Source organism: Bacillus rossius, chromosome 8 (assembly GCF_032445375.1).
Source record: "Bacillus rossius redtenbacheri isolate Brsri chromosome 8, Brsri_v3, whole genome shotgun sequence".
Lineage (NCBI taxonomy): Eukaryota > Metazoa > Arthropoda > Insecta > Phasmatodea > Bacillidae > Bacillus > Bacillus rossius.
In genome coordinates, this window is record NC_086336.1 from 39,275,236 (window position 1) to 39,410,030 (window position 134,795).

Consider the following 134,795-nt stretch of genomic DNA (forward strand, 5'->3'; position numbering starts at 1 on the left):
TCCCCCACGTTGGGCACCAAATGCCATCACCCTGTGTCTTGAACTCGATACCCGGGGTGAGCCTAGTAGTTGCTGGTGTTTCTGTTGAGGTGTTAGTTCTACGGGAGGGCGCCAGGCTAGTCTTAAAAGTGTTTTGCCATTGGTGTGGTGAGTCGTCGGCCCCAGCATGCACTACTTAGCTCCTAGGCTATTTGTTAGAGTATGGTGCCTGAACACAAAGGGTTGTTACTTGAACGGATGGGAAACGTAGGGAACGCCTTGTCCATCTTAGTTGATGACCCATTGTCGACTGCCATTTACCGTGGCTAGCCTAGAAGAGGGCAGCGTCAGCCTGCATAGGCTAGGCTAGGGTGCGGTCTTGTAGCGCGGCCCAGTACTGGCGGGGTGAAGACCGGGCTGCACTGTCACAGGCGATACGACGTCAACGTCTATTGGGGTCACGCCCGAGGTGCTCGCCTGACACATTCCCGCTGGCCTTGGGGTGCGCTCCGAAAATGGGATTGGTACTAATGGTGCAGAGCACGGGCTTAGAAACCATGGTCGGTACGACGTCAGGACAAAGAGAGCACTATGCTAGGTATGTTGCTGGGCTCTTTTTCATTCTCCTCTTGTGCGATAAATTGTCCCCTGCCCAAAAAAGTATATATATCAGAAAGAAATAGATTAATGAAAGAATAAGATAGATCATAGAGATCGTGTTGATGTACTTGTTTCAGAAAATGGAGCTAGGTATCCTATGCAATCAGTTTTGAATACCTTGAATTACATACTTGTTATCAGCTTGCTGGCATGGCCCCTTGTTCCACCAACAGCGTAAAGATCGCTGCTTTTGAAAAAGGCCCTGCATTATCTGCTTAAATAGCATTACCTGATATTAATTTCATATTTCATTCAGAGATTTCGCATGTTCGCAATAGCAGAATTTTTTGAAGAAATAGAAATATGCAAAGTTTATCCTTATGGTGTGGGTATTTTAAGAATTAGTAATATTTATTGTTTATTAATCATTGTTAATTGAGAAATATTTTTTATTTTATTTTGAGTAGTTTTAATTTTAATCAAAACTCTAACAAATACAAAAAAAAAATTATTATTCTAAAATACAACAATCTCTCACTTAGCAGGCAGATTGCCAAGCTGTGCGCATGACCACTGCGCCATACCCCTGGCTTGATAATACGTTACAACATATTTTTGAAACATCACTTTAACTTAACAAATTGCGGAAAAAAATTAAGGCAATGGTACAGATTACGCTTTTACTAGAGGTGTAAAAGTAACGACAAAAAGTGTACCCGTATGTATTCGTTACTATAACAATCAGTACTCGTTTCTCGTTACTTCTGATACCGCATTACATGCAACGAATCGAGTCGTAAACAATTATATCACATTAGAGCGGATTTATTATATTATCTCTTTTAAGATAATAAAGAAACGTGAAAATTCGCGATAGTAAAAAACAAAAACATACATATTGTCGCCGAGCGGGCTGATCCCCTTATTGGTTGTGTAGGTTCTTGGGCTAGCTCAGTTGGGGGTGGGTTTCGGGCCGCGTGGCAGTTAAGAGGATCTAGCCGGCTAATAATGAAACTACATAGGGTTTCGTGGCACTCACTCTTTTTATTGGCCACTATTTGGTTTGCACTGGCACGGGGCTGTCGCGGTTCCCGCCTACGACCGTTCTTAGGTGAGGCCTGACTACACGAGAATTTCCCCTTACACGGCCGCTTATGTGGGAAGTAGTAGGTGACGGCGTCGCGGCGCTAACCGATGGCGTTTGTCCCAAACCGGCAAGGCTTTGATTTCCTGTCCTATGGCGACTTCAGGCAAGCACTACCTGCGGACACAGTTTCTGAACTGTCCCATTAATATGGCGAGGTCTCGTCCATGACACAAAGGTACTATTTTATCCTAGGCAATGCACGACTATACAAGCGAATAAAGATATATATATACATACGAGAGGAAAGGAAAAAATTAAGAAACGCTAATAAAAAAAAACTAACTATCTACGATAAGGCGACCCCTTGGCAATAGTTGACATACTAATCTCCATAGTTCCGAACTGCCTGACACGACTCGAAGACTGTTGCTGATCTATTCCCCGCGTCACTCTGGTTAAGCCCGGAGGTCTCTATGCTCACCCGTTTCACTCGTCTTCGCGAGAGCTCACGGCCGTCACGTCTCTGCACCGCGGTTCTCCAGACACGACTCCCGACTCTCCTCGCGCCGACCCCCTCCCCGCGCGCGTCTCGTCCCGCCCCTCACGTCCTCGTGGACGGGAACCCGCGACTTGTTCACCCCGTGCATAATAAAATACATGTTATTTACCCTTCTAATTTAAATTATACATGATGGACGATATTAAAGTTTTTACAATAAAAATTATGTCCTGCTGAAAGAAAAGAAAATATACATAAAAAACTACGTCGGAGGGACACTGGTTTATTGAAGGTGGCACCACTGGCTCCCGCACATGCCCGCGCACAGAAGAAGGCGGTGACGCGTCATAACGGCCTGCAGGAGCTAGGGTGGCCTCTGGGTCGACGTCAATATTTCTAATTTGTAAAAAATACTTTCTTATATTGTTTCTGTTCCACTCTCAAACTTTGTCTACACACACAATACCTTTAACAAACAGTAAAAAACTTGGACGACGAATTTCCAAATTATACTTTACTTAATAAACAAAATCGTTCTTTGTAACGTTAATTCATCGAATATGCGTGCACATGCGTGAAACATATGAAAAATGCAAGTAACGAAAGCAGCCGTGTGTAACGTTTCGTTACTCGTATATAGATGGCGCACCCGTTACTCAGTAACGAATACATACGGTTTTCTACAGCTTTAGCATTTATCAAGTACTAAAAGGAATAAAACAATTGTTATCCGGAAATGTTTCAGAAATTGTGACGGAATTAGGAATTATTAACGACTGTAACGTGCCGCTGTGATCAATATGAAATTTCGTCTAAAGAACAAATATAGATTGGCCGTGGAAGCGCCAGGCAGAAACAGTACTAAACACATTACCCATAGGGGCACAGCGCACGCACAACAAAATTTATGATTAACCTCCTTAAAACTTGGTAAGGTTATGTGGATCGTGATCAAGGATAAGAAAATAATAAGATCTGGTTTGGTTTACATTGGCATTTACTTAATGATTTCGTTGCTGTTATTTCTACTTTACAAACCTTATTCCACTGAAGATAACCCATGGCATTACAGCCGAAACAAAATACCAAGAAAATTGTTGACCTTATTTGCTATACTTAATACATTAAATCTTGTTAAACAATAAACCAAATGGGAGGCCCCGGGGCGAGATATTATAATAAGTAACAATGGTTATATTTGACTGAATCAAAGGTCATTTGGTTTCTTAACTTTACCGGCCATTGAATATTTAGCGCACAGGCTCTTCATAAGACAAATTAAAAAAATTACATTTACTCGTTAAATGAGTAAAAGTGTCCTGAAACTGTTTGTTCAGAATTATAAATTATTTTGTGGTTTTTCCACTCAGGGAAAAATATGTTGAAAGCTGGAACTCTTGAGAAATTCTCCGATTGCAGGAGGCGATGAATTTCGGTGAACTAACTCATGAACTGCATGGGAGTTGAATTTGGAGCGGAATCTCTCATCCTACTTCTTGATCCCCGCCTGCAACCAGTATTCCCATCAAATTAGGTTGGTTAACAGGCGGCTGATGATGGGCGAAGTTAAGTCCACGAGAACAGGAAAAGAAAAGTGTGTGTGGGGCGACGAAATAACTTACCTAAGCTGCGGGGTGGATTAGATCAGGTCGGTCCCTGGAGATGGCCAGATGATGCGCGACGCGGAAGATTGCTGTCGCCATGAAGAATAATAAGTAAAGACAAAAAACTATTTCAAAAAATAAACTATTTCGGGCAGCAAAAAAAATTAAAAATTGACTGCTAAGGCACATGGCCTTGTCGATAACCAACTACATGCTTTAGAGAAAGCCGTTCACGACTTTTCAGAAGCGCGTTGTCTCGGGCTGCGAAGAGAGATCCGCCCTTACCGCGTGCTGCCTGCCGAATTATTTTGAAAAGGGGTCGGGGCGCCTAATTAAAGTAAGCAACTGCCCCCAGCCAAAGAAGGGGGTGGTGGTGATTGCCCGAAGGTGTCCGGAGATGCCCGAAGGGGCGAAGCAGACTGCAACCTGTTCGCTGCGCTCTCAAGCGAGTCGTAGGCGAACTAAAATCGCAATCGCACTGCGACTGCTGCCAAGGTCGATTGTGACAAGCTGTCTCTTATGGGAGGGATGAGTATTGCACTCTGGTGGCCAAGACGAGAACCTGTCTGGAGGGTCACAGAAACGTCCGCTAGAGTGCAGTGGGCGCGCTCGCGACCAGCGCTCAGAGCAAGGTTAGGGATTTTTCCCGCCGCTAGACTTCGCTGAGGGCTCTGTTTGACAAGTGGGAATGTCCTCGGGGAGGCAATGTCTCCGCCCGGGGTTCACTGGGGGTCGTTGCTCCGGGTTTGAGTTCTCGTGAAGCCACAGGTGGGGGGTGAGGGGAGGGGGGTTTAAATTTGCTAAGTCGCCTGGGAAAGGCGTCATGTGGACTGTCTCGAGGCGTAGCCGCTGGCTGTAACTTGGTCCAGAGGCGTGCTTGCAAAACCCTTACGTATGATTGCCTCCGAGAAATGAAAGTTGCTAGCAGTGGGGTTGGGGTAGCGTTCGCTAACATGAAAGTCGTTCCGTTACATAGGGAAGGCGTGACGCTAACCACGGCCGGGATGCTGCGATCGCAAATCGTCAGCAAACAGTATCTGTTTGAAGCCTGCGAACAAGCGCAGGTGCACTGGGTTGCACAAGATTACGTCGGAGTGTACAGCAATGGAAACAAAATTTAATAAATAAAAATTACAAATTTATTATTTGGTTTTCTTCTTTAAAAATTAAAAATTAAATTTAAATTCGTACATTTGTGCCTGAAAGTGGCACTGAAACGGCACACGACCTAGAGATATATAGACTGCTTATCACCCTGCTTTCAGCGACAATGGCTGCTGTCGACGGCATACTGGGGAACTACAATCCGAGCGAGAGAGACAGAGAGCTGATTTGACAGAATGGTGGGCAAAACATAGCTGTAAATCATTGGTACTTTTGGTAGAAAGATGCAAGTTGCTAGTAAATTCCCTAAAAATGTAGGTTTTTCGCAATTTTACAGTTTTTGCGGGTAATACTTAAAGATGGAATAATGAGCACTTTTAAATGATTATTGTGGGTTTGTTATTATTGTAGTCGTATTCGTTCATTACGAGTTTTAGTTGTGTCTTTACTGTTAATATTTCAGATTCAATGCAATTACATAATTAACTTAGTACACTGCCGCTTTTCTGCTGTCAACATACGTCGTCTGCTAACAAAGCACTGTTTGCCCACCATTCTGTCAAATTCAAATGGAATCAAAGATGGCCTCCCACTAGCAGTCTATATATCTCTAGGCCGTTGGGAATAATATATGTTTAATACATAACTATCTTTTAACACAATGGTAATGATGGGTTGAAGTACTACTACCGCTATTAGTTAGTAGAATGCCACGGGCTTCACTATGCTAACGTTAAATGAATTATTTACTCTATGTCCAAACCTATCGGTGCGAGTGAGAATGTAGATATTGAATTTTTTTTATAGTAATTGGTGAATAATAATATATATTTTCAGTTGTCAGAGAATTTTTTTTCCCGTAAGCATGTAAAAGTCAGGATAAATTGTTATTATAGGTTTTCTAGCTAACCTGGTGTAAGACGGAGTCTTATCGAACATATTAAGAAAAAATCTGTGATTATATGTTCCTCAGGCGAAGATGATGGAAGCGAGAAGCGAGCAGTTAACCCTGCAGTGGGACGACTTCCACAGCAACCTGTCGACGAGCTTCCACTCGCTGCTGCAAGGGGAGGAGCTGGTGGACGTGACGCTCGCGGCCGACGGTCGCTTCATCCAGGCCCACAAGCTGGTGCTGTCGGTGTGCAGCCCGTACTTCAAGAGCCTGTTCAAGGCGAACCCGTGCCAGCACCCCATCGTCATCCTCAAGGACGTGGGCCACAAGGAGCTGGTGGATGTGCTGCAGTTCATGTACCGCGGCGAGGTGAGCGTCGGCCAGGAAGACCTCGCCGAGTTCCTCAAGACCGCAGAGCTGCTGCAGGTCAAGGGACTGGCGGGGGACGACGCGGACGTGCCCGAGGTTGGTACCCGTGTCCTGTAATGTCTCCCTCAGGCGTTGCGATGGTAGTCATTACTGCTAATGTTTCCATGACTGAAGATAAGTTAGCTTCGAAGCCCAGCTTCGAATCGAAAATCGTACCGTAATTATCGTACATGGCGAAAATAATGTGTAGGAAGTTAATGCAACAAGAGACTAAGTGAAAATAATTTTTTTTATTAACAATTAAGTATGTAATAAAATAAATAGTGCTTTTTTAAGAACACAATGCGTCGATTAATGCAAAGTAGCAGCTTCTTAGCAACATCATATGGTTTAAATTATTAAGTGTTTCTAACCTGACCATTCATAACCTCAAATTCTGAAAGTTCGTAGTGCTATAAATATATAAAAAAAACTACGTACGTTATACAGGAGTATTGCTCCTTAAAGAACACAATACTGCGAGTAATGCAAAGTATCAGCTTCGTGGCAACATCATCTGGTATCCATTTTATAGTGTTTCGAACATGACGATTCATTACCTTACACATCTCAGAGAACGAAGTGTTAAAAAAAAAGTAAAAAACACTACGTATGTAATACAGACCTAGTGCTCCTTAAAGAACACACTCCAGCGAGTAATGCAAAGTATCAGCTTCGTGGCAACATCATCTGGTTTCCATTTTATAGTGTTTAGAACTTGACAATTTATTAACATACTGTACTCATTGTTCGAAGTGTTAAAAAATTCTCAAAAACAAAACGTACGTTATACAGGACTAGTGCTCCTTAAAGAACACACTCCAGCGAGTATTGCAAAGTATCAGCTTCGTGGCAACATCATCTGGTTTCCATTTTATAGTGTTTCTAACATGACGATTCATTACCTCACACATCTCAGAGAATGAAATGTAAAAAAAATGTCAAAAACACTACGTACGTTATACAGGACTAGTGCTCCTTAAAGAACACACTCCTGCGAGTAATGCAAAGTATCAGCTTTGTGGCAACATCATCTGGTTTCCATTTTATAGTGTTTAGAACTTGACAATTTATTAACACACTGTACTCATTGTTGGAAGTGTTAAAAAATTCTCAAAAACAAAACGTACGTTATACAAGACTAGTGCTCCTTAAAGAACACACTCCAGCGAGTATTGCAAAGTATCAGCTTCGTGGCAACATCATCTGGTATCCATTTTATAGTGTTTCGAACATGACGATTCATTACCTCACACGTCTCAGAGAAGGAAGTGTAAAAAAAAATTGTCAAAAACACTACGTACGTTATACAGGACTAGTGCTCCTTAAAGAACACACTCCTGCGAGTAATTCAAAGTATCAGCTTCGTGGCAACATCGTCTGGTTTTCATTTTATAATGTTTCGAACTTACCATTTATAACCATACACTTCTCAGAGAACGAAGTGTTAAAATAATGTCAAAAACACTGCGTACGTTATACAGGACTAGTGCTCCTTAAAGAACACACTCCTGCGAAAAATACAAAGTATCAGCTTCGTGGCAACTTCGTATGGTTTTCATTTAATAATGTTTCGAACTTACCATTTATAACCATACACATCTCAGAGAACGAAGTGTTAAAAAAATGTCAAAAATACTGCGTACGTTATACAGGACTAGTGCTCCTTAAAGAAAACACTCCTGCGAGTAATACAAAGTATCAGCTTCATGGCAACATCGTATGGTTTTCATTTTATAATGTTTCGAACTTACCATTTATAACCATACACTTCTCAGATAACGAAGTGTTAAAAAAATGTCAAAAACACTGCATACGTTATACAGGACTAGTGCTCCTTAAAGAACACACTCCTGTGAGTAATACAAAGTATCAGCTTCGTGGCAACATCGTATGGTTTTCATTTAATAATGTTTCAAACTTACCATTTATAACCATACACATCTCAGAGAACGAAGTGTTAAAAAAATGTCAAAAATACTGCGTACGTTATACAGGACTAGTGCTCCTTAAAGAAAACACTCCTGCGAGTAATACAAAGTATCAGCTTCGTGGCAACATCGTCTGGTTTTCATTTTATAATGTTTCAAACTTACCATTTATAACCATACACATCTCAGAGAACGAAGTGTTAAAAAAAAGTCAAAAGCACTGCGTACGTTATACAGGACTAGTGCTCCTTAAAGAACACACTCCAGCGAGTATTGCAAAGTATCAGCTTTGTGGCAACATCATCTGGTTTCCATTTTATAGTGTTTCTAACATGACGATTCATTACCTCACACGTCTCAGACAATGAAGTGTAAAAAAAAATGTCAAAAGCACTGCGTACGTTATACAGGACTAGTGCTCCTTAAAGAACACACTCCAGCGAGTATTGCAAAGTATCAGCTTTGTGGCAACATCATCTGGTTTCCATTTTATAGTGTTTCTAACATGACGATTCATTACCTCACACGTCTCAGACAATGAAGTGTAAAAAAAAATTGTCAAAAACACTACGTACGTTATACAGGACTAGTGCTCCTTAAAGAACACACTCCTGCGAGTAATTCAAAGTATCAGCTTCGTGGCAACATCGTCTGGTTTTCATTTTATAATGTTTCGAACTTACCATTTATAACCATACACTTCTCAGAGAACGAAGTGTTAAAATAATGTCAAAAACACTGCGTACGTTATACAGGACTAGTGCTCCTTAAAGAACACACTCCTGCGAAAAATACAAAGTATCAGCTTCGTGGCAACTTCGTATGGTTTTCATTTAATAATGTTTCGAACTTACCATTTATAACCATACACATCTCAGAGAACGAAGTGTTAAAAAAATGTCAAAAATACTGCGTACGTTATACAGGACTAGTGCTCCTTAAAGAAAACACTCCTGCGAGTAATACAAAGTATCAGCTTCATGGCAACATCGTATGGTTTTCATTTTATAATGTTTCGAACTTACCATTTATAACCATACACTTCTCAGATAACGAAGTGTTAAAAAAATGTCAAAAACACTGCATACGTTATACAGGACTAGTGCTCCTTAAAGAACACACTCCTGTGAGTAATACAAAGTATCAGCTTCGTGGCAACATCGTATGGTTTTCATTTAATAATGTTTCAAACTTACCATTTATAACCATACACATCTCAGAGAACGAAGTGTTAAAAAAATGTCAAAAATACTGCGTACGTTATACAGGACTAGTGCTCCTTAAAGAAAACACTCCTGCGAGTAATACAAAGTATCAGCTTCGTGGCAACATCGTCTGGTTTTCATTTTATAATGTTTCAAACTTACCATTTATAACCATACACATCTCAGAGAACGAAGTGTTAAAAAAAAGTCAAAAGCACTGCGTACGTTATACAGGACTAGTGCTCCTTAAAGAACACACTCCAGCGAGTATTGCAAAGTATCAGCTTTGTGGCAACATCATCTGGTTTCCATTTTATAGTGTTTCTAACATGACGATTCATTACCTCACACGTCTCAGACAATGAAGTGTAAAAAAAAATGTCAAAAACACTATGTACGTTATACAGGACTAGTGCTCCTTAAAGAACACACTCCTGCGAGTAATGCAAAGTATCAGCTTCGTGGCAACATCATCTGGTATCCATTTTATAGTGTTTCGAACATGACGATTCATTACCTTACACATCTCAGAGAACGAAGTGTTAAAAAAATGTAAAAAACACTACGTACGTAATACAGACCTAGTGCTCCTTAAAGAACACACTCCAGCGAGTATTGCAAAGTATCAGCTTCGTGGCAACATCATCTGGTATCCATTTTATAGTGTTTCGAACATGACGATTCATTAACATACTGTACTCATTGTTCGAAGTGTTAAAAAATTCTCAAAAACAAAACGTTCGTTATACAGGACTAGTGCTCCTTAAAGAACACACTCCAGCGAGTATTGCAAAGTATCAGCTTCGTGGCAACATCATCTGGTATCCATTTTATAGTGTTTCGAACATGACGATTCATTACCTCACACGTCTCAGAGAAGGAAGTGTAAAAAAAAATTGTCAAAAACACTACATACGTTATACAGGACTAGTGCTCCTTAAAGAACACACTCCTGCGAGTAATTCAAAGTATCAGCTTCGTGGCAACATCGTCTGGTTTTCATTTTATAATGTTTCGAACTTACCATTTATAACCATACACTTCTCAGAGAACGAAGTGTTAAAAAAATGTCAAAAACACTGTGTACGTTATACAGGACTAGTGCTCCTTAAAGAACACACTCCTGCGAGTAATACAAAGTATCAGCTTCGTGGTAACATCGTATGGTTTTCATTTAATAATGTTTCGAACTTACCATTTATAACCATACACATCTCAGAGAACGAAGTGTTAAAAAAATGTCAAAAATACTGCGTACGTTATACAGGACTAGTGCTCCTTAAAGAAAACACTCCTGCGAGTAATACAAAGTATCAGCTTCGTGGCAAAATCGTATAGTTTTCATTTTATAATGTTTCGAACTTACCATTTATAACCATACCCTTCTCAGATAACGAAGTGTTAAAAAAATGTCAAAAACACTGCGTACGTTATACAGGACTAGTGCTCCTTAAAGAACACACTCCTGTGAGTAATACAAAGTATCAGCTTCGTGGCAACATCGTATGGTTTTCATTTAATAATGTTTCGAACTTACCATTTATAACCATACACATCTCAGAGAACGAAGTGTTAAAAAAATGACAAAAATACTGCGTACGTTATACAGGACTAGTGCTCCTTAAAGAAAACATTCCTGCGAGTAATACAAAGTATCAGCTTCGTGGCAACATCGTCTGGTTTTCATTTTATAATGTTTCGAACTTACCATTTATAACCATACACATCTCAGAGAACGAAGTGTTAAAAAAATGTCAAAAACACTGCGTACGTTATACAGGACTAGTGCTCCTTAAAGAACACACTTCTGCGAGTAATTCAAAGTATCAGCTTCGTGGCAACATCGTCTGGTTTTCATTTTATAATGTTTCGAACTTACCATTTATAACCATACACATCTCAGAGAACGAAGTGTTAAAAAAATGTCAAAAACACTGCGTACGTTATACAGGACTAGTGCTCCTTAAAGAACAAACTCCTTCGAGTAATTCAAAGTATCAGCTTCGTGGCAACATCGTCTGGTTTTCATTTTATAGTGTTTCGAACTTACCATTTATAACCATACTCATCTCAGAGAACGAAGTGTTAAAAAAATGTCAAAAAACTCTGCGTACGTTATACAGGACTAGTGCTCCTTAAAGAACACACTCCTGCGAGTAATTCAAAGTATCAGCTTCGTGGCAACATCGTCTGGTTTCCATTTTATAGTGTTTCTAACATGACGATTTATAACCATACACTACTCATTGTTCGAAGTGTTGTAAAAATGTCAAAAACACTACGTACATTATACAGGACTAGTGCTCCTTAAAGAACACACTCCAGCGAGTATTGCAAAGTATCAGCTTCGTGGCAACATCATCTGGTTTCCATTTTATAGTGTTTCTAACATGACGATTTATTACCTCGCACGTCTCAGACAATGAAGTGTAAAAAAAAAATGACAAAACCACTACGTACGTTCTACAGGACTAGTGCTCCTTAAAGAACACACTCCTTCGAGTAATGCAAAGTATCAGCTTCGTGGCAACATCATCTGGTATCCATTTTATAGTGTTTCGAACATGACGATTCATTACCTCACACGTCTCAGACAATGAAGTGTAAAAAAAAATTTCAAAAACACTACGTACGTTATACAGGACTAGTGCTCCTTAAAGAACACACTCCTGCGAGTAATTCAAGGTTTCAGCTTCGTGGCAACATCGTCTGGTTTTCATTTTATAATGTTTCGAACTTACGATTTATAACCATACACATCTCAGAGAACGAATTGTTAAAAAAATGTCAAAAACACTACGTACGTTATACAGGACTAGTGCTCCTTAAAGAACACACTCCTGCGAGTATTTCAAAGTATCAGCTTCGTGGCAACATCGTCTGGTTTCCATTTTATAGTGTTTCTAACATGACGATTTATAACCATACACTACTCATTGTTCGAAGTGTTGTAAAAATGTCAAAAACACTACGTACATTATACAGGACTAGTGCTCCTTAAAGAACACACTCCAGCGAGTATTGCAAAGTATCAGCTTCGTGGCAACATCATCTGGTTTCCATTTTATAGTGTTTCTAACATGACGATTTATTACCTCACACGTCTCAGACAATGAAGTGTAAAAAAAAAATGTCAAAAACACTACGTACGTTATACAGGACTAGTGCTCCTTACAGAACACACTCCTTCGAGTAATGCAAAGTATCAGCTTTGTGGCAACATCATCTGGTATCCATTTTATAGTGTTTCGAACATGACGATTCATTACCTCACACGTCTCAGAGAAGGAAGTGTAAAAAAAATGTCAAAAACACTACGTACGTTATACAGGACTAGTGCTCCTTAAAGAACACACTCTTGCGAGTAATTCAAAGTATCAGCTTCGTGGCAACATCGTCTGGTTTTCATTTTATAATGTTTCGAACAAACCATTTATAACCATACACATCTCAGAGAACGAAGTGTTAAAAAAATGTCAAAAACACTGTGTACGTTATACAGGACTAGTGCTCCTTAAAGAAAACACTCCTGCGAGTAATACAAAGTATCAGCTTCGTGGCAACATCGTCTGGTTTTCATTTTATAGTGTTTCGAACTTACCATTTATAACCATACACATCTCAGAGAACGAAGTGAAAAAAAAATGTCAAAAACACTGCGTACGTTATATAGGACTAGTGCTCCTTAAAGAACACACTCCTGCGAGTTATTCAAAGTATCAGCTTCGTGGCAACATCGTCTGGTTTCCATTTAATAGTGTTTCGTACATACCATTTATAACCATTCACTACAAATTGTTCGAAGTGTTGAAAAAATGTCAAAAACACTACATACGTTATACAGGACTAGTGCTCCTTAAAGAACACACTCCAGCGAGTATTGCAAAGTATCAGCTTCGTGGCAACATCATCTGGTTTCCATTTTATAGTGTTTCTAACATGACGATTCATTACCTCACACGTCTCAGACAATGAAGTGTAAAAAAAAATGTCAAAAACACTACGTACGTTATACAGGACTAGTGCTCCTTAAAGAACACACTCCTGCGAGTAATTCAAAGTATCAGCTTCGTGGCAACATCGTCTTGTTTTCATTTTATAATGTTTCGAACTTACCATTTATAACCATACACATCTCAGAGAACGAAGTGTTAAAAAAATGTCAAAAACACTGCATACGTTATACAGGACTAGTGCTCCTTAAAGAACACACTCCTTCGAGTAATGCAAAGTATCAGCTTCGTGGCAACATCATCTGGTATCCATTTTATAGTGTTTCTAACATGACGATTTATTACCTCACACGTCTCAGACAATGAAGTGTAAAAAAAAATGTCAAAAACACTACGTACGTTATACAGGACTAGTGCTCCTTAAAGAACACACTCCTGCGAGTAATTCAAAGTATCAGCTTCGTGGCAACATGGTCTGGTTTTCATTTTATAATGTTTCGAACTTACCATTTATAACCATACACATCTCAGAGAACGAAGTGTTAAAAAAATGTCAAAAACACTACGTACGTTATACAGGACTAGTGCTCCTTAAAGAACACACTCCTGCGAGGAATTCAAAGTATCAGCTTCGTGGCAACATCGTCTGGTTTTCATTTTATAATGTTTCGAACTTACCATTTGTAACAATACACATCTCAGAGAACGAATTTTTAAAAAAATGTCAAAAACACTGCGTACGTTATACAGGACTAGTGCTCCTTAAAGAACACACTCCTGCGAGTACCGGTAATTCAAAGTATCAGCTTCGTGGCAACATCGTCTGGTTTCAATTTTATAGTGTTTCTAACATGACGATTTATAACCATACACTACTCATTGTTCGAAGTGTTGAAAAAATGTCAAAAACACTACGTACGTTATACAGGACTAGTGCTCCTTAAAGAACACACTCCAGCGAGTATTGCAAAGTATCAGCTTCGTGGCAACATCATCTGGTTTCCATTTTATAGTGTTTCTAACATGACGATTCATTACCTCACACGTCTCAGACAATGAAGTGTAAAAAAAATGTCAAAACACTACGTACGTTATACGGGACTAGAGCTCCTTAAAGAAAACACTCCTTTGAGTAATGCAAAGTATCAGCTTCGTGGCAACATCATCTGGTTTTCATTTTATAGTGTTTCGAACTTACCATTTATAACCATACACATCTCAGAGAACGAAGTGTTAAAAAAATGTCAAAAACACTGTGTACGTTATACAGGACTAGTGCTCCTTAAAGAACACACTCCTGCGAGTAATACAAAGTATCAGCTTTGTGGCAACATCGTCTGGTTTTCATTTTATAATGTTTCGAACTTACCATTTATAACAATATACATCTCAGAGAACGAACTGTTAAAAAAATGTCAAAACACTGCGTACGTTATACAGGACTAGTGCTCCTTAAGGAACACACTCCTGCGAGTAATGCAAAGTATCAGCTTCGTGGCAATATCATCTGGTATCCATTTTATAGTGTTTCTAACATGACGATTCATTACCTCACATATCTCAGACTATGAAGTGTAAAAAAAAATGTCAAAAACACTACGTACGTTATACAGGACTAGTGCTCCTTAAAGAACACACTCCTGCGAGTAATTCAAAGTATCAGCTTCGTGGCAACATCGTCTGGTTTTCATTTTATAATGTTTCGAACTTACCATTTATAACCATACACATCTCAGAGAACGAAGTGTTAAAAAATTGTAAAAAACCCTGCGTACGTTATACAGGACTAGTGCTCCTTAAGGAACACACTCCTGCAAGTAATGCAAAGTATCAGCTTCGTGGCAACATCATCTGGTATCCTTTTTTATAGTGTTTCGAACATGTCGATTCATTACCTCACACGTCTAATAGAATTAAGTGAAAAAAAAATGTCAAAACCGCTACGTACGTTATACAGGACTAATGCTCCTTAAAGAACACACTACTGCGAGTAATTCAAAGTATCAGCTTCGTGGCAACATCGTCTGCTTTTCAGTTTATAATGTTTCGAACTTACCATTTATAACCATACACATCTCAGAGAACGAAGTGTTAAAAAAATGTCAAAAACACTGCGTAGGTTATACAGGACTAGTGCTCCTTAAAGAACACACTCTTGCGAGTAATTCAAAGTATCAGCTTCGTGGCAACATCGTCTGGTTTTCATTTTATATTGTTTCGAACTTACCATTTATAACCATACACATCTCAGAGAACGAAGTGTTAAAAAAATGTCAAAAACACTACGTACGTTATACAGGACAAGTGCTCCTTAAAGAACACACTCCTGCGAGTAATTCAAAGTATCAGCTTCGTGGCAACATCGTCTGGTTTTCATTTAATAGTGTTTCGAACTTACCATTTATAACCATACACTACTCATTATTCGAAGTGTTGAAAAAATGTCCAAAACACTACGTACGTTATACAGGACTAGTGCTCCTTAAAGAACACAATCCTGCGAGTAATTCAAAGTATCAGCTTCGTGGCAACATCGTCTGGTTTCCATTTAATAGTGTTTCGAAATTACCATTTATAACCATACACATCTCAGAGAACGAAGTGTTAAAAAAATGTCAAAAACACTACGTACGTTATACAGGACAAGTGCTCCTTAAAGAACACACTCCTGCGAGTAATTCAAAGTATCAGCTACGTGGCAACATCGTCTGGTTTTCATTTTATAATGTTTCGAACATACCATTTATAACAATACACAACTCAGAGAACGAAGTGTTAAAAAAAATGTCAAAAACACTGCGTACGTTATACAGGACTAGTGCTCATTAAAGAACACACTCCTGCGAGTAATACAAAGTATCAGCTTTGTGGCAACATCGTCTGGTTTTCATTTTATAATGTTTCGAACTTACCATTTATAACCATACACTACTCATTGTTCGAAGTGATGAAAAAATGTCAAAAACACTACGTACGTTATACAGGACTAGTGCTCCTTAAAGAACACACTCCTGCGAGTAATTCAAAGTATCAGCTTCGTGGCAACATCGTCTGGTTTCTATTTAATAGTGTGTTGAACTTACCAATAATAACCATACACTACTCATTGTTCGAAGTGTTGAAAAAAATGTCAAAAACACTACGTACGTTATACAGGACTAGTGTTCCTTAAAGAACAAACTCCTGCGAGTAATGCAAAGTATCAGCTTCGTGGCAACATCGTCTGGCTTCCATTTTATAATGTTTCGAACTTACCATTTATAACCATACACATCTCAGAGAACGAAGTGTTAAAAAATTGTAAAAAACACTAGGTACGTTATACAGGACTAGTGCTCCTTAAGGAACACACTCCTGCAAGTAATGCAAAGTATCAGCTTCGTGGCAACATCATCTGGTATGCTTTTTATAGTGTTTCGAACATGTCGATTCATTACCTCACACGTCTAATAGAATTAAGTGAAAAAAAAATGTCGAAACCGCTACGTACGTTATACAGGACTTGTGCTCCTTAAAGAACACACTACTGCGAGTAATTCAAAGTATCAGCTTCGTGGCAACATAGTCTGGTTTTCATTTTATAATGTTTCGAACTTACCATATATAACCATACACATCTCAGAGAACGAAGTATTAAAAAAATGTCAAAAACACTGCGTACGCTATACAGGACTAGTTCTCCTTAAAGAACACACTCCTGCGAGTAATACAAAGTATCAGCTTCGTGGCAACATCGTCTGGTTTCCATTTTATAGTGTTTAGAACTTACCATTTATAACCATACACATCTCAGAGAACGAAGTGTTAAAAAAATGTCAAAAAGACTGCGTACGTTATACAGGACTAGTGCTACTTAAAGAACACACTTCAGCGAGTATTGCAAAGTATCAGCTTCGTGGCAACTTCATCTGGTTTCCATTTTATAGTGTTTCTAACATGACGATTCATTACCTCACACGTCTCAGACAATGAAGTGTAAAAAAAAATGTCAAAAACACTGCGTATGTTATACAGGACTAGTGCTCCTTAAAGAACACACTCCTGCGAGTAATACAAAGTATCAGCTTCGTGGCAACATCGTCTGGTTTTCATTTTATAATGTTTCGAACTTACCATTTATAACCATACACATCTCAGAGAAAGAAGTGTTAAAAAAATGTCAAAAACACTGCGTACGTTATACAGGACTAGTGCTCCTTAAAGAACACACTCCTGCGAGTAATTCAAAGTATTAGATCGTGGCAACATCGTCTGGTTTTCATTTTATAATGTTTCGAACTTACCATATATAACCATACACATCTCAGAGAACGAAGTGTTAAAAAAATGTCAAAAACACTGCGTACGCTATACAGGACTAGTGCTCCTTAAAGAACACACTCCTGCGAGTAATACAAAGTATCAGCTTCGTGGCAACATCGTCTGGTTTCCATTTTATAGTGTTTAGAACTTACCATTTATAACCATACACATCTCAGAGAACGAAGTGTTAAAAAAATGACAAAAACACTACGTACATTATACAAGACTAGTAATACTTAAAGAACACACTCCTGCGAGTAATTCAAAGTTTCAGCTTCGTGGCAACATCGTCTGGTTTCCATTTAATAGTGTTTCGAACTTACCATTTATAACCATACACTACTCATTGTTCGAAGTGATGAAAAAATGTCAAAAACACTACGTACGTTATACAGGACTAGTGCTCCTTAAAGAACACACTCCTGCGAGTAATTCAAAGTATCAGCTTCGTGGCAACATCGTCTGGTTTCTATTTAATAGTGTGTTGAACTTACCAATAATAACCATACACTACTCATTGTTCGAAGTGTTGAAAAAAATGTCAAAAACACTACGTACGTTATACAGGACTAGTGTTCCTTAAAGAACAAACTCCTGCGAGTAATGCAAAGTATCAGCTTCGTGGCAACATCGTCTGGCTTCCATTTTATAATGTTTCGAACTTACCATTTATAACCATACACATCTCAGAGAACGAAGTGTTAAAAAATTGTAAAAAACACTGGGTACGTTATACAGGACTAGTGCTCCTTAAGGAACACACTCCTGCAAGTAATGCAAAGTATCAGCTTCGTGGCAACATCATCTGGTATGCTTTTTATAGTGTTTCGAACATGTCGATTCATTACCTCACACGTCTAATAGAATTAAGTGAAAAAAAAATGTCGAAACCGCTACGTACGTTATACAGGACTTGTGCTCCTTAAAGAACACACTACTGCGAGTAATTCAAAGTATCAGCTTCGTGGCAACATAGTCTGGTTTTCATTTTATAATGTTTCGAACTTACCATATATAACCATACACATCTCAGAGAACGAAGTATTAAAAAAATGTCAAAAACACTGCGTACGCTATACAGGACTAGTTCTCCTTAAAGAACACACTCCTGCGAGTAATACAAAGTATCAGCTTCGTGGCAACATCGTCTGGTTTCCATTTTATAGTGTTTAGAACTTACCATTTATAACCATACACATCTCAGAGAACGAAGTGTTAAAAAAATGTCAAAAAGACTGCGTACGTTATACAGGACTAGTGCTACTTAAAGAACACACTTCAGCGAGTATTGCAAAGTATCAGCTTCGTGGCAACTTCATCTGGTTTCCATTTTATAGTGTTTCTAACATGACGATTCATTACCTCACACGTCTCAGACAATGAAGTGTAAAAAAAAATGTCAAAAACACTGCGTATGTTATACAGGACTAGTGCTCCTTAAAGAACACACTCCTGCGAGTAATACAAAGTATCAGCTTCGTGGCAACATCGTCTGGTTTTCATTTTATAATGTTTCGAACTTACCATTTATAACCATACACATCTCAGAGAAAGAAGTGTTAAAAAAATGTCAAAAACACTGCGTACGTTATACAGGACTAGTGCTCCTTAAAGAACACACTCCTGCGAGTAATTCAAAGTATTAGATCGTGGCAACATCGTCTGGTTTTCATTTTATAATGTTTCGAACTTACCATATATAACCATACACATCTCAGAGAACGAAGTGTTAAAAAAATGTCAAAAACACTGCGTACGCTATACAGGACTAGTGCTCCTTAAAGAACACACTCCTGCGAGTAATACAAAGTATCAGCTTCGTGGCAACATCGTCTGGTTTCCATTTTATAGTGTTTAGAACTTACCATTTATAACCATACACATCTCAGAGAACGAAGTGTTAAAAAAATGACAAAAACACTACGTACATTATACAAGACTAGTAATACTTAAAGAACACACTCCTGCGAGTAATTCAAAGTTTCAGCTTCGTGGCAACATCGTCTGGTTTCCATTTAATAGTGTTTCGAACTTACCATTTATAACCATACACTACTCATTGTTCGAAGTGATGAAAAAATGTCAAAAACACTACGTACGTTATACAGGACTAGTGCTCCTTAAAGAACACACTCCTGCGAGTAATTCAAAGTATCAGCTTCGTGGCAACATCGTCTGGTTTCTATTTAATAGTGTTTCGAACTTACCAATAATAACCATACACTACTCATTGTTCGAAGTGTTGAAAAAAATGTCAAAAACACTATGTACGTTATACAGGACTAGTGTTCCTTAAAGAACAAACTCCTGCGAGTAATGCAAAGTATCAGCTTCGTGGCAACATCGTCTGGCTTCCATTTTATAGTGTTTCGAACATATCATTTATAACTATACACATCTCAGAGTTCGAAATGCTAAACCAATGCCAAAAACACTACGTACGTTATACAGGACTATTGCTTCTTAAAAACACACTCCGGCGAGTAATTTAAAGTATCAGCTTCGTGGCAACATCATCTGGTATCCATTTTATAGTGGTTAGATCTTGGCCATTTATAACTACACACTTCTCAGAGTTTTTGTGTTGAAAAAATGTAAAAAACACTATATACATTATACAGGACTAGTGCTCCTTAAAGAACACTCTCCAGCGAGTAATGCAAACTATCAGCTTCTTGGCAACATCGTGTGGTTTCCATTTTATAGTGTTTCTAACATGACAATTCATTACCTCACAAATCTCAGTGAACAAAGTATTAAAAAAAATGTAAAAAACACTACGTATGTTACTTGTATTAGGATTGCTGTTTTCAACTTTCAATAAGGTTGATGCCTTCTGCCGTGGTGATGTTGAGGGTGTGGAGTTGCTTCTGGGCGCCAACTAGCAATAATAGCTACGTGCTAGTGCGTAGCCGAGACTCTTGACTCAGGGCGTGACGTCGCTACGTGGCCGGCAGGCAGTAAGTATCGTTCCGTAAGATTTACCCCGGGCTGTTTTAGTCACCAGTGACGCTATGCTACGGGCGTTGTAAATAATATGCGGAGGCTCAATTTAAAATGATTTATTGTCAGGCACGCTATATATGCGCTGCGTCGTGGATGACCCGCTTACTGGGAGCCGCGCTCTTCAGGACACGTTTCTGATGGGCTGAAAACTCACGCAATTCTGGGAGAGATGGCAAGAGCGGAGGTTGAGAGGCTCCGCGGGCTACTCGCGACTCGTCTCCTTTGAGGGCGGTGATTAACTGGCGATGGCTGTGACGTCCGCACGACGCCACAGTCTCGCTCCCGCGAAAACGTGTCATGTGCAAAAGTAATCCCGGGCCATACATGCCGCCTGATCGCGCTAAAGTCCAGAAGTTACAATTAATATTTAAACATAGCCATTACTTAATTAATATTGTTTTTAAGAGTGCTGAATGTTAATTTCAAATTCCAGTTAATCAGGTCACCTAACAGTACCCCGTGGTCGACTTTCGCGTGGGCGACAGTCGATTAGGCAGGGCAGCTTATGTTCGAGGCGTTGCACCACCCTGCACCCAGGTGCATTCACGTTGCATACGCTCGGGGCGAGGCGGCGATGCGCAATAGCTGTCTGTGCGGATTCGAGGAGCACTAATGGTTGGCGTCAAATGCTCCCCTTTTCCTGAGGACGCTATGGTCATCGACGCCCGATCACACGCATTGCCTCGTTGCACTGAGGCCGACACTGCCTTGGGGGATTGGTACCGGGGCTGCTGGTTTTTGGGCGAACGGGGGAAGCAGAAACATGACACTGAGGCGGGGTACGTCGGGGTGTGGTTTCCGGTCTACTGGTGGTCGTAGTGGGCGCCAAATGAACTCTCTGAGGTGCTCCGGATTTTGGCGGACTCTGGTGGACTGTCGTGGTACCTCGGCACTAATGTTCCCCCCTCCCACTCCGGGGGCTGTCTGGTCACCACCTTCCCCCTTGCCGGGAGGAGCAATGGGTACCTCTTGGCTGCTGCCCTAGCAGCATCCTCTCGACGGCGCCCTGCGCGCTCGGTGGGACTGCCTGCCCTCAGGCTGGTTGGGGGTTAAAATACCTCGGGGCATGGCTGAGCGGTCATGGTAGTTGGCCCGCTGGAGCATTCGCCATCTGGGTCCAACCTGTCAATTAGACGCCCAAGTCTCCTTAGCTTGCTCCTCGCACTTTGGCTAAGATGGCAGAAAGTCATCACAGGTGACATGGTCGGTGACGTGGGATGTGTGACTGGTGATGCGAATGGTGACATCAGTGATGGTGCGTCAGCTATGATGGTGGGCCGGCACAAGTCCTGCGTGTCGGCGGGTGAGGTGGTGGGTGGTGGTGTGGCTGGTGGCGTGGCTGGTGGCGTAGGATGGAGCTGGTGATGGGGGTGGTGATGATGGTGATGTGGTGTCCATGGTGGTGGGTTAATGTTAGGGTGATTGGCCGACTGGTGATGTGGCACGTGAGGCTGGTGCACTTGGGGTGGAGGCCCTTGGGCACTCCCTACCCTCAGAGGGATCCTCGGCGGTGGAAACGAGGCGCAGGTCGTCCCTGTGGATTTTTGTGGCCCTACCATTTGGGAGTCTGATAAGGTATGTGGTGGGGCCTAGGCGTCGCAAGACCTCCCGGGGGGCTGCCCACTTGGGGCTTAGCACCGCACAGTAGTTCTTCCTGCCGGACGACAGGTGGTGACACCGGGCATAGACCATCTGCCCTGGCTCCAGTGGTGTTGGGGGAGTGGCTGACTGCGGGGTTCGTGGAGCCAGGAACTGGGCTTGGTGCCGTCGTGCCTCTTCCCTTAGGTCAATGGCTGGTGAGCGGGTGACTGCCCCTGCTGCCTCGGCGACTCGCAGCTCGCCCGGTAGGGCTGTAACGCCCCTCGTGCCTCAAAATTAGATTATTTTAAATTAATTAAAAGGAGCCTTGGAAACTGCTGGGTAAAAAAAAATAAGAAAAATTAAGTTATTGACCAGAGGTGGCACGAGGTGGAGAACAAGATAATTTGGATCTCCCTGACACAAGCAACTGGGGAGCTGGTGGATCTTTTAAGGGAACAAGGTATATCATAAATAAATTAACACTACACAAGTAGCTTGGTCTATAGGTTCCCTGTTTTATTATTAAGGAATTTTGTGTTCGTATTATTCAAACCTGACAATAAAAATCTTAGTAAATAACAAAGTTAAAGGGGGCGCCCCAGGAGTAATTAAAACAGTACATGTTACACCTTAGCAAAAATTATTACATAATTAAAAATTTGAAAATTGCACCAAATTTGAACGTCCCAACAATTACATCGATGATTAGTTTTATTGATTCTACATATTCTTGAGGAAAGCACTGTTCGCTGGTAGGCTATTCAATCGATTAATGTAGTTCGTAGCTAGAAAGTAGGGGGGGGATGTTGATTTCACATTACCACCCGGGTCTTCAAAAAATAACGTCGGGTCGCGGAAACCTCTCTTCTAACGTGACCCGCAGTGGAGGTGCAGGACCACGAGCTGGGAGAAATTTCTCTCTCCAGCACTTCGACTCTGTCTGAAACCCAAATCAAATCCAAAACGAATTAGACTTGCTTCCAGACAGTCCTATACCGTCGGCGCAAAAGGCCAACAAACGGGAATGGGGGGGAAAAGAAAAAAAATTACTCACCAACCAGGGTGTAGAGTTCGGAGCTCACTAGGTGTCTCGCGCCGACATCAGGATGCCGCGGACCGAGAAATCAGGATGCGCGGACGAAACCGGAATTTTTAGAATTAAATAAGAAGAAATAAAAATTTAACTACGCATGACTTTTCTAAAAACTACCTCTGTCTGGCTACTGTACAAACGGGATCACATCCCTTAAGCAAACTGACTACATTCTCGTGCACGCGAAAATCACCGTTCTCGCAAAAAGCCTCTTAGCGCAGAGGACGTAGATGAGACGAGGTCAGTAGCCGAGGTCAGAGGGCAGAGTGCCCCGCAATCGGCCAAAACCCCTAATTAAATCGGGCGGTAAGGCCCCGGGTCAAAGGAGGGGGTAGGTTCGGTTCTAAGCCGAAAATTTCCGAAGGAGTCCGAGGCGGTCGTGGCAACAACACGACATGCGCGCTCTCTACCGGACCGAAACGAAAACAAAGAACAATCGACTTCTCCGGGCCGCGAGAGGAAAGCATAGTGCCTTATGGCACCGCGACGCTGCCTTCTAGCGGCGTAAGGGGGAACTACTTGAGGTGGTGAGCAGACTTGCCACCAGGTGTCATGAGGGTAAGCTCTGCACGCTGGCGACCAGGCCCGCGGTTACTTTTTTTGCCGCTAGATGTCAGGGATGTGTCTGTCGGACCCGGGAGAAGGTTTTTGCATCAGGTCATCGTCCCGTCCGGTCACTGCTCTTAGCTTAATTTCTCAGAACTAAAGTGAGGAGGAGAGAGAGGAAGGGGGGCAGAAATAGCCACTAAGGTGGGAACGCAGCTCCACTGGAGACTGCTTCGTGACGAGACATGCTTTTCTCAGCAGGCCTCTACAAGGTAGCAGCTTGCAGCCCAGGAGCTGCTCAAAGCAGTTTTGGTCATGCAGGGAATTAAAATTACAAACTCGGGACGTGACTGCAGGCGAGAGAAATTTCAACCGGGCTGACCATGTCCACATTAGACAGCAAAATATCAGATTGGCCCCCTGGGAAGGGGCTTCGGTCCACTGGCACCAAGTTTAAATCCGTGGCGTACACCGGCCTAACAAAAAGTAAATCACCCCCATTAACAACCAGATAAATTTAAAAAAAATAGAAACCCCGAAAAATTTTAAAATTATAGAAAAAATTTAAAAAAGTGACGAAATGCCTAATTTCCGGCACAGGGCGAGGTTCTGACCGTGGAGCAGTTCCACGGGAGAATGGCCGGTAATGGCATTGACTCGCCGGCACAGGCAGTAGAGCAACTTGGGCAGGTGTACGTCCCATTTCGAGTGATCATCCCCCAGAGCGGAGGCGCAACTGAACTTTGATGTCCTGGTTGCGTCGCTCCGTCGGGTTCGCCCTCGGGTGGTACGTCGTGGTAGTGTGATGCTCATCTCCCCAGCATCGGCAGTCTGCCGCCCAACGTCTCCCTGTGAACTGGGTACCGTTGTCTGTTAGTAGTGTCTTTGGGTACCCATAGCGAGGGAACACCTCGCTGTCCAGGAGGGCCACTATCGTCCCTGCGTGTGCGTTGGACATGGCGAACGCCTCTGACCATCGTGTGAACACGTCGGTGGTCACAACGAGGAAGCGCTTTCCCCGGGTCGTGCAGGGGTAGGGTCCCATGACGTCGAGGGCCACAGTATGGAAGGGCTCCTCCGGTCGTCGGGGGCGCTGCTGTTCTACCCCATCCGCACGGCGTGCTTTGCGTTGCTGACACTGTTGGCAGCATCGCACATGCACGCGGACATCTCGCGCTACCCCTGACCAGTGGAACAGCTTTCGGAGTGCATGTTGGGTCTGTTCAGCCTTGGGTGGCCGGCCAGATCATGGTCGTAAAAAATTGAAGGACCCCTTGCCTTGCCGCAGGGGGCACATGGATCTGCCAGCTGTCCATATCACCTGGGGCCCGATTCTGCAAAACCCTGTCCAGACTACGGTGATGGGGCTGAACCTCTTCCCCACACGAGGCCCGGTCGCGCTGCGTGTTGGGGAGGTCGACCTGGGCCTGTCTCACATGCTCCATTAGGGCGAGAAGGGTGGCTGGGGTGTCTGCCTGGGTGGTAGGGTTCGCCCGCGGGATGGCATAGAGGGCCGCTGGTGCGGGTGCGGTGGTGCCGCTGGCTGGTGGGTGAGGTGGTGGCAGGAGTTCCTCCCAGCCCTGGGGGTCCTGGAAGACAGTAGTGGGGTCAGGGTGACGGGACAGCTCGTCTGCCAGCTGGTTCTCCCGCCCATGGACGTGTTCTACGCAGAATGCGAAGCCCTGGAGCATGAGCGCCCAGCGGGTAAATTTGGACATCCACCCCTGGGCGGAGTCCAGCCACCGCAGACACTGGCTATCAGTGCGCAGGGTGAACGGCCTCCCCTCAAGGTGGTGCCGATAGCGCCCTAAGGCCCACACCACCGCAAGGCAATCCTGCTCATTTGCATGATAGCGGCGTTCTGCGGGGCCGAACTTGGCGCTGGCATACTAGGCCACTCGCCGCTCCCTGTCTCCCCCTTCCTGGCATCCGTCTGGACGAAGTTGGGTTCGTCTGGGTCCAGGCGCGATAGGGTGTGGCACTCTCTGAATCGCTGCTTGACCGCGGTCAGGGCCTGCTCGGCGGCGGTCGTCCACCGGAACTTTGACATGGGCGATAAGAGGTCGGTCAAGGGTGCTGTGATAGTGGCGAAATGGGGTATGAATGACCGCAACCAGTTGAGCAGCCCCATCAGTTTCTGGAGCTGCTTCCTGGTGCGGGGTGCCTGTTTGCTGTCGATGAGGTCGAGCTGGGCGGGAATGGGCCGGCATCCCTCGGCGCTGACAATTCCCCCAAGAATTCCAGCTCAGCGACACCGATGTGACACTTGGGCGGCGAGCACGTGAGTCCGTGTGTGGCGAGCCATTCGAGGACCAGCGCGAGATGGTGGGCATGGTCCTCCCACGTCCGTGACCAGATGATCACGTCATCCAGGTACGCGGTGGCAAACTCGCCGATGTACCCATCCAGGACGCGGACCATCATGGTCTGGAACATCGCGGGGGCGTCCATCAGCCCGAACGGCATCAAACAGAAATGGAAGCGCCGCCCATCGGGGCCATGAACGCTGTCTTGGGGCGGTCCTCGGGACGTACTGGGACTTGCCAGTACCCCGACTTGAGGTCGAGAGACGAAAATATGCGGGCGTCCCCCAGCCTGGTGAGTGCCTCAGTGATGTTAATGAGGGGTGGTGGTGCTGGGATGGTGATGTCGTTGACAGGCTTGAAGTTAATGCAAAAACGGAGAGATCCGTCCTTTTTGCAGTTGTATGGGGATTCTGTTGGCTCGATGACGCCATCCTCTAACATCTCTGCGATTTGATCCCTGATAGCGAGCCGCTCGCGAGGTCCAAACCCAAAGGGCTTCTCAAAAGGGGGCCGGTGTGGTATGGTTGGTATGCAATATTCTGTGATAGTGGTGCGGCGCAGTAGCTCCGCGGTGGCAAACACCTGGGGCTGCTGCCCCAAGACCGCATCAAACATGGGCACATGTACGGGGGGTACACCATGGCGGAGGTCCACCAGGTGGAGGGAATCGCCCCGCGGTGGCGGGGTCCTGTAGTTGAGTCCATATACCGTCCGACGGCCCCTCATAGACCCACTTCCCCCGGACCTCGACTGTGGCATCCTCCTGCTCCAACCAGGGCAGCCCCAGGATCAGGTCATTGCGGAGATCGTGCACCACTAGGGCACTGGTGCTACTCACAAAATCCCTTATGCCGACCCTTACCTGGGCACGCCCCGTTGTGAACGTGCTGGCCCCAGTGGTGGCCAGCTGGATGATATCGACCTCCCGCACCAGGTCCGCCTCAGGGATGAGGTGGGCAGCGACGTAGGTATGCGTGGCCGCATTGTCCACCAGCGCGGTGATATTCTGGCCGTTCAGCTCCACCGGGATGCGGATCAGCGCAACAGTCTCGGGCCCCACTCGGCCCAGCCTGGGCCGACACCCCTGGGTGGCCCCTGTAGCAGCGTGCGGGGGCGGCGCCATCGCCCGGTGGGCGGTGTCGCTCGCCGGCGACTTGGGGCCGGCCACGAACGGGTAAGGCGAGCCGCTCCCATCCGCGCCAGGTGGGTGAAATGGCAGCTGCGTAGCCCCCACAGCAGCGTGCGGGGGCGGCGCCGATGCCAGGTAGGTGGCGTCACTCTCCGGCGACCTGGGTCAGGCCGTGAACGGGTGAGGCAAGCCGCCACCACCCGCACCAAGTAGGGTAGGGCGACGGCTGGGTGGCCCTCGCAGCAGCTTGCGGGGGCGGCGCCGAAGTAATGTGGGCGGCATAACTCGCCATCGACCTGGGGCACTCCGCGAACGTGTGAGGCGGGCCGCCCCCACCCTCGCCAGGTGGGTGAGACGCCAGCTGGGTGGCCCCCGCAGCAGCGTGTGGGGGCGGCGCCAATGCCAGGTGGACGGCGTCGTTCGCCGGCGACCTGGAGCACGCCGTGTACGGGTGAGGCGAACCGCCCCCACCCGCACCAAGTAGGGTAGGGCGACGGCTGGGTGGCCCTCGCAGCAGCTTGCGGGGGTGGCGCCGAAGTAATGTGGGCGGCATAACTCGCCAGCGACCTGGGGCAGGCCGAAAACATGTGAGGCGGGCCGCCCCCACCCTCGCCAGGTGGGTGAGACGCCAGCTGGGTGGCCCCCGCAGCAGCGTGCGGGGGCGGCGCAAATGCCAGGTGGACGGCGTCGTTCGCCGGCGACCTGGAGCACGCCGTGTACAGGTGAGGCGAACCTCCCCCACCCCCGCCAGGTGGGTGATGCGACGGCTGGGTGGCTCCCGCAGCAGCTTGCGGGGGCGGCGTCGCTCGCCGGCGACCTGGGGCGGGCCGCGAACATCGCGAACAGGTGAGGCGGGCCGCCCCCACCTGCATCAGGTGGGTGAGACGGCAGCAGCGTGCGGGGGCGGCGACGACATCAGGTGGATGGCGTCGCTCGCTGGCATCCTGTGGCATGCCGCGAACGGGTTAGGCAGGCCACCCCCACCCGTGCCAGGTGGGTGAGATGGCATCTGCGTGGCCCCCGCAGCAGCGTGCGGGGGTGGCGCCGACGTCAGGTGGACGGCGTCGCTCGTCTGCGACCTGGGGCGGGCAGCGAACATCGCGAACAGGTGAGACGGGCCGCCTCCAGATGTGATAGGTGGGCGGGGCGGCGGCTGGGTTGTTCGGCGGCGCCGTGGTGCGTCTCTCGGCGGAGCTGGGCTGTTAATTGGGGGGTGGTGGCCAGCTGCGTCACCGCCCCCTAGACGGAGTTTCCCGGGAGCTTTACCTCGCCCCCTCGCGTTCGCCAGACTGCCTCGCGGGTCGTGCACACTGTCTGCCAGTGGTACTGCTCTGTCGCACAGTAGCGGTAGCGGGGTGGCCAGCTGTCCTGGGCGCCCTGTGTTCCCCTGCGTTGGTCGTCGCGACGCGTCTGTACCGCACCACGGTGAGGAGGGTCCTTTAAGGGCATCCCTTCCCCATCAGGGACAGGTCGGTGGGCCAGTAGTTGCCTCTTAGCGGCGGCGGGCCCGTGTATGGCACTACGGCACGTTCGTCCTCTGCGCGCGCCGTCTCCTTGGTGGACAGGGCTGACCGGGGCGTCGCGATGCCCTTGGCGCTGCGAGCTGATTTAGGTCATGCTCTACGGCTCGTGCTAGTGCGAGAAAAACGTCCAGCCCGCGGGTCACTGCTTCGCGCAAGAATGGGCGAAGTTCGGGGGACACTAGCTCCACTATGAAGGGAAGTATGTTGCTAGTTTGACCCCCGGGTGTTAGGCGGCGGTATAGTCTGAGCTTGTTATAAACAAACGTCACCACCGCCTCCCAGTCCCCTTGGCAACGGCTGAACATCTCACTCCGACATGTGTTCAGGGTTCGGGTGTCATTGAAGCGCGCCTCCATATGGCCGGCGAAGTCCTCCAAGTCTGCGTCGTATCTGCCCGCCTGGGCCCACCACTTGCGTCCCTCCCCGCGCAATTGCGCGCTCATGCGTTCCGCCCGCTCTTCTCGCGGTATCTGGTGCCGCACGAGCCTCGCCTCGCATGCTCGCAAAAACACGCGCGGATCCTCGTGATTGAGGCCCGCGAATTCCAGGAGGGTAATAGGCTTGGTGGGGGGGCGGGACGTGGTAGCTAGCTGACCCCCTGGGTGCCCTCGTGCACGTCGCTTGCACCCCCCACACAGAAAAAGTCCATCCCGGAAATTTACGAATTCCAGCGCGTCTGCGCATGCGCGGTGTTTTATTGTTCCGCACTGCTGGCATTTCGCTACCTCGCCTAGGTAACCGGGACAGTGGATAGCGGCGCACTGGGGACGCGCTTGGGCTCGGGGCTGCCCCTCCGTCTTGACGCGTACCGTTTCGCAGGTGCAGAACAGGTGGGGGTACTTTCCGGTGGTGTGGCTGGTGGTGTACGGCTTGCCGCACCAGGCGTAATAGCTCTCCATGGGGATGGCTATGTCCGGCCTCTTGTCCATGCGCGATCCGTGGCTGTCCGACCCGAGCGTCGGGTTGAAGCGTCGGTGGCCGGTGCGGGCAGATCCGGGGGTGCGCCCCCATGCGCTTACGACCGAGCGGTCTTGCCCGCACGTACGCGCCTGGCGGTAGTTTACGCGGCCGCGGCTGGTGACGTCCTCTGGCGTCTCTGTGATCTTCGGGCGCGCTCGTTTGTCCTCGGCGCCCGATCGGTCGGGGCAGACCACTCTTCCGCGAGGGGTTTGGCGGGAGGGGGTGAGCGAACGATCTGCTCGCGGGAGGGGGGTGGTGTGGAACCGTGGAATGCGGGAGGGTGTGAGCGAATTGTCAGGGGGCGGGAGGGGGGTTGTGTGGCCTGATTACCCCGGCGCGTCCCGTTCCGCGGCGCCTGCACGTCTGTGTGTGCTTTCTCTCCCCTTTGTGCTGTTCCTACACGTAACTCTGACGGATTTTCTGCGATTCGGATGGCGTTTGCGGTGTTATGTTGCCAAACTAGGTGGGCGCCATTTGACGCCTTCTGCCATCTGCCGAGGTGATGTTGAGGGTGTGGAGTTGCTTCTGGGCGCCAACTATCAATAATAGCTACGTGCTAGTGCGTAGCTGAGACTCTTGACTCAGGGCGTGACGTCGCCACGTGGCTGGCAGGCAGTAAGGGTTGTTCAGTCAGAGTTACCCCCGGCTGTTTCAGCCACCAGGGACGCTATGCTACGGGCGTTGTAAATAATACGCAGAAGCCCAATATAAAGTGACTTTTTTGTCAGGCACGCTATATATGCGCTGCGTCGTGCATGACCCGCTTACTGGGAGCCGCGCTCTTCAGGACACGTTTCTGATGGGCTGAAAACTCACGCAATTCTGGGAGAGATGGCAAGGGCGGAGGTCGAGAGGCTCCGCGAGCTACTCGCGACTCGTCTCCTTGGAGGGCGGTGATTAACTGGCGATGGCTGTGACGTCCGCACGACTCCCCAGCCTCGCTCCCGCGAAAACGTGTCGTGTGCAAAAGTAATCCCGGGCCATGCACACCGCCTGATCGCGCTAAAGTCCAGAAGTTACAATTAATATTTAAACATAGCCATTACTTAATTATTATTGTTTTTAAGAGTGCTGAATGTTAATTTCAAAGTCCAGGTAATCAAGTCACCTAACAGTACCCCGTGGTCGACTTTCGCGTGGGCGACAGTCGATTAGGCAGGGCAGCTTATGTTCGAGGCGTTGCACCACCCTGCACCAAGGTGCGTTCATGTCGCACATGCTCGGGGCGAGGCGGCGATGCGCCATAGCGGTCTGTGCGGATTCGAGGAGCACTATGGTTGGCGTCAAGGTGTTACATAATTGTCTGATAATCACTTATTTATGGGTTTTCAAGAAAGCTTTTTAACTTTGTTTACTTATTATATTTGTCTAACATTGTATGAATGTTTTCTGCAATACTTATTTTGATTTTAATATGGTACTAAAGCAGACGTGGATTCAAAGGGGGGGCAATAGGGGCGATCGCCCCCCCTTCACCCAAGAAAGCAAAATCGATGATGTAGCCAAATAAATAAAGACCCGCGCAATGTCTTACATGAAACCGAAATATTGATAGCTGTGTGCCAAATTGACACAGAGTAACTTCACACTGGGCATGTTTCCTTCTTCCTTCAACTTTTCAGCTGTCCAGAGCTCGAAGAAAAAGAATGGCTTGGAATTTAGGAAGGGGGTGGCGGGCGACAAGCTGGGCTGTCCCGTTACTGGAGTGGTTGGTGGAGTGAGGAGTGTTGCAGTGCGACCACGGAACCCCCCCCCCCCCCCCCCCCCACCACCACAATACGCCGCGCCAACATACGACTGCCTTGCCTTCTCGTCAGTAACCTACTGTAAAGTCAGTGATAGGACTGTGTTCATTGAAAGTGGTCAGTGGTTAGCTGTCGCTGTCGGTTATTCATTATACGTGTATCTATCTGATCATAATATTTTCATGAGAAGTTATTTGCCAACAATACATTATAGTAAGTCATCCCTCCCACGTTTATTTTATTAACTGATTTGACGTGACGTCTAATAAATCGACGAACCCCGGCTGCACGCATTAAAAATTTTCCCGTAACGATGTGTCCTGTTATGCTCATTGTATGCCTGCGCCGCAGGAGTGTGTTCTTTAAGGAGCACTAGTCCTGTATAACGTACGCAGTGTTTTTGACATTTTTTTAACACTTCGTTCTCTGAGATGTGTATGGTTATAAATGGTAAGTTCGAAACACTATAAAATGAAAACCAGACGATGTTGCCACGAGGCTGATACTTTGAATTACTCGCAGGAGTGTGTTCTTTAAGGAGCACTAGTCCTGTATAACGTACGTAGTGTTTTTGACATTTTTTTTTACACTTCCTTCTCTGAGACGTGTGAGGTAATGAATCGTCATGTTCGAAACACTATAAAATGGATACCAGATGATGTTGCCACGAAGCTGATACTTTGCATTACTCGCAGGAGTGTGTTCTTTAAGGAGCACTAGTCCTGTATAACGTACGCAGTGTTTTTTGACATTTTTTTTTACACTTCCTTCTCTGAGACGTGTGAGGTAATGAATCGTCATGTTCGAAACACTATAAAATGGATACCAGATGATGTTGCCACGAAGCTGATACTTTGCATTACTCGCAGGAGTGTGTTCTTTAAGGAGCACTAGTCCTGTATAACGTACGCAGTGTTTTTTGACATTTTTTTAACACTTCGTTCTCTGAGATGTGTATGGTTATAAATGGTAAGTTCGAAACACTATAAAATGAAAACCAGACGATGTTGCCACGAAGCTGATACTTTGAATTACTCGCAGGAGTGTGTTCTTTAATGAGCACTAGTCCTGTATAACATACGCAGTGTTTTTTGACATTTTTTTAACACTTCGTTCTCTGAGATGTGTATGGTTATAAATGGTAAGTTCGAAACACTATAAAATGAAAACCAGACGATGTTGCCACGAAGCTGATACTTTGAATTACTCGCAGGAGTGTGTTCTTTAAGGAGCACTAGTCCTGTATAATGTACGCAGTGTTTTTGACATTTTTTTAACACTTCGTTCTCTGAGATGTGTATTGTTATAAATGGTAAGTTCGAAACATTATAAAATGAAAACCAGACGATGTTGCCACAAAGCTGATACTTTGAATTACTCGCAGGAGTGTGCTCTTTAAGGAGCACTAGTCCTGTATAACGTACACAGTGTTTTAACATTTTTTTAACACTTCATTCTCTGAGATGTGTATGGTTATAAATGGTAAGTTCGAAACACTATAAAATGAAAACCAGACGATGTTGCCACGAAGCTGATACTTTGAATTACTCGCAGGAGTGTGTTCTTTAAGCACTAGTCCTGTATAACGTACACAGTGTTTTTGACATTTTTTTAACACTTCGTTCTCTGAGATGTATATGGTTATAAATGGTAAGTTCGAAACATTATAAAATGAAAACCAGATGATGTTGCCACGAAGCTGATACTTTGAATTACTCGCAGGAGTGTGTTCTTTAAGGAGCACTAGTCCTGTATAACCTATGTAGTGTTTTTGACATTTTTTTTTAGACTTCCTTCTCTGAGACGTGTGAGGTAATGAATCGTCATGTTCGAAACAATATAAAATGGATACCAGATGATGTTGCCACGAAGCTGATACTTTGAATTACTCGCAGGAGTGTGTTCTTTAAGTAGCACTAGTCCTGTATAACGTACGCAGTGTTTTTGACATTTTTTTAACACTTCGTTGTCTGAGATGTGTATGGTTATAAATGGTAAGTTCGAAACACTATAAAATGAAAACCAGACGATGTTGCCACGAAGCTGATACTTTGAATTACTCGCAGGAGTGTGTTCTTTAAGGAGCACTAGTCCTGTAAAACCTTGGCAGTGTTTTTGACATTTTTTTAACACTTCGATCTCTGAGATGTGTATGGTTATAAATGGTAAGTTCGAAACATTATAAAATGAAAACCAGACGATGTTGCCACGAAGCTGATACTTTGAATTACTCGCAGGAGTGTGTTCTTTGTCCTGTATAACGTACGTAGTGTGTTTGACATTTTTTTTACACTTCCTTCTTTGAGACGTGTGAGGTAATGAATCGTCATGTTAGAAACACTATAAAATGGATACCAGATGATGTTGCCACGAAGCTGATAAGTTGAATTACTCGCAGGAGTGTGTTCTTTAAGAAGCACTAGTCCTGTATAACGTACGTAGAGTGTTTGACATTTTTTTTTTACACTTCATTGTCTGAGACGTGTGAGGTAATTAATCGTCATGTTAGAAACACTATAAAATGGAAACCAGATGATGTTGCCACGAAGCTGATACTTTGCAATACTCGCTGGAGTGTGTTCTTTAAGGAGCACTCGTCCTGTATAACGTACGTAGTATTTTGACATTTTTTCAACACTTCGAACAATGAGTAGTGTATGGTTATAAATCGTCATGTTAGAAACACTATAAAATGAAAACCAGACGATGTTGCCACGAAGCTGATACTTTGAATTACTCGCAGGAGTGTGTTCTTTAAGGAGCACTAGTCCTGTATAACGTACGCAGTGTTTTTGACATTTTTTTAACACTTCGTTCTCTGAGATGTGTATGGTTATATATGGTAAGTTCGAAACACTATAAAATGGATACCAGATGATGTTGCCACGAAGCTGATACTTTGCATTACTCGCAGAAGTGTGTTCTTTAAGGAGCACTAGTCCTGTATAACGTACGCAGAGTTTTTTGACATTTTTTTAACACTTCGTTCTCTGAGATGTGTATGGTTATAAATGGTAAGTTCGAAACACTATAAAATGAAAACCAGACGATGTTACCACGAAGCTGATACTTTGAATTACTCGAAGGAGTGTGTTCTTTAAGGAGCACTAGTCCTGTATAACGTACGCAGTGTTTTTGACATTTTTTTAACACTTCGTTCTCTGAGATGTGTATGGTTATAAATGGTAAGTTCGAAACATTATAAAATGAAAACCAGACGATGTTGCCACAAAGCTGATACTTTGAATTACTCGCAGGAGTGTGCTCTTTAAGGAGCACTAGTCCTGTATATCGTACACAGTGTTTTAACATTTTTTTAACACTTCGTTCGCTGAGATGTGTATGGTTATAAATGGTAAGTTCGAAACACTATAAAATGAAAACCAGACGATGTTGCCACGAAGCTGATACTTTGAATTACTCGCAGGAGTGTGTTCTTTAAGGAGCACTAGTCCTGTATAACGTACGCAGTGTTTTTGACATTTTTTTAACACTTCGTTCTCTGAGATGTGTATGGTTATATATGGTAAGTTCGAAACACTATAAAATGGATACCAGATGATGTTGCCACGAAGCTGATACTTTGCATTACTCGCAGGAGTGTGTTCTTTAAGGAGCACTAGTCCTGTATAACGTACGCAGTGTTTTTTGACATTTTTTTAACACTTCGTTCTCTGAGATGTGTATGGTTATAAATGGTAAGTTCGAAACACTATAAAATGAAAACCAGACGATGTTGCCACGATGCTGATACTTTGAATTACTCGCAGGAGTGTGTTCTTTAAGGAGTACAAGTCCTGTATAACGTACGCAGTGTTTTTGACATTTTTTTAACACTTCCTTCTCTGAGATGTGTATGGTTATAAATGGTAAGTTCGAAACATTATAAAATGAAAACCAGACGATGTTGCCACGAAGCTGATACTTTGTATTACTCGCAGGAGTGTTTTCTTTAAGGAGCACTAGTCCTGTATAACGTACGCAGTATTTTTGACATTTTTTTAACACTTCGTTCTCTGAGATGTGTATGGTTATAAATGGTAAGTTCGAAACATTATTAAATGAAAACCATACGATGTTGCCACGAAGCTGATACTTTGTATTACTCGCAGGAGTGTGTTTTTTAAGGAGCACTAGTCCTGTATAACGTACGTAGTGTTTTTGACATTTTTTCAACACTTCGAACAATGAGTAGTGAATGGTTATAAATGGTATGTTCGAAACACTATTAAATGGAAACCAGACGATGTTGCCACGAAGCTGATACTTTGAATAACTCGCAGGAGTGTGTTCTTTAAGGAGCACTAGTCCTATATAATGTACGCAGTGTTTTTGACATTTTTTTAACACTTCGTTCTCTGAGATGTGTATGGTTATAAATGGTAAGTTCGAAACACTATAAAATGAAAACCAGACGATGTTGCCACGAAACTGATACTTTGAAATACTCGCAGGAGTGTGTTCTTTAAGGAGCACTAGTCCTGTATAACCTACGCAGTGTTTTTGACATTTTTTTAACACTTCGTTCTCTGAGATGTGTATGGTTATAAATGGTTAGTTCGAAACATTATAAAATGAAAACCAGACGATGTTGCCACGAAGCTGATACTTTGAATTACTCGCAGGAGTGTGTTCTTTAAGGAGCACTAGTCCTGTATAACGTACGTAGTGTTTTTGACATTTTTTTTTACACTTCATTGTCATAGACGTGTGAGGTAATAAATCGTCATGTTAGAAACACTATAAAATGGAAACCAAATGATGTTGCCACGAAGCTGATACTTTGCAATACTCGCTGGAGTGTGTTCTTTAAGGAGCACTAGTCCTGTATAACGTACGTAGTGTTTTTGACATTTTTTCAACACTTCGAACAATGAGTAGTGTATGGTTATAAATCGTCATGTTAGAAACACTATAAAATGGAAACCAGACGATGTTGCCACGAAGCTGATACTTTGAATTACTCGCAGGAGTGTGTTCTTTAAGGAGCACTAGTCATGTATAACGTACGCAGTGTTTTTGACATTTTTTTAACACTTCGTTCTCTGAGATGTGTATGGTTATAAATGGTAAGTTCGAAACATTATAAAATGAAAACCAGACGATGTTGCCACGAAGCTGATACCTTGTATTACTCGCAGGAGTGTTTTCTTTAAGGAGCACTAGTCCTGTATAACGTACGCAGAGTTTTTTGACATTTTTTTAACACTTCGTTCTCTGAGATGTGTATGGTTATAAATGGTAAGTTCGAAACACTATAAAATGAAAACCAGACGATGTTACCACGAAGCTGATACTTTGAATTACTCGAAGGAGTGTGTTCTTTAAGGAGCACTAGTCCTGTATAACGTACACAGTGTTTTTGACATTTTTTTAACACTTCGTTCTCTGAGATGTGTATGGTTATAAATGGTAAGTTCGAAACATTATAAAATGAAAACTAGACGATGTTGCCACGAAGCTGATACTTTGAATTACTCGCAGGAGTGTGTTCTTTAAGGAGCACTAGTCCTGTATAACGTACGTAGTGTTTTTGCCCTTTTTTTTTACACTTCATTGTCTGAGACGTTTGAGGTAATGAATCGTCATGTTAGAAACACTATAAAATGGAAACCAGATGATGTTGCCACGAAGCTGATACTTTGCAATACTCGCTGGAGTGTGTTCTTTAAGGAGCACTAGTCCTGTATAACGAACTTAGTGTTTTTGACATTTTTTTAACACTTCGTTCTCTGAGATGTGTATGGTTATAAATGGTAAGTTCGAAACATTATAAAATGAAAACCAGACGATGTTGCCACAAAGCTGATACTTTGAATTACTCGCAGGAGTGTGCTCTTTAAGGAGCACTAGTCCTGTATATCGTACACAGTGTTTTAACATTTTTTTAACACTTCGTTCGCTGAGATGTGTATGGTTATAAATGGTAAGTTCGAAATACTATAAAATGAAAACCAGACGATGTTGCCACGAAGCTGATACTTTGAATTACTCGCAGGAGTGTGTTCTTTAAGGAGCACTAGTCCTGTATAACGTACGCAGTGTTTTTGACATTTTTTTAACACTTCGTTCTCTGAGATGTGTATGGTTATATATGGTAAGTTCGAAACACTATAAAATGGATACCAGATGATGTTGCCACGAAACTGATACTTTGCATTACTCGCAGGAGTGTGTTCTTTAAGGAGCACTAGTCCTGTATAACGTACGCAGTGTTTTTTGACATTTTTTTAACACTTCGTTCTCTGAGATGTGTATGGTTATAAATGGTAAGTTCGAAACACTATAAAATGAAAACCAGACGATGTTGCCACGAAGCTGATACTTTGAATTACTCGCAGGAGTGTGTTCTTTAAGGAGCACAAGTCCTGTATAACGTACGCAGTGTTTTTGACATTTTTTTAACACTTCGTTCTCTGAGATGTGTATGGTTATAAATGGTAAGTTCGAAACATTATAAAATGAAAACCAGACGATGTTGCCACGAAGCTGATACTTTGTATTACTCGCAGGAGTGTTTTCTTTAAGGAGCACTAGTCCTGTATAACGTACGCAGTATTTTTGACATTTTTTTAACACTTCGTTCTCTGAGATGTGTATGGTTATAAATGGTAAGTTCGAAACATTATTAAATGAAAACAATACGATGTTGCCACGAAGCTGATACTTTGTATTACTCGCAGGAGTGTGTTTTTTAAGGAGCACTAGTCCTGTATAACGTACGTAGTGTTTTTGACATTTTTTCAACACTTCGAACAATGAGTAGTGAATGGTTATAAATGGTATGTTCGAAACACTATTAAATGGAAACCAGACGATGTTGCCACGAAGCTGATACTTTGAATAACTCGCAGTAGTGTGTTCTTTAAGGAGCACTAGTCCTATATAATGTACGCAGTGTTTTTGACATTTTTTTAACACTTCGTTCTCTGAGATGTGTATGGTTATAAATGGTAAGTTCGAAACACTATAAAATGAAAACCAGACGATGTTGCCACGAAGCTGATACTTTGAAATACTCGCAGGAGTGTGTTCTTTAAGGAGCACTAGTCCTGTATAACCTACGCAGTGTTTTTGACATTTTTTTAACACTTCGTTCTCTAAAATGTGTATGGTTATAAATGGTTAGTTCGAAACATTATAAAATAAAAACCAGACGATGTTGCCACGAAGCTGATACTTTGAATTACTCGCAGGAGTGTGTTCTTTAAGGAGCACTAGTCCTGTATAACGTACGTAGTGTTTTTGACATTTTTTTTACACTTCCTTCTCGAAGACGTTTGAGGTAATGAATCGTCATGTTCGAAACACTATAAAATGGATACCAGATGATGTTGCCACGAAGCTGATACTTTGCATTACTCGAAGGAGTGTGTTCTTTAAGGAGCACTAGTCCTGTATAACTTACGTAGTGTTTTTGACATTTTTTTTTTACACTTCATTGTCTGAGACGTGTGAGGTAATAAATCGTCATGTTAGAAACACTATAAAATGGAAACCAAATGATGTTGCCACGAAGCTGATACTTTGCAATACTCGCTGGAGTGTGTTCTTTAAGGAGCACTAGTCCTGTATAACGTACGTAGTGTTTTTGACATTTTTTCAACACTTCGAACAATGAGTAGTGTATGGTTATAAATCGTCATGTTAGAAACACTATAAAATGGAAACCAGACGATGTTGCCACGAAGCTGATACTTTGAATTACTCGCAGGAGTGTGTTTTTTAAGGAGCACTAGTCATGTATAACGTGCGCAGTGTTTTTGACATTTTTTTAACACTTCGTTCTCTGAGATGTGTATGGTTATAAATGGTAAGTTCGAAACATTATAAAATGAAAATCAGACGATGTTCCCACGAAGCTGATACCTTGTATTACTCGCAGGAGTGTTTTCTTTAAGGAGCACTAGTCCTGTATAACGTACGCAGTGTTTTTTGACATTTTTTTAACACTTCGTTCTCTGAGATGTGTATGGTTATAAATGGTAAGTAGGAAACACTATAAAATGAAAACCAGACGATGTTGCCACGAAGCTGATACTTTGAATTACTCGCAGGAGTGTGTTCTTTAAGGAGCACTAGTCCTGTATAACGTACACAGTGTTTTTGACATTTTTTTAACACTTCGTTCTCTGAGATGTGTATGGTTATAAATGGTAAGTTCGAAACATTATAAAATGAAAACCAGACGATGTTGCCACGAAGCTAATACTTTGTATTACTCGCAAAAGTGTTTTCTTTAAGGAGCACTAGTCCTGTATAATGTACGCAGTGTTTTTTGACATTTTTTTAACACTTCGTTCTCTGAGATGTGTATTGTTATAAATGGTAAGTTCGAAACATTATAAAATGAAAACCAGACGATGTTGCCACAAAGCTGATACTTTGAATTACTTGCAGGAGTGTGCTCTTTAAGGAGCACTAGTCCTGTATAACGTACACAGTGTTTTAACATTTTTTAACACTTCGTTCTCTGAGATGTGTATGGTTATAAATGGTAAGTTCGAAACACTATAAAATGAAAACCAGACGATGTTGCCACGAAGCTGATACTTTGAATTACTCGCAGGAGTGTGTTCTTTAAGGAGCACTAGTCCTGTATAACGTACGTTGTGTTTTTGACATTTTTTTTACACTTCCTTCTCTGAGACGTGTGAGGTAATGAATCGTCATGTTCGAAACACTATAAAATGGATACCAGATGATGTTGCCACGAAGCTGATACTTTGCATTACTCGAAGGAGTGTGTTCTTTAAGGAGCACTAGTCCTGTATAACGTACGTAGTGTTTTTGACATTTTTTTTTACACCTCATTGTCTGAGACGTGTGAGGTAATAAATCGTCATGTTAGAAACACTATAAAATGGAAACCAAATGATGTTGCCACGAATCTGATACTTTGCAATACTCGCTGGAGTGTGTTCTTTAAGGAGCACTAGTCCTGTATAACGTACGTAGTGTTTTTGACATTTTTTCAACACTTCGAACAATGAGTAGTGTATGGTTATAAATCGTCATGTTAGAAACACTATAAAATGGAAACCAGACGATGTTGCCACGAAGCTGATACTTTGAATTACTCGCAGGAGTGTGTTCTTTAAGGAGCACTAGTCATGTATAACGTACGCAGTGTTTTTGACATTTTTTTAACACTTCGTTCTCTGAGATGTGTATGGTTATAAATGGTAAGTTCGAAACATTATAAAATGAAAATCAGACGATGTTGCCACGAAGCTGATACCTTGTATTACTCGCAGGAGTGTTTTCTTTAAGGAGCACTAGTCCTGTATAACGTACGCAGTGTTTTTTGACATTTTTTTAACACTTCGTTCTCTGAGATGTGTATGGTTATAAATGGTAAGTAGGAAACACTATAAAATGAAAACCAGACGATGTTGCCACGAAGCTGATACTTTGAATTACTCGCAGGAGTGTGTTCTTTAAGGAGCACTAGTCCTGTATAACGTACACAGTGTTTTTGACATTTTTTTAACACTTCGTTCTCTGAGATGTGTATGGTTATAAATGGTAAGTTCGAAACATTATAAAATGAAAACCAGACGATGTTGCCACGAAGCTAATACTTTGTATTACTCGCAAAAGTGTGTTCTTTAAGGAGCACTAGTCCTGTATAATGTACGCAGTGTTTTTTGACATTTTTTTAACACTTCGTTCTCTGAGATGTGTATTGTTATAAATGGTAAGTTCGAAACATTATAAAATGAAAACCTGTTGCCACAAAGCTGATACTTTGAATTACTTGCAGGAGTGTGCTCTTTAAGGAGCACTAGTCCTGTATAACGTACACAGTGTTTTAACATTTTTTAACACTTCGTTCTCTGAGATGTGTATGGTTATAAATGGTAAGTTCGAAACACTATAAAATGAAAACCAGACGATGTTGCCACGAAGCTGATACTTTGAATTACTCGCAGGAGTGTGTTCTTTAAGGAGCACTAGTCCTGTATAACGTACGTAGTGTTTTTGACATTTTTTTTACACTTCCTTCTCTGAGACGTGTGAGGTAATGAATCGTCATGTTCGAAACACTATAAAATGGATACCAGATGATGTTGCCACGAAGCTGATACTTTGCATTACTCGAATAAGTGTGTTCTTTAAGGAGCACTAGTCCTGTATAACGTACGTAGTGTTTTTGACATTTTTTTTTTACACTTCATTGTCTGAGACGTGTGAGGTAATAAATCGTCATGTTAGAAACACTATAAAATGGAAACCAAATGATGTTGCCACGAAGCTGATACTTTGCAATACTCGCTGGAGTGTGTTCTTTAAGGAGCACTAGTCCTGTATAACGTACGTAGTGTTTTTGACATTTTTTCAACACTTCGAACAATGAGTAGTGTATGGTTATAAATCGTCATGTTAGAAACACTATAAAATGGAAACCAGACGATGTTGCCACGAAGCTGATACTTTGAATTACTCGCAGGAGTGTGTTCTTTAAGGAGCACTAGAAATGTATAACGTACGCAGTGTTTTTGACATTTTTTTAACACTTCGTTCTCTGAGATGTGTATGGTTATATATGGTAAGTTCGAAACACTATAAAATGGATACCAGATGATGTTGCCACGAAGCTGATACTTTGAATTACTCGCAGGAGTGTGTTCTTTAAGGAGCACTAGTCCTGTATACCGTACGCAGAGTTTTTTGAAATTTTTTAACACTTCGTTCTCTGAGATGTGTATGGTTATAAATGGTAAGTTCGAAACACTATAAAATGAAAACCAGACGATGTTACCACGAAGTTGATACTTTGAATTACTCGAAGGAGTGTGTTCTTTAAGGAGCACTAGTCCTGTATAACGTACGCAGTGTTTTTGACATTTTTTTAACACTTCGTTCTCTGAGATGTGTATGGTTATAAATGGTTAGTTCGAAACATTATAAAATGAAAACTAGACGATGTTGCCACGAAGCTGATACTTTGAATTACTCGCAGGAGTGTGTTCTTTAAGGAGCACTAGTCCTGTATAACGTACGTAGTGTTTTTAACATTTTTTTTACACTTCATTGTCTGAGACGTTTGAGGTAATGAATCGTCATGTTAGAAACACTATAAAATGGAAACCAGATGATGTTGCCACGAAGCTGATACTTTGCAATACTCGCTAGAGTGTGTTCTTTAAGGAGCACTAGTCCTGTATAACGTACGCAGTGTTTTTGACATTTTTTTAACACTTCGTTCTCTGAGATGTGTATGGTTATAAATGGTAAGTTCGAAACATTATAAAATGAAAAGCAGACGATGTTGCCACGAAGCTGATACTTTGTATTACTCGCAGGAGTGTTTTCTTTAAGGAGCACTAGTCCTGTATAACGTACGCAGTATTTTTGACATTTTTTTAACACTTCGTTCTCTGAGATGTGTATGGTTAGAACTGGTAAGTTCGAAACATTATTAAATGAAAACCATACGATGTTGCCACGAAGCTGATACTTTATATTACTCACAGGAGTGTGTTCTTTAAGGAGCACTAGTCCTGTATAACGTACGCAGTGTTTTTGACATTTTTTTAACACTTCGTTATCTGAGATGTGTATGGTTATAAATGGTAAGTTCGAAACATTATAAAATGAAAACCATACGATGTTGCCACGAAGCTGATACTTTGTATTACTCGCAGGAGTGTTTTCTTTAAGGAGCACTAGTCCTGTATAACGTACGCAGTATTTTTGACATTTTTTTAACACTTCGTTCTCTGAGATGTGTATGGTTATAAATGGTAAGTTCGAAACATTATAAAATGAAAACCAGACGATGTTGCCACGAAGCTGATACTTTGAATTACTCGCAGGAGTGTGCTTTTTAAGGAGCACTAGTCCTGTATATCGTACACAGTGTTTTAACATTTTTTTAACACTTCGTTCGCTGAGATGTGTATGGTTATAAATGGTAAGTTCGAAACACTATAAAATGAAAACCAGACGATGTTGCCACGAAGCTGATACTTTGAATTACTCGCAGGAGTGTGTTCTTTAAGGAGCACTAGTCCTGTATAACGTACGCAGTGTTTTTGACATTTTTTTAACACTTCGTTCTCTGAGATGTGTATGGTTATATATGGTAAGTTCGAAACACTATAAAATGGATACCAGATGATGTTGCCACGAAGCTGATACTTTGCATTACTCGCAGGAGTGTGTTCTTTAAGGAGCACTAGTCCTGTATAACGTACGCAGTGTTTTTTGACATTTTTTTAACACTTCGTTCTCTGAGATGTGTATGGTTATAAATGGTAAGTTCGAAACACTATAAAATGAAAACCAGACGATGTTGCCACGAAGCTGATACTTTGAATTACTCGCAGGAGTGTGTTCTTTAAGGAGCACAAGTCCTGTATAACGTACGCAGTGTTTTTGACATTTTTTTAACACTTCGTTCTCTGAGATGTGTATGGTTATAAATGGTAAGTTCGAAACATTATAAAATGAAAACCAGACGATGTTGCCACGAAGCTGATACTTTGTATTACTCGCAGGGGTGTTTTCTTTAAGGAGCACTAGTCCTGTATAACGTACGCAGTATTTTTGACATTTTTTTAACACTTCGTTCTCTGAGATGTGTATGGTTATAAATGGTAAGTTCGAAACATTATTAAATGAAAACCATACGATGTTGCCACGAAGCTGATACTTTGTATTACTCGCAGGAGTGTGTTTTTTAAGGAGCACTAGTCCTGTATAACGTACGTAGTGTTTTTGACATTTTTTCAACACTTCGAACAATGAGTAGTGAATGGTTATAAATGGTATGTTCGAAACACTATTAAATGGAAACCAGACGATGTTGCCACGAAGCTGATACTTTGAATAACTCGCAGGAGTGTGTTCTTTAAGGAGCACTAGTCCTATATAATGTACGCAGTGTTTTTGACATTTTTTTAACACTTCGTTCTCTGAGATGTGTATGGTTATAAATGGTAAGTTCGAAACACTATAAAATGAAAACCAGACGATGTTGCCACGAAGCTGATACTTTGAAATACTCGCAGGAGTGTGTTCTTTAAGGAGCACTAGTCCTGTATAACCTACGCAGTGTTTTTGACATTTTTTTAACACTTCGTTCTCTGAGATGTGTATGGTTATAAATGGTTAGTTCGAAACATTATAAAATGAAAACCAGACGATGTTGCCACGAAGCTGATACTTTGAATTACTCGCAGGAGTGTGTTCTTTAAGGAGCACAAGTCCTGTATAACGTACGCAGTGTTTTTGACATTTTTTTAACACTTCGTTCTCTGAGATGTGTATGGTTATAAATGGTAAGTTCGAAACATTATAAAATGAAAACCAGACGATGTTGCCACGAAGCTGATACTTTGTATTACTCGCAGGGGTGTTTTCTTTAAGGAGCACTAGTCCTGTATAACGTACGCAGTATTTTTGACATTTTTTTAACACTTCGTTCTCTGAGATGTGTATGGTTATAAATGGTAAGTTCGAAACATTATTAAATGAAAACCATACGATGTTGCCACGAAGCTGATACTTTGTATTACTCGCAGGAGTGTGTTTTTTAAGGAGCACTAGTCCTGTATAACGTACGTAGTGTTTTTGACATTTTTTCAACACTTCGAACAATGAGTAGTGAATGGTTATAAATGGTATGTTCGAAACACTATTAAATGGAAACCAGACGATGTTGCCACGAAGCTGATACTTTGAATAACTCGCAGGAGTGTGTTCTTTAAGGAGCACTAGTCCTATATAATGTACGCAGTGTTTTTGACATTTTTTTAACACTTCGTTCTCTGAGATGTGTATGGTTATAAATGGTAAATTCGAAACACTATAAAATGAAAACCAGACGATGTTGCCACGAAGCTGATACTTTGAAATACTCGCAGGAGTGTGTTCTTTAAGGAGCACTAGTCCTGTATAACCTACGCAGTGTTTTTGACATTTTTTTAACACTTCGTTCTCTGAGATGTGTATGGTTATAAATGGTTAGTTCGAAACATTATAAAATGAAAACCAGACGATGTTGCCACGAAGCTGATACTTTGAATTACTCGCAGGAGTGTGCTTTTTAAGGAGCACTAGTCCTGTATATCGTACACAGTGTTTTAACATTTTTTTAACACTTCGTTCGCTGAGATGTGTATGGTTATAAATGGTAAGTTCGAAACACTATAAAATGAAAACCAGACGATGTTGCCACGAAGCTGATACTTTGAATTACTCGCAGGAGTGTGTTCTTTAAGGAGCACTAGTCCTGTATAACGTACGCAGTGTTTTTGACATTTTTTTAACACTTCGTTCTCTGAGATGTGTATGGTTATAAATGGTAAGTTCGAAACATTATAAAATGAAAACCAGACGATGTTGCCACGAAGCTGATACTTTGTATTACTCGCAGGGGTGTTTTCTTTAAGGAGCACTAGTCCTGTATAACGTACGCAGTATTTTTGACATTTTTTTAACACTTCGTTCTCTGAGATGTGTATGGTTATAAATGGTAAGTTCGAAACATTATTAAATGAAAACCATACGATGTTGCCACGAAGCTGATACTTTGTATTACTCGCAGGAGTGTGTTTTTTAAGGAGCACTAGTCCTGTATAACGTACGTAGTGTTTTTGACATTTTTTCAACACTTCGAACAATGAGTAGTGAATGGTTATAAATGGTATGTTCGAAACACTATTAAATGGAAACCAGACGATGTTGCCACGAAGCTGATACTTTGAATAACTCGCAGGAGTGTGTTCTTTAAGGAGCACTAGTCCTATATAATGTACGCAGTGTTTTTGACATTTTTTTAACACTTCGTTCTCTGAGATGTGTATGGTTATAAATGGTAAGTTCGAAACACTATAAAATGAAAACCAGACGATGTTGCCACGAAGCTGATACTTTGAAATACTCGCAGGAGTGTGTTCTTTAAGGAGCACTAGTCCTGTATAACCTACGCAGTGTTTTTGACATTTTTTTAACACTTCGTTCTCTGAGATGTGTATGGTTATAAATGGTTAGTTCGAAACATTATAAAATGAAAACCAGACGATGTTGCCACGAAGCTGATACTTTGAATTACTCGCAGGAGTGTGTTCTTTAAGGAGCACAAGTCCTGTATAACGTACGCAGTGTTTTTGACATTTTTTTAACACTTCGTTCTCTGAGATGTGTATGGTTATAAATGGTAAGTTCGAAACATTATAAAATGAAAACCAGACGATGTTGCCACGAAGCTGATACTTTGTATTACTCGCAGGGGTGTTTTCTTTAAGGAGCACTAGTCCTGTATAACGTACGCAGTATTTTTGACATTTTTTTAACACTTCGTTCTCTGAGATGTGTATGGTTATAAATGGTAAGTTCGAAACATTATTAAATGAAAACCATACGATGTTGCCACGAAGCTGATACTTTGTATTACTCGCAGGAGTGTGTTTTTTAAGGAGCACTAGTCCTGTATAACGTACGTAGTGTTTTTGACATTTTTTCAACACTTCGAACAATGAGTAGTGAATGGTTATAAATGGTATGTTCGAAACACTATTAAATGGAAACCAGACGATGTTGCCACGAAGCTGATACTTTGAATAACTCGCAGGAGTGTGTTCTTTAAGGAGCACTAGTCCTATATAATGTACGCAGTGTTTTTGACATTTTTTTAACACTTCGTTCTCTGAGATGTGTATGGTTATAAATGGTAAATTCGAAACACTATAAAATGAAAACCAGACGATGTTGCCACGAAGCTGATACTTTGAAATACTCGCAGGAGTGTGTTCTTTAAGGAGCACTAGTCCTGTATAACCTACGCAGTGTTTTTGACATTTTTTTAACACTTCGTTCTCTGAGATGTGTATGGTTATAAATGGTTAGTTCGAAACATTATAAAATGAAAACCAGACGATGTTGCCACGAAGCTGATACTTTGAATTACTCGCAGGAGTGTGTTCTTTAAGGAGCACTAGTCCTGTATAACGTACGTTGTGTTTTTGACATTTTTTTTACACTTCCTTCTCTGAGACGTGTGAGGTAATGAATCGTCATGTTCGAAACACTATAAAATGGATACCAGATGATGTTGCCAAGAAGCTGATACTTTGCATTACTCGAAGGAGTGTGTTCTTTAAGGAGCACTAGTCCTGTATAACGTACGTAGTGTTTTTGACATTTTTTTTTTACACCTCATTGTCTGAGACGTGTGAGGTAATAAATCGTCATGTTAGAAACACTATAAAATGGAAACCAAATGATGTTGCCACGAAGCTGATACTTTGCAATACTCGCTGGAGTGTGTTCTTTAAGGAGCACTAGTCCTGTATAACGTACGTAGTGTTTTTGACATTTTTTCAACACTTCGAACAATGAGTAGTGTATGGTTATAAATCGTCATGTTAGAAACACTATAAAATGGAAACCAGACGATGTTGCCACGAAGCTGATACTTTGAATTACTCGCAGGAGTGTGTTCTTTAAGGAGCACTAGTCATGTATAACGTACGCAGTGTTTTTACATTTTTTTAACACTTCGTTCTCTGAGATGTGTATGGTTATAAATGGTAAGTTCGAAACATTATAAAATGAAAATCAGACGATGTTGCCACGAAGCTGATACCTTGTATTACTCGCAGGAGTGTTTTCTTTAAGGAGCACTAGTCCTGTATAACGTACGCAGTGTTTTTTGACATTTTTTTAACACTTCGTTCTCTGAGATGTGTAATGTTATAAATGGTAAGTTCGAAACACTATAAAATGAAAACCAGACGATGTTGCCACGAAGCTGATACTTTGAATTACTCGCAGGAGTGTGTTCTTTAAGGAGCACTAGTCCTGTATAACGTACACAGTGTTTTTGACATTTTTTTAACACTTCGTTCTCTGAGATGTGTATGGTTATAAATGGTAAGTTCGAAACATTATAAAATGAAAACCAGACGATGTTGCCACGAAGCTAATACTTTGTATTACTCGCAAAAGTGTGTTCTTTAAGGAGCACTAGTCCTGTATAATGTACGCAGTTTTTTTGACATTTTTTTAACACTTCGTTCTCTGAGATGTGTATTGTTATAAATGGTAAGTTCGAAACATTATAAAATGAAAACCAGACGATGTTGCCACAAAGCTGATACTTTGAATTACTTGCAGGAGTGTGCTCTTTAAGGAGCACTAGTCCTGTATAACGTACACAGTGTTTTAACATTTTTTAACACTTCGTTCTCTGAGATGTGTATGGTTATAAATGGTAAGTTCGAAACACTATAAAATGAAAACCAGACGATGTTGCCACGAAGCTGATACTTTGAATTACTCGCAGGAGTGTGTTCTTTAAGGAGCACTAGTCCTGTATAACGTACGTAGTGTTTTTGACATTTTTTTTACACTTCCTTCTCTGAGACGTGTGAGGTAATGAATCGTCATGTTCGAAACACTATAAAATGGATACCAGATGATGTTGCCACGAAGCTGATACTTTGCATTACTCGAATAAGTGTGTTCTTTAAGGAGCACTAGTCCTGTATAACGTACGTAGTGTTTTTGACATTTTTTTTTTACACTTCATTGTCTGAGACGTGTGAGGTAATAAATCGTCATGTTAGAAACACTATAAAATGGAAACCAAATGATGTTGCCACGAAGCTGATACTTGCAATACTCGCTGGAGTGTGTTCTTTAAGGAGCACTAGTCCTGTATAACGTACGTAGTGTTTTTGACATTTTTTCAACACTTCGAACAATGAGTAGTGTATGGTTATAAATCGTCATGTTAGAAACACTATAAAATGGAAACCAGACGATGTTGCCACGAAGCTGATACTTTGAATTACTCGCAGGAGTGTGTTCTTTAAGGAGCACTAGAAATGTATAACGTACGTAGTGTTTTTGACATTTTTTTAACACTTCGTTCTCTGAGATGTGTATGGTTATATATGGTAAGTTCGAAACACTATAAAATGGATACCAGATGATGTTGCCACGAAGCTGATACTTTGAATTACTCGCAGGAGTGTGTTCTTTAAGGAGCACTAGTCCTGTATACCGTACGCAGAGTTTTTTGAAATTTTTTAACACTTCGTTCTCTGAGATGTGTATGGTTATAAATGGTAAGTTCGAAACACTATAAAATGAAAACCAGACGATGTTACCACGAAGTTGATACTTTGAATTACTCGAAGGAGTGTGTTCTTTAAGGAGCACTAGTCCTGTATAACGTACGCAGTGTTTTTGACATTTTTTTAACACTTCGTTCTCTGAGATGTGTATGGTTATAAATGGTTAGTTCGAAACATTATAAAATGAAAACTAGACGATGTTGCCACGAAGCTGATACTTTGAATTACTCGCAGGAGTGTGTTCTTTAAGGAGCACTAGTCCTGTATAACGTACGTAGTGTTTTTAACATTTTTTTTACACTTCATTGTCTGAGACGTTTGAGGTAATGAATCGTCATGTTAGAAACACTATAAAATGGAAACCAGATGATGTTGCCACGAAGCTGATACTTTGCAATACTCGCTGGAGTGTGTTCTTTAAGGAGCACTAGTCCTGTATAACGTACGCAGTGTTTTTGACATTTTTTTAACACTTCGTTCTCTGAGATGTGTATGGTTATAAATGGTAAGTTCGAAACATTATAAAATGAAAAGCAGACGATGTTGCCACGAAGCTGATACTTTGTATTACTCGCAGGAGTGTTTTCTTTAAGGAGCACTAGTCCTGTATAACGTACGCAGTATTTTTGACATTTTTTTAACACTTCGTTCTCTGAGATGTGTATGGTTAGAACTGGTAAGTTCGAAACATTATTAAATGAAAACCATACGATGTTGCCACGAAGCTGATACTTTGTATTACTCACAGGAGTGTGTTCTTTAAGGAGCACTAGTCCTGTATAACGTACGCAGTGTTTTTGACATTTTTTTAACACTTCGTTATCTGAGAAGTGTATGGTTATAAATGGTAAGTTCGAAACATTATAAAATGAAAACCATACGATGTTGCCACGAAGCTGATACTTTGTATTACTCGCAGGAGTGTTTTCTTTAAGGAGCACTAGTCCTGTATAACGTACGCAGTATTTTTGACATTTTTTTAACACTTCGTTCTCTGAGATGTGTATGGTTATAAATGGTAAGTTCGAAACATTATAAAATGAAAACCAGACGATGTTGCCACGAAGCTGATACTTTGAATTACTTGCAGGAGTGTGTTCTTTAAGGAGCACTAGTCCTGTATAACGTACGTAGTGTTTTTGACATTTTTTTTACACTTCCTTCTCTGAGACGTGTGAGGTAATGAATCGTCATGTTCGAAACACTATAAAATGGATACCAGATGATGTTGCCACGAAGCTGATACTTTGCATTACTCGAAGGAGTGTGTTCTTTAAGGAGCACTAGTCCTGTATAACGTACGTAGTGTTTTTGACATTTTTTTTTTACACTTCTTTGTCTGATACGTGTGAGGTAATAAATCGTCATGTTAGAAACACTATAAAATGGAAACCAAATGATGTTGCCACGAAGCTGATACTTTGCAATACTCGCTGAAGTGTGTTCTTTAAGGAGCACTAGTCCTGTATAACGTACGTAGTGTTTTTGACATTTTTTTTACATTTCATTCTCTGAGATGTGTGAGGTAATGTATCGTCATGTTAGAAACACTATAAAATGGAAACCAGATGATGTTGCTACGAAGCTGATACTTTGCAATACTCCCTGGAGTGTGTTCTTTAAGGAGCACTAGTCCTGTATAACGTACGTTTTGTTTTTGAGAATTTTTTAACACTTCGAACAATGAGTACAGTATGTTAATAAATTGTCAAGTTCTAAACACTATAAAATGGAAACCAGATGATGTTGCCACGAAGCTGATACTTTGCATTACTCGCTGGAGTGTGTTCTTTAAGGAGCACTAGGTCTGTATTACGTACGTAGTGTTTTTTACATTTTTTTAACACTTCGTTCTCTGAGATGTGTAAGGTAGTGAATCGTCATGTTCGAAACACTATAAAATGGATACCAGATGATGTTGCTACGAAGCTGATACTTTGCTATACTCGCAGGAGTGTGTTCTTTAAGGAGCACTTGTCTTGTATAACGTACGTAGTGTTTTTGGCATTCGTTTAGCATTTCGAACTCTGAGATGTGTATGGTTATAAATGGTCAAGTTCGAAGTACTATAAAATGGAAACCAGACGATGTTGCCACGAAGCTGATACTTTGCATTACTCGCTGTATTGTGTTCTTTAAGGAGCACTACTCCTGTATAACGTACGTAGTTTTTTTTAAATATTTATAGCACTACGAACTTTCAGAATTTGAGGTTATGAATGGTCAGGTTAGAAACACTTAATAATTTAAACCATATGATGTTGCTAAGAAGCTGCTACTTTGCATTAATCGACGCATTGTGTTCTTAAAAAAGCACTATTTATTTTATTACATACTTAATTGTTATTAAAAAAAATTATTTTCACTTAGTCTCTTGTTGCATTAACTTCCTACACATTATTTTCGCCATGTACGATAATTACGGTACGATTTTCGATTCGAAGCTGGGCTTCGAAGCTAACTTATCCTCAGTGTTTCCATGTCGGTCAGTCGTACAGGTGTTATAGATGGAGGGGTACAGTCAAGAGGAGAGGGGTTGTCACCTTTAGCCTTGGCTACTGGGCCTACTAAAGGCGACAACTCTCGCCCCCGGTCTCAGGCCACTTTCAAAATGCACACCATAACGGAAACTTTGCATCAGAAGCCCTAACTTCATGTAAAATCCAACCCTTGTTAAAGGGGACAGGTAAATGCATAATGTTAACTAAAATGCACCGTAAAACCCAAGCAGGATAGTGTCCTGAAGTAGCAGCATGAATTAATCAAAATACCAAAATAAAAATATATATTCCTTAACATCCATTTATTTACGCATTTAAAAAAAGCACAATAATTGCAAAACTGCAAATTATAATCATACTGACTTTCACGTGGCAATGAATTTAAACTAAAAATAAATACAAATATAAATACATTATAAACTATATAGAAATAATTTATCCAAAAAGCTACATGTTTGATTTTACACACTATATATAATATGGTAGGTACATATTTCTCGTTTCTTTCCTTTACCAAATAGTAGCTCAAAAATATACTTACTTAAAACTAATTAAACTTAAAAAACCTAACATATTATCATGCGTGCTTACCTATACTAAGAGAGGCTAACACATTTATCGTTAAAAAAATAATGACAATATCGTATATCGTACATATAATCTTAAATACTGCAATATGAAATTAATATTACTACATTATATTGGCTGTTAAGAAAAGTTCATAGCCCGGGCAGTCTTTGCCGCATACTTAAGTTGAAAGTCAAATGTGTAGGTGACGTCAGCAACTGTACACTGGGTCTCTAAACGGTGTAACTCTACGTTGCTAGGTTTTGTTATATATTCTCTGCACTAACCTTCCGTGAAATAAAAGTTATACTCGGCAAATTTATTTTAAATATTAATCGAAGCAAAATCCTTCGTGACTTACATAGCTGTTTCACACATCTTTGCACCATGCAAGAATCTCCGTTCCCCAATTATAGGTGTAAGTGGCCACTTACTTGTTTTCTGCAGAGCATCCAAATCTGATTATGACTAGCTTAGTCATATAATCCTAAGGTGTCTCTTATAAAATCATTCCTTAATACACACACACGCAACAGCATGCCAATGAACTGCATATGACAGGTAGTTTTGAGGGTGCAGCTTCCCCGTTTTACGTTTCACACACATTCGCGTGGATTATACACACTCATTATTACTTTCAACACTTGTGAAACCATATTTGCTTAAACATAAAATTCCAAAGCTTTGTAAATTTGAGGCGGCAGCCTGCCAACGTGTTCCGTCTCGTTGCTCGCGCGGAACTACTCCCAGCCCATCAGCTGGAGAGTCTCACGTCACACCTCCTCTCTCGCTGATGTCACGACCACACGCCCTTTCTTTAGCAATATAAAAAAAAAGTTCTGGCCATATATTAAGTCTTATGTACCTAGTTTATACATTAATTAAGGCTTAAATACATTAAAAAATAATCATCTAACATCGTACACTGAAATAATAACACCGTAAATCAGAAATATTCATTTTCCAGCAAATTACGGCCTTCGGTCTGCGATAAACGGCCAGTACCTCCCATTTCTTCTGAACCTAAACAAAAAAATAAATAATGAACATAATAAATATTTACTAAATAATTAACAGAAAAATAAGTAAAGAAAAAAAAAGGGAAATTTAAATAGAAAATGAAATATAATTCCGACTAGCACTAAAATGCCGGAGACGTAACACAAATGTTACTGGGTAGATGATAATCTTGGTCCATAAGAAAGCATTGACTTTCATTTTGGTAAGAGAAGTTGTCAGGTCATTGGTTGGCAACGGCTCGGTGAATTTGGCTTCACTTTCGCTATCATATGCGCCATCTGGAAGCTACCTGTGGTTAGACCAAAGTACACTTAAGGGGCCCGCCTCGTCAGGGGTGTATGTGTGTTAGTGACGCTTGATGGTATTTCTAGCGTGGTATCGCCTCTAAGCGCAAGGCTCTGAACTGGCGCGCAGTCTTCTCGTCGTCACAGGATAACTGTGAAATTTGAGCGGTGAACGTAACATATTGCGGAGAAATGAAGATAAAGATGTAATGCAAGTCCCTTAAGTGCTTTCAAGAATCTGCACTGGTTGTTTTACGCCTAAAAATTACTCTGAAAACATGCGTTTTAGCCATTTTAACTCTCCTAAAAATACGGTTTAAAAACTTAATCCGAAATCAAAAGTACTTTTCGGCCCTCAGTGAACTCTTAAATGCTTTTCGTAAGCAGACTCCACTCGGCTATCTTCAGTAGTTTTGAAATCACATTGTTTTTCCTGAAGCTCTGCGCACCGTATGTGTGCCCGGGTAGGCGGGGGCCTTAAGTCTTTTCATGTTGTAACCTTATTATCTCCTGTAACTCAAAGATTTAATGTGCATATTGTGGCAGGTATTTAAGGCTGTGTGACTAATATTTAGTAGTGGTATTAATATTAAAAAATTCTGAAGAGTTATTTACAATAAGAAATTATCTTCATTGAATATGAATAATTGAATTCCAAATTATTTTTTTAGTTATAACTTTTCTTTATGCACCCTTAAGAAGGAAAAAAAAAAAGAGTTTTTGAACCATCTGTTCACTTTCTTAAATTACAGACCATGTGCATGTAGATCATAGGACAACTTCATTATAAAAGAATTAAAAATATAAGAAGATCTTGCTTATGCCAACCTCTGTAATTGATTTAATATTACTTTCAATGAATGACAACCACCAATTTAAGAAAGCTTCCAATGTAAGGCAACTTCTGTTTTAGACAACTACAAATGTAAGACACTTGAATATATGGGTACCTCAACTTTGAAATAAGTTGAATTATATCTCAAATATAAAATTACTCACTATTGAAAATTACTAAATAATATGGTAAAAATCTCTCCATGCTCTAGCTTAGGTGGGAAATAGTTTAAATTAAATTTACATGTTTTATAATTTTGTAGCATTCCAGGACTACTGTACACGAATCCCAACAGACTACAAAACTGCGGCGTGCGACGAGACAGTGTCTTTAACATAAAATTCTGTTACTTAAAATTTGCAGAGCGAATTGTGTACAAATGAACAGAGAATTTAAAAATAAATCTAAAGATAAACAGTTGAAAGTTTCATTTCATTTGGTTATGTTTATTCATTATTATGTAAGATATTAAAGAACGTTCTTAGCACCACGGGCTTGCAAGTTGCACACAAAAAATTGTTAGTAAAGGTTACAAAATTAAATAATGTAATAATTACGAAAATACAAGTTGGGAATACAAAAAACTAATAAATTACTTGCATTAAATTCATTCAGCAAATATAAATATTGGTAGTACAAATAAGTCAACATCAAAATTATAAATTTACAGAATTTAAATAAATTAATGAAATTTGTGTCTACATCAGATTACTAGTTACACATACCTATAAATAACTACGTAAAATTGCAATAGACATTAATGGACATAACGCATATATGAAATATTTGACACTCCTTATAAGTTCCAATATCATGGAATATTTAGATTATGATGCTACACATGCGTTTAAAGATCTCAAACAACATTTATTGTACTGCAGCACGTAAATTACAATGTGACTACTAAAGGGCTGAAACATTAAAGGCATATATGTGCCAGCTAATCTTCTGGGTATGAAATTACTTAAAAAAAGATGTTAACAAATTGACACGCAACAGTGTAGCAAATGAGCTTTACACCAGTTACAAGTGTGTTTAATGGGCACAACAGAAAGGCACAAGAAGCCTGCATGAAATGTGAACAATTCTAACTAATGCTTTACAAAGCAGTAATGAATTTACGTGAAAGAAAAATAAAATAGAATTTAAACACAGTGAGATTTACAGACGCCTGGGAAACGCCCACACCCTGCATGGCCTCATCATTGTTTGTCGACTTCAGTGCACAAAATTTCATTACAGCAAAGGTGCTCGAAAATTAAGGTTTTAATTTAAATGATAGTTATCAAAACAAAACAGAAAAATAGAAAAAGGCACTTGAAGTATCAATTACGTTAGTTTAGTGCAGCCATCGTCCACATCGCACACAAATGACGACTCAAGAAAACTTAAACAACACTTGGTCTTGCAAATTCTGAGGTTCTGGTTGCGGAGGTCAGCACCGCGCTGACCTTTTATCAAGCTAAAAACACAGCTAAGAAATCTGACCATGAAAGAGGCAGATGCCTCGACAACTCCCGTACTGAAGATGCGTAATGCAGGTGTAGAGCGCGTGCGCCAAGCAGAAGAGGGGTAACATAAAAGAAAGAGACGTTATAGCACTAGTGAGAGTGGAGGGGAGGACGAGGAGGGGAGGCAGCCAGCATTGGAGAAGACATCTTCCTAGCGATGTCCTCTTCAATTTTTGTATAATTTTTCGTAGATAAGTGATACTTAATGAAGAATTTTTTTTCCAGTGCATTTTCACAGAAGTACCTCTCTCGTTTGTCATTATGTTTTGTTAAGGAATAGCAGTATTTTACTCTTCATATTGTTTTTAATTTTGTTTTAATTATTCTAATGGTTTTTTAGGTAGCACCATCTTGCACAATCTGTCCAAGTCCCTCCATGATATATTTGTTAGTTTCAGAAGCCCCACTGTTACCACACCTACTACAAGCTTCTTTATTTGCTTTTCCACAATTTTGGCTGTAAATGCCACTCTTTCCTAGTTCTCAACTACTTTGTTATCACTTCTTTGCTGGCATCATACTTCAGTCTCCAGAAATTCTATTAAAATAAATTAGTATCCCTTACTAAATGCACTGTCTTCTGTGATGTAATAGTAGCTGCCAACGTGTACTTTTTGTCCTTCAGTATTTTGCCCTAATTTGTACTAAGTGTACTGTTTAAATAATTTGATATAATTTTGTACCAATTGTAACGGAACAAAATGTAAGGGGGCCATTCTTTGTTATCCGACACCACCAATATTTCCTTGGAAGGAAAGTGATAGGTTTGGAAGTGAAAGGGATTTTGGTTTGGATTGGGCTGTGAGTTTGTGATGATCACTCTTGAAGTTTGAGAAAAACAGTTTATTTGCTTAACACTGTACTGCCCTGTACATGGATGGGTCGCTGGCTACTTCTATTCTGAGAATCAACATAGGACTTCGGTCATGAGTATCCGCCACCCAGCACGTGACTAGGTGAGTCTTGTGGCCTGAACTCTACTCTCACTAGTCTCTTAGCGACAAAACATTATCTCTGGGTAAATTCCAATTTCTGGTCTAACATTGGCTCGAAAACAACCATCCCTGGGGCTCGCCAAACATAAATGGTTATTTATAATAAACCTGCGGCACTAAAAGTACTTGTCAGATCGACGCTCGCTTGGGGCGCGAGCGAGAGACAATGCATTGCAAGGTGGTAAGTTCTCTGCGGCGGAAGAAAGAAGGAGGGTAGGAAGACAGTGACTTGGGTGCTGCATCTGCATTTTATTTATAGGTATGTGCTCTTAAATTTTTTTTTAATTTGCTGGATTGTGTAATCCTTTGCAGGAGTCCAAGGAACAAGAAACTGCAATAAAATATGCTCCATCTGAACCTCCGCCAATCTCACAGAGAAGCAAGATCAAAACACCACTTGGATCTCCTGCAAATGTGAGTTTTTGCTATCATGAATGTGCAAAGTTGATATATTTATAGAATATCTTTTTATGTGTGTGTTTTGGCAAAAAATAATAGACCAAGAACAAATTCAAACTGTACTTTTCCCTGTATTAGTTTACTGGGCAAATGACTTCAGTAATAACATGAGGAAACTTACTGAGCTAGATGCATTGGTAAGGGTGCTATTGTCCACTGAAAATCAATGCCATTATTTCTTGTTTTGAACATTTTCTGTGGCATCTCTAGCTCCATGGGCTGTGTACCACATCCTGCATCCTGATGTGTGCAGAGTGTGTCTCGTATGAAGACTTCCTTGGCTTTGTAAGGCAGCACACAGAATGGAAGCTGAATTGACCACATGTCTGTTAACATCTAGGTATTCTTCTTCATATTGCTGCACCCAATTTTTATTTAGGTGAGCTAAGAAAATACGTTACAACACATTAAAACTCGACTTTCAGTACAGTGATAAATATTGTAATACATTATTAACTAATCTAATCTAATCTAATCTAAATATAAATATATATAAATTAGGGGTGGATGGGATCCCGAAATTCGGGATAAAAGTCGGGAAAAAAACCATTCCTGAACTTAGGGAAAATACCGTGTTTTCTCGCATAATCGTCGCAGATTTTATTCTAAAATCAAGTTTGAAAAGTAGGGGTGCGACCATTGTGCGGAAAATTTTTTTTTGTTAGGTAAAGTTATTCATAAAAACAAATCCCGTTCATGGAAAGTACGTTTATTTAAAAAAAGGCGGAGTATACAAGAGCACGCCAAACAATTTATATTAATAATTCCTTAAACAAAAACCTTTCTTCAACTTTAAATAGAAAAACCAAAACTCTAACGCGAACGCGTGAACTAACGTGTCGTAGTGTACACACTTGCCACGAAAGAATGCGGGCTATCAAATGTAGTTAACTCGGCACCTGACAGAGAGCGCGCGCGTTGGATCCAATCGGCGAGATATCGATATTCGACTACGTGCGCGCGCTCTTTACGGGAAGCAACATAACCAAACATGAATGATGCGCTGGCTACATTTTTATAAGCGGTACGCCGCGGTAACGCAGACAATCAGATAAAGGAAATACCGTTTAAAAACGTCTTTAAAAAAACATTTACACGTCAGATAACTTTGTATTTCCGTTAATAAAATAAATAAGTGGTAATGACCGAAATTAAATTTTAGATTATACCTACACCGCTGCGACGCAGACGATCAGATAAAGGAAATAACTTTTAAAAACGTCTTTGTAAGAAAATTTACACGCCAAACAACGTCGTATTTTTCCGTTAATTTATTAAGTAAGTGGTAATGAACGAATAAATATTAGATTTCTACTTTAAAATACATCGTTTTATATGGAAAAGATACATACACAAAGCGTTCGGCATCTACTAGCGGGACCAAAAACATCATGCGACATTTAAGCGAGAAGTTTTTTTATCCCAATTTTGACAGCCTAAAATATGGTTGCGACGATTACGCGCGTGCGACGATTCTGTGATAAAACACGGTAATTTTGCTCTTCGGGATAATACCTCGGGAAAACAAGTTTTTTTAAAAAGTAAAAACCTTCGTTGTACTAATTTTTATATTATAAAAATAAGTTATGTATACATACGTCCCGTAACAACTTCGTATACGTATTAAACGAACAAAGTACAAAGACTTCACAAAAAATAAATTGCATATTATAAACATTAACGTTAATTCAACACTCGTTCATAAACATAGTTTAAAATAAATCTCTGACTAATTAAAGAACTCAATGTTGAATATTATTTTTAAGTTTGGTGAATGTTAACTAGACTTGTGTAGTTCGCGAACGAACTAGTTCGGAAGAGCACTCCCACAGACGAACTACGCGAACTAGTTCCCAGATACCTCGCTCCTCAGTTCATTAGTTCGTTCTTTTTCCGATCTCCTTCTTTTAGTTCTGTGCACATGATCTGCCTCTAATCAAAAGTCGTCACTCGTTCTCCCTTTCGGGTATTAATTACGGCTTTGTCGCTGGTCTTTTTGGCTGGCTATCGTTATCTGCTCGGGTCGGATAGCTGAAATTTCAGTGGTCTAACGGATACTGACTGTACAAAAATATTGACTCTTGATCGCAGCAAATGTTTACTGCAATGATACATTTTCATATATGATCGTTTTGTTGATGATGATAGCTTTATACTCGTGTCCAAGCACGGTTACCCAAGGGTAACTTCGCGGTGGGGAAACGTGGTGTATACTGAGAACACATCAGACATAATAAATTACATCAGGTACTTATATCAGTGTTTACAAAATGATTTCAATATTCATAAAATAATTTTGACAGCTGATGACAACTTTATGTAAAAATTTTGACTAATATAATACCATTGTTAAATAAACTTATTTTTATATTTCATACATTATTTATTTGTCATTTAATAAAAAAAATAAACTAAACAAGCTGTTTTTATGACTGCCTTAGAATGCCAGTACATGCAGTGTTAAGTAATTATTTCAAAAATAATAAGTGTGGAGCACTTTTTTTGTTAACTTCACTCATATTTATTGTTTGCATTTTTTTATTATTATTTTCAAAATTTGTGTGTGTATGTGAAAAAAATTCTTAACTACTATGTACTTAACATTTGACATTGTCGACTGTAGATACTGTTCATGTTACCCTATATACTATATTCTCTGATCAGATGTCTTTAGCTCTTTTGAATGCGCACGTCTAAAACTTAAAAAAATAATTAAAGTTTGTATATTTATAAAACAGTATTTTATTCACTAAAATAAACACATTACATAAATAATATTTCTTAAACTAGCTATAAAATAAATCCTTTTATAAATTAAAAAATTTCGATTATAGTGTATGTTAAGTGAAGAATAAAAACAGAACTGTTACATACGCCATTTTACCCAATTATGTAAATTATTGTTTTATTTACTCATTTGATAAATAATAATAACCCAAAAAAGGATAATAATCTAGGCGTTCACAACACTGATCATTATAAAAAATAACTACTATAACATACAAAGAAGATCGCCTGCAGTAGCGGTAGCAAAGCGAACAAACTATCTGTGACTTGTCTTCTTTGAATTCGAGATGGGAGCGGACGAACTAAAAGAGCGACCTAGTTCGCCAAGAAGCTGCGAACTAAAAGGAGCGCTCCCGGTCGCGAACTATTATGAGCAAGTCTAATGTTAACGTCTTTGCCGTATTTGTAGGTTATAATTTGTCTTGAAAATTAACAAGAGCAACAATAAGCAGTGTTGCCAAACGCGTAATATTCAAAACGCTAATAAACTGAAAGACGCCATCTTGGTTTCACATGTTTATGCCATTATAAACATCATTCATAAACATCAGAGGGTTTTATGTTTTAGTAGTTGGTCATTATGTAAGAATGAAAGTGAACAATTAAAACAAGTGGTATTTTTAAAGTAAACGAGATAATTATTTCCAGTAAATTTTATTTAATAAAAAAGGGTAGTTTATACACGTGTGTGAATGATGGAGCCTGGCATTCCAGGCAGTAGCAAAAGTGAACCAGGTGTGTCTTTTGCACCTATTTGGAAGTTCTTTAAGAAATTACCAAATAACAAGGTGCAATGTACTTTGTGCCCTTCTGTCCTGAAAACGGAATATGGTTCCACAACAGGTATGCACAGACACTTAACACAACATCCGAAGGCAAAAAATGAGTTGGCCATTCTTCAGGAAAAATACACATCTTTCAAATTATCAAGCAGAAGTGAGAAAAAGTCAGTTAAGGCTTTGAATATATATACAGTATAGAAGTCGCCAGCCCAGGTTAAAATTTCTAATACGGTTTTGAGGTAGTTGGTTAATTCACCGCCGCAATCGCCACTATCTCTAGGGCATCGACTTGTGGTGGTCCCTAGCGGACAATTGTCGAACTCTTCAAACACCCCTTCCCCCTCCCGCTGAACAACCTTGAGCTGCAGTGAATGATTGATGGGGGGTGCGGGGAATGACAGCGGGCGACAGTGCTGCGCTCTAACGTGTAAATAACAACTAAGACGATACAGGGCGTTACGGCAGCGCACTGCAGCGGTGAAGTTCCCAAGCTGCTCATCATACGCTTCTGAAAAACGTAGAGTAAATCCTATCCACTCGCGACTTCTATACAGTATATATATTCAAAGGTTAAGGCTAAGATCCTGAGTTTCTCGCGAGCGGGCAAAGACACGCGTAGTTATCTTTGTCCTCAACAGAGCACATTAGCAGTACGGTTGAACGATGTAGCGACGCGTGGAAAAAGGAGGGGGGTGGGTAAGAGGACGCTGTTCTCAGAATTCTTATCGCCCAGCGGGGTGTCATGTTTACGACCGGTCTGGGAGAGTGGGGTGGGGAAGGGTGTACTCTTCCTCGGCTAGCATTAGATTTCCAATCCCTTTGCCTATCTGTCCCTTTCCCATACACCCATCCAAGACTACTCGATCCTCAACAAAGCGCAAGAGAATAAATATTACTATTTTTGGTACATTTCAGTTAGAAACCCGTACGTAACCGAGTGCAACCCAAGGTAATTATAATAAATATTAATTTGGTGCACTACACATATACGATATACAAATTGTATGTTTTACTGCGGTGATTATGTGGCCAAAACTATCAAGATTTGGTCTCTTTTCCAAGAACGCTCGTTCACAGCTAACCGCTACATTCAAATAAGTTGGCCAGTAATGTAGTTTTCCTGCCCCCGTAAAAAATATAATAATAATTTTTAACTGTGTACTACAAAGGTTTTGCGCTCCTACAAATTTTATTTCTTTACACATTTTGTCACAGGTGTGTGCGTATGTGTATTACACAAACAGTTGAACGTTGACCATCTAATAGCATGACGTTATGTTGCAAAGCGGTATTATTTGCTATATTTGATATCTCATTAGGGCTGTATTTTTCTTTGCAACTATATATACAGGTGAACTTTTTATACTATCGGAGAATATTTTGTAGCTGAATATCTGTCTTCAAAATATTGCAGGTTATTGCATTAATTTTAGTGTTTTAAATGTATTATGTTTTTAAGCATGTATACATGAGGCTAGAGCTAGAAAAATGTTTGGTTTCCGTTTTTAGCTGACCTGCAGCTTATGGCTTTTGATTACACTTCCTTTTTTTATATGTGATGTTTAAAAACGATGTTATTTGTAAATGCCCTGGCATTCGTACTTCTTGTAAAAAAACATAATCATATTTTCGAAAAATAAGCTATCATTTAGTAATTTATTATTGCAATATAAATACGTGTGTATGCCAGTCGCGTCTGGCGAAATGAGGAGCTCCTTCATGCTATCCCTACTGGTGACGTCAAGCATCACTGGTAGTTCGTCTTTTATGTATGAACTGGAAGTCAAAGAGGCTCGAAATAAACATAATTTGTAACTAATAATAATAATTTAATTCTGAAAGGGCCACATACTCGAAGAATCGCCTTCTCTACGCAATCAAACGCGTTGGAAGTAAAATATCTAAGGTAGGCTACACGTCATAGGTTGTATAAGAATATTTCGGAGGGAGCTAACCAAAGGATATTTTATCAAGCATACAGATAAAGTGATATTTTAAGAGTAGTAATTTCCCCCCCCCCCCCCCCCCCCAACTGCACCCACAAACTGACGGATTTATTGACTTATCCGTACATAAAAAAACACTGCTCCAGAATCTGCACCTGAATCGTCTTAGTGGGGAAAAGGTGTATATAAATTACGATCACTGACTGAGGTTATACAGAAGGTAATCAACCAGAGTAAGTGATTAGGAGCAAGGAATACTAATCCAATAAATATGCCATTGATATAATTTAATGATAATTTTTACTCACGTTTTAGAATTTGATATTGCTGAATAGCAAATTTACATTTTAATATATTGTAACAATGAAAAATTGCGAACCAATAAATATTTTTTGCTGAGTGTATAATTTGATTATGTCTTAACACAAATAGAAACTAGATATTATGAGTACAAAATATTTGTAAGTAATAAAAATTTACATAATAAAATACTTAAATTAATACAAAAAACAAATATTTTTCTTAGATATACAAGTATAACTTCAATTCATTTTCGGCCAACGAACATAAAGTTATGCTTTGGGCCCTGATAATAAATAATACCTACATAATTACATTTTCACTTTTCACCAAAAGTACATGAGGTACAAAAGTCAACAAACCTTAAAACACAATAAAAATATACCCGGTATACATTATATTTTAATACAAACACCAATACAATACTAATTTTAACTGAACATTTTTTGGAGGTATGCATAATTTTATTAAAATTAATCAGAAAGTAATGCAGTTACATGTTTACAACCTTGCGTACTTCACTTGCCTTTGACGAATCCGGATATGTTCAATGTTTAGCCAGCCGAAAAGGATGTTTGGATTTTATTTTTAAACACATGTGAAATTAGTCCTTTCTTTTAACACTTCATCGCTGTCACGTGAATTGAAGGCATCTTACATTATTATTGTACTTTTGTTTTGTAGTAACGATCGGTAGGCTAAATATATACATGTGTTTGTTGAAACTTCGTTTTAAACATCCATAAATTAATTTTGTCAATTTATTTATTGATACCAGTAAAATACAAAATAAATGATATTTATTTTACGACCTCTTAAATTATTTAAATGATATATAAAATATGACCAAATTTTTTTCAAATGAAGACATATTTTCAACTGGAAGTACGCGAGAATTACACAGATTCATTTACTTGCGTATTGCATAGCATACTTCACGTCCATTTCTGACAGCCTTGCGAAGTCACTTCCAAAGTATCTACAAGTATATTCTTCAGGCGAATTCTGACACGGCATTATAATCTTCCATTATATCTAGAAGACGTGTTCTTACATTTGCTTGGAGTTTTCAATGATTTTTTTGAAATAATAAAGGCAATTTTAAAGTTTAACTCCATTTCAGAAACACTTACGCAATATATTTGGTGGTTCTCTGTAGTGGGTTGGAATTTTTATAGGCCAGTGTGTGAGCGAGTGAATTACTTTTTGCATATTCGAGCAATTCAAAACTTAGGCAATAAAGTTTAATTATAACAATTTCACGTAAGCTAGAAAGCTCAAAGGCTGGTAAAACAATAGAATTTTATTTCATATAAGTAATTCTAGATCAATTACATCTAAGTATAACACACCCATTTAAACACATTTTATATACATAATAATTTTACTTCAGCAAGATCTTCGGTTTCTTGTAACACAAATAAAATTACCTAAAAAAATTACTGGACATACTTACAAAAGTTTTTAGATTGTAATATTTGCCAAATAATTTAAATAAATCTAACTGAAAATGTAAGAACACAATATAAAGGTCTTTAAAATTGTATTTTGGAAAATTACCTGAATGTTTATTTGCTAAAACTCCTCATTTCACTTGTTCAAAAGTATTTACATGTATACATATGCGTGCGTGTATGCGCGCACTTGGAACTTATGTTTCTTTGATCATTTATAGTTGCAAATAATGTAGCGGAAGTTAAATTGAAAAATATATAATTCTTTCTGGCCAATATTTGTTTACAAACATAATTTTACATGACCCCAGAAGAAAAATTAAAAAAAAAGAATCGCCACTGCTTTGTAATTGTGTTTCTAACGAACTTGTGTAACTAACGAAAATGTTTTACTGCTCAAGGTTAGTGATACAATAAATGCTTGGGTAGTGAAAAATCTATTGTTAAAAACCAAAGGTAATTTTAAACGACTTTTAGTTAACCATTGTTCAACGACAGCATCGAGAGATTGGCCCTTATTTTTGTATCGTTATATATATAACTAAATCATTACGGGAGGAAGTTGCCATAGGCGGCTGGTCCTTCAGTTACTATTTTTTTTTAAACATCTCTATAGAGTTGCAATAGTAACTATTAATATTTTGATCATAACTCATTTATGTAACATTACACCCAGAGGTATAGCCCATTCTACCAGAGCTAAAGTCGAGGTACAAATATAATCAAAGAAACACAATTAAATAAATATAACTAAAGAAATATAATTAAATAAATTTATAGAAAATCATTGTCATTTTGCAAATAAATTTTTTTTACAATAATTGAAATATTCTAATAAAATCTTAAACATTATTTATTTGTCTTGAATGTACGATTCTTGAATAGAAGTATAAATAATAATTTAATAATTTAAATTGATTTTGGAAGTTATATTATTATATGAAACCATTTTGCTATTATTGTAATACACCGTGATTGCAGGATTCATTCATGTGTTAAGGTAAAGAGTCATATCAAAATACATAATGAAGTCACTAAGATAACATGTGAAATAATGTTGTAATAAAATGTAATGTGCGACGTTCACGTAGATGCCCGTAAACGAAACAGGTTAGATATTATAATCATATTTAGCACTTTAGTATTTCCAAAATAAGTTTTTTTTTAAGACGCCCAACTATTATAATAAATCTCTATCTACTAAAACAATTCAGTAATTGTAGTTAGATGATTTTAAATAAAAAATATTCTATGAATAAATTTGTCACGACAAGTGAAGCATATTAATAATAATTTACATCACTGAAAAGCTGACAAATATATCTATAGAAATTGTCGACAACGTGAGACGGTTTTCAATTCATTGATTACTATTGCTGATACTAGTGTTGTGTTTTCATCGTTTCGAAGCGATAATATTCCCGCCTGAACTCCTGCGATATTAGAGCCATCTAGTGAGTAAACTCGGAACTAATCGGAGCTCTAGCGGCAAACTGTTGAACTCGTTCCTTTCATCAGCGGCAAGTGACAGTTAAATCACAGTATTTAATACTCAGATTATTTAAATTCTGTACGTTGTATTAAAAAAATTACTAGACAGAATTGTTCATTGTACCTCCTTTAAGTTGTGTGCAAAGTAACAGCCGTGTACCGTTAAAATATATACCTAATATTTAGTTTTGAAAATTTCAAAATTAAAATTAAATAAGAACACATTTTTTGAAAAAAATTTTATCATCATATTTACAAAATTCAAAGTTTTATTTACAATTCTGTCTAGTATGTATTTTTTATCTACTACGATATTCATGGGAGAAATAATTTTCTTGGAGGCTGCAAAACTAAGGATCTTAGCCTTAAATCAAATGTACAAACAAATCAGCCCAAGCTAGCTAATTTTGTCACCTGGGGTATTGACCACCCCAAGTAAAAGGTTTTGACAAAAGAAGTAGGTAAATGGTTAGCAAATGGTTGCCATCCATACAGCATTGTTGATGAAAGAGGCCTAAAAAATGTTTTAAAATTGGTTAAGCCTCTGTACAGTCCACCATCGAGCAAAACATTCAGCAGGAAAATAATTCCAGAGTTGTACGAAGAAACTGTCAACAGTTTGAATGCTAAAATAGGCAGTGCCATTTCCACTGATTTGGACTATAAATGTGGATGGTTTATTAAAAAAAAAAAGACTTTAAAGTATGCACATTTTAAAAGTAAATAAAGTAAATATAATTTTCTGTACAAGAGACAATTTACTGTTCTTGCTCCCGATCCCGATAATCTAACGTATTTCCCGACTGAATCCCGTCCCGAAGTAAAAATGCTATTCCCGTCCACCTCTAATATATATATAATATATATAATATATATATAATATATATAATATATATATAATATATATAATATATATAATATATATATAATATATATAATATATATAATATATATAATATATATATAATATTTATATAATATATATATAATATAAATGCTTTGTTAGTATGTAAATATACAGTTTTCTCAATCACCACCAACCCCAATCAACTTCCCGTTGGGGTGGTAAATACCCCTTGGTCTCCAGATGGTAGTAAGGGAGTTTGGTCGCGGTGGGTGGTTGTGGGTGGCGAAAATGTTAAAACATATATTTCTGTCCTTTTCTAATGCATGAGGACTTCTGAAAAGATCTCAAAATTTATTGAATGGTCTAGAAAGTTCCAAAATGTGTAAAACGGTTATAATTGATCTGGAATGTTCTAGAAAGTTCTAGAAATATCTGGAGCGATCTAGAATATTCTAGAATGCAAACTATTATAATCAATATAGAATGTTTGAGAAAGTTCTACAAATTTCTGGCTTCATCTAGAAAGTTCCAAAATGTCCAAAACTGTTATTAACGAGTTAGAATGTTCGAGAACGTTCTAGAAATTTCCCGAATGATCTGGAAAGTTACAAAATGAGTGCAATTTATGATAAGCTATTTAAAATGTTCGAGAAAGTTCTAGAAATATCTAGAATGATCTAGACAATTCTAAAATGAGTGCAATTTATTATAAGCAATTTAAAATGTTCTAGAAAGTTCTAAAATATTTTGGATTGATCTGGATAGTTTCAAAATGTGTACAAGTGTTATTATTGATCTAAAAGAACCAAATTGAAGTGATGTACATCTAAATATTCTAGAGTGATCTGGTACTGGAAATTTCGGTGTCTGATGGTATATAAACGGAAATTCAGTGATTTTTTGTCAGTTCAATCGTGATTGCAGTCGAGTAAAATTAAATAGGAATTACGAGTAAACAGTTACAAAAAAAATTAAAGTGATTTTCACAAGTGAAAAAGAACCAACTATTTGAATGTTCTAGACTGTTCTAATACTAGAAATATCGGTATCTGATGATATATAAATTGAAATTCAGTGAATGTTCGTCAGTTCAATCGTGTTTGCAGTCGAGTGAAGATCAGTTGGAATCAAGAGTAAACAGTTACAGAAAAAATTCAAGTGATTTTCACAAGTGAAAAGGAAAAAAACTATTTGAATGTTCTGGACTGTTCTAATACTGGAAATTTCGGTCTCTAATGGTATATAAACCGAAATGCAGTGACTTTTCGTCAGTGTTATCATTGTAACAATCAAGAGATTTATTTTGTGTAACTTTATTATATCGTTGTTTTATATATATATATATATATATATATATATATATATATACATACATACATACACACACACACACACACACAGACACACACACACACACACAGACACACACACACACACACAAAATGCCAAAGCGGAAAAAAGTATTTACCAAATCAAAAGTGGATTCACAAAGAAGAAAAGTAAGATGTCAAAATGAAACAGAAGAACAAAGGGAAAAACTGCTTTCAAATATTCGTCAAGGAGGGTAAAGACTTGAAGAAAATCAAACCGAAGAAGAAAGAGCACGTACTAACGAATAAACCAGATCCCGAGTCAAATTGATTCGAAATCGTCAGTCTGCTGACCAACGTGAATTGGAAAAGAGAAAAACTAAAGCAACAATGGTCACTCTATGCCAACAACGAGCTACTACACATGAGAGCTTAGAAATTCAGGCATTCCATTATGATTGCCAAAAAAAATATAGTGACCATCCAAATATTGTCATCGGAAAAATGGATACGATATGCGAGTATTGTCATGCTCGGAAATTCAAGGGAGAAACTGCTGGTATGTGCTGCTCAAGTGGTAAAGTCAATTTACCAGCACTAAATGTACCACCACCAGAATTACTCGCATATATGAATGGAGAATCACCAGATTCCAATCATTTTCTACAAGATATACGTCGGTACAACTGTTGTTTTCAAATGACTTCATTTGGAGCTACTTTAATATGCCAGGAAGAAAATTTCAGTCCAGTTTTCAAGTTTCAAGGTCAAATTTATCACCGAGTAGGGTCACTCATGCCGATGTCTAATGAGACTCCAAAGTTTCTTCAAGTATACTTTATTGGTGACTAAGACCTTGAAATAGATCAACGTTGCTCTCACATTCATGGACTACAACGAGACTATTCAAAAATTACGTCTACTTCATAATCATAATCAACTAATCAATGTGTTTAAAACTTCTTTAGACCAAATGGTTGCAGACAATTATAAGATAGTCATTCGCGCAGATAAACGACAAGCTGCTCAACACGAACGAAGGTTCAATGCACCTCAAACGAACGAAGTTGCTGTTGTAATTGTTGATAACGAATATAGTCGTCGTGATATTATTATCCAACGCCAAAATAATCAATTGCAACGTATTGCTGAAACACATCGTAGTTATTATGCACTACAGTATCCGCTAATTTTTTGGCAAGGTGAGGATGGTTATCACTTTAATATTCAACAAATCGATCTAGCTACAGATGTCGAAACTAACAAAAAAGTATCAGCTATGCAATTTTATGCTTATCGAATTATGAAGAGAAATGGTGAATATAACCATATTTTACATTGTCGGCAATTATTTCAGCAGTTTATTGTAGATATTTATGCTAAAATTGAGATGGAAAGATTAGAATTTATTCACCATAATCAACTAAAGTTGTGTTCGAATGAATACATTCATTTGAAAGATGCTATGATCAATGATGGAAACGTCGATAACATGGGAAAATTTGTCATCTTGCCATCTACGTTTACTGGAAGTCCACGTCACATGCATGAATGTGCTCAAGATGCGATAACTTATGTCAGAAAACACGGCGACCAGATTTATTTATAACATTTACATGTAATTCTTCATGGGTGGAAATAAAAGACGAATTACAATATGGGATCGTCCATTAATCACGTGAGGCTCGAAAAGGGGGGGGGGGGGGGGGGGGTCGGGAAAAATCACGAAATATCACAAAGGGGGAGGGGGAGTATAGAGAGATATCACGTGTATTTATTTTTTCGCGCAATTTCTATTAAACCGGCTTGCCAGTCGCCAGTAAGACTGTGATTTTGGCGCCGAATACATGCGTAAATCACATATAAGCATTTCCTTTATTATTTTTATGCCAGTGAGTATAAACCTGCAACTTTAATGTGTGTCCGGACATTTTTATCACTGTGCTTAATTTTCCAGAATTAAATTAGATTATACCTATATTTAAAGATAATATTCTGAAATTTTTAAAAATATTTTGTACCAAAAAAATACACGTGATTTATTGGGGGGGGGGGGGGGGGGGGGGAGAGAGTGAAACCTCACCACAAATCACTAGGGGGGAGGGGGGGTTTAAAATTTGCTAAAAAAACATCACGTGATTAATGGACGACCCCCTATGGACAGGCGGCCAGTGATCGACATGATATTGTTGCCCGATTTTTTTCGTCAAAAACCAATTAAATTTTTTGACGCCATCGTAAAAAATAAAATATTTGGTGCTGTTACCTCCTGGATGTTTTCAATTGAATGGCAGAAACAAGGATTGCCACATTCTCACAATTTAATTTGGTTTCAAAATAGAATTCAACCGAATCAAATAGATTATATCATCAAGGCTGAGTTTCCAAACCCGGAAGAAGATTCTGATCTTTGTAATATAATATTGAAAAACATGGTTCATGGCCTATGTGTTATTATAGAAAACAGCAAGGTGGCATAATATTTTTAGACGCACCTGGCGGCACTGGGAAAACATTTTTGATCAATTTAATCCTAGCTGAAATCCGTGTAAATAAAGAAATTGTCAATAATTGATACAATGATTGATGAGCTAGAAAGCATAAATTTTCCTACAGAATTTTTAAATTCATTAAATGTTCCAAAAATGCCATTACACTGTCTTAAATTAAAAATTGGTTCACCAGTTATTTTATTATGAAATCTGAACTCGCCGAAACTGTGTAATAGTACAAGACTCTGCATCAAACAGCTACAAAATAACATCATCGAAGCCAGTATAATGACTGATAAAGAAAAAGGAAAGGTAGTATTTATACCACGGATACCTTTAATATCAAATGGATTGCCCTTTACTATTAAACGCTTACAGTTCCCAGTGAAGTTGGCTTACAGCATGACTATTAACAAAGCACAGGGCCGAACATTCCAGTACTGTGGAGTTGACTTAAGGGAACCATGCTTTGCTCACGGCCAATTATACGTCACATGCTCACGAGTAGGATCACCTCGAAATTTGTTTATTTACAGTCCGAACAACAAAACTATAAATGTAGTGTATAAGCAAGTGTTGTAAAAATAAATTCAAAACAAAAAATAATACTAAAATAAAAAATGTAGATGTATAATATATGTCAATATATAATGTAACATGTAATATGTATATGAATAATATAATATATAAATAAAACAAGAAATTTTTCATTTACTAAACTTTTTCTTAAAAATATTTTAATACGTTAATTAGATTACTCTATTAGATATACTCTATATACACCGCATGTTTAATGGCAGAATAAGTCTCTCAATATGGAAAATAGAAATCTATAATATCTATGTTAAAAATTTTTCCTTATATATTTTCTATACCATTAAACATGCAATGTATCTTAACCAGAGCAACGCCGGGTTTCGCTGCTAGTTTAACTGTAAATATATCATTTATTAAAAAATTCTGCACCAGACTTCTAATATGACATTCCTGTACTGATAGGCGACCCACATGAAGTTAAATGTAATACGTAAATATAAACTTTAAAAACATTAACATTATGAACTGTCCCCTCCTGTGCGTGTGTCTGCCATGAACTATGCTCCATTGTTTCATTGTTTACATTTTGAGAGCATCCTACTGACACAGTACCTCATGGACCAAATTTCAAATAACTGGAAGTGGGGTTACACACCCGTAATCAGGAAGCCGCGGGAAGTATTTTCATTTTAATTAAGTGCATTTTTATAAAACCTTTTATAATACATCAGTAATAACTACGTGTGTTGTGGTGTATGCACCACTACGTAACATTTATTTTGGATTGTTGTTTAATGTGATTGTTACGTTAGGTGCCAAATCTGAACCAATCCCAGTAAGGTGTCGGTACACCGGCATATAAAAGCCAGATCCCGTTTATCTGGGGAATTCCTTTTACCTTCGTGTACTGAACCTGCGACACTCAGCTGTATATTTAGGTGCCAATTTGGACTTTGTGAACTTAGAAATTTTGAAATAGCAACTGTCTTTGTTGTAGGCCTAGGGACATGCAGCATCTTATAGCCAAACATTCAATTCAAGATTTGCTGGGCGGTGTTATAGGACAGTGCGTGTGTGTGAGTGCGACACAACAATATCCATAAGTAAGTCGCTCCGCCAGCCATCCTATTTGTGTTCCCTATGCTGGCAGCTGTTTCTACCACTGCACACCGCATGTAACAGTTCTTCTTTATGCCATTGGAGGTCATAAACAATAGAAACACAACCATATAATTTTTCCCATTGACAATCTGTGTCCAATTGACATTTTGTAAACAAGTTATTGTTGGCAGTTGCGAATATCAGTCTAGTTTGGCCCAGTGGTCCTTTGAATAGATTTTGTGCCAACTACTGGGTTACTGCTAGCTGGCAAAATTTATAATATAAAAACTAGAAACCTGAGAAATTATTGTAGCATGAAGACTATAGTTTTGTGATGGTACTAACTGTTTTTGAAGGAGTGTCTGACTTACCTTCCAGTTTTAATTTGCATTTGTCTCACACAGACTACTTATCTTTGTTTTATTGAAGGACTGACCTATAATGTTTTGTTTACATCCTGAGCGATCCTTGTTCACACTGTTAGCTATCAACAAAGATTGTTATTGTTTTGTCAGTCATAGGTTTTGCAAGCTAACCTGGTAGCTTTGGTACATATGTTGGAAAACGTATAATTCTGGAGCCATATAAAAATCTATTTTAAAAACATAAGTATTTTGTTCCATTGTAGATAAGCATCCCTGTCTCACTCTTAAGGTTTTGTCACAAGTTATAGACAAATGTGTGTGGTTTTTGTTGATTATTATTGCTATTGCAATTGCGGTACTTGTGTAGTAATTGGCTGAAGTGGGTTGACTGCTGGATCAGTATCCAGTACACTGCCAAATACCACAACACAAACAGCAGTGTACTCAATACTACCACGACTGTATTGTGCTACACAGCACCCACACTACAGCGGAATATACCACAGAGGGGCAGGCTGCATACGCAACCGTATAGCGTATATATCATAATAACACTCTACTACTACCTCAACACGAGCACTACACACATTCCTAATATTAATTTTAAATATGTGGATGAAATTGGTTAAATTATCATCTTGGAAGTACCTCCTAATCCTCTATTTATAATGATGTGATGTAAACAATAAAAAAAAGGGTAGTTACCTTTAGCCAGGTTACTTGAATTTATACTAGATGTTTATACTGTAGCATAGTGTAATACAGTATATGTGCTATTTCATTTAATAATATGTACAGTATATGCAGTAGAGTATAATATGTGCTATAATTCAATAATACAGCAGTGTTAGATCAGGGATGATGCAGAATTTTAGAACGTCAATAAAGGTCTATGGTAATACAAAATTCAAAATAATATACATACAATTATATTTGGAAAAAAAAATTAAAAAAAAATTGTTCTATGGCAATATAAAATACACACAAGTTTTACTGTAAAATAAATAAAGGTATATCCAGGTGTTCAAAGACAAAAACTGCTAGAATCCACCAAAAAAAGATTCTGAATGCAAGCTGTTCGATTAGTGCCATTGCAGAATGTGGCAAACTGAGTAATGCTGGATTAAGAGGGCCAACTGTAATCTAATAATACTTCTTTGATTAGATCTTGCTGGTATCTTTAATAATGTATAGGAATTCCATACTTGGTATTATTGTTTAAGGTTGTGGCTGAAACATCGATCAAGACTGTAATCGCTCCCAACCAAGAATTTGCACAGCAGCCACCCAAGAAGCGAAGGTGTCATGAACAACCCCAGTACAGTCCCCAGGGACAGTCACCTCCCCTCCCCCAAGCGACCGTGCTGCAGACGGCCATGATCACCCCCAGCTCTGGTTGTGAAGTCAGTGACTCGAGTAGAAAAGTGGAGGCTGTCGAACTGCTGATCTCCAAGGAAGAGTCCGTGGAAGTAGACTCTGACATTGAGAAAAAGAATGCCTCTTTTGAAAATGGCTCTGACTTATCAGAATTCAGTGAAGGACAGAGAACTCAGTCACTTCAAGTCTGTCAAGGTATACATATGGTTTTGTAGTGATAAAATTTTTAATGTGTTTAAGAAGTATCTCTAAGTAGTAAAACATTTAATTCAAAATGATAATGAATTAACTTTTTAGCTATAGACTGTCTCACTCTTGGATTGCAGTGAACGGCTTGTGGGGCGCACTGTTGCCAAATCACTTAACACATTATGAAATTCAGGATTTGTGTTTCTTTGGAATTATAATTGCACAAAAAAAGCTTTTTAAGGATGCATATCATAATTTATAATATTTTATACAAGTATGCTAATACATTTATGATAAATTTTTTTTTTTTTTACTCTTAACAAGAAATCATTCACACACATTCATTAGTACGAATTCATACATCAATTGTACAGTGAACTTGATAAATAAATTAATAATAACACATAGGTACTACCTTTTAATCACTATCGCTACTGCTTTAACTACATTGTTCACACTAGTGTTTTCTGAAAAATACTCAATTACTTTCAATATAATCTTGAGCTCCCTTCTTCGTAGCTTACCAGTGTAGTTTCTTTTTGGTATACCAATTGCACAGTTCACATTTTAATAATCCACATTTAAGACAAAAAATAAAATCATATATTAAAATAAATAATCCATCAACATTGGAAATGCAATGAGTCATTGGGTACAATGTGTCACTTGATTGCGAGACTCAGACTAACTGGCAGGCAGGTATCCAGAAATGTTTGTCAAATGAAATAGCTAAACTAATGCAGCCTTTGTTTTAACTTGCTTGTAGGACAGAACCTCACTTCTCCTGAAACACAGTAAGTGAGTATCTATTACAGCATGCTCTTGCGCTGATAAGACAGATCTTCACAGTTATGAACTCGAAAACTGTAGGAGCAAATTAGATGGTGTTGCTTTTAAAAACAAATTCCATTCATTGTGAACATCTTTGATGCTTTGGACCCCATCTGTAATAGCAAAAAAGTTTGCAGTTGATAAACTTTTTTGATGTGTCAGTTTCTGAGGAAATGCATTTTACAATTTAAAAAAAATTTATATAACTGAAACATGGAGAATTTTGTCTTTGGTGATGTCCTAAAACATTAATTTACTCACAAAAAAAATTTGAATTGAATAAACTTGTAGGTTATTTTTCTATATGATACATTTGGAATACTTAAAAACAGTTCCCACTGAAGAAGTTAAGTTTTAAATTTTTTTTGAACCCTTAAAATGTCATTAGGTATGCAAATTTTATCTTGCCTGATGGGTATTTCAGTGCTATACAATATGCAAAACCCTTGTCCAAAAACTACAAATTTAATTTTTGTGATATTCTGCACCAGTGCATAAAGAAACACGGACAGTGGTAATGGCAGTCAGCGTTTGTTAGAAAAAGAAAGCGCCCATTTACTTCCACACTGCATTCTAAGAGTGGGATGTTCTATATTGCACAAAGTTGGGAAAATCTCTATAAAGAATGGAAAATAAAACTTGTCAAGGAACTGCTGGAAAAGTAAATGAAATAATGTAAGGTCATGAAATATTTCATTGGAACAAAAGAACATGTAGAAGGATTTCAACCCACTTTTTAAACCATTTGAGTAAAGAGAATTGTTAAATTGTGAATTGTGTTTTTAAATAAAATTTTGGAGTGGACAAGCAGAACATAAGTTTTGAGGATTTTGATTAAAAATTCAGTTACTTGTTTGCTACAGTATATAAAAAAAGTATTATTAATTTATTGTAAAAAATTTAAAAGTTTAGTTAGTGTGATGTAGCTTATGTTGAATTTTATTGTTATAGAAATGGTGCTTCCAGTCGGGCCGTGCGTTTCCTCACGGGACATCAGCATTCCGCAAGAAGGCGAGCAATGTAGGAAACTGATTTTCTGTCCTGAGGGCGTTCGGTGTTGAGGTGAAAATATCGGTGGAAATTAATGGGCGCCACCACGTGAGTGGGCACGTGGACCCGGCTGGAAAACTCTTAACTCAGGGCGTTACGTGGCCCGTGTGCGGCGAGATATTAGCCCTCCTGACTTTTTACGTCACCTGTCGCTACCTAGGCCCGCTCTCAGCATCGGGCACGCTCCTAATTATCGCAGTGGGCTCTTAGGGCATCGCACACGCCGCTGACCAGGTTAAGGACCCACGTGGCCCCCCGAACACAAAAACACGTAACTCAGTTAATTGGTTTTTATTTTACTCACGGTACACGTCCTTACACGATCCTCCATTGATACAGCTTTAAACGCCCGGGGCACGAATTAGATTAGGTGAGGAGGCGAACCACGCACGTGGTCGCCTCAAGGCAGAGACACGTCCGCCCTCGGCCGGCGGGAGAGAGAGACTAGGCTGAGCTCATGGTTTGCAGGTGGCAACATGGCGCAGTTTCGCGCCGAACACAACTACCGTTACACTTTGCTGTAGCGTGCCCCGGGTTACTGTTAGAAAATACATAACTAATTTTACAATAATTATTAAATTACTTCCATGTCCCGACCGTCTGTAATAATTACTTATAAACATAGAACAGGGTTCAAATGAGTCGCACGCGAGTTCCTCCGTCGCCCGCTAGGGATCGTTCTTGTTCGTGCTTGGACTTATTAAATAATAAAAGATCATGAAGTTATTAATTAAAAACACATACACATGCATAGCCATCGTTACACTGTTTTGGGGCGGAAAGAAAAAGGATTACAATATTAATTACTATCTATTAGGGGTGCGGCGCACTGCAGCTAAGCGCCCTCTTGCCGGGCTAGCAACACGCACACACGAGCGGGAGGTTTGAATAGAGATGGTGGTTGGGCGGTGGCATATCGGGCTCAAAGGGGCCGCAGCCCGGACGACGTCAGTCCTAAGACATAATGACTTGATACAGCACGTGGATAGTAATCACTTGGATGTACTCGATTGAAGGTTTAATATTGATCCACGTAAATCATGATAATATACTTATCTCTATTTTACGTAAAGAAAATGAAAACAACATGAGCATATTTGCCATTAGCCCATTATTAATTACACTATACACAGAGGCTTGCATGTTTACATTTGTAATAAAATTAATTTTTACACTATACAAACAAATATAGTTTTTTGAAGCATTCCTTTCTCAGAAAAAGACAATGTCGTGCCACCACTCCAAAATTTTCAAGCTAATTACAATTGATGAGGCATCCGGAAAAAGGGCACGTAAGAGATACAGTAGAACCTCATTATTACGAGTACGGGATATTACGAGAACTTCGAAGATACAATAGTTTTGTAATGCACCATCAGTTTGAATACGTAAATCATTCTTAATTTGCCTGGTAATTACGAGTGTTTTCTTGTTGGCTCTTCCGTAAGTACGAGTGATTTAAATGGCATTTTGAAAAAAACATTCACGCAGTTAACACAAAGACCGCTAAAAGAGTGATGAGGAAGGAAGTGGTGTTACTGGTGACAAGCAACGTGCCTTGTCTCTCGTTTCACTTCTTTCTTTGTGGGCGGGATTGTGGTGACTAACAACATGCGCACACTCTCTCTCTCTCTCTCTCTCTCTCTCTCTCTCTCTCATGAGGCGACGGCTACTTCCCCTCCTTTATTACGCTTCCCCTCCTTTTCTTTTTTTTTCATCCCGTTATTCCCCAGCATTGTCCTCTCTCTTTCGCAGTCTCTTTCTCTCTTTAACCTAGGTTGAATGTTGACATTGAACAAAGGTGCTTTAAAAGGCACATCCTGCTGGGAGTGTGAAGGAATTTTTCAGCACCGTAGAGTGAATCTGTGTGTTGTTACGTCAGCCAAGGTTCTCCCCTAGTAGCTAGCTGCCGTGCTGGCTTTCGACTATAGGGGGAAATCTAAAAATAAACCAGCTTACAAAGGATGTGGAACCTACGCCCTTCCCTTCGTGCAGCCATCTTCTCTCTCTTCTTTTATTTTCCTTTCTGCGCTTCACTTATCCTCCCCTCCACGTTGCGACCGTGGTCCCAGCTGCTATCTTAGCTGTGTTCCATTGTTCCCTCATGCGTCAGACCAATTCATTCCCGATTAAAACAAAAACCATTGCAGATACAAAAAAAATCAGAGACCTTTTCAATTTTTTTATTTAATTTGCTACAACTTTTATTCAATGAATTTTTCACTAAAGTTAACCGTTTTAGAGTTAACGGTGTGAATTGAAGACTTTTTAGAAAGTTCAGGAATCTTAACTTTGACTTCAAATTTTCTATGTTCGGTTATTACCAGTATTACAAGAATTTTGCCTGCCATTGTCAGCTCTCGTAGTAACGAGGTTCCACTGTATTGAGCCTTATGATCTTATAAACATTCTAGTTTTAATTAGACATTCAAATAAAAAAAAGTGTGTTATGTGCCATTTTGCCAACCAGGGGTTAGGTTTATTAAAATAATGTGTACTCTAAGATCTAAAAAAATCTCAATATTTATTTATTGTACATTCAAAAAGTATAAAATATCTTGGTTGCATAAATTAGTATGTGGAAGAAAAATAACTATAGGTGCTGATTACATAAAAGTTATGTGGCCTATGTTACTGATTAGTCTCATTCAATATTTGTTCAATTCAATCACAGTCATTTTGGGGCAAGTGTGTACACAAATTTCTTACATCATCTATTTTACAAGCATTAACAGTGGGAAAGGGGACGGTTGTTAGGTTAACATTCTTTAGAGTTTCTAAATTGAACGTTGCCAAGCAGGTGAATGGTGTGTACATTGGGAGGTTTCTAAACACACAGCCACTTTTAATGTACTTTATCATCACAAATTTCATTATAGTGAACTTCCTTAAATTAGATTTTGGTGCTGGAAGAAAAAAGTTGGATAGTGCTGTTACTCAATCTTTGACCAAGGCTCAATCCATTATCATTTTAAAAATTGAAGGATTTTCTCTACAAGTAACAATAGTCTCTAACCATGGACTCTCACTTTCAATCACGTCCCTCTTCTTTATTTTTGTGTGAAAAAGACCAAAGTTATGGTTACACTGGCTGAATGAGTGACCGCATATGGGATATAAATGAACCATGAGTTTCTGCAAACCAGGTACAGAATTTAGTTACAGTAGCATTCAGGATCTGTCCTCCCGTTGCATCAGACATTAAAACTAATGATTGTTTTGGTGTTTGGGAACTTATGCAACTTTTTCTTCAATGTGTCATATCATATACAAAGGACACTACCAAGAATCTGTTTTACTCGCTTGTGTTTCCATCTAGCAATAATAGTATGATGAATTGTCATTAAACACATGAACATTACAGACATATAGCCAAAGACATCTTTTGTAAAACTGGCTGTTCACACTAAGCTTGGGAATAGGGTAGTTTTGGGCATAATTAAACTCTACAATGAAGTAAGATGTATTGTCATCTTTAGCCTTGGAAATAAAATCTGTCCTTAGAGAGTTTTTTTTTTGTATTTCCTTTTGTGGATTTCCATATTCACTTTGCAAGGATCGTTCACATCTCTTAACAACTTTTGGGAACGCAACAAGAATCACCAATGTCAGTCTTAGAACGTCTAAATCCGTATTTAAAATGGTTTTCAAATGGCTTACATTAGTGTTCATATGAAAGTTTGAGAGACCTGATGGTCATTTCTTGATAATAGATCTTAAACATATTAAAAAGGCTTTTAAAAGTGAGTTCTGGATTTTCAGAATACTCTAGATTTGTTTTATGAGCACGATAGTGGCTAAAATCACTAGGTATTAGGTATTAGTTGTAAATGAGGCTTCGTTAAGTCTGCAACATTACCACGTGACCTATGTGGATGGTTATTATGAGTTCCACGCATTTCTTGAAAATCAGCTCCACTTAAGAACTTAGACTGAATAACACAAAGCCTTTTAACAGATATCTGAAAAATAGTGAGTAAAAACATTTGACACACCAATACTTGAGTGCCATTCTGCTTCATGGAGTAAGACCAAGTTTTGAGATGAGGTTTCTTTTGGTTGTTACCAATGCTGATATTAGCAGACAGCGTCATACAAACTCATAGGTAGGCATCTTGAAGTGCCTTGTTTTGCCCATTGTAGAATGAGTCAGATAAGTTACATTGGTCTTGAAGTGTAAAATTTCATAACACATATTTTTACAACATTCACTAACCAAAGTAAAATCTTTTGATGGAACTACTTCACCTTTGTGTGTAACATAATCTTCACCTTGAACTTTAATTTTTGAACTTTCTTGTTTCTTATTTACATACCTTTGCATCAATTGTGTCTTCTTTTCAACTGGCTCAGTTGTATTCATCACTGTAGTTAATTATAATTAATAATGAAAATTTAAAGCACAAACTACAAGAACACTATTACTAGGTTATGTTATGTTTCAACATGCTCAAAACTATAAAAATGTGTTTACATAAACTGTGCTACTGAACTCTTAGTGTTGAGATATGTATTGGAGTGAAATTTTCACAGAGCATTCTCACCAACATGGCGTGTTAGAAAAAATGATGGTCTGAAAAAGGGCACAAAGGCGTATGTGCAATTTAAGATGATTTTTGCAATTCATTACAGAAACAATTTGCAGACTTACCGTGTTTTATCACAGAATCGTCGCACGCGCGTAATCGTCGCAACCATATTTTTGGCTGTCAAAATTGGGATAAAAAAACTTCTCGCGTAATCGTCGCATGATGTTTTTGGTCCCGCTAGTAGATGCCGAATGCTTTGTGTAGGTATCTTTTCCATATAAAACGATGTATTTTTAAGTATAAATCTAATATTTATTCGTTCATTACCACTTACTTAATAAATTAACGGAAAAATACGACGTTGTTTGGCGTGTAAATTTTCTTACAAAGACGTTTTTAAAAGTTATTTCCTTTATCTGATCGTCTGCGTCGCCGCGGTGTAGGTATAATCTAAAATTTAATTTCAGTCATTACCACTTATTTATTTAATTAACGGAAATACAAAGTTGTCTGACGTGTAAATGTTCTTTTAAAGATGTTTTTAAAAGGTATTTCCTTTATCTGATCGTCTGCGTTACCGCGGCGTACCGCTTATAAAAATGTAGCCAGCGCATCATTCATGTTTGGTTATGTTGCTTCCCGTATAGAGCGCGCGCACGTAGTCGAATATCGATATCTCGCCGATTGTATCCAGCGCGCGTGCGCTCTCTGTCAGGTGCCGAGTTAACTACATTTGATAGCCCGCATTCTTTCGTGGTAAGTGTGTACACTACGACACGTTAGTTCACGCGTTCGCGTTAGAGTTTTGGTTTTTCTATTTAAAGTTGATGAAAGGTTTTTGTTTAAGGAATTATTAATATAGATTGTTTGGCGTGCTCTTGTATACTCCGCCTTTTTTTAAATAAACGTACTTTCCATGAACGGGATTTGTTTTTATGAATAACTTTACCTAACAAAAAAAATTTTTCCGCACAATGGTCGCACCCCTACTTTTCAAACTTGATTTTAGAATAAAATCTGCGACGATTCTGCGAGAAAACACGGTATCTGAAAATTTGCACATTTTCAAATCTTAACTCTCTTTGTAATGTTGTACATTTTCAATACTGTTTTTGATGCCATTCTTGCGATTGAATTTGCAAAGACAGTTCGAACAAAGTGCAGCCTTTAACTTTAAGTTAGTTTATTTTGAACTTTTAACATTTTAATGATTGTTCCAAATAATTTGCATGTGCATTAAAGTTGTAGAAGTTTTAGGTTAGTATTTTTTTGGCATCGGTAAATAAACCTCAGTCATTAAATAATAAACTCAAATCCTTATTTAAAAAAAACATATATTTTATTAGCATTCTGTTTGCTTTTAGTATTTTAAAATAAAGAACACTACATGGGGATAATCACCGACGTTAAATAAATGTGCAGCCCCCATGCAAGAACAAAGAAGAAACGCAAAGGGACTTAAATTTCGTCAGCCACGCCCCGTCGGTAGCTCCCGTTGCTCTTTAGAACAGAAATTAGTTCATAACCCAAGGAAGGGCAAGCTGCAACTAGAACAAGCCTCAGTCAAGTAGCAGAATATAAAAACATGAAGACTCTCCTCCGCGCCTGCACGGAGACATCAAAAGGGGGTGATATAGGGGGGAGGGGGGCACAAAAGAACAAGACGTCAGAGGAAGGGGAAAGAAAAGGAAAGGGTGGAGAGAGGGAGGAAGGGTAAATGCACATGCCGGAAAAAGTTCAAATGCAAGTGAAGCATTGCTTAATATATTTTTGAGCCATTGATCAATCGCAACCTTTCAATACCATGATCACACAATGAATAATGACCGACATGACTACCTCGCATCTCAGAGGAGGGAGGTGGTAACAGTCTCCCACAACCAATCACATACAAGCTTAGGACACACTTTAAAAATCAGCCAATCAAAGCACAAGTTACAAGAAATGAAAAAAACTCTGCATACATATAACTAGGGAATTTTTCCTTCTCTGTCTCTTTTCAATTCTGATGATACATTTGTCCTCGAGTTACCACGCTCAGTGAGGAACTACCATTTCAGTCTCTTTCTTGCACTTCAGGGCACACCTGCCTTTCTCTTTCCAACACTGGTGTGGGTGTTTTATCATCACTTTGCATCATCATGCTTTGAAAAGATATTAGTAAAACAAGTAAAGAAAAATGTACATATAGCTATATCTGAAAACTTAAACACCCAACCAAACAGGTAAAAATAGTGGCTTTAAAAGTTTAAATTAAGTAAATTAAAAGACATACTTAAAAACATGAACTAATGATAAATAAGAGCAGAAATACATATTGCTAACATACTTTGCCGGAAATTAGGCATTTCGACACAATTTGTTTTAAATTTTTATTATAATTTAAAATTATTTTTGGAAATTTTATTTGCTCTATAATTTGGTTACTAAAGGGTGATGTACACTTTGTTAGTCTGGTGTACTCCCCTAAGTTAAACTTTGTGCCAGTAGTCTGAAGCACCTTTCCCAGAGATGTATCTGATATTTTGCAGATCTAATCCTTTGTTGGCAGTTCGCTTAAAATTTCCCTCGCTTACAGGCACGTCCCAGTCCTGTAACGTTACTTCACTTCATGACTATAACCGCCTACAGCAGCTCTGGACGAGCTGTTACCATTTCTCAGAGGCAAGCTGACCATAGCCTTTACTGTCACGAATACGTATTAGGTTCACTCCCCTGGAAGCACGTCATGGACGCTTGTTCCCAGCGTCGTTGCGTTTTCCCCCCCTCTTGAGTTCTAAGAATTCGCCTAAGACCAATGACCGGTCATACACCCCAGCAGACAGCGACCGTCTCCAAGGACGCCTCGCATTTAAAATGTGTGTGCCAAGATGGACCACCCCACGACACCTAGCGGCAAATTCGCGAACCTCCCAGCCAACTTATCCAGTAGGCCGCCAGAGTGTAGCACTAGACTGCGCACTTTAACCCTTGGTTTAAGCAGACGCCTTGGGCGAGTCAATTCTTTTTTTATTTCAGACACCTCTCAACAGGTAGCGCTAAAGTCGGCCAGTGCTACCAACTTCGAGACTGCAGTCAGAGTTTTTTTATGTCGCCCTCTCGGGGAACTTTGGGATCTTTCGGTCCGGACTCCCAGCCCCCTCCCCTCCACTTTTGATTCAAGATTTACCTTTAATTACGAGACGTGGTTCTGCGCGGGACACTTCGCGCCGCGACTGCAGACGGTCCGTTTGATTATCGGCGAGTCGACGAGACACTGCAGGACTTCCGTCCGGCCGCAACCGACTATGTAGTTGCCTAAACAAGGGATGCTATCCCTATAATCTTTTCAAGTACTTTAGTCCGTCTGCGTAGTACAAAATGTAATAGTTATTTTTTTCTTTTAAATTTTTTTTTTGAAATGAAATCAACCGCGCCTAGCCGCGTGATCGCGGGATCCAGTTGCTGGCGGGCGACTCATCAGTAAACAGAAGCCAACTCCCCTGTCTGGTGAGTGATGATCCGCGACTTTCCCCAACCTCCCCTTAACCTTTCCGGGCATTTTCTGCCCCGTATACTGTCTGTGTACAAGTTCTGATCAGTTTTTGATTCGGACTGTTCCAGACAGGGTCCGAGAGCCGGACGCCGAATTGGCATTTTCATCTCCCTTCCACAACAAGACACAAGCGCCCTGGCATCATGTACCCGCGTGATCTCTGGAAACGAAGCCCCGACCTCCGGTGCTTCTGTATCTTTTGACCCTTTTATGAACTTTCTTTAAATTACGTCGTCAGATGCAGTTAATTAGATAAACATAATTTCTGGACTTTAAGTTTATCCTGGGATCGTTTAAACATATTTGTATTTTTTTATTGGTTTATGTATTTTTAGTAAATGAAACTTTTGATAATTCCATGTACGGCCGGCCAATAATTTTTTTTGAATATACCTGAGAGCTGTGTAAGAATGTAATTAATATTGTAGGTTAATATTTTCTTGTATCTCATATAAGTTTCCTCAGTATGGAGTAATTATATTTCAGACGGAATCACACCTTGTTTTTGTTCTTTTCTAATAAACTGGTGAAACCTAAAGATCCACCCAGCAAGGCAAAGATTGTGGTCAGACCGTGGTTGGCTGCTACAAAAATGATAGCAGTTAGCATGGTTTGAACCTTGCTAACATACAACTACCCCTGAAACACATAATAAGCTGTTATTTGCATTGAAACAGTAAATGAAACCAAAAACTAAAAATTGTAAAAAATAAAATATTTATGGCAATGTTTTATATGTTGAGAGGGTAAGGGCATGCAATGCTATTACGTACTAAAGAAAGTATTGTTGGATATTTTTTCAGGTGTCGTAGAATTTGTGCAGAAAGGCAAAGTTCTGGCGCTGGGTGACTTCCTGTACCGCGTGTTGAACCGCAAGAGCAAAACTAAGCACTGGGTCTGTTATGAGCATATTAAGTTTAAGTGCCGGGCTTGTATCAAGACCAGTGGTAGTAGCTTGATTGTCACTAGTTTGAAGCATAATCATCCTCACAATGCTCAAAAGATTCAAGAAAGAAGGTGGAAAACATGGCTTTCCTCATTTTATGTATTTACAAACAACTGATAAAGAAAATATCTACATAACTTGCCATTGCACATCTCAATTATCTTTCTCCATATGGAGTGCCATATTTTAACTCACCTTGTAAATTTTTTGTATTTTTTTTTGGAAGCAGGGTTAGGAAAAAAACTGTTTTTTTTTTGTTTTAAACAGTTTGTCATGTTTTAAAGAGTTTTTTTTAAGTTAATTTTTTGTTTTGTTTTTAATATTAATTTTAATCAAATCAAAACACCAGAATATGTTTTGCACATATGGTTTCAGCAGAAGTCCCTTCAGGTGTAAGGTATATTGCTACACATTTTTGAATATGGAATTCCCTGACATTGCCCGGTTTTCCCTGACTGTAGCCATTCCGGATATTATTAAGTACAAGGCAAAAAGTTAACCTTTCAAGGAGTACTTATTCAGTCCTGTAACACTAAAAGAGATTAAACCTCTAGTATGGTGGATGGCTTTGGAGAAAAGTACTCATCATGCAACTTTGAACCTGGCACATCAGTTACACAGTGCAGTGGCTTCGTCAGCTGGTATTGAACGTCTTTTCTCCACATTCGGGTTTGTGCATAGTTCTGTAAGGAACCGGCTAGGAACAGAGAAGGCTGCCAAACTTGTATCTGTTTTCTGTGCACTTACCTAACAAAAACAGATTTTAATTAGGTTAGATGAAGTTAGTGGAACTGGCACCCTATCTGGTATGACTGGTTTGACCCCAAGCAGTGCTGGTATTTTATGTTTATGTGAGGAATGTGTTTCACTTCAAAACTTCTCATCTTAATCTGGATATTTATCACAATTGGTGACTTACAATGAGACAGTGATGCTTGCGATGAAAATGTCAATATGCAGTTTTCGTTTTCGTAAGAAATAAAACTCTTTTTAAAATACATATAAAAAAACATGTTTAGAACAGAATGTTTTAAACATTGTGTTTTAAACTTGTTTTATTCAGAGTGTATTGTTTAAAACAATTTTGAACATATTGTTTTAAACGTGCCAACCCTGTTTGTAAGCATCAGAAATGTTGAGTTGTAATTGCAATTTAATACATTGCCATAATGCTCTGCTTTTCCCCAAATATAGTGAATACTATGTATATATAACTAACCTTTAAAGACCATATTTGTCTCTTCTGGACTGAAAATATTGTTTTCAAGTTTGTGTTTTTCCATTAGAAAATACAATAAATTTGCTGTAGCAATTGGTTTCTCTAAAAAAGTATCTTTAAAATGGTGGCACTCATATTAGGGATGTACCAAGGATAGGATGTCTTAGACTTAAAAAACTTAAAAGTCTAACATGCATCATTTAAAAGTAAAGGTGTACAATAAACATTTGTTTTTTATATAGTCTTAGACAAAATTCAAATGAGATCATGAATATCCTACAGAATGAAAATGAGATTGAGAATCTAATCTAATTAAAGCAACTATAATTATTTATTGTTATCACAAAATTAGTGTAAATTTGACTCAGTAGTTTATTATTTACTTATTACTGCATTGAAACATAAGATTTATTAATACACTATTTTTTAAAACAATATTTTTTAAATTTTTAATGTGATATCAAAAATTCTATTTAATAAGAGAAACAAAAGCTTGCTCCAAATATTTACATTTTTGTGTGTAGACACACACACTGAATTTTTTTTTATTTATATTTGAATATAGTTAATTTTTGTGATTCATTAATATTAAACACAGTTGTTTAATTATAAACGTAATTTATTTTATTTCAAATTAAATGGCTATTTAGAAGAAAACTCTGAAAGGTTATTTCAGTAAATTGTTAAAAAGGAGTTTTCAACTGATTGAAAATGTATAAAGGTGAAAATAATCTTTTGTCAGATAAAATTTCCACTGTGCCTTATCAAATAATTTTTTATATGATGGTTAATATTTACAGAGGAAATTACTTATTTAAATTTAAAAATAAATGCTAGGCAACTTTAGTCTTTTTTCTTATGTATATTGGGGTACAACTTAAATAATGTTCCATAGTGCCAAATGAAAGAATGTTACTATATAATTTGAATTAAAATTGGTGATTGTAAATTTCCATAAAAATTAATTTTGCTAAGCTATGCACATAATTTGAGAGCTTTATTGTAGCTATTCTTAATGACAATTTTTGTTAAATATACACCTGTGGTAAACTTTGTTTGTGTGTTTTAATTTGAATGAGTGTGCTTCTTACCTTATCCAAATTATGAAATGAAGTTTTTTTTTATTGTTTAGTTTTCTGCAGTGGCTACTGTTAATTAATGAAACTTGTGTAATATGTATATGATGCAAGGGGTGTTTCTCACCTAAGAAAATTTTAGATATTATTGTGAAAATGCAATCTATATAAGTGGCAAATTTTGTTTTAGAAATGTATAATTAATGGTGGCTTCGAAAAAATTTATTCTAGAAAACAAATAAGGAATTGATGACCAAAAATTGAATTTTACCAAATGTATCAAATGTAATTCATGTCTTAAAAATCTGTCTAGGAAACATCAATACATCCAATTTTTAAGCTTAAATTGACAACATATATATTACTCCAGCCACTTGAGCTTTAAACATTACTGCATATAGCAAGCATGCACATAACGAATGAAATTAATATCAGCACAAGATTGCCGTACTTATTCTAGTCCAGTTTTATAAGTGAATACAGTGTGAAATGTGTTTGTTTTGTGCTGGTACATGACTATCCCGTGCACAGAAAGTGTTTTGTTTTTATTATAAATAACATTTTAAAGTATTTATTATTATTTGTTTACATTTTCATGCCTATGATATATTGTTGTCTGTTGGACGTATCTACGAGTGCTAAACTCTATGGCGTAGCCCAAGTGACGTTGAGACCTCAATTGGCAAGATCCCTCTAGGAAACAATTGACATTAACGGCAAATTGAACTATTTACATGTATTTTGCATAAAATAATTTTCATTGTTGAAAATTCACGTTTTAAATTTGAGACATTTTAGTGTTTTCAGATGTGTTGTTGAATGTCTGTATTATGTATTGATGTAGTAATTAAGTCAACGATCTTTGTGTCTCGGCCAATGAGAAGCCAGGTTGCTTAAGTTAAGCGTTATTGTTGAAGTTGTCGTCCTGCCGATGTTGATGCGTGGTTGGGTGGTGTCTGAGGGCGCCAACTAACCTTTAACAGGGGTGGTTGCTGTGGGCTAGTTCACAGCACGAGACTCCGTCTCTCGGTGGTCGTGACGTCGCCACGTGGCAGGCAGGAGTGGTTGGACCACACACACGACTAACGTTGTCGGCACGCACACGACTGTCCGGTCCGCACACGAACACCGATCGCCGAACTCCGCGAGTCGCACACGACTGCTCGCGCCGAGGGGTGAAGGCCAACTGGCGCGTCCTGGCAGGTCCCGTTAGGGCTTGAGTCGATCTCCGCTCTCCATGACAATCGACCTCCACCCGTTCGAGACACTACCACCAACCACACACGCTGACCGGTGAGGCACCGAGGTGGCATAACGACCTGTGCGAGCCACGGGAGCACCTGGGACGACGTCAAATGCCCCCTCCTCACCGAGGCCGTTATGCCCCCTCGAAGCCTCCATCACACGCATTGCCTCGGGGCATTTCCTCCGTAGGTACACTGTAAGTTCTCTGGAGTGCACTGTGTCTGAGAGGTGTTGGTAGATGTAGTGGAGTTGGGCTGGGCGATATGCGGTAGCAACCTCATCACTGAGCAGTGGTGTGCATCCGGGGAAAGGTCCTGTCTAGGGCTGGTGCGGCCTCCAGCACGGGCCCTTAGGGGTGGTTGGTACCCCTCATTTATCCCGAACCTGACAGGGGGGACATGAGGCCGGGTCGATCGCCGCACCACCTGAGTTTGTGACGTGGCGTCTGGCTCAGCTTGGTTGGGTACAGGCGGTGCTTTCCCTGTGTCGTCGGCCTCAACGAGAGGGACGATGGTCACTCCTCCATCCTCCTGGCTGGGTTGCCCGTCGCCTCGCTGGTCTGCCCCTGTGGACTCAGGCTCGTCAACCCGCACTGAAAATGTCGATCTCTCCAGACTCGCATCCGCTGGCCATTTAGGGGGGGACATGCCCTGGGTAACGGCAGATGCCGTTAACCCCAGATAGTCCCAGTAACCCAAGCGCCTCATCATGTGCTCCAGCTCGGGCATCGTGGCCCTGCTTGCCTGGGGCTCGGGCATCGTGGCCCTGCTTGCCTGGGGCTCGGGCGACGAGCAAGTATATTGCGCATTCGCCGTCTGCATGGCCTGTGACAGGAGGAATTGACCTATGGCTGGTGTCATTGGGCTTGGTGATACTATGGTTGCATGATCTGTGTCTAATGTCGCCGCGAGAGGTGATGGGGGGAATTGATGTTTGTCTGATGTCCTTCTTGTCCTCTGTGGACCTTTGTGTAGGTGTCCCGGACCAACCTTAGGGTGGACTAACCGGAGATCATCTCGGTGAACCTTGGCGGCTCTTCCACTCCGTGTTGTGACCGCGTAGGTGGTAGGCCCGAGTCGCTTCACTACCTCACGGGGTTCGGACCATTTAGGGGCCAGGCTTGCGCAAAACTTCTTGCCTCTGGAGGAAAGGTGGTGACATCGGACGTACACCTGTTGCCCCGGCTCCAATGGCAGGGGTGGGTGAGTGGTCTGAGGGGTATGAGTGGCTCCAAACTGTGCCTGATTCCGGCGTGCATCCTCCCGTCTTTCGGCGACAGGCATTTGAAGCACTCTGTTCAGCAGCGCCCGCTACCCGGAGTTCCCCTGGGAGGGCGAGATCCCGTCCCTGAAGCAACTCCGCAGGGGAGTAGCCGGTTACCACGTTTCGGCGGCGACGGAGGCAGTACAATATCTTGGGGAGGAGCACATCCCACTGGGTGTGGTCGTCCCCCAGACGTAGCCGCAACTGGACTTTGATGTCCTGGTTGCGGCGTTCTGTCGGGTTTGCTCTTGGGTGGTACGTGGGTGTCGTGTGGTGCTCCACCTCCCAGCGCTTACAATCGGCCTTCCAGCGCCGGCCTTTGAATTGTGTGCCATTATCTGTGAGTAGCACTCGGGGAAACCCATATCGTGGGAATACTTCGGCATCGAGGAGAGTGGCGATGGTCTCAGCTCGTACATTGGTGACGGCGAACGCTTCTGCCCAGCGTGTGAAAGTATCCGTGATTACAACCAAGAATCGCTTCCCGCGGGATGTGCGGGGGTATGGGCCCATTACGTCGAGAGCCACGGTGTGAAATGGGTCATGGGGCCTCCTGGGGCACTGTTGCTCTACCCCGTCAGGCCGACGGGCCTTGCGCTGTTGGCATGGTTGGCAGTCTCGCACATAATCGCGGATGTCACCTGCAACGCCCGGCCAGTGGAACCATTGCCGCAGTGCCCGCTGGGTCTGGTCGGCCCCCGGGTGTCCCGCTAGGTCGTGATCATGATAAAAATGCAAGGCAGCCTTCCGTCCGGCCGGCGGCACGTGCGTGCGCCACGAGCTCATGTCTCCGGGCACACGGCTCTGGAGTACCCCGTCAAGACTACGTAGGTGGGGAAGCTCCTGTTCTCTGCATTTTGCGAGGTCTGCTTGACTGACCAAGTCCTGGCTCTGTGCGAGACAGACAATCTCCATGAGGTTGGCTAGGGTAGCTGGCGCAGGGTCGCGGGGCCTCTCGGCCGTAGTGGCGTATAGTGCTGCTGGCGGGGGCTCACTTGTAGACCCCGTCTGGGGGTTGCAGGGGGGAAGTAAGTCGTCCCATCCCTGATCGTCCTTGAACACAGTGTTGGCATCCGGGTGACGGGAGAGCTCGTCCGCCAGCTGGTTCTCCCGCCCAGGGACGTGCTCCACGCGAAAAGCGAAGTTCTGGAGCATCAGTGCCCACCGCGTGAACTTGGATTTGCCTCCCTGGGCGGAGTTCAGCCACTGCAGGCACTGGCTGTCAGTGCGGAGCGTGAAGCGTCTCCCCTCGAGGTGGTGTCGGTATCGCCTGAGTGCCCACACCACCGCGAGACACTCCTGCTCGTTGACGTGGTACCGCCGCTCTGCAGGGTCAAACTTGGCACTGGCGTACTCGATCACCCGCCTCTCTTCTCCTGCTCTTTGTTGGTAGATTACTGCCCCCATACCCTCCTGGCTCGCGTCTGTCTGGACGAATAGGGGAATAACGGGCACTAGCCGTGACAGTGTGTGACACTCCCTGAACTGCTGCTTGACACAGGCGAGGGCCTGCTCTGCCGCGTCCGTCCATCGAAACCTGCTCTTGGGTGACAAGAGGTCCGTCATTGGTGCGGTGATGGTGGCGAAGTTCGGGATGAATGACCTGAGCCAGTTTAAAAGTCCCATTAGCTTCTGCAATTGTTTTCTGGTACGGGGAGGCTCTTTCCCCTCTATCAGGGCCAGCTGATCTGGCAGGGGTCGACACCCATCCGCGCTCACTAGGTGCCCCAAGAACTCCAGTTCCTTCGCGCCGACATGGCACTTGCGCGGCGCACACGTCAGTCCGTGCGTGGCTAGCCGTTCGAGGACCAATGCGAGGTGATGTGCATGATCCTCCCACGATCGTGACCATATGATCACGTCGTCGAGGTAGGCCGCAGCAAACTTGCCAATGTAGCCGTCCAAGACGCGGACCATCATGGTCTGGAAGGTCGCAGGGGCATCCATCAGCCCGAACGGCATGGCACAAAACTGAAACCTGCGCCCATCGGGTGCAGTGAAGGCTGTCTTGGGGCGGTCCTCAGGCCGAACTGGCACCTGCCAGTAGCCGGACTTCAGGTCTAGTGACGTAAACACCTGGGCATCGCCCATGCTGGTGAGCGCTTCTGTAAGATTTATGAGTGGGGGTGGTGCCGGGATGGTTAGGTCATTAATTGGCTTAAAATTGATGCAGAAACGCAGGGAGCCGTCTTTCTTACTGGCCATGACTATGCGACAGTTGTATGGTGACGTGCTGGGCTCTATTACCCCATCCCCCAGCATTTCTGTGATTTGTTCCTGGATGGCAGTGAGCTCGCGGGGACCGAAACCCCCTGGCTTGGCGAATGGAGGAACATGGGGTACCATGGGTATACAATGTTCTGTAATATTCGTACGGCGCAGCCGGTTAGCTGACGCGAACACCTGTGGTTGCTGCCTGAGGGCTCTGTCTAGAAGGGCACAATAGTCTGGTGGTACGCCGTGGCGTAGGTCTATCAGCTGGGTAGGATCCGTCCAGGTAGGTGGGCGGCGATGTGACAACCCATACACGGTCCAGCGCCCCTGGGTCCCGACATGTATTCTACCTGCCCCGACTTCTATGTTAGCATCCTCCTGGACTAGCCAGGGTAACCCTAGGATGAGCTCATCCCTGAGGTCCTGCACTACGAGTGCGCACGTCCTGGTCACATAGTCCCTTATGCCGACACTCACCTCCACACGCCCAGTCGTGACCGTGCTAGATCCCTTTGTTGCGAGCTGAATGGTGTCTGCCTCAGGTGTCACTTCAGCATCAGGGACAAGGTGGGCCGCAACGTAGGTGTGAGTCGCCGCGGTGTCCACCAACGCCTCCACCGGCCTCCCATCTAGCGAGACAGGGATGCGGATGAGGTTTCCAGCCTTCGGTCCCATCCGCCCAAGGCGCGGTGGTGCTTGGCTGGGGTCCCCAGCTGTGGGTCGGGTCACCGGCGATGCCTGGTGAATGGTGTCGCTCGCTGGCGACGTGGGGCTGTCTGTTGTCGGGTGCTGTGGGCCGCCTCCACTGGCGAGTGGTAGGTGAGACGGTGCGTCTCTCGACCCCCCAGCTGTAGGCCGGGTCACCGGCGACGCCTGGTGAATGGTGTCGCTCGCTGGCGACGTGGGGCTGTCCGTCATCGGGTGCGGTGGGCCGCCTCCACTGGCGAGTGGTAGGTGATACGGTAGGTGAGACGGTGCGTCTCTCGACCCCCCAGCTGTGGGTCGGGTCACTGGCGACGCCTGGTGAATGGTGTCGCTCGCTGGCGACGTGGGGCTGTCCGTCATCGGTTGCGGTGGGCCGCCTCCACTGGCGAGTGGTAGGTGAGACGGTGCGTCTCTCACCCCCCTAGCTGTGGGTCGGGTCACCGGCGACGCCTGGTGAATGGTGTCGCTCGCTGGCGACGTGGGGCTGTCCGTCATCGGGTGCGGTGGGCCGCCTCCACTGGCGAGTGGTAGGTGAGACGGTGCGTCTCTCACCCCCCTAGCTGTGGGTCGGGTCACCGGCGACGCCTGGTGAATGGTGTCGCTCGCTGGCGACGTGGGGCTGTCCGTCATCGGGTGCGGTGGGCCGCCTCCACTGGCGAGTGGTAGGTGAGACGGTGCGTCTCTCACCCCCCTAGCTGTGGGTCGGGTCACCGGCGACGCCTGGTGAATGGTGTCGCTCGCTGGCGACGTGGGGCTGTCCGTCATCGGGTGCGGTGGGCCGCCTCCACTGGCGAGTGGTAGGTGAGACGGTGCGTCTCTCACCCCCCTAGCTGTGGGTCGGGTCACCGGCGACGCCTGGTGAATGGTGTCGCTCGCTGGCGACGTGGGGCTGTCCGTCATCGGGTGCGGTGGGCCGCCTCCACTGGCGAGTGGTAGGTGAGGCGGTGTGTCGGCGGAGGCAGGGCGTGAGGTCCGGGGACGGCGGCCAACTGCGTCGTCGCCCCCTAGTTGCAGTTTCCCGACGGCGCGGGTCCTCCCCTTGACGCCATCCACCGCGCCTCTCTGGTCGGGCACACTCTATGCCAGTGGTGTTCGGGCGTCGGGCAGTATTGGCAGCGTGGCGGATGATCGTCACGTTCACTGGAAGGGCCGCCACGTTGGCTGCCTGCCCGTGCTTGTCGCGCCGCCTGGCCGCCCTGATTCGGACGCGATGCCTCTCCCCCCTCCTGTAGCAAGTTGGACTGGGGTTGGGATTCCCTTGGTGGGGGGGGTTGCACATATCGCACCACGGCCAGGGTGTCCTCCAGGCGTCTTGTAGGCCTCGCCTGTGGGACTTGGGGCGTCGTGACGCTCCGGGCGTCTCGTGCTGCCTTGAGGTCCTGTTCTACTTCCCTTGCGAGGGCGAGGAAAGCGTCTAGTCCCTTCTCCACTGCAGTACGCACGAAGGGCCGTACCTCGGGCGTCAAGAGCTCGACTATGTTCGGTAGCACATCCTGTATCCTACCGCGGGGTGTTAGACGTCGGTAGAGCCGCAGCTTCCCATGCACAAATGCTTCTACTCCTTCCCCGCTAGACTGGGCTCGGCAGAACAACTCGTTCATGCAACAGGCCCGTGCGCGCGAGTCATCAAAGCGTGCCTCCAGGCGTCGTGCAAAATCAGTCCACGCGGTGTCGTAATCGCCTGTCTGAGACCACCAGGTTCGGGCGTCGCCGCGCAACTGGCTGCTGGCGCGTTCTGTCCACTCCTCTGGTGCGATGTGATGGCGTGCTAATTTTTCCTTGCATACCCGCAAGAACATGGCTGGGTCCTCGTGGGCGTGACCCGCGAACTCCGGCAGTACGATCGGCCCACTCGCGGCGCGCGGCGCGGGGGTCAGCTGTGCGTGGTACGCTTGCATCATTGTGCTCTCGCAGGTGACGCAGAGGAACAACCCATCACGAAAATGCACGAACTCGCGTACTTCAGCGCACGCGCGGTGTTTTGTGACCCCGCACTGTAGGCATCGGGCCGTCTCGCCTGGCTGCGCGCGGCAGCGCGCGGCTGCGCACAGCGTGTTTGTTGTACCCCTTGCGGCGCTTCCCGGCTGCTCCTCTTTGACGCGGACACGGCCGCATGCACACTGACACTGAGCACTCTCGTTATTTACGAGTGACTCCGGAAAGGGTCTAAAACAGCCCTCACACAATCCCTCCATGTCGATGGCTATGTCCGGATCTCTCTGCATCCTCGTGGAACGTGGCTGGCCGCCCCGGGAGACGGGATGTGTCCGTGGACGCGGTCCGCGGTCGAGTGTGCCGATTCGGCTGCCTTCGGTTCCACTCGGTTAGGCTCGGGTGCCGAACGGCCGGAGTTGGCTTCTTTGGTGCACGTGCGCGCTCGGCGGGCGGAGAGGGGAAAGTGGTGGCCGGTGCTCCTTTCTAGCGCGCGCGTTGCTGGGGTGGGGGTGGGGTGATCTCGTTTGCCCTTGGGTCCCGTTAAGGGCGCTGGTCAGACGCGCCCTTTGTCCTGCGCGCGCGTTTTCCTCCCCTTTGTCCTGGCTCGCCTTTCGACTACTTTGCCGTAGTTTTGACGGGAATTTTGACGGTTTTTCTTTGCCTGAATTGTTTGCAATTTTGATGAGCCACCTAGATGGGCGCCATTTGTCGTCCTGCCGATGTTGATGCGTGGTTGGGTGGTGTCTGAGGGCGCCAACTAACCTTTAACAGGGGTGGTTGCTGTGGGCTAGTTCACAGCACGAGACTCCGTCTCTCGGTGGTCGTGACGTCGCCACGTGGCAGGCAGGAGTGGTTGGACCACACACACGACTAACGTTGTCGGCACGCACACGACTGTCCGGTCCGCACACGAACACCGATCGCCGAACTCCGCGAGTCGCACACGACTGCTCGCGCCGAGGGGTGAAGGCCAACTGGCGCGTCCTGGCAGGTCCCGTTAGGGCTCGAGTCGATCTCCGCTCTCCATGACAATCGACCTCCACCCGTTCGAGACACTACCACCAACCACACACGCTGACCGGTGAGGCACCGAGGTGGCATAACGACCTGTGCGAGCCACGGGAGCACCTGGGACGACGTCAAAGTTAAAAAAAGTTTGGAATAATGACGGCGTCGGCTAGACAGCCTGGGTATCAATCCCATTAAAAACTGAAAATTCTTCGAGCTAATCAGATCATCCAGTTGAAGGGATGTTTTAAATTGCCGTACAAACATAATTATCAGTAATTTATATAGGGTACACCCTATATGGTGTGTAATTAGGAGTGAAATTAACGTGAGTAAAATTGACTCATAAGGCTATTTTGAACGGACCGTATTTCTGCATAAACATATTTGATCCTGCCAACATTTATATAAACATTGATTTTTGTGTTGAACCGAGTAAAGTCGTACCAAGATAAACAATTTATTAGCCAATTACTATTCTGATTCACGCTTTCTTAGTTCCTACCCAGAGGTGAAACGAGACGGAGTTTCTCATAATGTTCTACCATACTTATATACTGAATTCAGCCGAGGTACACAAATTTAAATTAAATGACGATGACAATAAATTATATTTTAAAACACTAAATTTGATCTAGAGTGAGAGCAACCGAGACAATAATTTGGATTTATGAACTTTTGTAGTATTTTCTCATGTGTGCAACATATATCCTGTTTGGTTAAAAACGTAAGAGTATACCACTGGTCAAACCAATAATTATCTTTACATTTGTCTGATTAAAGATTATTTGCTTAATTGTATATTATCCTGTTATTAATTCCCAGTGTATATGTTCTTGTTTAATAACCCTAAACTACATGTGATCACTCTCATAACAATTATAGACCTGAAGTTTTATATTATTATTTTTTTTCTCTTATGTATTAGGTATTACATAAGAGTGGCGCCCAGAAACAAGTCAAACTAAGCAAAGAGTCTACACTTAATAGAGTGGTCATACTAAGGAGTAAATAACCCAGAGTTTATAATATTCTTATTCAGAGAATTATTCTATATTATATAAATAAATCACATTACACCACACATATAATAGTTCAGTTTGTAAGAATAAATACAGAAACAAAACAAATTCTTGTAGAACATAAACTGCTAGTATTGTAAATGCTAATTTTCAAACGTTAGCTGGTTTTAATTTCTTGTCTTCATTTTATCCCTACGAAATGTGTGTGCATTGTAGTGGTGCTGGCGAGTGCTCGGTGCTACAATAAAGAACCAGTAGCATCTCCACTGAACTGTGAGTAATATTTCCCGATGTGTTCAATCAATCTTGTTTTCCTTGTCCTGTCCTGTATTTATGTGAAGGGGCTTGTCCATGTTAGTTGCCAATACGACGGGCACATGAATATCAAGGGTCTTTAATTTATATTCAGAAATAAATTCAAACAACACAAAAAATGTGGTGAATCCAGCGAGATTGTTTCTCAGGGTAAAATTATATTTATTGCCATCAAACTCAGTTCTATAGAACATTTAAAACTGAGTCTTAAGACTTCTTGCCTTAAGAGTGCTTATCTACTCTTTTGCAATGTTTGTTGATAAATAATGGATATGTATATTTCACTCAACATATTGTTAAAATAGTAGTTCAAGGCTTCAAGTATGATTTAAACACTTTAACATCCACGGGGTATGCGACAAAGCACTTTAATCCAAGTGACATAACTACAAAACGTAGTAACAATTTCTCACAATGGCTTTCTTGGGAGGAGGCTGCAGTGGACCCACCTAATATCACTTCTAATTGGTCTGTAGTGAGTGATAATGTCAAATTTTGCGTGTTTCTTGCAATAATCACTTATTAGTGAAAACACTGACTAAATAAGTGCCGACACACAATGTTTACTGCAAAGTTATACTTCCGTCAGTCACAGTTGACGCAGAAGCTGGGTCTTGTTATATGGACCTAACAACTTTATTAACATTTCAAAAACCATCATTCACTGCACCTGGCGTCTCCAAACTCTTTCAAAGTTCAAAGCGCCGCGCTGCCAAAGCATTGACCAATCACATGACATTCAATAATATTATAAAAACTGTCAAACAGTCATTAAATGCAATACATATGGTTAATATAATAAATACTGTTTGTTGCCAAATGACAAGGAATAAATAATAAATAGTGTTTACAGCACAATACAGTTTAAAAAATGTTGGTTCTCACATGTAAACAAACAAAACAGTTTGCGACTGGTTGTCTTAGCGATGGTGAATATTTAGTAAATAAACTAGTTTTTAGCACACTGAAATACCATAAAAGTACATTGTCAGTGGTACAGCACAATTGCATTGCCTTAGGCACCAACACTGACTATATGAAAGAGTGAATTATGAAGAATTCAGGTAGCATCATTACTGAGTTCAAATCTCCTACAAAGGTATCACTGTAGTTTTGCCCAGCAATTTGGTGGGAAAAAAATTTCCCTCAGTGCTTTTTGTTTTCACAAGAAATAAGTCTCTCGCGTGGCTATATGCTGCGATAAAGTTTGGAGGGTGCTCTAGCTCTCCCCCCACCCCTCGTCCAAGGCACTCGCATGGGTACCACCAACTCCCCTCACAGCAGTGGAAATTTACGGGAATGATGAAAGAGCAGTCACAGGTGGAAAAAAAATATATTACATTCAACTTTAAATGCCATTTGACAAGATAAAATATTTATTGAAATTAATCAAATTTTTGGCTTATTCCAATACACTTCAAAAATTGAATTAATTGAAAAATTAAGAATAATGGAAACAAATTGCAAACAATATTCAATTACTAGTACTGTTTCATCACTTATTTTTCTCAAGGCACATTCTCCCAATAAAGGTTGGTGCTCCACATAGCCAGCTCCAGACATTATTTTGCATCATGAAAAGCTTTAAAACTAGGTTTGACCTCCCACGGGGAATTAAACGCTGTTGCCTTGGTGGGAGGCGAGTGTTCTGACCACTCAATCACCGTGCCTCGTAGAGGAATGACGTCAATCCTACAGAGAATTGCCAAACCCAATTTTTGTACACTCACTAGTGAAATTAGGTATCGTTATAGTATTGAATTCACAAACTGTTGGAATTATTCTGCTATCTCTTTGCTGGTGGAATAGCAATATTCCTCTAGAGCAGGGGTTCCCAAAGTGTGTGCCGCGGTGCCCTGGTGCGCCGTAGAAAGTTAAGAAGGGTGCCGTGAAACGATTCTCTTTACCATTCTCCGAAACCTCAACTTAAGATGAGCTTGTTGTCTCACAAGACCTGATGACCCTTTTCACGGAACACCTTTCGAAGCTCATTGAATGGTTTTCAAAATACTTTGCCGAAGACGATGTCGATAAATATGCGTGGATCCAAGACCCATTCCATGCACAAGCTCCGCCAGAATTTACATCGGAAGAAGAAGAAAGTCTCATTGAACTCTCTTGCAACAGCAGCCTTAGAACTAGATCCACATGTTCCGATTTAGTGGAGTTTTGGATATAGTTCAAAATGAATATCCCACTTTAGCTTCAAAATCTATATGAATTTTCATTCCTTTTGCAACATATTATTTGTGCGAAGCTGGATTTTCAGCTGTAGCTGTAATCAAGAGCAAATATCGCTCAAAGATCAATATGGAGCAAGAAATGTGAGTAGCATAGTCAAACCTTATTCCACGTTTTCAGAAAATGTGTGAAGATCAACAAGCTCACCCATCACATTGACTAGCTAGGTAGCTATTGTATTTTATTTTTGTTGTTCTTAAGTCTCTCTTGAATGTTTTTGTGTTAATTTTATATTCTTATAAATAATATAAATATGCAGTTCAGATTTATAATGTGATATTTTAATTTTTGTGCTTATCTACCTAACTAGTATCATTGTACTTATCTATTTCGACTAGCCAAATAGGTTAGGGCGCCGAGACAAAATAGTAAACATGTATGTGCGCCGCGGACTGGAAAAGATTGGGAAACCCTGCTCTAGAGATTTAAGGGTTTTTGTCCGTCTGAACTTCGGTGTGTTGAAAATGGACGATCTATCATGTTTCTGAAATACTTTAAAATCATGGAGGACGTGATACTGCAGTTAGGCCTAATCACCTTAGTCGTAGGTTATATTTGATTGAAATTTGATTTAATTCTAAAGGGAAGGAAATGTTTATTTGTATGAACTCTATGTCTAATTTACTGAATTTAAAAATTGTAACACTAGTGTCATTCAACCTATAAAATTCATATATTTGTAAGAAATAACTTGTAAAATTACTTCAATATAAAGTTTAAAGATATTATATTTTTTCTTCTTTGGGAATGTCAAACAATGTCTTAAATATTAACAAAAGTTATATTTGCAATTTTACATGAAAAAAATTTTTTTTACTGTGTATAAATTTGATACATTTTTGTTAATTATGTTTTGTGATAAGTACTATTACACCGTTTCCTTGTAACCTAATTAATTTTTCACACTAAATATTGCAAAAATATGTCATGTTATGATTGGTTAGAACTATTGTGGTTGGCTTACATAAACTGAATTCGTATAAAATAGTATACCTACTGATTCTGGGATTGAAATGCACTCCAAATGAGTCCGGTTACATATGAATTTCACTGTCTAAAGAGATTGTGAAAATAAAGGTCATCCTTATTATCCCAGCCTATTTTGCATACCTATTCTACATTCCTGCCATGCAGGTAGAGACACACGTAGAAAATATCCTTGAAAACAACACACCAATAAAATCCCACACTTTATTATTAAATAAATAATATCAAAGAAAATGATTGTTTTTAAAAAGAAGGTTTGTTGTTAAATACATAGATTGTTTTCCGGAAGCCACTATTCTAAACAATCACCAATCTTCTCCTGCAATAATTTCCAAGATATGGTCCATAAAAGTAATCTTTTTCTAGTGATTATAAAAATTTGTATTTTCCTTATTGCATATCCAGCTGTATTTTTAAATAAAATATTAAAATAAAGAGGGGAATTGGTTGTGTTTGTGAGCTTAAGGGTGTATGGCCCAACAATATTTATTCCTGATTATAATCTCAAAATAATGTTAACATATAAACTAATTTTGGTGAGTGAATAATCTACTCTAAAACTGATAGTTTGTGAACCATACAAGCTCAAAGTTTAGTTTTGTAGCACTTCTTGCAGTATGGTTCTCAAAATAGTTTTGTTGAAACTTAGTTTTGATGAAATTTGCTCATTTTTGGTATAGTGTAAGTCATATTTGTGAACTACTGAATTATATTATTCAAAATTTTCAAAAATATGGCTAGTGGTATTTGTGCATGGTTATAAAATCAGCAAATTTCACTTTAATATAAAAGCCGCAAAAATTCACTTGAAATAAAAACCAATATAATCCTGCAATGCCTACAACCATATATTTTTTATACAAAACAATAAAGTCAGATGTTTGTAACAGTACTGCAGATCCAAACTACGAGGTGAATGTTTAATCTTGGCACCTGGAATTTCAAAATATCTCAGATGCAACCTGCTGCTCACTTGGCGGTGCTAAGTCTGAGTGAGCACCTGTCACCTCGAGTGAGCAGGTAAACAGCCTGGCTCCCAGACGCGGGGTTGTCAGACATTGGCTGCCCTCATCCCCGTACCATAATATTTAGAGTTCAATAAGTTATTGTTATATATGTTTACCTAATTTTTAGTGTATATTGTGAGTTATGTTTTAATTTTGCTACAGGGTTAATCCCTGTAATAGTGTTTGTTTTGCTAATCAAATCAGGGCCATGCATAGTTTGTTCTGGAAGAGATGTTTAGTATCTTTTTTTATCTTTATAGTAAATGTTTATTTGTATGAACTCTATGTCTAATTTACTGAATTTAAAAATTGTAACACTAGTGTCATTCAACCTATAAAATTCATGTATTTGTGAGAAATAACTTGTAAAATTACTTCAATATAAAGTTTAACGCTATTACATTTTTTTCTTCTTTGGGAATGTCAAACAATACTACCTTTTATCTATATTCAATATTGCTGCATAATATTTACAGTTTTAATTACTGTCTGGTATAATTTTACTGGCACTCTTTTAGGTGTGAGAGCTAGTGCCTTGATTATTGCGGCATTAAAATTTTTTTTTTCATGTATGCGCTGCGTTTTATAGACATAGTTTCTTGCAGGGTGAACAAATAGTGCCACTCTGTTAGGAGTATAATTATATGGATAGCAATATGCTTTTTTTATGATCATTGCCACGAGGTGGGTGGAAAATCTGAGCCAGGAAGAATTGAACATTAATTTCGAAAGTGCGAAAGCGGAAGTCAATGAGGATGACGACTTGGAATTATTAAAGATAAAGATGATAGTCCAGATTATGCTGAGCGAAATGTCTAATCCCATTGTAGATACCAAACTGCACCCTTCTTGCAGTAACGGGATATGGCAGTTCAATTGGAGACTAATATTTTCTGTGAAAATCTTAGAGGTTTCTAACCTGCCCGACAGTGACCCGTAAATGTTAATCAGATTTTGTGTTGAAGTTGAAAAAATAAGTGAGTTAAAAATTTTTCCCCTAGGACCTAGATCAAATGTTTGGTAAGTAAGTGTACGGTAGTAGTTTGTACTTTCTTGGGACTTGTGTTAAAGATAGCTCGATTTGGCCTGAGTGCAGAGATAGTTTGTGGGGCAATTTATGTCTGAGAAGAAATAAACATAGGCTCGTAAAGGAATATGTCTTTAGGTTTCTAAAATTGAACGAGACTATGGTAGAGTTTGTGGAGTGTATGATAAGTATGGAAAAGGTTTTTCGTTTGAACTTAAGGGAATCAGAAATGATTGATTTAGTAACCAAAAATATGTGTCCTGAGGTGTGACGCGGATGTTCCTTTATCCTGAAACCTAAGAACATTACAGAGTTACTGTCGTGGGCTGTTGAAGTTGAGAATGTTAGGTGTGCGAAACTGGAATTTTATAATGCCGAAAATTGGGGGAATTTTTATAATACAAAGCAAGTTGAAGACAAAAAAATACAGGATAGTAGAAGTAGCCAGGGCTGTGTTTATTGTGGCAAGGAGGGGCATTTTAAATCCCAATGCCCGTTAAAAGGTAAGGGTGTTTATGTTTGCGGATATTGTAGAAATAAAGGTCATTTTGAAAAATTTTGTTTCAGACGGTGAGATGACCTAAAGGATGGGGGAAATTTCGGGGAAGAGCCTGTGAATAAATTGTAAGGTTTGTTTTGAATGTGGGCACTGTAGGAAAGAAAGGGAAATGTCAGGAAAGAATACAAGCAAAGAAACTTAAGTTTAATGACAAAAATAGACTGGCCGTTTTATGTGATGCTAGTTACTTGTGCTTTAAAATGAGTGTGAATGGTGAGGATATTAAGGTGCTGGTGGACTCTGGGGCAACGAAGAGCATTGTTAATCACAAATATTTGAGCGAGCTAGTAAGGAAAAATAGACCATTAAAAAGGGGTAGTGTCATAAGGATACAGTTTGCTGATGGAAAGATACGCGAGTTACGTTTGACAGCCCATTTACATGTTAAAATTTGACAATTTTCCTGGAAAAAGGATTTTTTTTTTTTGGTTATGCCTAACCTGATTCGCAAAATAATTTTAGGCTGGTATGGATTTTTCGAATGATAATTAGGCAGTTATTAACTGTGAACACACACAGTTAAAATTTTTATTTGAGCATAGTCAGTGTCTGTTTGGAAAAACTGAAAGAAATATGGGGAAATTTAAGGGGCAAAGCAAAGGTTAAGCGAACCGGATCTAGGAAAGGTTAATTGAGGAATTTGGGGACATGATAAGTACGCAAGTAGGAAAGTGTGAGTTTGCTCCCTACAAAATTGAACTTACAGATGACAAACCTGTTAAATGTGTGCCATATCAGTGTGTCCCACCAAAAATGCAGGTGTTTAAGGATATTAATCACAGGTTTGTGGAAGAACATATTATTGCTCTATCTACATCGGTTTATGCATCTCCCTCATTTCTTGTCTAAAAAAGAAGTCTGGTGAATACAGAGTGGTATTGGACTGTAGTTTTTTGAAAGACAATAGTAGGCTATATGCATACCTGATGCCGAAAATTGAAGTTCTTTTCCAGTATTTGGGGGAGGCCAAGATTTTTACCATCTTAGACTTAAATTCCATTAATGTGTTCAGAGAAGGATAGCCAACAGTACACCGGATTCGTCACTCCCTGGGACATTACGAATGGAAGAAGGTGCCATTCAGAGTGAATTTTCGGGCTAAATGTTTATTTAGGATTCTAAAGCCAACTTCAGCCTAGTTCATAATGGCCACATTACCAGTGTTTCTTGTGATCCAAATGGCAATGACAACCCTTTTTTGTCAAAACCACACAGACCTCAAGAAACTAGTTTCCCAATGATGATAATTATGATACTATATCTATTTATTCCAAAAGGCCTACATAAATGATGCCACACTTGTCAAAGAATGGAGCTCGTGCACTCACAGCTTTCGAACATAAATACAGATATCAAGCATACCTAACTTTTTATATACAACTCATTTACACACCTTGAATTAGTTTATACAAATGTGAATAAAACAACTACCTATCATCTCATTTCACCCTATCTCTAATCAATTAACAAACAGAGCAATTTTTTTTAATTTCATACACATTTACATTCCACTATACTTATAAAAATAAAGACCGGGATGTGTGGCATTCACACATGTTACTTACAATAGAAAATTCTCATTTTATCACAATACTAGTATATATATGAATCCAGGTATTCCTAATCTAATGATATACTTACATATCTAAGGTAAACAGTATTCTTCCACTAAGTCATACCATTAAAACAACTGACATATTAAGCAATACTTTGAACTGACAATAAGCAACGTATTGTAAATAATGCTACATATCAGCTCATTTATTGCACAACAGGTATGAATTAAATTGCCGTCCGTGTTTCCTCAAGTAACCCATTAACATTATTTCATTCTTATTTACATTTTCCTGCATTAGTTTCGTGTTACGCTCTAATGGTACCTTCGTCTTCACTTGCCCTGAAGACTTCAAATACAAAATCACTGTAAAGCAAACAACTAACACACAATAAAACAAGGTACATACTAGTTACCCACTTACTGACTGTATTTGTAACTTTCCTTGCTTCATCCATTTTACCAGGAATTTCAAGCCGTTGTTGGTCTATGAATACCAGAAAGCACAAACATAAGAAAAGATTAAAAGAATGAAATCCTCATGTTGAGAGACAAATTATTTTTCACTAAAAAAATTTCACAAAATCATACACAAAAGAAAAACCATACTTATAAAATAAACATTGCAATTCACCAAAAACAAAAATTAACATAAATTATCTATAATGCCTACCATTATGTTCACTAGGTAGTCAGGAGACTTCAAGTTCACCGGTGAGCAGAGCTTCAGGTTACCTGTCGCCTTGGACTCTCGGCTGGTGGTGGTTAGAGCAATTGCATATTGGCTTACCTTGAGCACTTCTGAATACACTACTCACTACTTTCCTATTCAAAACTTCTTACAAATATCAAACCCTACGAAAAAGTACATTATAAAAAATACATTGCCAGTTTCTTTACATCAAGCCCTATACATTACTGAAAGAGACTAAGATATAGATACCGTTAATGATCACATTCCGCTAGTTTCTTACGCATGGGTTCCAGAAGCCTACATTAACGTTCACAGTGTAGTCAGGTGGCATAGAGTTCACCAGAGAGCAGAGCTTCAGGTTACCTGTCGCCTTGGACTCTCGGCTGTTGGTGGTTAGAGAAATTGCTAACTGGCTTACCTCGAGCACTTTTGAATACACTACTTACTACTTTCCTATTACAAAAAATATCATACCCTACGAAAAAGTGCATTTAAAAAAAAAAATTGCCGGTTTCTTTACTTCAAGCCCTATACCTTACTGAAAGAGACTAAGATATACCACTGATGATTACATCTTGCTGGTTTCTTACTCATCTTTTGGGTACAGGTCAATTAACCTGCCCATTTTATAAATAATAAACAAAAAAATATTGGAACAAAAAAAATCTCTGATGTTACCTCTGAATATGATATGCAGCTTAAATGAAGTGACTGTCATTTTGGTGTTCTATGCCCTCCAAGGGCGACCTTTGGTTACAACGGTAACAAATTTATTTGAATTTATGAGACTGGACTTCTTCCCATGTGTCCCTAATAGTGGATAAGCAAGGTCGGTAATGTGCCCAGCGACAGCACATGTCACACAGAAGCCATTTTCGATTTATTGTTAATTCCTTCTCCCCACAGTGCAACCATACATTTACTAGGGAATCGAAATACTTTAATACAGCTTTTTGTATCTATGTTCGTTCATCCTGAGGCGAAAATGTGTCATTAATTTTTCAAAGTTTAAAAATACATGCTACATAATAAATTACAAACAGACCACAGCTTGAACTGTCTGTCTGTAAAGGAACAGTACTGAATAATTTTTTTTCTTGCCATTTATCTAGACATATTTGGCCTACAGTATGGCTATTCCTAATTTCCAAGAAGTGGATGAATTTTGTTGTGAAGTCGTTCGATATATTTCCTAATGAATCCAGGTAGTACATCTCCTTGTCTTTGAGGTTGGCTACTGCTAGTCTCCAATGTATATTATTAACGTTGTATGGCATTATCATTATATCTTCATTGTGCAGTTCCCAAAAAAAATCATTATTTATAATAATACTTGTCCCAATTTGCAGGCCTTTCTTGACACATATAACATACAAACACAGGTGTAATAAATACTGTTTCAAAGAAAACTACATCTGAAAACTTAAGGCATTTCATGTTAGCTGCTATATCAGCATCTACTGCTGCCTGTGTCAGTAAACTGTTACCATTGTAAGAAACATAATCACAGGATCTCAATTTCGTTGTGAAAGTGCCTTCAAACAGGCTAACAGACAGTCCTCACTGACACTATAATATGCAGGGTTCATAAATAAACCATTTAGCATAGCTGATTCATTTGGAGCATATACGTAGATATCGCCTGTGACATTAACAGATCCGGAAACTCTAGATACTTCCAAAATTCTATGATGCAATATGTCCCTATATTCATCTGCATTGAAATCATTTCCAAGGGTAACTTACACAACAATCTTTCTATGAAATACGCAACAAAAACTCCGCAGATATAAGCATCCCTTTGAACTGGATACGCTGGTGGTTCAACAATACTCCACTCATTCAATGAAATAAAGTCGTTAGAAAATTGATTCCGCAGCTCTATGATGGACAGGAATTTGCAAAATAATGCTTATGTTTGTTTCAGTGATTGACCAACTGGGTAAAGACAAAAAAATTTCTTAGATTTGAAATTAACTGTAACAAGATCCCAGTGAACATTATTGACATTCACAGGTATGAAAAACATCTCTTTGTCTGATAGTACAATTTTTTTTAGGTGACAGTCTTGTTCAAAATCAATTTTTCCATAGCCAGTGATTGCTGAAAACAATCCACTTTCGAGGTACCCTATACTGTTACTTTTAATTTTGTTAAACGTAAGAGCCAGATATGCATCGATCGCAAAATTCGACAGACACATCAGAGGATTTAGTGTCTCAAAATCAGACTGCATTAATTCAACGTTGCCATACATCATAACTGTTTTATCTGTAATGAGTTCATTGCTACTTTTACTGCACAAAACGAGGGAATCAATTTTGCTTTGGTCAACTTGGGGCTCCTTATTTTACTGTGATGTGCTTTTTAAGAATGACAAATTGAAATAAGAATGAGGAATTTTAGGTTTCCTCTTCCATACTTCCTCTGCTGAAATGTTATCAGGATCAGGGTAATCTTTTTCGAGGTTATATTGACCATTGCACCTGGAAATTGTTGCATTGTTATATTTCATACAATGAACCGCCTTTTCTTTGTCACAGATTCTTTTTTCTTTTTTTTTTGGTTGTCAACTCTTTGGGTATATCATTAGCCAGTGACTTGCATATATCACCTATTTTCTGCTTCATGTGATGTAGAAAGCGGCCAATTTTGTGAAGTCCAGATTTTGGAAAGAGCCCATGCTTTACTTGTCTGAACCACTGTTCGACAATTGCATTACTGAATCTATGGTTCACCCCTGGCAAAATATAGCTCGGTAAATATGTAGAGTAGCGGTATTTGCGAAAAAAAATGTTTAAAAATCCGAAAATCCTTTTATTATATGCTCTTTCACTTCCTCTTTTCATTAAACCCGGTGGAGATAAGAAATTCCAAATACTTTAGAATACAGTAAGTCCTCGGTTTACGTCGGGGTTATGTTCCTGAAAACCACGATGCAAAATGAGCCATGTTTCATGCCACCGGCCGGCCACGGCCCAAGGTCGGCCGGAAGCGCTGGCATACAGACGTAACAACAGGCAATTTTATCAGCAAATGACAACCGACAGCGTGGGAAACAAGTCCAACTAGTACTTCTCAGCTTTATAGAATGGTTATTTAACCAGCTGCTTTATTACCTTTATTGATTGAAATATAAAGCAGCGGAGCAGGAAGCGTCCCTCATGATGTATAAGATAAGGTGGTGAACGTGTAGCTTATGCTACATAGCATAAATTAACAACCGAAGGAAACAAAGAATTATAAACGAATTATATACGGTGTTTTGGTTAAAATAGAGATTTACGGTCATTGTAAACGACGTTATTGTGAATCGGCGACAACTTAAATTGAAACATAAGTACTCAAACATTAGCGACGTTAATCCGAAACGACGTAAATCGGTACGACGTAAATAGAGGACTTACTGTATATTGAATTTTTAAATTTCATAGTTGGGCAATATTTGTTAAAAAAAATTTAAAAATTCCGTAATTACTTTTATTCTATGCTCTTTAACTTCCTCTTTTCATTGAACCTGGCAGAGATAAGAAATTCCAAATACTTTAGGAGATATCAAATTTTTTAATTTTCATCAAAATACCTGTGCATTCATGCGGCTTGACCATTGTTTCTTGTTTACGAGTATGAAATTGTTTTTTTCTTGCGGCATTCACCATTGTTTACCCGCCTCTTAACTTAGGTGAGTTTTTAACGTTTCAAATTTTAATGTTTTATTTGTTATTTTTACATAGTTGTGCAAGTAATAAGTAAAAAAAATCAATTACGTGAGTTCCTACTGTTCATCCTTTGTCCCGGTTTGTTAGGTCAGGTCAGTTACATTATAAATACTTTAAAACCAAACAACCATTAAAATTAATTCATATTATTTTTAATGTCTGCTTAGTTTGAAAGTATTTATAATGTAACTGATCTGACCTATTCGACAATTTTAATTAATTAGGCATTCACGAACACACGGCCAAATAAAAAAATTGCGACGACAGAATGATAACACAGGTATTGTATTGCAAAATAAAAATGGCGATATCTCCTAAAGTATTTGGAATTTCTTATCTCCGCCGGGTTTAATGAAAAGAGGAAGTGAAAGAGCATTTAATAAAAGTATTTTCGGAATTTTAACATTTTTTTTCGCAAATACCGCTACTCTACATATTTACCTATAGTTCTACATTGGTGTAAATGGCATATACTTTTTAAGAATGAACATTGCCAATTTTGGGCAATACAATTTATTTTCCTCAATGACTTTGCGTGTCAGATTTTGCGAAAGACAATCGGAAACAATTTCATCATATTTGGAATGGAAATTTTTTTAGAAAGGACTGTCTGAATATACTTTTGCGCCTGGATCACCATGATCGTTGCAGTCTTCCGAGTATTCCAAATCATTCACTTTTGAAATAATCTCACATATTTATTTATTTATTTATTTATTTATTTATTTATTTATTTATTCAATTTTTGTTCTGTAGATCCCATATGGAGGTAAGGACTCCGGGATATAGAACAAGTCAATTATTACAAATATATACATATATACAAACAAACTGTACAACAACAAAAACTAAAATTACAGAGTACTTTTACATTTCAAAAGTGAGAGATTAAAAAAAAAAAAAAAAAGAACATGGGTACATAAAAAAGAACATGGGTACATAAGAAATTGTATAAACTGAAGTCAAAAGCTCAGAGTGAAGAGTTAGTTTACAAAAACTCAATATTTTTCTCTTTGTTTTGTGATGTATTTAAATAAAATTTACCAGAGTTCAGTTTTCTTATCTGTTATTAGGTCAAAGAATTCTATCAGAGAGTAGGAAGGATGTTCTAACAGAACTTGTTTGATGGTTCTTTTGAATGTACGTAAATCGGTTATATTTGTGACATTTTGTGGCAATAAGTTGTTAATTTTTATGCCTATGTAATTTGTGCCCTTTTCATACTGACTGGTATTATGACCTGTTATCTTTAGTTTATTGGAGTTTGTGTTGTATAAATGAATATCTAGATTTTTTTGTAATTAGCGTTTCTCCTTATGTATGAATACATTTTCCATTGCTGTGGCACTGAGATATTGTTTCGCACTCTGAACTTTGGGTGTACTCTTCCGAGATAGTAAAACAAACATCACCTTCTCAAATCTAACCGACAGTGTGTCAAGATTATGAAAAGCCATCATTACACATACACTTTCCATTACGAATGATCGTAACCTTCCTTTAATGTCACCTTTTTTCAAGTTTCAAGCCAAACAATTGATGAAATGATTGCAGCAAATGTGGAGTGACATTGGGCGTTACATTTCTCACAACAAAGTTTGTAGCACCAAGTCAGATATGCTACAACAGTCATTGTGTTGAATGCAATCAAAACGCTTTTCATTCTTTTCATTAGCGTAAAACTGAAATCTATTACAATTCTAAGAAGCAGGGGCCATTTCCAATTTTTCTGAACAAACTGTCTGTAATGAATCATGTGGCAAGACAATGTTCCTGCATCTTGTTGTGAAGATACAAACTCAAAAACTGGTACTACATATGAGTTGACTGTTACCACACAAGCATAGTAAAATATGCGGGCATTTCCTGGTGGAGATCGTATCGAAGAGCTGGTAGCATCGATATGCATTGAGTTAACAGCATTCTTAAACTTAAGCAAAATAGAGAGCTGCAGTTTACTAAACATGGCACCACCCAACGGAGAGGACACAGTCCGCAAGTACTGCTTTGTAAACCTCACTGAAGTGCCTCTTCACTAAATCTACCATGTCGTAACTATCCATTTCATTTCTAGCAAGAGACTCCGAACAAATCTTCTGAACTACGCTTACACTTTTCACTTCCTGCAGATTCCCCTCTTTCATTAGGACTACATCCATTTCCTGAATTATCTCATGTCTTAACGTATTTTGGAAGCACATAAAATTATGCCATTCGCGATTACACTTGAACACAGATCTTGACATCTTAGGCTTTCCATAAAATAACCTCATTTCACCGGAGCAAAAAAAATAGATTTGGACAACAACAGCAACACAGAAACACGGTGGCCATGACAGTTTTACTATTCCAAAAACATTAACCAAGAATTTTTTTCAAAATAAAAGAATTATATAAAAAGAAGAGAAGAAATAAAATTATAACAATGAATAAATTAATCATTATCAATTATCAAAAAATATGTTAAGAAAGGAAAGGAAAAATTTATTCATACAGAAAACTGGACAAAAAAGCAAATATATTGACGTCGACCCAAGTGTCTACTCGGCTCCTTCAGGCCGTTATGCCTCGTCAACGTCCTCCCTTGCGATACTAGTGCACCGACTGTGAAGTGCGGCGAGCAGGGACGCACCCGCGTGCGCCCTAGTATGCCAGTGAGCTTCTTTTCGTGTAAATAATTATGATTTTATGTAGTTTAAAATGGCCACGAGCCTCAACAATTGTGTATATTATGTAATCGTAACTTATTAATTATTGTGTAAATTTGCTTTTAATCAATTACTCGCTAAAGTTGTGTTAATATTTCTGTGATTCTTCTCAAGTGTTTTGCCGTACTAGTTATGTAATCGCAGCCTGGCGCGTCGCGGGGCGGACCTCTCCCACGCCGGCCGATTTCCCCTCCCCACCCCAACGGCACGCAGGCCTCGGTCCGCGGACGGGTGGGAGAGCGCAGTGGTGTTCTGGGCGCGATCGAGAGCATACGTGCATGCCGCTCGGCGTCACTCGTGAGGCGCGTCTTCTCAGCTCGTAGTCTGACGACAGTGTAACATCACGGGTTGTCACTGCAGCCGAGCTGCATCCGTTGTATCGCTCACCGTATTGAGTTTTACCAGTTTTCCGGGACGTCACCATACGAACGTCATAGGCCGTGTACGCGCAGTTACGGACCACCGAACCTCGCCGTCAGTACGAGACTCTTACGTGACAGACAGTGTACGCGCTACGCATCGTTACGGAGCAACCTTAATCAGAGCCATTGTTACGGGAACAACTTCCCAGTTTGTGTCGGGACGTGTTAACGGACGAGACTTTCTTCCGGGAGTCCGGGTCGTAGCGGGGAGGGCGCTCATTCCGCGACAGATCCGCCAGGTTGCGGCAGGCTCTCTAAGCGACAATAAAAGGGGCTCGTGGAACAGTCAACACCGAGTTATCCTTGTAACTGCCTACCATTCTTCCTCCTCACCTAACATTCCCTCCAGGTCCCGTATTTCCCAGTCCCGGCCACGTTGGCCTGGACCCACACCTCACCAACGAGAGCAGCACGGGCAAAATAGGACAATTACGCAAACGGGGAATCAGGGACCTAAAGCAGAGGGACGTCAATATAATATTATAGCACACTTATTAGCGACCAAGGATCGGCTCGAAAAACTACCTGCCAAATAAATTTAACCTTCCTAAACAACAAAAATATTACAGAATGTCAGTTTAGACCGACACTTTAAATTCCTACGGACAGCAACAAGTTAGCGCGCCTTTTCTTCCTTGCACGCTAATGCTTCGCCTGCCGATTACAGGCCTTTAACAAAAATTTAATTAAGACATCCAGCTTTTAAAATTACTAACTAAACTGCTATATCCTAAATATAAGGGTCAAATCTGTATAAAAAACTTTATAAATACCTTTTTTAATGTATGATTTTTAAAAGCATGACCAACGAAAGGCGGTCTGTTTTCAAAAATGTTTCCTTATATTGAAACCTCCTTAGGGCTCATAACAAGTATTGGCCCCTTATGAGCTACATGCCAAATGAAAGCCGTAACCTTCCTTAACAACATGTACGTTTCAGAATTTCTGCCTGCCCCGACACTTTTAATGCCGACGGACAGCAACAAGTTCGCGCGCACTGTCTTCCTTGCAGGCTAATGCTTCGCCTGCCGAATACAGGCCTCTAAACCAAAATTTATTTAAGACATCCAGGTTTTGAAATTACCAAACTAAACTCCTATATCCTAAATATAAGGGTCAAATCTGTATAATAAATTTAATAAATACTTTTTTAGTGTATAATTTTTATATGCATGACAAATGGAAGAAGTCTAGGTTCTAGTGATGGGTCGTTCGTTAACGATTCGTTCAAAAAGAACGAATCTTTGAGAGAACGAAATCTTGCGATTAGTTCGCGATGTAAAGAACCGGCTCTTTGAGAGCCGGTACCTTGAAAGATTCGGTAGAACGAAAATGCGGAGAGAACGAGAGAACCAACCGGCTCTTTGAGAGCCGGTACCTTGAAAGATTCGGAAGAACGAAAACGCGGAGAGAACGAGAGAACGAGATGAGAGAACCGGCCACGCGCCCGGTCTGATTCGTTCGTGAAATGATTCATGACGTCAGGAGTCTGAAGAATTAGTAATCACAGCGTGAGCATGTTCATAAGAGCAAACGATAACTGATCAAATAAAATAGGGTAACATGAAAAGTATCTATACCTGAAAATGTCAACTGTTAAGTAGTGGTTTAAAATTGCGTTTTCACATTCACATACACAAATTTGGGGGGGGGAAAAAAACATGAATTAAAAATAACAGGGAAAGTAACTACAAATGTTCACACTTACCATTTAGGTGTTAATTAATGTACCTACTTCATTTTTCTCTCTTCATACTGAATCGCAGTAGTAGTATTCAATTTTTGTCTTTTTTTCTCTAAATGTGTTGGTCTACATGTAAACACTTTACTCTCTCTAGAGTGTAAATAGCCTGTATATTAATATTTGTAACTTAAAAAGTAATACAATATAAATAATCTTGTTTCATATACGCAACTGTGATTCACTGGCTACGAAAAGCAATGTTCAAGTACTAGCTATAATAGTGCGATTACAAATTAAAGTTAAGAAAGATCACTTTCGTACCTAACATTCTTAGATTTAATGCTCCCGTATTATATAGAATCACTGCATGAAGCATTTGCAGCGATCAACAGTCAATAATTTTATAACAGTCAGTATACAACTAGACGTTTGAAATTTCATTTACCCATGCAGAGTAGATAAAGATAACCACCCACGCGATCCAGCCTCCTCTCGTTATCGGGTCACGCGATAACGAGGGGAGGCTGGAAGCAAACACGTAGCCAATACTCTAAAGGATGAACGAGTTACGACACCTGATAAAAGAGCCAGATCCTATTCACAGAAAAGAACGAAATGACCGAGATGAACGAATCGTTCTGAACGAATCTTTCACGGAACTGATCCGAAAGTACCGGTTCGGTCAAAAGAACCGTTCTGCCCATCACTACTAGGTTCAATATGAGCAACATGTTAAATGAAAGCTGCAAGCTTTCTATTCAACATGTGTTCTTTATGTAATTTCGTTAATGTCATGGTTCAATAAAGAAAATTTACATTTTGTTCTTAAAGACATTAGTTTTAGCTGATATTGGAGTTAACACATGCCTTTTTATTATGGGGACGCGGATTTGTGTCGAAAAGAATAGTGACTATTCCGCCTAAACAATGGCAAAAAACGGATTTGTGTCGAATCGGAATAGTCACTATTTCATACAAGATTTAAATCTCACAAGTTGGCACGGACTTGTGCCGGCCCGGAATAGTCACTATTCCAGTTCGACACATTTCCGTGTGGTGAATATTCCGGGTATGGTGGAAGTCGGTTTAGTTGTATGCGGAAAAGTGTCGAATTTTTTTCGATGGAATTTATGTAGTTTGGTCAAACATGGTCCGATCCGGATTTTATTCGAATATGAATTTTTCAAGTAGTACCTACATAACGACGATAGAGTGTAGTGTTCACGTGGTTTAGCAACGCCATCTGTCATGTTACTCATAACTAATTGTTGAAGCTCATTGCGAATTATTACTGAGCAGGCTGGGCCAGTATATAGGTACCCTTTTCCATTTATAATTTTATAATTTATTGTGTATCTCGGTTTCTATTTGCACACATGATTTATTTTATGCCTGTACTTTTTAAGTGTATAAGTTGTCAATTTATACACTGACTATGTTGGTTTTTTTTTTAATTTTTGTGCAATAAAAAATAAATTATTACTTTTAAATATAAAAATAAATGTCTCTGAAACATCAAAACTGCCAAGCTCCTGTTCCACAATACCAGACCAAAAACTTGAATTATAATAGGTTGACACAGCTCGACAGGAATTTCTAGATCACGTATGGCATGTATTATGTTATATAATAATATGTTGCACATATTTGTAATGTCCCGCACATAGTGATGTGATAATTATAAAACTGACTTAGTGGTAGATGCGCGAGCCCTGTTTCATTAAAGATATTGTATTATATTTACTAACAAGATGAGTAGAATACATACGGTAACGCTATTATTGTAACATTAAGCCGATTGCAGGTTCAGCTTGACGCTATCCCCGCTGCCTGTTTATGTTTTGCCGTCGTCCGCGGTCTCGTGTTCGAGTCCGGGCGCGAGTTCTAGCGGGGTGGCTGGTCTGACTAACGTTTTATGTTCCGGGAGGGCGCCAGGCTAGCTCGGTGTCTAACCAATGAGGGTTCGTGGTTCGTTGCCCCAGCGTGGTCCGCTAGAACCGTCGGCGGTCTTGCCTGGGAATTTACGTTAAAGAAGAATGCGTGGGATTGCCGTAGTAGCGACGTGCCTTTATTCAAGGGATTGACGTCACACCATACAATTACTGAGCACAGACATGCCCCTGAGGGCTACTTGTCCGTTGCGGGGTGCAGGCCGGTACATGTTCAATGTTTCGTGGCACTGGTTTCTCGGGTAACAGTATGCAGGCCAAGTACACTTGATGCAAGAGAGGCGCGCACAGATGACGTGGCGCAAAGTTACATTAACAAAGTACACTTAATGAAAATTAGGCGCGCACAGATGACGTGGCGCAAAGTTACGTTGACAAAGTACACTTAATGAAAATTAGGCGCGCCTAAATGACGTGGCGCAAAGTTACGTTAACAAAGTACACTTAATGAAAATTAGGCGCGCACAGATGACGTGGCACAAAGTTATGTTGACAAAGTACACTTAATGAAAATTAGGCGCGCACAAATGACGTGGCGCAAAGTTACGTTGACAAAGTACACTTAATGAAAATTAGGCGCGCACAAATGACGTGGCGCAAAGTTACGTTAACAAAGTACAATGAAAATTAGGCGCGCACAATTGACGTGGCATACAGAGTTTGTGGGTGACTGGAGTCGGCCAGTCCCGTAAGCGATTGTTTCTACGCGGGTGCCGTGCCCACTGGGTGGTACACGCACCGCCACTAAACTTGTCGAAGTTTCCCTTGCGGGTTTGTGGTCCGCGCGAAGGCGCGTGGCCTTAAGAAAGTTCTGTGGTTTGCGGGAGACGGCCCGTGCCGTATGCTGAAGAACGACCCTGCGCACCAGGTGTGGTGCGGGGCGTCTTTACGTTTACGCGGTCGGATTAGGTCCTGAACCGTAAAAAACGGACCGGGCACGCACGGAGAGGTGAATAGAAAAAGGTTTGGCTTATGCTAAATGACTATATTTACCGGACGTTACTTGCGATGAAGACAATGGTTGTGGTCTCTCCGTGGGACGTAGGTCCGTCCCGGTCCGCGAGTCGAGTAGAACTGCGGAACTGGCATGGCGTCCGGTGGCGCGTCGGCCCCTGCCGCGCCAAGCTTGACCTCATTACGTTAAAAACTAAATGACTGCGTCTGGAAGAGACTTTAAGGTCGCAAAATTCGTAATTAATTGTTTGAGGGGGAATGGGTGTGGTTCGTCTCTAATCCACTCGGATTTAGTGTGCTTTATAATAATAATGTCTGGTTTGGCCGTTCGGCTCGGTGGCTTGCTCGACTCGGGTGGGCCACGACCAGGGGTGCGTTCCGTTAGCGGGAGAGTATACTGGCGGTTGCAGGTCGGGCTTAGGGATGGTCGTCGGTCGGACGACGTCAGTTTTAAAATTAAAAATGAATGCTTGAAAAGATCTCAGGGGTTTTAATGGGGGTTCGGCCTCGTGGCTATAGGCAGGGGTGCGCCGTGGAACTGTATTCACCTGGGCTGTTCAGGCCACCCAGGACGCCTTGAAAATGATTAATAAACAGATTACCAAAACACTGCACTTTATTCAACGTTGATACACTGGATGGTCCTGTTACTGGCCGCGTCCGTTGTCGTACCGCTGTGACACACGTAAACGCCGGCGAATAATACGCGCGACCAGGATAGATGGCAAAGTGAAATCAACGGGTTGAAGCTGTGGCTACGTGTCTCTGAGTAAGATTCAGTATACAGTCACGGAATTATGGTTACAACAAATTATATAGAAAATAAACGAATAGCAGAGACCCTGTGATTAGGGTGGTTTGCAGTCTAACCTGCGACAAAAACTAAAGTCTTGAAAAGTTACGTGATCACGTCAGTGTGCGACGTATACGTAAAACCTCAATGAATGGCAAGATAGTCACTTAAAACACACGTTACAAATTGCATTAAAATTTAAAGACAATTACAATACGAAAGTTAGTCAGTATTTCACAAGATTCTCGACGATAACAATTAATTGGCTACTGGAGCCGAAAACTGCGTGCCAATATTACGCTGTCCTTAAACTGGACATGGCCTTACGTAGTAAGTTAAAAATCCCTATAGGGAATAAATTATTAAGTTGAGTGTCGCGCGAAATATCGTGCGACTGAAGTGGGGTCGGCGCCGAGCTGATTGAAAGGTTTGTAGAAACTTACACTATTGCTGAAATGTAGAAGAGAAACTAGAAGTGCTGGCCCGACGTTCGCGGAGCATCCGACCCCTGAGAGCCCCTGTTGAAGACTGAGCGCGAGACCGCCCGGCGACCTCGCGCCTAAACTCGTGGAACGCGGGAAAACCGACCCGACCAGTTTTGGACTTAGAAACAAATTACACAACATATGCTTATAAGACAATTAGACATAATTACCCTTACATGAACCCTTCTTTTAAATTGTTATTAATTTGGTTGTTCTAATTAACAAAATAATCAAGTGTTTAGTTAGGCGCATTGCCACACCCGGCCGGGCGCTGTCGTCGTCGCGGCATTCGTTGCGGTGCACTTTCTTACACTTTATGAAGATCACGCTCGGGCGTGTTCGCCGCACTTCGGAGCCAGTGTTGCTGTGGCATAACGACCTTTGCGGACCAGAGGGAGCACCGGCGGTTGGCGTCAAGCTTTTTTGAATTCTGCAAAAAAAATTATAAAACATGTTAACACATCATTACTGAAATTTCAATGAATTCAAAAGTTAGCTAACTTATGAGAAATTTATGTCGATAGATTTATATTTAAAATTTAAATTAATTTGCCGTTTCTCTTGCATCTTATATAGCATAAATATTTTATAATTCAACTTCTTTTTAAACAATTTTAAGAAAGATATTTAAATGTATGCAAATTTGATGTAGCTACACATTTATTTAATTAATTTTTTAAGTACGATTTTAAAATAATTGTGTAGTTTTGAAGTTGCCAATATATACTTTTTGGTTGAAAAACGCAGATTTTAAAACTAATTTGCAAGACTAGGCAGCAAGTTTCATTCATCTTTTTCGTTCGTTTCTTGGTGTTTTAATGAGATGAAAATAAGGCGGAAAGTCTGTTTTTTAGGATAAATTTTTATTGTTATTTGTTTGATGCTTACTTAATTACTATCAATTCAAAACATTATTTTTGCAATACGGTAAAATTATAGTTAGGTATATGTGTGTTTATAGTTATTTATTTTCTGTCTAATATAGAAAGCGAGTTCTTTTTTTTTTACAAAGAGCATTGTTGGAAGAGAAGATTTTCTCAATTTTGAAGAACTCGAAAATAGAACAAACAAATAGCCTACTATGTTAATATGATGAAAACATTTGTTTCAGTTGCAGTGTCTAACATTCAGGTTTCTCCTGATGTATAGGCCTATTTGATGGTTTTGTGTGAGGTAGGCTCAATGTGTGTTAACTGCCTTTATCTAAAGTTATTTGCAAAAAAAATATTTCTTAAAAAACTCTAATAATTTCGTAAATTCTTAAGCTACAACAAATACAAATACACCATCTCAGAAAAAAAATTGGTTGTCTGTAAAGTCGGTTTATGGACGATAGTTTAACGTCACAACGTCATAACTAAACATTGATGAAATGATTGCATACTTTTATTAATAAAATTGAATTATTTTTATTGAATTATCGCTATTTTGTATGGATACAAAGAAGGAGTGAAATGAAATCTACAATTTAATTGATAAATTTACTTTTACTTGCACTCATTAATTCAAATATGTTTATTACTTTAGCGAAGAAATTATTTTAACTATAACTTTTCTACATGTTTCCTATTCAACTTCTTCCAATCTGTGTTATTCTGTTAAGGATAGGACGGTGATAGGAAAAGTAGGAAACGAATGGGAGTGTTTCAAGTTTAATGTGCCTCGAAAAAGTCAAAACGATGGTTGTTCCAATCGAGTGGAAGCGTACAATGAGGGTAACGGGACACAGCGTAACGGAAATACGTGTGTTACGGGACACTTTTGACGTGACAACGTCTAATAAATCGATGAACGCCGGCTGCACGCACAGATTGGAAGAAGTTAAATAGCAAACATGTATAAAAGTTAAAGTTAAAATAATCTGTTCGTTAAAGTAATAAACATATTTGAATTAATGAGTGCAAATAAAAGTAAATTTATCAATTAAATTGTAGATTTCATTTCACTACTTCTTTGTATCCATACAAAATAGCGATAATTCAATAAAATTATTTAATTTTATTCATAAAAGTATGCAATCATTTCATCAATGTTTTGTTATGACGTCACGTTAAACTATCGTCCGTAAACCGACTTTACAGACAGCCAATTTTTTGGAAAAATATTTTGTTTTAAATTTTGGATATTGATTATTCTTATGTGTTTCTGATTAAGTTCGCTTGTCTTTCATCCTTTCATAAATATAATTATATATAGTTTTAAATGTAAAGCCATTTTATGATGGCCTGGATTATATGTTATTATTTCAAAACTAGTTTATCTTTTATATTTAAGTTAAATATCTTCATTTCTGATTTGAGTACGAATTATAGGTTACGAGCTGCAATGTTGCACATTTAAGGGACCCGCCTCATCAGGAGTGTATGTGTGTTAGTGAGGCGGGATGATAAGTGCGACGCTCGCTGGTGCTTCTAATGTGGTTATAACCTCTAAGTGCAAGGGTCTGAACTGGTGCGCAGTTATCCCGTCGTCACAGGATAGCTGTGAAATTTGAGCGGTGACCGTAACAATATATGGCCGAGACATGAAGATAAAGATGTAATGCAAGTCCATTAAGTGCTTTCAAGAATCTGCACTGGTTGTTTTACACCTAAAAATTACTCTGAAAACATGCGTTTTAGCAATTTTAACTCTTCTAAAAATACTGTTTAAAAACTTAATCCAAAATCAAAAGTACTTTTTGGCCCTCAGCGAACTCTTAAATTCTTTTCATAAGCAGACCCCAATCGGATATCTTGGGTAGTTTTGAAATCGTGTTGTTTTTCCTGAAGCTCTGCACACCGTATGTGTGCCCGGCAGGCGGAGTCCTTAATGTTCAATTGTACCTTATCCCAAACTTCTGGTATCTCAAATAGGTGCATATATATTTTTCCAAGAATAAAATTTTTTATTTAAAATTATCTGTCTACAGCAATTCCAAACCGAAATGCACTTCAAACTGCAGACGATGCCCACGAATTCAAAAATTCACCTTAAACCTCTGCTAAAACCAGGCTATGGCTTCCGGGACGAAGCGCAACACCCCGTGGCCCTTCCATAAATAAAAATAAATAAGTTCACATTCGTAAAAAAACCTACTTAAGAGTTTATTTCTTAATACTATCTTGTTCTTGTAAATATTGATTGGGTGGGGTCACACTTCCAGTGCGCTGCCTCTGTTAATGTGGCAGAGTTCTAGCTGACTTTTTCTTGTGAAGCAGTGCGCAATAACATGGTTTGAAAACAGCGATGGCCGTGGTCTGCCAAAGGTTATTTCATGTAAGCAATAAGAAAATGGTTGTAGTACTTAATTAAATTATATTTATGGCTCCACATGCGAATGTAAGTAAATTTTGGGCAAATATCTCAGAAAAATAAGATGACAATAACTTGTTAATTTAATAAATGAGTTTTCTATTTTCTGTGAGACATTTTATTGCACTACATTTAAAATAGAACTTTTAAGATCGATTGAAAGCTGTTTGAAAATTCTGGTCTTTAGTTACATAATTATATAGTTATTTTGATTTTTAGTAACTATAAAGTATTATATTGCCCTTGAGGCTGATATGAGTAAGCATATTCAGACAGCAGAAATTTTTAAATAACATAAATTTAGTCGTTATGATTTTGAATATAAATATATAGGTAGCTGAAATACTGTATATTTTGACGTCGTACCAACCATGGCCGTTAAGCTCGTGCTCCGCACCGCCAGTACCGTATCCCATTTTCGGAGCGCGCCCTTGCCCAGCCGGAATGAGTCAGGCGAGCGCCTCGGGCGTGACCCCAATAGACGTAATGTAACTTAAAGGTACGGAACCCCGGAGGTTCGAACCCATAATTCAATTAAGGGAAAAGCCATTAGTACGAAATTACTAATTACCCGACATGTAATAAGTGAGCCGTAGCCACTCCGGGCGAGTACACCACGCACGGAGCAGACAACAAACCTCACTAACAGTCACCGCGGCCACTGGACTTAATTAAAATGCCCGTGACTATGATCAAGTTAGACTAGGAGAAATCCCTCTAAAACAATTCGAAGTGGGACAATATGTTAGTAAATTTACAGTCGCCAACTTGAGGTCACAATTTGAATAATTAAATACATTAAAACCATTGTTAAGCCTTAAGCAACCAATTACCAGGTGCTACATTTTAATTGGGCACCTGAAACGTGTTTTAACTGGTAATAGAGTAAATTCAATTAATATAAGTTTTTTGACGCCGACTCACAAAGAAGAGAAAGTTTTCTCTTCCTTGCAAGGCGGCCATGTTCGGCAGTCTCAAACCACTCCGCGCCGGGAAAAGACGTGTGTCCGTGGGCAGCATTCAAGTTTGTTTCATTGATTATTTTTATTCTGTACTACATCTTCAAATTTAAATCCTTTTATTAATTCACCGCTGCCCACATCGACTCGGCGCGTATTTTGCGGAACCGGGCCATTCACGACAGTCTTCATCGTGATACCGCGCTGCGTATCGTATCACTCACATAAGTGTTTCGCCGAACTTAGGAGCGCACTCATCGAGCCCCCCCCCTGCACCAGTTAACTTTCGGCGCTGGCCGTCTCCAGCAAGCATCGACCCACGTCACGCGAGATTGCCGCGGTAACCATTTCAGTGTCACGTAGTGTTGTGTTTTTTTCTTGTTAATTGTGTAACCGCTAGACGTCGCCAAGTGTTGGTGAGAACCGTGGAGCGGACTCGTAGAGCGTACCGTGTACCCACGTGGACCCCCGGTGAAACCCCTAAATTAAATGTATTCTCACCAACTCGTATACAATCATTTTCCGTAACCTACCGTCCTCCACACGGCCGAGCGGCCTTCACAACCAAGGGAGAACCATTCAGGTTACATTCAAGCCGTGTACCTGGCGGGGCACGCGGGGGCAGAGTACCCACGACCCAACATAAACGGCCTAGCAGCCCGCTAGCCTGGCGCCCCTCCAGACAGCAAATGCATCATGACGCACGTAGCGCTCGTCAGGTACCCCCGGACTCCCGGACCTTTCACAGAGGTCGGGCGACGGCAAATGTCGCCCAACGTGGGGCCTAACTACAGCCAAAAATCACGAAAAATGCACCAAGATCAGACAAAGGGGACAGAGACTGCAATTTTGGACGCGCGCTGTGGAATTTGGCGCACAGAGGAGCAGCAACAAAGGGACCACCCGGAATAGCGCGTCACCGCCCGCAACGACCCTCGCCAACTTTCACTTACACCCCCACCCATCCCCTTTGGCCCTCAGCAAACATCCTCACCTGCGCACCCCCCCTTCATCCCTCAAATCCTCGTGCTCTCCGCTTTGTGCGGATGTGACGCCGCTACACACGGCCTTCCGCATCCCACCTTCGCAGTGGCCAGTCTCTGCCCTCCCTTTTGTGCGGCTGTCCAGGTGCCTCTCAGCCAGCGGCCCGAATTAGCGCGCGCGCAACCCCCCTTTCCCCACGTATTCCGCTGGGAGTCTGTTTGTCAACAGAGCCACATGTGCGCGCGGACTAGATATCCACATCAAAGCCCCGCGCAACACGATGGCGGACAGGATCAAGACCGAAGAACTCATCGATCTGTGGCACAACAGAACAGAGACGCAGGCACAGGCGAGAACACCACCAGTGAACAACATCCCCTTGCTGATAGACCACACACCGGCGACCCTCGCACCTCCGACCACCCACACCAGCAACTGGAGCTCGCATGCCGACCACGTGACGCACGCCCCGGGGACGACCGAGGCCAAATGCGCGTAACTCACCCTTGAGGACCTAGCATGAGCCCTGCTACACACCAGAGTGTTTCTGCCGGAGTTCGCCAGAGCCCCGCATGAGGATCCGAGGGATTTCCTGAGGCTGTGCGAGGTGCGCCTAGTCGGGTGCCGGATGCACCAGTCCGAATGGACAGAGCGGGTAAGCGAGCAGCTGCGAGGGACCGCACTGAGCCGGTGGAGCATGTGGAGCAGATTCGCAATGCCGTGGAGCAAATTCGCGAACGCGTTCAGCCACCGATTCGACACCGGATCGCCCCATGTCGAGTGTTCCGCCCACTTCTATGGGACACGGCAGAGGGACGACAAAGCAGTAGAGGCGTTCATAGCTACGAAAATTCGACTGTTCCGCTGTATCTCACCCATCACCGACCTGTCCGGGGCCCTGCCCATCATCACGAGCTTGGTGAGAGACGAGCTGCAACCCTTCCTGCGCCGCTACCACGCCGGTGGCGTAGCAGAGTATGTGCAGGAAGCACGCGAGACAGAGCGCAACTTTCAGCGGGCCTGCAAGCGCGGCCCTGCCGCGAAAGCCCAAAGGAATGACAGCCCACCGGAAGCCCGGCAGAACACGGCACCACGGGACACGCCCCCATACCAGCCCAGAGGTCCACGAGCCTTTGAGGCTCCGCTATATTGGCGGGCGGAGCGATCGCCGCAGGACGCCACGGCACGAGAACACGCCCCTCTGTGTCGCTTGCGGTGCCAGAGCGGCGAATGTTACTGGCACAGTGAGTGCCCGCGGGAATTCCGGGTGGCGCGACCCGCCACGCCGCCATTCTAGGAGGCACACGTGAGACCACCCCCGCCGCAACGCGCCAGCCCGCCGGCCTCAAGATTAGTGCGCCCTCCCCCCGCACCTGCCCACAGCCACGCACTCGGAGAGGGACACGCCCTCCCGACCTTGCGACAGCAGGGCCGCCCGCTGGACAACTTGTTCCGCATCTTCGTGGAGGTCAACGGACGGCCGGCCACCGCGATCGATGACACCGGAGCGAGCGACATCTTCGTGCGGACCTCGTTCTTGCCCGCAGGCGTGTTACGAACGGGCGGCGGCGAGCTACACCTGGCCACCCCGACGCACATCGGGCGGATGCTGGGACATGCCGAGATAGCGGTGAGTACCAGAGAATTGGTCAGTTGTGTATCCGCGGTGGTGGTGCAGGATTTGCGCGAGGAGGTGGTGCTGGGACTCTCCTGGCTAGACCAGCAAGACGCGGTATTAGCGCTGGAACCTCCCCGCCTCATCCTGGGGCGGGCGGAGAGATGTGTAGTGTACGCCCCAGGAAAGACACCCCTCCACCAGGACACAGTTGTGACCCTAGTGAATGTGCGCCACGACGTCCCCCCCGCTCACCCGTCTGAGGTAAACAAGATCCTGCCCCCCACACATGCAAGCACAGCTGCCGACAGGCTTGAGACTCCTCACGACGCACACCCGCCCGGAGGACAGGAATGTACACCAAACATGAACCCCGCGAGGTCACCTGCTCCACAGCAGCCCCGACACGGAGGGAAGCCCCCGAGAGCAAGCCCTCCCTGAGTCAAGAGGAGCCCACGGGGACATACACCACGTCACGCCGGCAGAGAAGGTGGCGAACCCGCCGTGCCCGGTACCGGGTAATGAAGGTCACGGGGGAGTGCCCCGAGGGGAGTAGCCAACGAGAGCGCCCCCGACGGGAGCGCCGACCCCTGGCCCACCTGTCCGAGTACGTCCTGGGCAGTCTCGTCACGCCGCCCCACACATCACGTGCCGCGGCGCCGCCTCCCGGCCCAGCTGCCCACGCAGCAACCGAAATGGCGTCAGCCTGCGCCGACACTCCACGCGCCGCGGCGCCGCCTCCCGGCCTGGCTGCCCACACAGCGATTGAGGCGGCGCCCGCCTATGCCGAAACTCCATGCACCGCGGCGCCGCCTCCCGGCCCAGCTGCCCACACAGCGACCGAGGCGGCATCTGCCTGCGCCAGCAACTCATGCGCTGCGGCGGCGCCTCCCAGCCCAGCTGCCCACACAGCGACCGAGGCGGTGCGGGTCTACGCCGACACTCCATGCACCGCGACGCTGCCTCCCATCCTAGCTGCCCACGCGGCGGCCGAGGCAGAGTCCGCCTGTGCCAGCACCTATTGCACCACGGCGCCGCCTTCGGCCCAGCTGCCCACACAGCGACCGAGGCGGCGTCTGCCTGCGCCAGCACCTCATGCACTGCGCCGCCGCCTCCCGGCCCAGCTGCCCACGCAGCGACCGAGGCTGCATGCGCCTGCGCCAGCACCTCATGCACAGCAGCGCCACCTCCTGGCCCAGCTTCCCACGCAGCAAACGAGGCGGCGTCCGCCTGCGCCAGCACCTCATGCACCGCGCCGCCGCCTCCCAGCCCAGCTGCCCACGCAGCCTTAGAGGCTGCATCCGCCTGCGCCAGCACCTCATGCACCGCAGCGCCACCTCCTGGCCCAGCTTCCCACGCAGCGAACGAGGTGGCGTCCGCCTGCGCCAGCACCTCATGCGCCGCGGCGCTGCCTCCCGGCCCAGCTGCCCACGCAGCGACCGAGACGGCGCGCGCCTATGCCGACATTCCATGCACCGCGGCGCTGCCTCCCGGCCCAGCTGCCCACACAGCGACTGAGGCGGCGCCCACCTGCGCAAGCACCTCATGCACCGCAGCGCCGCCTCCCGGCCTAGCTGCCCACACAGTGACCGAGGCAGCGTCCGCCTGCACCAGCACCTCATGCGCCACGGCGCCGCCTATTGGCCCAGCTGCCCACGCAGCGACCGAGGTGGTGCGCGCCTACGCCGACACTCCATGCACCGCGGCACCGCGTCCCGGCCCAGCTGCCCACGCAGCGTCCAGGCAGCGTCCGCCTGCACCAGCACCAGCCCAGCTATTGGTGGGTCGCGATGCTATGTCGTGCCCAATCGGTTGTGCTGTGGTTTGGTGTGGGGGCATCCCGTTAAACGTGTTTGGCTTGTTCCCGGTGACTGGTACTGTCAGTGTGGGTTATAGTGGTATTTTATACCCTGTCTCTACTTTTTCCTTCCCAATATTCTCCCAGTCTATGTTCCACTGTTTGTGGTTCGCTTGGTTGGTTGGTGATGTGGTATTGGTTTGCGCTGCGCATTGGCACATGCTTTGCCAAGGCAGTGACCCTGTCAACAAGTCGGCGGTTCTCGGTTGCTTGCAGTGTGCGCATGTCCCGTTGGATGTTTGGTGAAACATAGTTGTGTTGCGACTCTTGGTGCTTTGGACAGCTGTTATCGTTGACGTGCCGCGCGTGCCTTAGCGGGTCTGTGGGCTAGGTGCCCAAACAGCCGTACAAAGCGGAGATCTCGATTGGGAGAGCAGGTTGGTTGCGCGCGCCGCTCCAGTGGCCGGAGATGGGGGTGGTGCAGACACCCATGTGAAGGTAGGGGCCTAAAGCGCCCGGACTGCCACACAAAGCGGAGGACCGAACAGGCGAGGTGGAGGAGGGGGAGTGCAAATAGCCGTGCGCAGCGGCGGCCGAGAACGCCCGGACAGCCGCACAAAGTGGAGGTGAAGAATGGTCACAGCGCGGAGGGGATGCAGATGGGTGTACGAAGCGACGGCCGAGAGCGACTGGACAGCCGCACAAAGCATAGGTGAAAAATGGTCGTTGAGGGGAGGGGATGTCCGGCTGTGGCGTCGTGCTCCCGCGTCGCGAAGGTCAGGAAGCAGGGTGATGCAGGGGGGTGGACAGAAGCTCCTATGTCCTCTCGCCTCGACATGCCATCCTGTCTGAACCTGAACCGTTCTCGCCAGCAAAATGGCAGTTTCGTACCCGCTTTTCGTCTAAGTTGGGAATGGTTTGAAGAATTCTGTTTTGAGACTTCTCCTTGTTTGTTTTCTGTCCGGTTTTGCTTGACGGGTGTTTCTATTGCTAATTTATTTTGCACTATTTGCCACACACAGGGTCGCCATTTGCCAACAGCCGGGGTTTAAGGTGCGATTCCCGCGGCGAGTCTTAGGAGCTGTACGTGAAAATTGGAGTGTTTTCCGGGATGCCGCCAGACTAGCTCTGTCGTCTAAACGTGAGTGGGTCGATCAGCCCCAACGTGTCCCCTAGACTCGTTGGCTTGACTTGGAAAGTAGCGATGGCCGGGTTAATACCTGCACTGTAGAAAAAAACCCGACCCGTTGTCGCGTGGGGAGTTGCATTGAAAAAGGTATTTGTTGATGACTATAGTTACCAGTTGTGAGGAATCAGACAGACAAAACTTGAAGGATCCCCACAGTACGCGCACGTCCGCTCTGGGTCGCGAGCTGATCAGAACTGCCTCAAGGATTGGCTTGCGGTGGTGGGAGGGAAACTCCCTCAATGCACCAAGGTTACCCCGCTCGTCACATCTGGGTGGAGACTTGGCGAGGGGTACGTTGGCCTGTAATCGGCACGCGGAGCATTAGCATGCAAGGAAGACAGTGCGCGTGAACTTGTTGCTGTCCATCGGCATTAAAAGTGTCGGGGCAGACAGAAATTCTGAAATGTACATGTTGTTAAGGAAGGTTAGAGCTTTCATTTGGTATGTAGCTCATAAGGGGCCAATACTGGTTATGAGCCCTAAAAAGGTTTCAATGTAAGGTAACACTTTTGAAAATGTAACTAATGTAACTATTTTTGTTTGTCATGCACGCCCCATCAGGAAGGACGGGTGCCGCTCTTTTGACCCGTCAGCAGCCCGACTGGGTCGTCAGCGAGCCCCAACGGACACCAGGTGGCCCGGCGACACCGGCTGCACCTGCGGTGCCCGCTGGCACACCGGCACGCCCCGTCAGGACGGACGGGCGCCTCTCACCCGACCCGTCAGCGGCCCGCACCGGGTCGTCGGCGAGCCGCACCGGACACCAGGTGGCCCTGGCGCTTCCGGCAGCACCTGCGGACAGCCTGATGGCAGCAGCAGTGCCCCTGGAGCAGTGCGGTGAGTCATTCCAGTTAGGGCAGTTGGGACCTGGGGCGGGTCATTTACTCAGGATTCCCGTCAGGATGAATGGGCAGCCAGTGCTTGCCCTTGTCGACACGGACGTCAGCCATATGTATGTGTCAGCTCAGTGCTCAAACTTACGGGACATTGACTCATGTGCGGAAGAGGTACATTTTGCGACGAAGGGGGCAACAGCTCGTATTGTCGTTCGCGCGAACAACATCCTCTCCATCAGGGATCAGGTCAGCCACACAGCATCACTAGTCATAGAGGGGCTACGGGAGACGCTAATCCTAGGACTGCCTTGGCTAGTGCAGGAGGATGCTACTGTGGTGGTCAGGGAGGGGAGACTGTAAGTTGGCCATCACGAGCAGCGCACGGTTTACAGCCTGGGTTATCGGCCAACCGCCGAACAGGGGACACCATCACGCTAGCAGACCTGAGAAATGGTGTGCCCACTGCCTATGTAGAGCTTATAAATAGTGTCCTGTCCCAACAACCACAGGTGTTTGCGGCCTTGGACATGCTCCGCCTTACCACAACCACGGAACACACCATCCCCACCCGACCTCACCAACCCCAGTTTGTAAAGCCGTACGGGTTCGGACCCACGGAGAGGCACGTCATTCAGACACAGATCACAGAAATGATATGCGATGGGGCCATCGAGCCCAGTGAATCGCCATACAACTGCCAGATTGTCATGGTGAACAAAAAAGATGGCTCCATGTGTTTCTGTGTTAATTTCAAACCAATCAATTCAGTAACCATACCTGCTCCACCACCACTTATCAACATAATGGATGCTTTGGCGGGGTTGGGCGACGCCTGCATCTTCACGTCCCTGGACCTCAAGTCCGGGTACTGGCAGGTGCCCGTACGTCCAGAGTACCGTCCGAAGACCGCGTTCACGGCACCTGACGGCCGACGTTTTCAATTCTGTGCCATGCCGTTCGGGCTGATGGACGCCCCCGCGACCTTCCAGGCCATGATGGTACGTGTGTTAGACGGGTACGCGGGCGATTTCGACACCACGTACTTGTATGATGTCATCATTTGGTCACGGTCGTGGGAGGACCACGCCCGGCACCTCTACCTGGTCCTTGAGCGGCTGGCCAGACACGGCTTTACGTGCGCCCCCCAGAAATACCATGTGTGCACGGCTGAGCTGAAGTACTTTGGGCACATAGTGGACGCCGAGGGTTGCCGGCCCCTGCCAAAGCACCTGAACCTTATTTAGTCCAAACCCGCCCCACGAAACCGCAAGCAGCTGCAGAAGTTGATTGGCCTTCTCAACTGGCTGCGCTCATTCATTCCTCATTTCGCCAGCATCACAGCCCCGATGACGGACTTGCTGTCACCCAAGCTCCGGTTTCAGTGGATCAGCGGGGCGGACGCCGCACTGGACCCGGCTGTTCCGCGAGTGCCACCAGCTCACCCGTCTGCAGCCTGACCTTCCCCTGTTTCTTCAGACAGACACCAGTCAGGTGGGGATGGGGGCCATCTTGTACCAGGTGGGGGACAAAGGCGTGTGCTGGGTGGTTGAGTACGCCAGCGCCAAGTTCGGCCAGCCCGAACGGCGGTACCATGTGAACGAGCAGGAGTGCATGGCCGTCGTTTGGGCTATGCGCCGCTACCGCCACCACCTAGAGGGCCGCCGGTTCACGCTGCGGACAGACAGCCAGTGTCTCCGCTGGCTGGAATCCGCCCAGAGCCGCAAGTCGAAGTTCACGCGATGGGCATTGATACTCCAGAATTTCGAATTCGCGGTCGACCATGTCTCTGGATGGGACAACCAGTTCGCTGACCCACACGACACCTTTCAGGATGACCAGGACTGGGAGGGGCTGTTGCCGCCAGAGGGAGTCGCGCCGCCAGTCACTCCGAGGAAGGCTCCCGCAACCTTGATCACATCCCAGGGCCCCCCGACCATCCCGCCGTCTTGCCTGTGGGGACCCTGAGCAACTTAGTGGAGTTCGTGAAAAAGGCCCAGCGGACAGACGACCCCACACAGGCCGAGGTGCGGTCATGTGGGGAGCATGCTCACCCCTACCACAGATGCATAAACGGGGTGTTGGAGACCCGGGTACCATGGGACATAGACGTCTGGCACCTTTATGTGCCGCTCGGTGCCCGTGAGCAGGTCATGGGCTTCCACCACACGCACGAGCTGGCGGGCCACCAGGGTGCACACCAGACCCTACTAGACATCCATAAGACCTTCCATTGGCGGGGGTAAATGTGGGACGTACGGGACCTGGTGCGGCGCTGCCAGCAGTGCCAGCAGAGGAAGATGAGGCGGTCTGACGGAGTGGAACAGCAGCGTCCCAGCCGGCCCCGCGACCCGTTTCACACCCTGGCCCTGGACATAATGGGGCCCTACCCGCGGACTACCCGGGGAAAGAGGTTCTTGGTCGTCAGCACTGACATTTTCACCCGGTGGGTCGAGGACTTCCCGGTGTCCAACGTGCGCGCTGGAACCATAGCCGCCCTGCTGGACCACGAAATATTCCCGCAGTATGGTTTCGCGCGCGTGCTGTTGAAGGACAATGGCTGTCAGTTCAGCGGGAGGCACTGGCGAGCTGACTGTCACCAATGGGGCCTCGACCACCACACCACCCCCATTTACCATCCCCAGGCCAACCCCACTGAAAGGAGAAACCAGGAGGTCAAGGCGCAGCTGAGGCTGAGGTTGGAGGACGACCACTCCAAGTGGGACGTCCACCTGCCGAAGCTGCTGTATTGTCTCCGGCGCCGCACGAACGCCATCAATGGTCATTCTCCTGGTGAGCTCTTGTACGGGAAAAACTTGGCGTTGCCCGGGGAGAGCAGGGTGGCCGACATCGCCATGGGCACAGTGGTACGCCCCCGATCATGAGGAGGGAAGGGAGCATGCCAGACAACAACAAGCCCAATTCCTGGCGACCCACACGCCCCTGAGTAGTCACCCCCCACCACCGATCCAGCCAGGTCAGCTGGTGTACGTCAGGCAGCACCACTTGTCGTCCGGGGCGCGTAACTTTTGTGCGGGGCTAGCGCCCCGAAAGTCGGAGCTGCGGGATGTCCTGTGGAGGACGGGCCCTTCATCCTATGCGGTCCGGACGCCAAGGGGGCGGCCCGCCAAAGTACACCGGGACAACCTGCGCTTAGTTGCGCACGGGTTCAGAGTTGGCCCAACAACACCCTCTTCACCATCTCCCACACTCCAGGAGGCCACAGAGACACCGCGGGAAGGAGCAGAACCCAAAATCGCCACCCGGGGGTACACGCACACGGGCTAGCCATATGGGGGTAGCCATGATCAGGCACCTGAATGCACCGAACCCGACCTCCCAAACACTCCGATCAGGTTCTCAGTGCCGCTGGCCACAGTTCCGCACGTCCCCACGGAGGTGGGGAGTCTGTTGGTCTGGTTTCCTGATGAGGAGGGGGAAGAGGTCTCTGAGGAGAACGTCGAGCCACTGTGGCCGCTGGACCTTAGCCTGGCGGATGCCACATTCCGGGTGTCCGTGTACGAGCCAGAGGACGGGGAGGAGGTACCGGACAGTAGGGATAGGCGCCCCACACGCCGACGTCGGGCCCCGGTCAGGACGTGCTGCGCGGACGAGAGCAAGCCGGTAGTGTTCACTCCTGTCCCCGCAGTGGAGGCGAGTTGCCCGACCACCCAACCGGACACGAGTGAGTCTACAACACTCTGCCCAGTAGAGACCCACACCAGCACAGTCCCCACAACACGACCACAGAGGGCCCGCTGAACCCCGGCCTACCTGGCGGAGTATGAGTGGTCCAGGTCCCCGTCGAGCTACTTCACCCGCGTGCGGCTCGTTGGGGGCGTTCCAGTGGCGCCAACACTCATGGCCGGACCCATATCATTCCCCCATCCACGTCGTCCATTCCACCACCACGCCACACCCCGACCACACTGACCACTCCAACCACTTGTCACCATATTGTTCTAGGAGTGGCGCACGTCGCCGCCCAGTCCCAGGGGGGTAACGGACACGGGTCAGGGCGCTCCCCCTTGGCATTCATCGAGTGGGAGAAAGATTCAGGGCAGAATCATTACATCAGAACACACCACCACCCCACCGCGTAGTGTTGGGCTCACAGTGCGGCAAACATCAGTGAAGTGCTCAGAGTGTGAAATGAGGCGTTGATGCACATAGCGATCTCAGCGAACGGGGGGCATTTGATGCCGACCGCCAATGCTCCTCTATGTCGCATAGACCACTATGCCTCATCAACGTCTCGCAAAGGTGTATGCACCGAACGTGCTCGTGCGCGCAGCAAAGTGTAGTTCGTGCGATGAGCCGAACACCAGGCAACGAGTTCTACGTCGGCGGAAGGATCCGGCCGGGTGTGGCATATACCTCCGCCAAACTAAAACAAATTAATTTATGTATATTTTTCCACAGGTTTTTATTTGACATTATTTTCATCATTTAATATTTCAGTCATTTCAAAATTATGTTTCACTGTGCGTTTTGTTCCGAACCTGGCCGGTTCAGTTTTCCCGTGAAATTCATACGTTTCCGCGGGTGGTATGGCGGGGGAGGGGGGACGCGCGCGGCGAGAGCACCAGTGTCCTTCAGGAGCTCGCATAGGCCGGCAGCCTTCGCGAAACGCGGAACCATCAACTCTTGCTATCACCGTTATGTAGCTTCAATAGTATAATCTTTTTCTAATCTTTTGTGTACAGTTCTGTGGTCGGCCTCAATTTACCATGAGGTATCTCACTTAATTAAATCAGTGCTCTAAGATGAGTGTTCAACGTATTACATAAGTACTGTGGGACGTTTATGAGACGTTATGTTGGCGCTCCACGCCCCAACTTAGCTTACCGGCTAATTAGATTTGTCCCGCACAGGGCAGCCAAAAGGCGACACGTGCCACCAAACATACTAACGAATCAGCCCCTGGGACATGTCTAGGAATCACGTAGAGTCGCCGGAGACACAGGCCTACGTGTTACTAGTCCATTATAATAAGTGTTATGTAACAGTGAAGTGTTTGTTCGTCAAAGTATAATTTGTCATGTTAGAGTTTATTTGTAACCGCCGCACGGTATCGTGCCACCAAACGTACTAACGAATCAGTCCCTGTAACACATCTAGGAATCACGTAGAGTCGCCGGAGACACGGGCCTACGTGCCGATAGCCCAGTATAATAAGTATCGTGTAATAGTGAATTGTTTTGTTCGTCAAGGTTTAATTTGTCATGTTAGAGTTTATTTCGTAACCGCTGCATCGGGTGTAATAGTACGTCCTTCACGCGCATTAAAATCGTGATCCGCCACTGAGGAAGTGGGCTGCGCGTGTGACTAGTCGATCTGGGACAACTGTTACGGCCAGAACGGGCAGCACTATGTATAGGGCTGTGCCGTAATAAATTCATCAAATACCCTCCAGAAACTTTGTGTTCTTCTTCAGGCGTCCTGAGTGGCCATTACAGCTCGGGGGGCCCTACTGCGTTAACCCCTACCTTTAGCCACAAGGCCGAACCCTCCATTATATCTCGAACCCAAACATTAATCATATAAAAATCAATGGAGGTAGAGGGGAAGGCATCAATGATTTAAAAATTATAAACTAAAAAAGGTATTTATAAAGTTTATTATACAGATTTGACCCTCATATTTAGGATGTAGCAGGTTAGTTTGGTAATTTCAAAACCTGGATGTCTTAAATAAATTTTGGTTTAGAGGCCTGTATTCGGCAGGCGAAGCATTAGCCTGCAAGGAAGA

The 134,795-nt window shown here is 41.8% G+C and overlaps 1 protein-coding gene across 6 annotated transcripts; it reads left to right on the top strand.

Annotated features, from left to right (window-relative positions):
- Positions 1–5,618: 5,618 nt before the first annotated feature.
- Positions 5,619–87,860, top strand: LOC134534770 (longitudinals lacking protein-like). 6 transcript variants are annotated; one of them, XM_063373323.1, is made up of 6 exons: positions 5,619–5,686; positions 5,847–6,230; positions 57,571–57,672; positions 74,353–74,701; positions 76,478–76,537; positions 85,444–87,860. In XM_063373323.1, the coding sequence occupies exons 2-6, from the start codon at positions 5,853–5,855 to the stop codon at positions 85,701–85,703; spliced, it is 1,149 nt and encodes a 382-aa protein (XP_063229393.1). In that variant the 5' UTR covers positions 5,619–5,686; positions 5,847–5,852; the 3' UTR covers positions 85,704–87,860. The 6 variants fall into 6 exon arrangements, with proteins under 6 accessions (XP_063229393.1, XP_063229390.1, XP_063229392.1 ...); XM_063373320.1 differs by having other exon boundaries at positions 5,624–5,732; positions 76,478–76,546; XM_063373322.1 differs by having other exon boundaries at positions 5,624–5,732.
- The last annotated feature ends 46,935 nt before the right edge of the window (positions 87,861–134,795 follow it).

Bases quoted from the DNA above. Each gene is read 5' to 3' on its own strand.
- LOC134534770 (XM_063373320.1), top strand. From the start codon at position 5,853: ATGATGGAAGCGAGAAGCGAGCAGTTAACCCTGCAGTGGGACGACTTC. The intron at 6,231-57,570 runs GTTGGTACCCGT...AATCCTTTGCAG, and splicing joins ACGACGCGGACGTGCCCGAG to GAGTCCAAGGAACAAGAAAC. The intron at 76,547-85,443 runs GTAGGAAACTGA...ATATTTTTTCAG, and splicing joins TCCGCAAGAAGGCGAGCAAT to GTGTCGTAGAATTTGTGCAG.